This window comes from Piliocolobus tephrosceles, chromosome 15, assembly GCF_002776525.5.
Source record: "Piliocolobus tephrosceles isolate RC106 chromosome 15, ASM277652v3, whole genome shotgun sequence".
NCBI lineage: Eukaryota > Metazoa > Chordata > Mammalia > Primates > Cercopithecidae > Piliocolobus > Piliocolobus tephrosceles.
In genome coordinates, this window is record NC_045448.1 from 60,878,301 (window position 1) to 61,022,479 (window position 144,179).

Below are 144,179 nucleotides of genomic sequence, written 5' to 3' on the forward strand. Positions count from 1 at the left end.
GTGCTAACACAGGAAAAGACACTCCCTTTGATCAGTTAAACAGAGTTTGGTGAAATTAGTTCTGAACTAGAAACCAGAAAACCTGGCTTCTCTGCCTTCTCTCTTACTGATGTGGCCTCTGGCAAGCCCTTCACCTTGGCGAGCCTCGGTCTCCACCTCCAAAAAGTGGAAGTCATGAGATCTGTCCCAGAGAGCAGGTGAAATAATGCACGAGACAGCACTGTATTAAAGTATAAGGTAGTTCACTACTGTAGAGAGTCATTATTTATTATGAATAAGCAGGAAAGAATTCAGAGGCCAATTATTTAGCTATCTTTTCACTAAGCTAGGTAATCTAGCCAGAAGGTGGATGGGCAAGATTATCCCCACTTAGGTGCACGGTCTGTATGTGAATCTACAGCACACAGGTGTCTGAGCTCTATTATTGACAAACCTATTTTAATTTGCTATATTGTTTCTAATTCTCTTCCACATCTCCAAGCAGTAAAAAATACCAAACTGAGAAAAGTTCTGTGCAAATTAACTGGGCCAGAAAGAATTTTTACCACCTGTTTGTAGATGTAACTTATTTGTGGCACTAATTTCTAAGGAATGGAGCATTACTATGATTACAATGGTCTGTTCTGATGTGAACCTCTTTCCTCCTATAATTTCACCCCTCTAAAATCTGCCCCAAATTTCCTGATGTAAGTACTAAAGAAGTTTTATGTTTGTTTGTCTGCATTAAGATATATTTCCTGAAGGTTTGGGAACCTAAAATTAGAATATTTAATAAGCAACTACTGACATTCATCACCTTCTTTAGGATTTACCGCTCACCCAGTGACGTTATCTTTCCTAAGCTAAATTAAAAGACAAATTCAAATCCTGCATGGTAGCCACCAAAAGCATATATTTGAAAAACAGGATTCGGTGTGCCATTTTATGCATTATTTAATAGTATGCAAATTATAAGTCAGACAGTTAGGAAAACCACACTTCAGCATTAATAAACAGCAACACTACTACTACATTAATTATGATCTTGCTATGATTTATTCCCAAGTTTTGCATTTTGATTCTCCTTGAAAATTTATGCCATCTGATAAGTGGTAACCTAGTTCCCCTCCTACATCTCCTGCCCATTTCTCAAATCTGTTCCTCCTACCCACCCGATGGGCGTCTGTAGGAAACGGGTACAGAAATACAAAGTCATAAGCAGCCGCATTGTCTTATAAGCATTAAAAATTAAAAGAACAAGCAAACACCACCTAAAGCTCCAACATTTATTGTGTCAATGTTAAGCACACTTTTTAAAAGACAACATAGAATGTATAGAAACAAGGGGTTGGGGACTCATGCGCATTTCCACAACACGGGTAATTAGGTTGGCTGGTTTCAGAAGGGCCAGGGCATCACTCATGACAGCGATGGTCCACGGGCCCTCTCTATGGGACTGATTCACTGTTCCAATGTGGGTCTGTTTTTTTGTTTTTACTTTTTATTAAAAAATATAAATAAAATGGCACTGCAGGTCCAGGCTGGAAGGACTCTGCAGGACTCTGTCTTCGCACAACGGCTTCTTGGAGGCTACTGTCAGAAAACATCACAAACTAGCAGGATGACAGACCACGCTGACGTCGACTGGGCGGCACGCGTCCACCCCGCCCCTGGGGGCTTCAAATTTTCTCAGAACTTAAGGGCTCTCGAGCTTCCATCCGAAAACTGCCACACATCTTGAGCTCTCTGGGTACTACGCCGAATGGGGGTGTGTGAAGAACCTAGAAAGAGGTTGGAGACAGAGGAGGGGGAAAAAAAAAAGTACAGGTGTGACTTGGCCCAATGATTTTCTGTTCTCTAACTAGCTTTTAAAAATTATTAGAACTTAAACCAACCACAGGTCGAGCCACTGGCATCTTAAGCATGATTTCAAACTCAGTCTCCCCTCCCCAAGTATCTCTGACCTCTGAGTGGTCTTCCCACGCCTCCCTCCCTTCCGTCCCCCCAAGGAGGACCCAGGTCCCCCCACCCCTGCCCAATTGTATGATAGTCCTAATAAACTCGGGACACACCTGGAAGGAAACACTTGCCCTTATGACTGAGAAAACTGATTAAGAAACAGTCCTTTGGTTGAGGAGAGCGGGAGAGGGAGGAGGGAAAGGGGACACCTTCTCAAAATAATAATAAAATTATAAAGAAACAAAAAATCAAAACTGATGTAAAAGCAGCACAACGAAAACATGAAATGTCATCAAGTCCAACGTCAAAGCAGCCAATGATTTACAAGAGGCGAACAAATCTCTGAAGAGAAAACCAGAACCCAAAAGAGTTGCTCTCAAATTGCACCAAAAACTGCCTGTAGTTTCTTTCAAACATGCAGTTTTCTTTTCTTTTTTGGAAGGGGGAAGGCAATGGTGAAGGGAAGAAGGGAGTGGTTATTTTCCTCCGGGGTTCCTCCCTTGCTGTGGACATTGACTTGAAGCAGCAGAACTGGGAGTCCGGATGTGCCGAGGAAGAGGGCTACCATTGTGGCATTCCAGGCCTCGTTGCCACGGCGACCCGAAGCAGGGGCCTGGGGCCTCCTCTCCCCTGACTTGGCGCCGCAGGAGGCCCGGGGTCTGGAGCTCAGCTGCTCTCACGCATCCCACCCCTGAGCAGAGCAGCGGAGACCTGGGCTGAGGGGCATGCTGTGTCCAGGTGGGTTCTGGGGAATCCCATTCCCAGTCCAGCGCTAAGTCACTGTCGTCGAGGCCCCTTTAGCTGAAACCCCAATCAAACCCCTTCGTCCAACCTGCTACCAATATTCAAAGCCCTAATAGACAAAGTATATCATGGGCATGTTCCACGTTCACAGCTATTTTAAAAAGCACAGCCCCCTATATGGGTTTAGGGGCTCCCGCTTTAGAGGACACTTGGGGAAATGGCTTAATTTGCCTCTTCTACCATCCCTATGAAAGATCTGATACACGTGCTCCCTTGAAATAGTTTTTGCCACTTTACAGAAAGGAAAAACAGTATTTGGATCAACCATCGAGCTGTGTTCAGCCAAGTTTAGGTTCTTAAGTACAATGACCCATGTGAACTGGATTGGTCTCTTTCCCATTTGGAAGGGAGGAATTAATGGTATCCCATGACTGCAGATGACACTGGGAAATAGAGAGAGAGAGAGAAAGAGAGAGAGAGAGAGAAACAGTCCCACCCACTAAAGGCTGAGTCACTGCCCACGTGCTGTATGTAGTAAATGAAACAGCAGGCTAATGGGATAAGGAGATGCCAGCAAGCAGAAGTGCACACCCGACAACCCATGTCCACAGTTCATAGCTATAGCAGCCCTAGAGTAAATACACATCATCTCAATTCCCTCTATGTGTTCTGATGTCCATTTCTCTAACAATGGGTTGTTTATTCTCAATTGGGAAAGATGCAGGGCTTTAGGAGACACCTAGGAAAATCTGCTAGATGGTTCACGCCTTTTAAAAGTTAGCAGTCTTTTAAGAAACATTTTTCCAAGCAGGTTGAGAGAACTCTGCCAATCCCATCCTCATATCGGCAAAGTTCCCACAGTTTTTTTCACAGGAAGTTGTCTGAAGAAAAGAGAATGGGATGGGTACATTCCTGAACACACCAGGCCCAGGGACAATGGAGTAACAGAATCGTAATGAGGAACACACAGTTACAACACAGTCATAAGAAGTCATGTTCGTGTGTGTACGGAGGGGGAAAGAGACTTAAAACAAGAAAACACTGTATTTCCTCCCTCAGTCTCTGTGAGCAAAGGGCTACAAGCAGGAGAGGATGGGGCCTGAGGCTTCTCAACTCCTTTTCAGGAAGGCCCGAAATAATCCCAGTACTTTTCAGCAAACTGTGTCTTGAATAAACCACCTCATTTCCTTATTTCTCCAATTGGAATTATACCTAAGCCACCTCCCGCCACTTCCTTTCAAATTCTCACTTCTAGCATTATGAATATATACAATATGTACTTATTGCATATACAAAAACGGTATTTAAATAAACAGTTCTATATCTACAGAATGCCCTGGGAAAAACTCAACTACTTCATACTTCCTGCCACGGCCAGTGCAAATGAAGAACTGTGTTCACCTCACTTCTTAGTAACCTTTGTAACGTGTTGGTTCCAGCCCTTTTGTAGGTCCTAAACAAAGAAAGGATAGCAAATGGGTTCAGGAAGGAGGTAATATAGGCACTGGAAGAGTTTCTGGTGTAAAATCTGTGAGAAATAGAATTTGCTGTATTCCTGTTTATTAAGTTGTTCTCAAATGAAGATTTAAAAGAACATTTTAAGCATCAGGAGTTCAGGTATGTAGGAAACATTCCATCAGCACGTCAAGCCTGTTACGAAAACTTACTTGAGGATTTTAAGAGATATTAATATTCTTAGTAGTTCCTCATTAAAAAAAAAATAGATCATGAATTCATCTTACTGTTGGAAATTTGTATGTTATTTTATATTACGGTTTTAAATTTTAGAGTTCTGGATACAAAGTGTCATTTATAAATGATATTCATGTTGGCTAGGTTCTCATGCTTCTATTGTTCATCAGCTTCAGAAATAATATTTTATCAGAAGATTTCAATAAGTCAGGAGACTGAGTAACCTGAAGAACCCATCTCCCAATAAATTTATTTAACTTTGGGACCATGTAAATCAAACATAATCTGTGATTTATCACCAGATGTTTGCACTCCTCCCCATTCCCCATTTGATTTAAGAAATTTGAACAGACAAGTATACAATATCCACCATTAATTCTGTCTGTCAGGATGCAAAACCTAATTACGCTAAGAGCATCATATACTGAGAAATTAAAATGAATACTGTATATAAAACCTGCACAGTTGCACTCATAGCTCCTAATAAAAGAGTAATAGGGACACACAGAGGTTTTATGGACATTTAATATGGTGGAGTCGAAGTCACCACATCTAAAGCTGGCACGGCACTGGGGAATTATTTCTATCTGTCTTGAGCAGCATTTTGGGTTCAGTTTTGGAGAAACCTAATCCAAAACACATACAGTATATCTTTTCTAAGTTCAGTGACAAACATCAAGTTCTCAAGGTACCGCACGCCAACCCCACCCCAGCTCCTATGTAATGTTCTCCAACATCCTTTCTCAGTGGATTCCTCTAGCCCCACTCTCTCCTTCCCACCCAAACTGGCTTTTCAGAAAACATTGACTTTCTCTACACTTTAGAAAGATAAAACTATTCTTGCCTCAGATAAAAGGCATGACATGAAAAGGCCACCTCACAGGCACTAGGGCATAAGAACTGAGCGACAAAAAAAATGCTACCACAAGAAGACAACAGAACAGCTTTTGTTTTGGTTTTTTACAAAAATAAGAACAATGTCGTATTCGTTCATCTACACTGGGAACAGGGAGACGATATCACAGAGGTATGTGTTTAGTAAAGCAAATAGATGCTGCAACATGCAGTATTTGTAAAATTGACAACACAGATTTCTAAGGAAGGATTTTTAAAATAGATCTCACTGGCTGGTCAGAAGATAACTGAAGGGTATTCCCGCCCTTATTTGCTGTCATCCAGGAAGACCCTATCAAAACACCTAAAGTAATCTGTAGCATCTAGGGTTCCTGGGATCTCAGAACCACAAGGCAAACCACTATGCATCTCAGGAAATCAGTGGCTGATTCCAAAGATTTCACTATGTCTGACTAAACCCCTAGTGGCTGCTTTCTTTTCTTTTCTCTCTCTCTCTCTCTCTTTCTTTCTCCCTCTTTTAAAAGAAACAAAAAACAAAAAACAAAACCTGATGCCTTTGTTTCCAGATTTTTAGATTTGATAAGTGGGGTTATTTTGTTACAAGAAAAGACTCTTACATGGAAACCAAAGAGCTGATTTAAATATACATATATATATATATATTTTTTTTTTTTTTACATTATGTTCTAAGATAAAGCAAGGATGGGAGAATAGAAAAGAACTTTTAGACAACAAGAACAGCAAAAAATTTAAAGGAAATAAAAGTTTAAGATGCTATTACCAGCAAGTTTTTTCACTTATATTTGAATGGATTTCTGCTAAGAGATGGAGTAAGTTTTTAACATCAGACTGAAAACACCTTCCATTTCTTAAAACTATTCTAGAACTGTAAAGCCTTAAAACTATGTCCAGGGTTTGAGGTATGTCTATTTTAATATAGTAAGTACTTTATGTTCCTTTAGGGTATAATACACGCATCAGAATGCCCATAGAAATAATCCTGAAAAAGACTGACTGGCCTTCTCTTAAAACCTGTTATTTTCTTGAAAGTAATTTACAGAGTGTGTCAAATGAGGACACAAGAAGCTTACAATGTGTACTTTAATTTTTTTTATTTTTTTCAATAAAGGGACAAAATGGGTGTATGAACAGGTTAATGCAGACAACTGCCAAAAAAACACAGACAGTGGTTTTTCCAATAGAACTTAACAAAGACCAGAAACAAATACAATAAAAAGCCAGGTTGTAATGACCTTTGGTCATCTAAATAAAAAAAAAATAAAAACAAAGAAAAATAAAAGATCAAATTAAGTGCCTCTGTTTTGAACAGGGCACATAAGCAATAATAAATAGTGACTCCCATAGTAAAAGATAAAATTTCAAGTTACGACAAACAGCTTTCATTACAGGAATAGAAAAGGCCAATAACAAAATATTCTGCATTGCCATTTACAAAAAAGTATTGACTAAAGCGGGCTTTCTCTTTAATATGCTTTGCATATGAAATTCTTTCCAATCTAAATATAAAGCACCATTTAGTTTTTGGCAATGAAAAAAACTGCAAAACATTGTTTTTTTTGTTTTTTTTTTCCTTTTTTTTTCTTTCTTTCTTTTACTGCATATGAAGGTAAGATGCTGGAATGTAGGGTGATAGAAGGAAAGGGACAAAAAGCACACTACATAACAAACCAACGTTATTAGCTTGCAGTACTGCATACAGTATGGCAGCAGGAAAAAGGAACAAAAAAGGATATGTACAACCCCTATGACAGCCATCCATGTGACATTCTAGCAGGCTCCCCCAAACCGCCATTATATGGCTTCTCATCTGTAATGTCACACGTTTTTGTTTCTCTCTTTTTTTTGAAGCATACAAATAATTTGCAGTATATTATCCTGCCAAATTAAAAAAATATACTGTGGCAGCCTGTCTTTTTTTTTTTTTTTCCACTACCGAAAAAGGTACATTGATACCTTTTAAGAGAACAAGCAACAGTTAAAAATACAAGCTTCAATATAAATACTATAGTGCCTAACACTAGATGAACATTTAATTCAAATACCATTCTAGAAATACAGAAAAAAGACCATAAATGTATTTTAGCATAGGAATCAACATGAGTGTGCATTTTCCTATATTTAAGTACTATATAATCTTAAACCTTTCCCCAATGTATGTTTTTTTTTTTTTTTTTTTACAACCTGAAGAGCGGTGTGTATCCAAGGCATAGAATTTCCACTACCATTTTTAAATGGATAACAAGTCTTGTAACACCACCGAGACAATGGAACCCTAAAATGCAGTTCCCCCCTAAACATAATGAAGTGTTTTTTAAAAAAATTTTTTCTTAACATTTATATTTAAAAAAGTTTTGTACAAAAAAATCCTTGCACTGTAGAAGCGAAAGCAATCATTCATTTCTATGTTAAGTGTATTCTGTTTCCATTCACAGCGCTTGCAATGTTGCGTCCAAGTAAGTAAGCTCGATAGTCAAGTAAATGGCTGGCAAAGTTTTTTTTTTTTTTTTAGTTTTTTAAAAATGCTCCTCAATGAGATTGTGTTCAATTTTTTTTTCAGCATTCTTGCAACTTTTCCCTTAAGTATAGACCTGTAAACTGGGAAAATTGTACAGTGCACTTAATTGTCCTATCTGAGCAGGTTTATTTTATACTCAACCTCTGTATCTCTGATTAGAGAAAAGATACAGATATCACAGGCAGAGTCAAGTGCTATTTGAACACCAACTGGGGCAGATGCTAGCTTAATAAAAAAGAAAAAATTAAAAAAATAAAAACAAAAACAATGAATCCTCTTCCATGTTAACACAAATAGCACACAGTGTATGGAAAAGAAATGAAGTACAACTTTTAGGGAGCACAGACATATATACTGCTACTCTTAAAATTCTTTCTCTTCTTTTTTTAAGAATGTCACATTTAAACGCAAGTCTTAAGAATTCATAGTTAATCATCATTGTATCAATATTAGCTTATATACCTGTTCTAGTTTTAAATGGCAAATAATACCACGTTGTGCTAATAAATCATATTATTTTCTTCTGTTCCCCTCTGTCAAACCTTATTGTCAGCCTCTTCCTTTCAATATGGTATCCAAGGTCTTAAAGTTTATCATTTGATTGTCCACTTGACAACCAAGTAGATCCGGATCTATTTCTTTTGGTGCCAGAATTTTTAAACAGACATCATTAAAGCAAATATCTTCATAAAATGAACTCCTTACTAGTGTATTTAATTGCGTTCCAGGGCTTTTGCACATTACACATTCAATTTAATCACTGTTTAAAAAAAAATAAAACTTTGGGCAAAACAGCCCATTTCTTTTAAGCTCTCACCAGGAGCAAAGTAGCTTTTATACTGGTATAATCAGTTTTGTTTATAAAATTAAACTAAAGGAAAAATGATGATTAACTAGGACATAATGGGTCATATTTTTAGGTAGCCATTGTTGTGAGAAATACAATATAGAATTATATGCTAGTTCCTAAGGTTTATTACCTCACCCAATGCTGAATTAAGCTACAAGTTTATAACAAGTAGAAAGAACCATCAATGTGGTTTTAATAGATCCAAGGCACTCATATTTTAAAACCAAATGATAGAATAAACTTGTTCTGTTTTACTGTTAGTTTGTCAATTCAAGGCCTTTTCTTCTTCCTCTCCAATTGATACATTTAACCCTTTAGAGACAGACATTTAGCTCATAGAGATTTTTTTTCCGTGCTATCTATTCTGTCTATAGAGGGTTAATCCAAAGACTGTTTTTCCTCCTCACGTTATAAAATAAAACTGTACATGATATGTATTACAGAATGTATGCAGCATGGTCTTTTTCTCTCTCTCTCTTTTTCTCTCAGAACGGAACTGGAAACAGCAACATGTTTGCTCAGCAACGAATTAGGGACAATTTAAAATAGCCATAACATACCATACATGCTGTCTAAGTTTAAAAAAAAACATACACAACATGTAAATTATTGCACAAGAGAAAGGCTCAAAGTTTGCGTAAAATGCAATAGTATTGCCCCATACAGATCATGCATTCAAACGGTGAGAACATAAAGGGAAAAAAAAGGAAAAAGAAAAAAGAAAAAGAAAAAGAAAAAAAAAAAAAAACAGGTGTGCTGGTGACAAGCACTCTCATATTCTTAGCTTCATTACTTCTGTTTGTTTGTTTGTTTGTTTAAATCACATGGGACTAGAAAAAAATCCTACAGGGAGTGGGGCTGGAGGGCGATGGGGAAGGGGAGTGGTGAAAAAGGGGGTGTCAGGTGGGAGTGAGGGAGGGGTATTAATATACCTCTATTCAGTTTTTATATCATTATTCAACACTCGATCACTGTGCCATTTTTTCATGTGTTTCTCCAGGGTACTGTACACGCTAAAAGGCATCTTACAAATTTCACATTTGTAAACGTCCTTCCCCACCTGGCCATGCGTTTTCATGTGCCTGGTGAGCTTGCTACTCTGGGCACAGGCATAGTTGCACAGCTCGCATTTATAAGGCCTTTCGCCCGTGTGGCTTCTCCTGTGGACAGTGAGATTGCTACAGTTCTTGAAGACTTTCCCACAGTACTCACAAGTGTCGCTGCGTCTGCCCTCTTTTGAGCTGGGCCTGCCCGGGCCCGGACCACTAATATGGGGCGTGCTCCCTCCACTTCCCGTGCCGCTGCGCCCCGAGATCCCTCCGTCCAGCTCCCCGGGCGGTGTGGAGAAGCGCAAGCTCCCGTTCTCCGAGGAGTGCTCCGACGAGGAGGCAAAAGGCGATTGTCTGGAGTCTCCGAAGCTAAGGAAGGGATCTTTGAGCTGCCTGGAGGCCGCGTAGCCGGCGAGCCACTGCGAGTACACGTTCTCCGTGTTGGGCATTGCTGCCGGGGGCAGGTCGAACTCCTTCTCGAGCTTGATGCGCTTAGAGAAGGGGCTCAGCGAGCTGGGGCTGCCCAGCAGCAGCTTTTTGGACAGGCCCCCCGAGGCCGACTCGCCCGGGGAGCAGCCACGGCCGTTAACAGTGCCATCGTCTATGCGGTCCGACTCGCCGGCCACCGAGTCTTCGTCGCAAGTGTCCCTGTGGCCCTCGGCCTCGGCCAGGTGGCCGCGCTTATGCTTCTCGCCCAGGACCTGGTGGAAGGCCTCGCTGAAGTGCTGCATGGAGCTGAGCACCATGCCCTGCATGACGTCGGGCAGGGCGCGGCTCTCGTCGCCCACGCCCACCACCGCGCCCCGCGAGCTGTTCTCGTGGTGGCGCGCCGCCTCCAGGCTCAGCCCGAAGCCGTAGTCCACCCTCTCGCTCTCCGTCAGCTCCTCCTCCTCCTCTTCCTCCTCTTCTTCCTCTTCCTCGTCGTCCTCCTCTTCCTCCTCATCCCCGTTCTCCGGGATCAGGTTGGGGTCGTTCTCGCTCTTGAACTTGGCCACCACGGACTTGAGCGCGCTGCTGGCGCTGCCCACCAGGTCGCTGGTGCCGGGTTCCGGGGAGCTGGCGGTAGAGAGACCGTCGTCGGACTTGACCGTCATGGGGGACGATTTGTGCATGTGCGTCTTCATGTGACGCTTCAGCTTGCTGGCCTGGGTACACGCGTGGTCGCACAGGTTACACTTGTAGGGCTTCTCGCCCGTGTGGCTGCGCCGGTGCACCACCAGGTTGCTCTGAAATTTGAACGTCTTGCCGCAGAACTCGCATGACTTGGACTTGACCGGGGGCTGGGAGGGAGGAGGGGCGGATTGCAGAGGAGGGAGGGGGGGCGTCGCCAGGAAGGGCGGCTTGCTACCTGGCTGGAATGGTTGCAGTAACCTTTGCATAGGGCTGGGCCGGCCTGGGGACAGCGGTGGGCTAGACGTGTTCCCTGCCAGCTCTCTAAGTCTCCTAGAGAAATCCATGGCGGGAGGCTCCATAGCCATTGGATTCAACCGCAGCACCCTGTCAAAGGCACTCGGGTGATGGGTGGCCAGGGCCATCTCTTCCGCCCCCAGGCGCTCTATGCGGTGGGGGTCCAAGTGATGTCTCGGTGGTGGACTAAACAGGGGGGGAGTGGGTGGAAAGCGCCCTTCTGCCAGGCCGGAAGCCTCTCTCGATACTGATCCTGGTATTCTTAGCAGGTTAAAGGGGTTATTGTCTGCAATATGAATCCCATGGAGAGGTGGCTGGGAAGGACATTCTGCACCTAGTCCTGAAGGGATACCAACCCGCGGGGTCAGGGGACTTCCGTGTTCGCTTTCTAAGTAGATTCTTAATCCATGAGTGTTCTGTGCGTGTTGCAAGAGAAACCATGCACTGGTGAATGGCTGTTTGCAAGTTGTACATGTGTAGCTGCTGGGCTCATCTTTACCTGCAAAATAATACAACACCAACATCAATGTTTAATCACTGAGGCGGGCATCAGCAATTGCTTATTTATGTTCCACCTCCAGCCTTCCCTACCCCCACCCCTCAACCCCAAGGCCTAAACCCTCACTGACCTACCCCTGTGCCTGGCACGTCTGAGCATGGGTACCCAGTAAATATTGGTCCAATCAGTCTTCCTGTCATTAAACTCAGTTCTAGGAATTTGATATCCAATCCCCAAAGCAGAAAAATCCTGGCCTGTTCTGGCTTGAGGATGAAGGTCCCTACATTCTAGGCACCTCAACAAATGTCTTCTAAACTTTCCAGTCCCATCAGCTGTAGTTTGGGGCAAGCCATCTCATCTCCATGTGCCTCTGTTTCCTCTTTGTTAAGTGAGAAACTTGGACAAGGTAACCCAAGGAAACTTTTTGGCTTCCTAAATCCCAGCTTTCTATTCCCCCCTGGGTGGCAGGTGAACTTTCTAAATAGGCAAACATTTCATAGAGATTCAAAAAAGGGGGAGAAGGTCAACTGACTACAATGTTATATGGCCCTAGAGATGCTTTCAGTCTTAGTCTGAAACACACTAACTGTTGATATTGTTAAAATGAGAGGGTACTCATAAAATACTTCCATGGAAAAAAGACTAGCAACATTCTCATATCCCAGACTGTGGGAGGATCAGTGAGTCCCAATTTTGGTTCCACAACACCCCATGGGGACGCCCATTTTTATCTCAAAGAATGTTTAAAAATCTGAAAGAAAAACTTCATTCAGATTTAATGGATAGGCTGTATCCAATCTTTAGGAGTTGTCCCCCAGTCAGACAAATGCAAGTCTGGAAAAGTTAGGAGGAGTGGCTGGTGCCGACTTAAGCAGACACAGCATCCTAGTTTAAGGAACAGTTAAAGCAGCCAGCACCATGACAGGCAGCAGGCTGAGAAATGCTACACTATCCTCCTCCTCATTATTTTGAGAGGCTAACAACGTGAACCAAATTATACAACATCCTGCGCCCTCGGCTGAGACTCAGCTCCAGTTGAGAAAGAAACAGAAAGATACAGTTCAGCTAGTCAACTCTGGCCAGTAGCCAAGCCGTCTGGAGAGGGGCCCTGCTTAAGTCACATTATTTCCCTTGCTGAAAAGAACCCAAGAGTGGTAAATGCCACTTTGGCAAAGAAGGGCCAGCTTGACTTCACAAAATCTTTCATTTGGGGAGATGGCTAAATTAAATATATATGGGGAGATAGCTAAATTAAATATATATATATGGAATAACTAACCAACAGTTTACTAGTCAACTACAACATTAAAAAGGGCAGAAGTAATGGTAGCCAAAGGACAAGGATGAGAAAAACAGAAAACTTCCCAGGGATTCTGAAAAAAACCTTAAAATACAACTGAGAAATAACAAACTTTTCTCCTTTTACAAGAAAGGCTACAAGAGTTCCTTAAGGCCACAGCTAGTATTTGTCAGTCAACTTTCTAAGAAGGGAAAAAAAAATAAAAATCTACCAGGGAGGTTAATAGTGAGAATGAGGAATTAATCAATTATATGATGCCTCCATTTAGCAAGTCAGAAAGAAAAGCCGGCAGGGTCTTCTCAGGAGCCCCCAAACACTGGTATTCCAAAACAAGCCAGCCTTGCTCAAGCACTTGTCTAAATAATGGACTCCTGCCCTGACCTTGTAATTTACTTTACAATGCATTTATAATCCCACTCAATATATCCCACTCCTGGGTAAATCTCTTAAACAAGATTAGATGGTAAGATACCAAAATTAGATTTCAAACATTTGTCTAATGTGGAAGGGGGAAAAAAGGCAGAAAGATTTTGAAAGAAAACGCTGACATTAGTATCACATTATCTGCCTATTTTTGTTTGCCTCCTCTCTTCAAAGGGAAATAAAAAGCTTCATTGAGAGCATTTTCATAAATTTTTTGTTGTTGTTGAACAATGACTTGGGTCCCAAATAGGCTGGAAAAAAACTATCTGGTTCCAACTACATGATCCTCTGTGGCTTCCTCCTTGTCCTCCCTAGGTCTCTGCATGACTATCATACCCATTTAGCCTGACAATGTGAGTGGGGCAAGTAAAAAGATTTGTCTGATAATGCAAGTCCTTAACACGTTCATCACTCCAAATGCCTTAAAATTATATTTTACCTTATAAAAAAACCGATAGAAATCCAGGACTGGACTCATAATTAGTGGTGCTGGTTTCACATGTGCCATGAATGTAGTCACTGACAAATGCCAAAATCTGTGGCATACAGCACTACATCAAGGATCTCATTTGTATCCTTTCAAAGAGGCTTAAATGAGAAAAGTCCATTTTATTTTGCTGCCCTGAGCGTCCTAAACTTTTTTTCAGAGCTAGTTATGTGATCATGCTACAGTATGTTAACACTGTGATGTTATCCTCCCTCTCTCTCATACATCAGGTCAGAGAAAATGGCATTTTATCTTATAATGAGCATACAACATACAGTTTTCACTATCGCATTTTAGTATTCCCATCAACTAGATATTCTAGATCATGAGGGCAGCTAGTGTAATCATAATGTCAATGAGAAGGGCTGTTACGATTGAGACTAAAGATTACATGGAGAGAGCTGCTTTGAAACTGGTAATTATTACCAGTCCACTAATAGCAAATGATGCATTACAATTTCACCATATAATCTGTATTTCACTCAGCTTGTGCCGGTGTACCATATTATATTACAATGCTCACAGATTCTAAATTCCTAAACTGCAGTCATCAATAAATGTGTTACTTGCCATAATTTGTGAAATTACTTTGTTCATAACATCTTTGATGATTTAGAAAGACCAGAATTGATTTCCTGTGTGGCAAAATTAGGGCTACATTGATTTATTGATGTGTAAAATATAATAATATTCTTCATTTACTCTGATGAAAATCAACTTCTCAATTTGAGAGCCTCATTGGGCATTTACAGGGATTGTTTTGATTTAGAGCAATAAACTGATACCTGGCCCCTAAGCATAGGAACTTGAGGCATCAAAAGGGTTAAAATCAGCTATTAGCCCACCTACTGACTTTTATCTTATTTCATGTTACTTTATGGGAAGGAATGACCCCCATTTCTAGTATGTCACCAACGTGAAAAAGGAGGCCTGAGATGGGAGCCCTAGCTCTATTATTCACCAGCTTGTAACTCTGGGATAGTCATTTGATTTCTCTGAGTTTTAGAATTCCTATCTGTAAAATGAACATAAAAACAGTACCTGTAAAGAATTGTTGGGAGGTTCAAATAACAGAAGTATATAAAAGCCCTCTGTAAACTATCAGGTCCAACATGAATGTGAGTTTTCATTACTACCAGGGGTGATTAATTACCGAGGGTAATGACTAACCACATTACACACCCTGAACGGCTTCCAGAGAAGGTCCCAGTCCAGGCCTTACCCCAGGCCAAAAGGAGGCTGTAGTGAAAGAGCAGGGGTGACTGGCACACAGCAGGGCGGCCGAAGGGAAGTGCTATGAGCTCTAGAAGCCGGGGGCAGCAGGTTAATGCTGCCAAGTGGAATGGGCATCAGGTTTGTTCTAGAGCTTTCTGGACCCCCCCAACCCATTTCCACATACCTTGTTCTGGTCACTCCTAAACTGGTCCTGCCGGCAGAGGCACCAGTAAACTACGTACCCTCCCTTTGTGGGAAGGTGGGAGAGGACAGGGGTTCCCTATCAAGCTCAGACTTTCCTACCAGTCAAATCAAACTCCCGGCCCTCAGGAAGACCAGGCTGAAGACACAGACCTATGTTTCCCTGGCCAGCAGCCCTTGGCCTCTCAACTCCACCCTCCTCTCAACTGTTCAACTGCCTTCTCTCCCTGCCCTCCAAAAGTGGCTCCATTCCCACAGCCCCATGCAGGCCCCAGACGCCCCCAGCAACAGGAGAGCTCTCCCCACCCAGCCAGCATGCAGGGACTAGAAACCGTGTGTCCAACCCCCTAAACCCTCTGCAATCTGTGACCTAACCCAGGCTTAGGCCCAGCTTGGGGGAGGGGGGCAGATGAGGTGCTTTTAACCCCTGAACCACCCAGCCCTCAGGACCTGAGGGCTTATGAAATTCACACAATAACTCTTTGTTACCTAGGATTACCTAGGAGTTAACAAAAATAAACAACTGGCTTTGAATCTGGTCTCAGGGTGCATGCCCTGCTCTTCAGATACCATTTACAAGATGGATAAGTGTCGTTTCCCTCCCATCTAAAAACAGTCCCCCTTAGAGCCTTAACTCTGGCATCTTGCTCTTTGTTATTCTCTTTCCATGACCCTTTTCCTTTTCTTTTTCTTTTTTTTTTTTCTTTCCACAGCAGGTTATTTTTCATTTACTTTCAAATAAAAATTAGAGGTCACACTTCTTTTCTTCTTGAACCTGCTTTTCCATGTTTAGGGCGGAATCACTGCCCACCCCCCAACCTTTTAGCCATGCATGATTCATACCATGTCTTCCTACACAGAGAAGCAAATCGTATTATTTTCTAAAACAATATCTTTCAGAAAACATTTGTATAAATGGACAAATTTAAGTTTCATAAAATGGTCCCTACTCTAAAAGCTCGCTTGAACAAGTAAATGGTGGTGGTGGTGATGGTGGTGGTGGTGGTGGTGGTGGCGGTGGTGGTGATGGTGGTGGTGGTGAATATGATGGTGGTGGTGGTGGTGGTGGTGGTGGTGATGGTGGTGGTGGTGGTGGTGGTAGTGGTGGTGGTGGTGATAGTAGAACCTTCACACTTTAACTACAATGATGTGCATTTTCCTCTAAAACTAGGAGAAAAGTAAGTCAAAATTATGTGTGATCATGTATATATAAAATATACTATGTACAAATACACATGTAAATACATAAGGAATATGTATTCGAATAACTCTGGAATAACCCTAAACTGACTGCTTTTGATTCTGGCCTTGGCTAAAGATGTGTGCATTGGACTACACCCGAAGTCCTAAATGAGGCCACAGGAGTGAATGTCCAGTAATAAAATGGGCTCCAAAGGCACAGGCATATTCAATCACTAGCCATGGAGCCAGACAAGACCCTGGGGAGAAGACCCACAGGGGTGAGCTACTTTCAGCTCCCAGTCTCCAGTGAGGAAAGAAAAAGGGGAGGCAAGAAGTCCCTCTGGGGCTGAGTGGAGTGGGGAGCGTCTGCCAAGTGAGTAATGGAATAATACATATGACAATCTATTTTGGAAGTAACTCTGTTCAGTACTTAAAAAGTAAGGGCAATTTCCAGAAACTGTCATCTCTATACACATGGACATTTGTAGAAGAAATAAGGCTCAACTTACAAATACCCTGCGGGGCATATTCTGCACTCATCCCGGGCGTGGGGATTAGAGCTCCATGTGCAGAACGAGGGGAGGAGAGGCCCCTCCAGTGCAGAAGTTTATCTGTGAAAGAAACCCAAAATCAAGCACTACAGCTACAAACAACGTGCATCGTAAACCACAGGATATCACATTTCAATTCCATTAAAACAGATTAACATCATTACAACAGCCTTGCAGATAGTTAACAGGCCCAAGGCCTGAAACAAAAGAAGAGTGGAGAGTTATTTCCCACAGTTTCTGTTTTGTTTTCAATTTCGGTCTTTTTGACAAAAGGAAAAGGGTTTGTTTTAGGAATGGGGAGAGGTGGTCTTTAGTTCATTTGCTTGTTTATTTGTTGTTTGATTATTGTCTTGTGGAAAGAGATGTGTAAACAGCAAGGGGAAAACTGGTAATATTGTGGGTAGCCTGGAAACATGGCGGGGGGGGGGGGCGTTATCTGCAAGGCTGGTTTACATGCATACATTAACTTTACTTTATAGACAAACCCAGGCAAAAAACAAAATGCTGATAGGAAATGAGTAGATTTGTGAACCGTTTTTTATGGGACAGAGTCCCATTCTGCTTTCTCTGTCCCTCTGCCCCCCTCTTCCCATGCTATATTTATGATAGAGCCTTCAGTGACAGGGGAACCTTGGGCATTTCTGGACTGACCTGGGCCATACTCTAGAGTCCTGTCAATGGGAAACCCTATACAGACGTGGCTTCTCACAATACAAAGCAATGGAGGATAAAGATTAGACTTCTGGGGTCCAAATAACTTTGGCCATTACATGACAAGGAAAGAACCAGCATTCCAATAATACCAGCACCCAGAAACCCTGGCCCACCTTCACCATTTTATTGCACTTTGTTGCACTCTGGTGAAGACAAGTGACTTTTCACACTACTAAAATGAATCTGATAGTCAACGAAACATTTCTAGCACTGAGATTTTTTTGAGAAGAGGAAAATTTGGTTTGTGCAGTCTGGGGATTTTATGGTTTATGTGGTAAGTGCCTAGCTTTTCCAAGTCCTCCTCTAGCTAACTAACCATGTAGTTGTCCATCTTGAGACAGACTGGTGGATAGATGGTGCAGGAAACGCTCTGTGTGTTCTAGAGGTTTGGAGTTCGTGATGATTGGGGAGGGCAGGAGAGAAGAAAAACAGACTTTGATGGTGAATAAACAGTATGTTTTCCATTAGCTTAATATTAAGAGCACTTAGAAGTGTTGTTGTTGTACTCTAGGATAGCAGGTCTCAAGTGTAAAATACATCCTGTTCTCCTTATATAGAGCACACTGCCAAGCACAGCCAAGGCAGTTGGGACAAGATTTCCTTTCGTGAGGAGCCTGGTGGGTAACGATGGTGTGCTGCTGAGAAGGCTCTTACACAGACAGCATAGGTCTGCTGTTACCAGGCCTGCAGAGGGAGGCCCTGGTGGAAGCACCACCTAGCCTGAGACCGTCTACAGAGACATTTCATCCTCTCTGACCTAAAACAAAATAAACAACCGCAAAGTGAACCAACACAAGCAGGAAGACCGGACTTAACAAACAAGTATGTCTACATTTGACTGTTTATGTCAACTGAATTGAGAGTGTGGTGTAAAATTACTACAGATTTTGTCATGGCATTTTTCAATGAGAAATCTGAGAATCCATTTTTGCACTTGTTTTTGCCTCAGCCGTTCACTAAGTTTGCTGCCAAAACAGACATCCTTTTCTTAGGAAACACACGCAACCCGGGTATCTCTGTGATCCCAGCATAAAAGCAACAGGTACTTGGATCCTTGTATGGGGAGCATCTAATTTCAAATTCTCTGCCACTTACTCTGGGAAGAGACCCTGAAGTGCTTCAGCAGGCCTCCAGCAAGAAATGGGAGAACTGCTGACCTAATCCATGCTTAACCCCTCGCATGAATTTCTGGTTGGCAAACTCGTCTACAAACCCATTAGCCCTAAACAAGCTAACTGCAGGACCAGATCTCTATAGTGTCAGGCCATGTGGCAAAGTGAGGTCTCATCTGAGTATCTGGCAGCATCATTTATTTTTGTTTTCGTTTTCTAAGTTGTAGAAAACCTTAGCTATCATCAAGTCTGTCCCTTCATTTTACAGATGGGGAAACTGAGGCCATGAGAAATTAAGCGACTTGCCCATGGCTACACTGATGGTTAACCACAATGTGAAGATTAGAATTCATCTCCTGACTCCTGATCCAGTGATCATTCCTGGGAATCTGTCTCTTCCCCTCTGCTCTTACTACCGTGGTCTTCACTGCCCAATAAGAAGGTCCTGTTTCTGCTGATCCATTAGGCAGAACTTAGCAGTCCTGGGGAGGGTCCAGCCCAGCGGTGTTATATGGGGCTTTCAGAAGGTGCCAATGAACTGACTTGGTCTCACAGTTGGAAAACAAGGCCTGCTCTGCTGCCTGGGCCTCCTGGCCTCACCTTTGCTGTGTTCACCCTCCACCTCTGCTTCCCCTGCAGAATTAGACAGCTGAAACCATTTCTATCAGCCTAAGAAGCTATTTACTTTAGAAAAAAGCACACTGTCTTTGTGAGACTAACCCTTGCATTTATCTTCCTCCAGGAAGAGGGTCAAAGCAAAGCCAATTGAGGACCCCAGCTGATTCTGCTGCTTCTTCCACTAAACACATCCATAATATTCTCTTTGGTAAGTAGAATCGACATTCCCACATGAACTGGAAATGCTAAATTGTTAATAGCCTCCCTAGGGCTTAACTTCTTGCTATGATGCCTTCAATTATTTCATCATGGCTTAGACAAAGTAAAGTATCACAATTAATGCTTCTGAGCGTCAAACTCAAGGAGCAGCTCTGCCTTCCCAGGCCAGGGGGCGGGGTGGGGGAAGAGCTGCCCCTGGTTGAGGGCCTCTTCTTTTCCCACCTTCACTTTCATTCTCCCCAGCCAGAGATGGGCTCTGGTTGCTGGCCAGGAAGTGGGTGATCTAGTTATGTCCTCTTTATTTCTTTGTTGGTGCTCTTAGGCAAGTGATTCTCACAGTGCAGACCCAAGCCCACCCCCGATCAGCATCACTTGGGAGTTTGTTGGAAATGCAAATTCTTGGGCACCACCTCAGACTTACTGAATCAGAAACTGAGGGCAGGGAAGCAGCAGTCTATGATGAATAAATTCTCCAGGTGATTCTGATGCACACTCAAGTTGAATCAGCACTGCTGTCTTAGGGGAAGGGAAGTATGAACGCTGGAAGCTTTGAGATTCCCTGGGCAGAGACTCACGGGCCATGAGGCTGTTATCCCTCCTGTCCAGGACCCCACCCCCTTTAGGACTGGAACAGTCAAAATCAAATTAAGCTTAGGGAATCCTTAAGGGTCCCTCCATTAGGAAATTCAGGTTCCACCCTCCGTCTGTCATTGATAAAGACAGAGAACAGGTCCAGGCTCTCCATCACTTTGAGGGCCTTCTTAGCATGAGACAACACCCAAACCAGCTTGTGCCAGACAGATTGTGTCCTCACTGCTTCCATAAAAGTCGACATGTCAGAGAACGCAGCTGTAGCAACCACACGGACAGAGCAGGAACTGGACTCTTGTTTCCCTTTCTGGTCTCTCAGATGGGACACATTTCCCTTTTCTGTCTCAATGTTTTTTCAAGTGTCTTACACTTTTCTGGTGGAAGGTGTTTCAACCTGTTCTATTTCATAAAGGTCTCTCTAGACCCAGCATTTCCACTTGGGGCCTCAGAAATGCCTTACACATTATTAGGTTGCAAAGTTTCCTTATGGCTGAATTAAAAACTAATGACTCTTATTTTTCAGGTCTCATTAAAAAATATGCAACAAACTGGGAATGGCTTTGATTTAATGTTATACATTTGGTCACTTTACATTTCTACATATATTGGATACCAACTTTTGACCCAGAGCTCTAAGCCCAGTGGGATGCTCCTGGAATTTAAGGTCATTAAATCAAGTTTTTTGGTTTCCTCAAGAACATCTCAAAGATTCCTTGACTATTAACATGCTATTTGTTTCTGAAACTAATCACTGGGTGTGTAATACAGCCACATTACTGTCTACTAATCAATAGGTAATACTGCAGATTTCCAAATGTCCCAAAACAGCTAAGCAAAAAAGCATCATTCCAACACATTTAATGAGTGCTTTGGGAGCCCAACTTTAACAGGTACTAAAACCACAGGACTCTCCACAGGAGTATATAGATGTGTGCTATTCACTAAAAAGTATGTGTGTGTGTGTGTGCAAGCGTGTGTGTATATGTGTGTGAGCATGTGCATGCATAAGTCTGTATGTGTGTGTGCATGCACGTGCGAGTATGTAAGCGTATATGTGCATGTGTGAGCGTGTGCATGTGTGCGTATGTGTGTATATGAGTGCATGTGTGCATATGTGTATGAGCGTGTGCATGCGTGCTCATGTGCATGTGTGTATATACATGTGAGCGTGTGCATGCGTGTGTGTGAGCGTGTGCATGCGCGTGTGAGCGTGTGCATGTGCGTGCATGCACATGTGTGTGAGCGTGTCCATGCATGTGTGTATATGTGTGTGCCTGCGTGTCTGTGTACGTGTGTGAATGTGTATATATTTCCTAAATGTGTATATATTTCCTAAACATACGTTTTTAGATAATTTCCCTGTTTGTGTTTTTCAGTAAGACAGGCACAAAAGCAGTAGAGCTGTCCCACATGGCGTGGGCTATCTCATGACGCCGTGACCTCCCTTTCTTTCACCCTGGGTCTTCAAAAAGAGAATGGATGACATTGTGTTGAGGAGGGGTCTCTATATTGGTGACAGGCCAAAATACAGGACTCCCTACAGTCCTTTCCCGGTTCATATACCTCAAGTCCCTCAGCCCTTCCATGTAGCCACCTTCTAGACTACACTTAAAATGCATCCTGAACATTTGTAAAGTACCCTGAAGGAACCTATTCCAGTTCCGAATCCGATTACTAGGTTCAAGTCACACAAATAACAACAGTGCAGCTAGTCTAAGCTAGAGGCTTCTTTATCTAACTGCAAAGTAAATGTCCTTTCTATTCAGCCGCATCTAGCTCTTGACCCTATGTTTACCATAGATACCCGTTCTTCTTGCTTAGATTCTCTGACTTATCAGAGTATTATAGAGCAAACATTAGCTATGCCTGTGTCTTGAGTTGTGTCAATCTGTAATGAAAATGTGCCAGCTTTATCATCACTCACAGACTTCTTAATTAACCTTCTGATATTGTCAAAATTGCATTCTCTTTTGTTCTAGAAATGAGCATTTACATGAGCATTTTTTTTCCTTCATTGCTTTTTTACTGGCTAAGGTTTTACCAAATCCTGATGTTCTTTAAAAAGTGTATTCTGCAAAAACAAAAGAAAGCAATAATTATAGACACTACAATACAGAATTTCTTCTAGAAACTCGCTCATGGTCCTTAGATTCCTTGATACTTCACCAGTGACTTTAAATAATATCAATCACTCATTTTAAAACTCTTTTTTGATCAATGCTATCCTCTCAGAGCCTTGATTATTCAAACAATGGGTTACTAACTTCACCTTTTAAGAGTTCTCATCCTAGGCTTTTTCTCAATAAAGGGAAGAAGTAGAGATGACATTTTGCATGACCCTTTATCTATAAAAATGCCAGCCACCAATCTGTCAGGCCTAAGCAAAATTTTTCTGCAAGCTGTGTCTTTAACATAAACAAAGCATATAATTCCAAAAAAAAAAAAAAAAAAAAAAAAAAGTCTTGCTTTTCTGAAGAGTAACTAAGCCAAAGACATTGTGTTCCATCTTTGTGTTGAAATGCAGATTTCCCACTAAAAGGCAAATCCTTCATTTCAAAAGGTTGAATAGGATGGTACTTAAAAAAAGAATTCCAGCTGGTTAAATTTAGGGTGTTAAAAAAAAAGTTCACTCCAATAATATTCTTTGGCTCTGGGCCCAAAGTATTTTCACTTGATCGTGAATTAGATAAATTTTTATTATACTTTAAGCTTCTGCCTTAGAATGGTGGAATTTATCTAGGAGACTGAGAGGGGCAGCTGCATAAAGAAGACAAATTGTCTTAGGACAATTTGTTTTGTTTGTTTAATCACATACCTCACTATGCAAAATGTGTGTCCCCCAGGATAAATTCCGTTCATTCATTCTCTCATGCATTCATTCAACCTCTCATGCATTCATTCAACAAATATTTACTGAGTGCCTACAATGCCCAAAGCAATGGGCTAGCCACTGTGGGCAGTACAAAGAAAACACAGACACAGATTCTCCCACAGCAGGCTTCATTTAGTAGAAAAGGTAAGGCCTGCACAGAAATTGCTCTACCCCAATGCAGAAAGTGTGTCATGAGAGAGGTACAGATGAGCTGCTATGGAAATTCAAAGGAAGATAAATTACTTCCATTTGGAAGGGAGGGAGAGAGGCTTTGGGAAAGAGGAAAACTTATGAGTTAAACCCGGAGAGCCAAGAGAAAGGATTTCCTAGATAAAAAGAAAAAGCAGGTAAAGATGCTCAGAGAGAAGCAAAGCCCAAGGTGGGCACAGAGTAAATGGGGCCCAATAGGTGGTTACATTCACATCAAAATATTGCACACTGATTCATCCAGTTGACAGCAGAGGATACGACCATCTAAATAAATCCTCTGAAGATTTCTGTGACATCTTCCATTTTCACAAGTGCGTATTTTCCAATTTCACATTTTCTGAAAATAAGGGACACAGCCATGTGGACTCTTGTGAAACTCCATGAAGGTTCATCTGTTCTGTTTTTCCCCCACCTCAATTGTTTCTTCCCCCAATGAGTGTGGGTGGCCCGCTAAGGCAAAATTTACTATGTTTTATTCCTCTGAGTCAGACAAACAAGTGTTGATAGCCATGTTCTTCCTTGCAATACTGCCTCCCTGGCTTAAATAATCTATTTCAGATGTCTCATTGCCAGTTTAAGATGGGCTTGTACTTGCTGACACATTTTCAACAAATGACTGTGCAAGAAACATTGAGATTTTCCTACACTACTTTGTCTCTTCAATCATCAACTTGACCATCCCTCCAAATTTCCCCTCTTTCTTCTTTTCAAAGCCATGGTGAGGATAGGGGTACCCTTACTCCTGCTCTGAATCCTCAGTTGAGGATGTTTGTGTGTAGTGGCGGCAGGGAGAGGGGTGTAGCCTTGCCTCCGTCCGAGGTATTTATCAGGTTATTTGGGAGCTACTTTCAGAGATGCCCTTGCTCTCTGTATTCCCACTGCCACCACTCCCCAGTTTCTTTTCTTCCTTTAGGAAGCAGGGACTTGTTCCTCTGGAGAGACTGCTAGAGGGAAGTCAGGAACCTAAGTTCTGCAGCCCCAACTCTGCAACTCACCAGCTGTTTCGTGACCTTGAATAAATCCTTTCTTCTTTCTGGCCCTAAGTGTTTCCATCTTTAAAAGGAGAAGACTGGATTAGACGGGTGGCTTCTCTCTCCTGCCTCCCATGCCAGTCCAGACCTCCTTCAGACCAGCCAAGAGACCTACTATAGGCCATGCTAGAAGCTGGCCAGGATATACCTGTTCCCCTCACGACCTTGACCTGGATGAGGAGGGCCTTATGGGAGAATTCAGGGCTGGGCTCAGTCCCCAGGCTAATCCTTAGGCTTAGAGAGTGAGCCCGATGGTGGATTTCAACCTCCTGGGACACAGCCTTGCAAAGTTCACCTGTCTGAGCTTCAAGGAGGAAACCTAGGTGTGTCCTGAGCCAATGAGACTGAAGGTCAGAGAACCAGGAAGAAACTTCCCCAAACCCAGGCTAAATGTCAAGGGAAAAGGTCTCAGTGGCTCATGCCAGAAGGCCAGTAGCAAAGCTCGGCCTCATGCCAGAGCCTGGCACCCACTGCTCACGAAGGCACACACAGGACTCTAAGAAAAGGGAGTCCTCTTCCCGGCGACCACAAACCAGGACAGCAAAGCCCAGCACCCTGTGGTCCTTGCCCTCCCCCCACACCCCATCAGCACGGAGTTCTTGGAAAGCCATGTGTAAAATGAATTTCTGTAAAATAAATCACATTTGCTAACTAACGTAATTTCAGAGATGTTTCGTCACCCTTCCAGGCTCATTGAAAATTGGCAGGGCTTCTAACATTTTACCTTTTAAGTGTGTCTTCCTTCCCCCCCAACCCCCAATATCCTCTCTGTCAAGTAGTTAATGATCTGTAAACAAACACTTTAAATTCAGTGGGGGAGCTCACTATTTAAAGAAACCCTGTGGTGAAACCTTTTGAAAAGTTAACAATCTTTCTGTAATGTGAAAAATCACTCTCTAATTTATCAGTTTCCATTAATGAGATTTTTGCGTGTATTGGACCTTCTGAAAGTGGGGCTCAACTGCAATAGATGCCTTTGTAGTTAGAAGGGACGATAAAAGACGCTGCCCTGAACATAAATCTGTCACCCGAGTTGTCCAGCTTCACACAAACGTATCACCAACACCCCAATGCCTCCCTACCCCACTCGAGAAATGAAGAAAAGGATGGAAAATCATCATTCGGACACCTGGAAAGCCTTGCAAACCACACTTGCGTTTCTCCCAGATTAAGTATTAGATACCTGAGGAAGGTGAAATACGCGTTTTCAACTGAGCATTCAGGAAGAGGCATGGGGCTGTGAAGATGGATGCCATGAGAATGACCATTTGCAAACGTTTGATTCTGATAACACCTGCCAGGGCAGAGAAGGGCTTGTCTATCAAAGCCAGCAGAACACACGACTCCCAAATTACTCTGAAGAGGCCACCCCGAGCCTTTTTATCTGCGTCAACTCACAACAAATGTGCTTTATGCCTCTATATTATCATTTCACTCGGTCTTGAGAAAATACTAGAATAAGCTAAAGAAAACCAAACATGTTGGAGGGGGCGGCAAGGAAAGGGATAGCATTAGGAGAAATACCTAATGTAGATGACGGGTTGATGGGTGCAGCAAACCACCATGGCATATGTATACCTATGTAACAAACCTGCAGGTTCTGCACATGTATCCCAGAACTTAAAGTAAATAAATAATAAATAAATAAATAAATAACCAAAAATGGTGTTTCCAAGAGACTCCTGATGTTTTGTTTGTGGGCACTGTGGAAACAGGGGCAGTGGTGCTGTGAGTGACAAGGGAGTGGGGAGCCATGGTCAGCAGGTGTGGGCAGCCCCGGCGACACTGCAGCCCGGCCAGCTGGAGGGCTTTCCTGACTTATCATCCAAGACTGGTCTGTGCACAGAGAAGGGGCCAGAAGGATGGGCAGCCCCAGGAAGGCTCTGTCAGGCCTCCCTGAAGGCCAATAAGCCCAGAGGAGGGCAAGGCCTCCAAGTCCAGCCCTTCCTAAGGAAGCACATCTGTCCTAGCCTTTATGGAAAGCTTTTTTAAAAAATTGAGACTTGGTCTCACTCTGTTGCCCAGGCTGCAGTGCAGTGGCACAATCTTGGTTCACTGCAACCTCCGCCTCCCGGGTTCAAGCAATCCTCCTGCCTCAGCTCTCAAGTAGCTGGGACTACAAGCATGCGCCACCACCACACCTGGCTAATTTTTGTATTTTTTGTAGAGATGGGATCTCACCATGTTGCCCAGGCTGGGTGGAAAGCATTATATTCTTCCCAAAGTACTCTCTCTTCACATCCTGCCCCCACAGTCGTCCTGTGGAATGAGGGAAGGTATTAGCCTCACCTCCCAGTGAGGAACTCGAAGATCTCAGAAGTGTCCTGCTGTGGGCAGGGAGGACAGGGCTGGGCTTCAGAACTCTGCCCACCTTCTGATGAACCCCCTCCCACTGCCACCTCAGGGCCGTGGCAGAAAAGTGTCGTCTGGACACTGGTCTTACAGCCCCTTTCAGGCAATCTCCTCACTTGCCTTTCTGGCACTATTGAGTGAGTGGTGTGTGGACTTCAGGGGAAGTGTGGAAGGCACTTCACAGGCCTAATACTCTGTGACAGTCTTGGCTAAGAGATTCTGAGAACCAGAACTGGCCATTCTCCAGAATTAAAACCTATTATGTCCTATGGTCAACACAGAGCTGCTCGGAAATTGTGAGAACTAATTTAAGGCTTCAAAGCTCTACCAAAAAAAAAATGGTCTAGCAGGTCAGGCTCTAACATTTCTTCAGGAACAAAACTAGGCTGCCCTCTCGCCTGAGGTGAGGCTGAATGAAGGAGAGCTCTGGTGCTGCGAGGCCAGGCCTCCTCCCATGACGGCAAGTCCTTCTTTCAGAAACAGGCCTCTGCCCGGGGCACACGGCAGCTGCTTCTCTGCAGTGCCTCAGCACCTTCCCACCTCCCAGGCACACAGCAGCCCAGCTCTGGCCTCGGTCCTCATCTCTCTGGCAGAGTCCCACAGAACAAAACACAGGCCTTGGCTTTGTCGGGGTTTTTTTCCCCCTCCTCCCTGGCTTTTAACCCAATTTCCTAATCCTTCATTATACCGCTGACCAATCTGGAAAGGGCTCCCTGAGCAAATCGGAGATGCCCACAGATACAACCTGCCATCACTGGAGAAGCCTCAGTCCAGCCACGGGGTGGGGCACTGCCGTCTGTTCTTGGGACTACTAATTCTGCTGATTCCGTATGAGTAACATCCAATGTTCCCAGACACCGCCAAGCTCCTCCATCCAACAGCACAACATCCTCAACTCCTTTCTACCCACCTAGCAGGTCCACCTGGGGACTCAGCCCTATGGACACCTGGCCTCTGCAGGCACAGGGGCCCCACACCACGGTGGGACCCGGGGATCATCTTTTGTTTTGAGTCTCTCTAAGACTGCTTGGAAAATGAGGTCTCTCAGGTCTAGCATTTCCATGCGGTCCCAACCATGAGGCTGACCAGAGGCCACCAATGTCAAGATCTCTCAGGTCTACTAGGAACACGAAAGAATAACTCTTCCTTAACAAGCCCCTCAGGCTGAAATCCTTTTGTTTCCAGGGCCTCAACCTTCGACTGCTAGGTAGAAAGCCCCCTCTGTCACCAGCCCACAGATCTCAGCCGCCATCGCACTCAAACCCTGTCAGGCGGTGGAGAGTGTGGACCGCAGGCTGACACGGTTTCAAAGAGGCCGACCAGGCAAGAACCGTCCTGTACTCCTGCCCCGGCTCTAACGCAATAAAATGTCTTTTATCAATGTAATTCAAGGCAAAGAGTCAAGGGTCTGTCACCATTTTAAAGAGGCTTATTACATGGCCACAAAAATTTGCCTCAGGCTCAAACCTGGCAGGTAAGGTATCAGCGTGGGACAGGTTCTTTTGATTTGATTTTATTTTCTTACAAAATCTGAAAATGAAACGCTTCTGTCCCTCCCTTCCACCAACCGTTTTTTGATTTATGGGGAGGAGGAAAGAAATCTGAAGTTGACAGGTTGGGACAACTCCACTCAGCTTTCTCACTCAAAAGCTGCTTTTGTTAAATCATACTTTGCATTTATGGCCTGCGGCTCTTGGCTGACTCTGGCGGCTCCTCCAGTGTGGAGCAAGCCATGGACTTCCCCGAAGGAGGCCCCACTCTGCACCAAGGACAGTGGGGGGAAGGTGGGGGCGGAGGGGCTGGAGGCCAGGGGGCCGGGGACATGAAAGCACTGGCTAGATAAGACAAAGGCCTGCAAAGGCTATGTCTCTCTTCTGACCCTGGCTCTCCACTCCATTTCTCCCGGATCCAGGTCTCCCTGTAATCAGCAAGCATCTACCACTGGTTTGTCAACTAAAAGTTCAAGGCTTCTAAGAACCAAGACTCAGTGGTCTACCTCTGAGTACCATGCTGGGCAAAGAAGACCCCCTCAATAAATACGTAGGAATCAAGCACTGTGCAGCGAACTTTTCTTCCTGTGGGAGAGCCATTCTAAATGACCTGGCTGGAAGGACCAGGCCATGGAGCCAGCAGTGACCGGGGGAAACCCTCCCTAGTAAATGATTCACTAACCAAGGAGCCTCTGGGTCAGCCTTGACCCAGGAGAGGATTATAGTCCCTTGAAAGTGGCTGCTGGTCCATCGCTTCACTGTACTATTTTGGCAATCTGTAATAGTGTATTTGCTCAATGGTTGTTATGGACAATCGGGTTAATCATTCACTTTCCAAATGCTGGGTAATTACACAGTTAGAAGAGCTACAGTGGATGTCAAATTTCCTTAAGTCTTCTGATGAATTGGTCTCAATTACTAGTCTGGGTCCCTTTCTCCTTCCTCTCTCAACTTGCTGGAGCAATCGTCCACATTTTCCTCTATTCTCATCCCCTACCTGCACCCTCATCTCTGTCCCAAGAGAAAGAACAGTGTGAAGTACATCCGCTTGAATAATCCCTATTTTTGAACTCATAGTTCTAAATAGTTTTTGCTCCACTAAAAGGGCTTAAAAATAAGGCTAGGAAGCCAGCCCTGGGAGGGGCATTACAGGCTGGCTGGAAGCCCCCAGCTGCCTCCCTGCCTCAGATGCAGGGAGAACACCTGCAGCCACCCACACCTTGTCACCCAAGTTGCACTAGATCCTGGTGCAGCCCAGTGGTGGCCACAGCTCAGGGAAGAAGGCAAAGCCCTGCTGTGCTCAAGGAGATTGTGGCTTCCCAGCCCAAAAACTAGGAAGGGCCCTGGAATGGGATATCCCCTCCCCTCCCAGCACCCCATTCCCAAACCTAGCCACCCACCTCTGCTTGGGACATGCTGGAAGGCAAGAAGAGAGAAACAAGTAACACCCTGAAAACAAAAATGAAGCAGGGATCCTAGGAATAGTAAAAACATTCAGAACCCAGGGCCTTCTCTCTGTCTCCCAAGAGCTACACCAGACCCTTCACACCTCTGCTTTGCGGCTTTAACGCACTACACCCCACCCACCACAAGCACATACACATGCTCTCAAGAGTCAGAGGGTCACCCAGGGCTAGAACTGAAGCCACCCAGGCCACAAGCTGGCAGGTGAAGCAGGACAGGGGTCAAGGTGACAGTGCTGTCCACGGTTGGCCCCTGGCTAAGAAAACTGCAGCAGAAACAGTGTTTCTTCTCCATTTCCATGGCTCATGAATTTTTTTGTCTTTTTTGTTTGTTTGTTTGTTTTTGATGCTCCACCCCCTACATCCTTCTTTTTCCCACATGCCCCAGCACACACAACTCAGGGCTCCAGTGTTTTAAAGGCATATTTTTTTTTCCACAGGTAAGATTAAATTTCTAACAGAACCCCAGTACATTTGATGTGATGGTGGGAGAGCCTTTTGACTATCACAGTGTCCTGGAATGAGCTCAGCATGCTCTCTGGGAAGTGAATTGGGAAAGTGAATGGGGAAAAGCCTCAACACAGACAGCTCCATGGAAAATTCTCCAGCTCAGGAAACCCACCTAGGTATAGAGACTTTCTCTGGAACCTCTGGTTTGTTCTAGTCCTGGTGTCAAAACAAGGCGGTTGGACTGATGCTTCCCAGCGGAGGGCTTGGTTGTCACTTTCGGACCTAACATCCAGTTCATCAAGGTCACTTCTGACTCCCAAGAAGAGAGGCAGACCTGTTAAGGGGCGGGGGGTGGGGAGGGTGGTTTGATCCACTTAGGACATTTTGGATATTTTGCATCTCTCATGATTCTATCTCGAGAGTTTAGTTTTGTTGGAGTTTAGTTTTTGAGTTGTTTGTTCGGGTTGTGGTTTCTCTTCCTCCATTTAAAAAAAATTGGAGCTGTATTTCTGTTTCCTGTTCACGGAGCGGACAGAAGGAGGGTGTGCAGTGGAGGAGGTGTGTGGGGAGGAGGCTGATACATGGAGCAGAGCCGAGAATATCCGGAACTGGAGAAAAGTGAGAAATGGAGCTTTTTTCTTGGCTTCCAAACAGTTGTAATTTCCACTGCCACTGCTTAGTTCCTGGGCACCAGGCATAGAGAGTGGGAAAGGGGCATGTGACAACTTTACCACAAATCAGGATTTGGCATTTAAATCCACAGGAAGCAAGAAGAATAGAGGGACTGCTTATTTATGGACTTGCAGATGAATGAGATAACCAAAATGCACTTCTCGTGTATGTGAAGGAGCAATTCCATTTTCAGACTTGGAAAGTTCTCCATAATTAAGTATTGCCCGACCCTGAAAGCACACTGCATCCCAAGGTTAAGATCAGCTTCCTGAAAACAGGGCAGAAGACTGCTTCGGTGGTAGCTCAAGAATTCTATTTTGAAGGACAGGTTAGTACCACACTACATTTAACTGGATTCAGTTCGTGTGATTATACAGTGCCTTGCTTTCTGGAATATGTAATCATCTCTTTCTGATGACATTTTAAATATCCAACTAGACAAATAATTGCAGCAATAATTGATAGCAGAGTCGAGCTGAAAGATCATTGACTGGCAGAGTCCCCACTGAAACAAATCTTTCTTCCAAACATTACAGAAATGATGATGCTTAAGTCTAACTTCTGCTGATAAATGCTCAAAATCTGATTTACTGATAAAGGCACTGCAAGAAAACCTGTGCTTCCGCCTGTGATTACTGTGCGAGATGTTTGAGAAGAATCAGGCAGTGTGATTTATATTATTTCCCATGAATAATTGCAAGGATAGTGTGGGTAGTTGGAGGAGAATCAACACAGGCGACAGAAGTGTTGCTCCTTAATGCTACACTTCCTGAACAATGCTAGCCAACAATCAGGGTTTACGGCCCTTTTCCCCTCTAATATATATCCTACGGTAGAGAAATGGTCTTGACAAGGGGAACACCAGGAAAAGAAGACACACAAATAATCAGCTCCACTCAGGCCTTTGAAACGTGATTTAAATCAATGCCTCAAACTGGGACTCAAATTCCCCTGCCCAGTGCAAAGAGTCCTGGCCAAGGTCAGGAGACTTGAGACCAGGCAAGTCCCAAATGATCTCAAGCAAGTCCCCAGGTATAGCTGCAGTCCCTTCAGCCCCGGTCTGTTTCTCTGTCCAAGGCAGAACCCAAATCAACTGCTATGTCATGTGTTTTGATTGTAACATTTAAGTTAGGGCACTGTGTTCAACAGTTCAGACCCTGAGGAATGCTGCAATTGTCAGAAATAACTCAAGAGAGGATGCTCGTCCCCAGGAAACATCAAATGAATGAGCTGGCATATAGCAGACGTGGATTACAGTAAGAAAAATCTAAAACAGAAGATGTATCTGGATGCTGCAGCAGGCAACAAAGAAAGAATTTGGGGACTGGTCTAAGCGCTCGCCCAAAGCACTTGAAGGAGGATTTCTTTTTATTTTTCTTTCCTATTTTGTTCTTCTGGTTGTTCTTTCTTTCTTCCTTTCCTCTTTTTTCTTTCCTTCCTTTTCTTTCTTGGTTGCTTTTTTCCCCCTTTGAAACTGAACCATTATAAATATGAGTTGGTCTCATAGCTTCTGTTAAAAATCAGAAGCTTGTTAGATGTAATGATTATCTGCATTGTGACACTTACCGCGTATAAGGGGTCTTGTCGAACAGCTTTACTCTAATTTAGAGCTCCTCTGTTAATTAGAAAGCCCTCAGATTTTCTGCAAATGCAGGTCACTATCGACAGCTCATGCTTTTGATGCTTCGTCTGTGACAGTTGTCGGGTTGCCGTTCCAGGAGCTGGCAGGGTTGTCCAGACTCTGACAGTGTCAGAAAATGCAGTCACCACGGCCGCTTCACAGGAAGTTACACAGAAGGTGTGCACACATCAGTTTCCCTGCAGCCCAGAAGCCTGATGAAATCTGCACTCACATTCAGCTGAAAATAGCTCGAATTCCAACCCTCTCTCCCCCTGCCTCCTCTCTTCCCCTTTTCCTCCTTTCTACTTCCTTGCCTCTCTTTCTCCAACCTCTGTTTCCAGCATCTTCTTTCTCACCTTCCCTCTCTTTAGTCCCCAACAACTGGGGTCCTCTGCTGTCAAAAACAGCCACATTCACCAGAAAGGGAAGTAGGTTTTACAGATAAACCGGGTTGCTTTTCACTGAAACAGCAGTGATTGTGGAACAGAAACTCTGCCCTCCCTGCCTTTTAAATAATATTTCCTATTTTTTTGCACCGGTCAGCAGCCGCACCTGGTGAGGCTGAGGTCAAGGCCGTACTTCCAACATGGCTCACATGTTTTTTCTTAAGAGAAGGGGGACTTCGGAGGGGGGCGAAGAAAGAAGGAGAAAGAGAGGAAAGGTTAATCACTCAAGCAAAAATGCATATGGGCTGAGGTTTCCTGCCCTTATCACCATTCCAGTGTAAAACCTCAAATTATAGGAATTCTCACTTAGGAATACCCCATTATGGAATATATGTGCTGGGGGTCTGGGGAGACAGGAGAAGGGGTGTGTGTTCATGACTGTGTGTGTGTAAATTTGTGGGCTCCAAATTTTGTCAAGTTCAAGCCAAAAAGAAATCCTCTGTGGCACTTGCTTAGGACTTTGAAAAAAAAAAAAAAAAAGAACAGTATTTAAATCAAAATAGGAAATATAAAAATGATTTGTACACCCTCACCACCACCACCAAGGCATAGCCCTGGAAGAAAAAGGCATCCCTTTTAGCCACAATTTCCCAAGTTGACCTTCTCACCAGGCCAATGCCCAATTTCCTAAACAGGCCCCTTCTTGCTTGAGGTTCCTGCAAACAAATGCAGCCATCCAGACGGTAATGGAAGTCTGGCCTTGGAGTTACTGGCTTACGAAATGCAATGGGATGAGGTGGGGTGAGAGGCCATAGCCCAGACTGAACGGCACAGTGACCAGGCAGGGTGGAGCAAAGCCACTCCAGCAAGAATGCCAAGGACAGCAGCAGTAGCAGCAGCAGCAGCTGCCACCATAGTGGGCTACTAGCCCCAGCAGTGCCCATGCCTCTACAGCCATGCTGCTGTCATCTTGGTTCTTGGCTAGCAGACGCCAGCCCCAGGAACGTCCTCCATGCCTTTAAGCTAACTGCAAAAACAGAATGGTGTGAGCCAGGGCAGACCCCATACTCTTTTAGATTCTACCTATAAGGGAAAAATAAGCCTAGACCTGGAAAATAATGTGTAAAGTGGCAAAAGTCAATCAACTCATTTAAAAAGAAAAACCCTCCATCCAACGTCACAAAGCTGCTGAATATTAGGTTCCTGGGAAGCTGTCCCAGCAACCTAGATATGAGAAACAACGCTTGCTATTCTAGGGTGAGAAGTGAAGTTGCCTTTCACTTGGGACTGTCAAACACAGTCTATAAATATCAGCAATGCCCCTTGTGAACTACGGGCTGAGCTCAACCCAGAGAAGGCAAGTGTTTCCCAAAGGTCACACAGCAATTCCAGGTCCCCCGGAGGTAGCCCTTTACCAGATGGATCCCATCACCAGATAGCTCTTGGAAATATACATTGCTGCATCTGATTCTCATTTTCAACAAGAAGGCTGAGGAATGAGATTGCACATTTTAGTTTCCTTCCCCAACTTTCTTTCTCCAACCTTCTGCTCTGGTTCTCCTCTCCCCCACCACACATACGAAAAAAATCTTTTTAGTACGTTTAGGGATCTATTTCCATATCTACCCAAAGTCTCCAAGCCCCTTGTTCCATCAGCAGGTCAAGAGTAGAGAACTGTGACAAGCTGTTCTCCATTCTGAAATGGATTTGACTGAACAGCTGCTGAAAGGCAAGACATCCTAGGGAGACTGGTACTGGGGATTTCAGGGTCCTTGTTCTGTGGGTGGACCATGGCTCCTTTCCAGAGAATGACTTGTGATTTGTTCTCTCTCCTACACATCAAAATGAGACACCAATCACAGCTTTACTGGCCCACCTTGCCCCACCTCCAATTTGGCAACTTTGCCTCCTTCTCACACAATGAGAAAGAACGGATAGCCAAATTCTAAGAGTTCACTTTCTGCACATATGTGTAGTTAAGTACTGAAGTGAGAAATTCAAGAAAACTATACTTAGGCACACACACACACATTCTGAGAGATAATTTCTAAAGACCTACCAATCTAAGATATTGAAAGAAAATGGCTACATCAGGCCCAGAAAAGCCTTGAAATTTTCCCTGTCCACAGACCACAGTCCTATGGTGGACATGAGATCTTCTGGCTTTGAGATAAATAATGCACAGAAATGAGCAGCATGATGGATTAGCTGGCAGGTTATCATCAGACATGTGAACATGCCAACTCAACACCAGGATTGGGCCTGAAACTTCTCTCAGGAAGACCCTGATAGCATTAGATGGTTGGCAGAGGTATTACGGTGTGACAGAGTCTGAGCCCACAGTCTGAGAATGACCACGTCCCTTCTCAGGGAGACGTTCCCACTCAACACCCTGGGAAGACTACTATGAATCACTCTGTCTCTCAAACCTGGCCACGGCTCAGCCCACGCCCTTTCATGTATTCACCCTTTCCCCTGCTAACAGAAACGGAATCAGAACAAATTAATATTTAATTTTAAGATTACTATTCTATCAGAATAAAAAAGACTCAGGAGATTCAAAGCGAAGGCAAATGCCCCCCCTTTAAGTCTAACGTTGCTATTCAGGCATTTAGGAGTGCTAGGCACAGTGAGTGTCCCTGCCTCCAACCTGTGATTTGCCACAAGGTAGGAGGGAGAAGGATAGTGCGACACCCCTAAGCGTGTGAAGTTCTAACCTTTTACCCACGTAATGATCTACTTAATATAATATTTTGTCTTTAATCAATGAAAGAGTAAGATAATTTGATATCCTATAAAACTCCCTAACCTATATTTTGCAAGTCGATTAGCCAAGCTCTTCACGCTAATGTCAGCGGAGCCCATGTTACATCTCCAGTCAGGCTTTCGGGTGTCTGCACCCCACAATGCCACACACCGAGAGTGGAATAAGAAAATTCAGCAGGGGGAGCGGTGTAGTGGGCAGTTACGTTTTCGTCATCTGTATGGAAACTGGGAAATCGTCTTCTCAAATTGAGATTATCTTCCCTTGGGATCCTTCTGGAGGGCTATAAATAATAGAACATACTAATCAACATTAGATATTAAAAATGAATACAGATTCAGATTAAGGAAAAACTAAATGACGCCTTTATAAAATCCAGAACAAAACAAAACAAAAAGCATGAAAAAGAAGGCTTAGTGGATCCCCCTTAAGTTAGCCCTATTCTCTGACAACCAAACCAGCCTTTAATGAGGGTGTTCAAAGTAACCATTTCCCACTCCCTTATTTATGAGCAGCAGCATGTAAAAAGCAAGAGGCTTAATTTTAATGCAGTAATTTTCCCATCAACCATTCTATCTAAGGAAGCTGCAGAAAGGTGAAAACTGGAAATTTATGAACCTTTAATGGGAAATTTGGATAAGAATTTGGTCTAAAAATATGAAGAGGAACATGGACAGCTGGCACAAACACAAAATGCAAGTATTCCAACTCCAGCTCCCTGATAACATCTGCCACTGACGGTTTACTGACTTGGTTTTCCCAACTCTAGAATGGAGCTCGCATCCAAACCTGGGGAAGCAATATATGAACAATTAGATATTAAATGTTTATAGATCCATCTCTGTGGTATTACTTTTGACCTGGGTTAAAAAAACATAGTAACACTTATAATGTATTCTCATTATGTAGAAACATTTAAATTATCCTTGAAGAGTTTGTCTCACGAGCGATTCAAAGAGTTTCCTCCTTTCCTTCTAGGAACATGAGGAGTGAATCTGACTATTTCATCAAAGCCTGTAAAAGATACCTGAGTCATGATTTTAACTGAACAATTTCTCCAAGAATTCAAACTGTGAGAGGGAGAAGAAGACCGTCTCTTTGGTATAGTGGGAATTGCTATTGTGTCCTCCCCGGTTCCTCTCCTCTGTCCTTGGCAATCCAGTTACAATTTGACAGCATTTAAAGATGACAGTACTTGAGATAATAGGACAATGCCCTAACAGGATTACAGCAAATGTGAAAGAAAGGACACACGTAGGTACTGTCATTTAGGTAATGTCATCTATGATCAGTTTTCGTTTCATTTTTTGCTGACACAGAAGTCAGTACTATTTATACAATTCACTGGAAACCCTGTTATGGCTGTAAATAGTTTGCTTCCCCCAGTGAAAGAAAATACTTATTGTACTGCAGGGGAATTCAGTAAAACTTTCTAGTTTTGCTTAACATGAAAATAGTAACAAAAAATTTCAAATCAATATCAATACCCAAAGATCCAAAAACAGCCTAAAGCCACTGCTACCCAAAACAATTTTTTTGTTTGTTTGTTGTTTGTTTTTTGTTTTTGAGACAGAGTCTTGCTCTTGTCACTGGGCTGGAGTGCAATGGTGCAATCTCAGCTCACCGCAACCTCCCCTTCCCGGGTTCAAGTGACTCTCCTGCCTCAGCCTCCTGAGTAGCTGGGATTACAAGCATGCGCCACCACACCCAGCTAATTTTTATATTTTTGGTAGAGACAGCGTTTCTCCATGTTGGTCAGGCTGGTCTCAAACTCCAGACCTTAGGTGATCCACCCACCCTGGCCTCCCAAAATGCTGGGATTACAGGCATAAGCCACCATGCCCAGCCATACCCAAAACAAATTTATCTTCAAAGAAAAAAAAAAAAAATGCTGTATGTCCTAAATAATAGGTGGTCAAGAGGTTTCTACAGGATATCTTAGACCCCAATTAAACTGTTGCTTTAGAGTTTGGGGAAAATAAAGTGGAAACACCTAACTAAATTCACACTGTGGAGCCAGTCAACACTAGTCCGCCTGCCAATGGGGTCCTTGTCAGTCACACTATTTCTCATTCCATTTCTTTTATGTCATTTTGCCCACAACATATCCAAATTCATATAATAGAAGCATTTGGAACCCAGTGCTACTCTACTTCCTAACTAATTTCTGCCACTGGAAGTTTGTTCCTAAAGCCACCAAGTCTCCTAAAAGCCCTTATTTCTTGGCAGTGAACACACAGCTGCCCTGCCTGCCATTAAAATAGCTGCCTCATCATCCAGGACGACAAAGGGCCACACTGTGTGCCAAGTGATCAGCCACAAACAAAAGCTTGTTTGACCAGCACCTGTCTCAAAAGAAAATTCTGACTAGAAGAGGAAGCACCTGAAGGAGGCTGAAAAGAAAGTCTCATATTTGAAATTCTAACAGAGGCTCGTTCCCCTCTAGGACACTCTGGGTCACTAGTGTCTCTGCTTTCCTTGTTCCCTGGCTCATCTCCTGAGCCCCCAGGCCCTTCTCCTTTCCAACTGTCTACTTACTAACCACTTTTATCAGGCCCCTTCTCACCCCATTCAAAAATGTTTACTCAAATTCAGGCTAGCTTAATAACCCCCAAAGCAGAAGGACACTATTAAAGAGAGATCACAGGGACATGAATTTTGATGCCTGCCTTGTTTCGTCACGTACCATCTAAATGATACATGCTATTATGAAACACCATCCATGCCCTAAGCATCCCAACATAGATGGACTGGAGGAGAGGGACAAGGGACCAATACAGACCCTGATGGGCCCTTGATTCTGAACTTCATTCCTGCCCACTCCCCATCTGCAATGGGGGCAAAAGCAAAAGGAAAGTTTTCCAAGATTTAAATAGTCCTCTATATTAGTAACAGACCCATGTGCTAGGCTCCTACAATATCTGGTTCCATTCTGCTTGTGAAAGGAAACCCTACAGTCAACCACCTCCATCCTCTACAACATATAAGTCAACAGGGGAGAACAAGGCATGAAGGGTATTTCAAAGAATTTCAACAACCCATCCACCCACTTTGCAGAGTCCTCAGTTAACATCCCCTAGCATGCTGCCTTTGTCTTCTGATCAGAGTATTTCAGCAGCCCTCTCTGATCTATAGGATGTGGTCCAACTCCTTAAGCCATCATTCCAGAGCTCCACAATCCAACTCCAATTTTCTATTCCAGTCTTAGTTCCCACAGGATGTGGTCCAACTCCTTAAGCCATCATTCCAGAGCTCCACAATCGAACTCCAATTTTCTATTCCAGTCTTAGTTCCCTATACCCATCAATGAAAATATTCCGCCCAAGTAAAAATCCCTTCCGTTCTCGTTTCCTTCCTGGCTTTTCTTCTTGTTCTCTTACCTCCTGGAATCCTGCTCATACTTCAAGGCCTCACTGAAGGTCTACCTAGTCACCTTAGCAAGAAGAATCAATCTCATCCTTCTCCAACCTCATAGAGCACTCATCCCATGCACCACCCCCTGACTCATATCTAAGCCTTATGTTGCTGGTTAACCCTCTATGCCTTTAATTAATTCCATGTCTTCCCAACGAGTTTCTTAAGTACAGGGACTCTTTCTCCTACTTGCTTCTATTATATTTGAAAGTACCAGCACAGAATGTGACATGATATTCATATATCCTAGGAATTCAACAAATAGCATATAAATGACTGATCTACCTCCTAAAAGGGAAGTTATTTTTCCAAATATCATTTCTGTTCAAAATGGTAATTTTAACCTTCTTAGCACCCACAAACAGTTCCCTTCTGATATCTACTTGAACTTTCAGATAAAAAAAAAAAAAGCAAGTTGCAGTAACATGTTATGCTACACAAAGATTAGCATGAATATCCACCCTCTTTAAACAGCCACCCCATACCCTGGAGAAGAGCAAATGTGAAGTTCATGTGCCAACCAGATTGTGTGCCAGGTTGGTCAAGTCTGACAGAGTTACCAAAAAATAACAACATCTTCTATATGTGAAGCCCAACCACATGGTTGTGCAACTCTATAGCTGACTTTCAACCATGGTCATCTGCAAAGAAGTTAGTCTCAGCCACCTGCGCATCCTCAATGCAAAAAGTGAAGTTCTAAAAACATATTTTTAATGCTCTTTTAAATGCAGCACTACTAAAAAGCACCTCATTTTGATGCCAGAGGGCAGCAAACATGGACATTCTTGGCCCCCTTCAGCCATTAAGTATGGTAAAGGGAAGTTCTAACTATCATTTGAAATGCTCCCCTCAGTTCTCCAGGCTGGGCTGACTGTCCACATCAAAACACCCTGGGCATCCTCACTCTGTGTTGAGAGCCAAGACCTGGAGTGTGGCCAGGTAGGACCCAACACTACACAGGCACAGACATTTTCCATGTTAAGAACCCAAATCTACACAGTGCTTAGCACCCAAATAAGTTCAGAAAAGGTAGTCCACACAAATCTGCCAAACAAACGAATGAAGGTCAGATATTGCATTTATGCTAAATACCTTGGAAATTGAGAGGGAATCTGGATAGGAATATGGATGTAAGAAAAACAAAAACCCTCACTTTACAAGAATTCACCAGTTACACTGTTAGCATCTTCACTTAAGGAGAAGATACACTGATGAATAAGACTGAGTTGGTGGCAGGCATGGTCGCTCTTGCTTATAAACCCAGCACTTTGGGAGGTCAAAGCAGGAAGATCACTGGAGCCCCGGAGTTCAAGACCAGCCTGGGCAACATGGAGAACCTCTATCTCTACAAAATTAGCTGGGTATGGTAGCGTGCACCTGTAGTCCCAGCTACTCAGGAAGCTGAGATGAGAGGATGGCTTGAGCCTAGGAGATCAAGGCTGCAGTGAGCTATGAACATGCCATTATACTCTAGCCTAGGCGACACAGTGAGATCCTGTCTCAGAAACAAACAAACAAAAAACAACTAATTGGGGTAATGTTTAGAATAAATTTACTTCTAGGGAAGAAAAAACTTAGCTGGGCACTCCCTTCCCTTTTTACTTTTTGAAGCCTGCTGGAATTCTAAGAAAATAGATTTCCCCCCCTTACTCTCTCCTTCCTCACACACTCACCAGTGCTCATGTGCTTCTCAGACCCACATGCTGTGCTTACGGTGGATAATCCCATCTCAGTGGGCCTCTCTCTCTCTCATTACCAACTTCTATAAAATCTCAGACTCCAAAGGGCATTCTCATTTCCCTGAAATGTACTTTGGTGCTACCTTGAAAGACGGCTAGAGTCTTGAGGAGACCCAAACAGTTAAAGGTTACAGACAGACTTGGTTCCACTCCAGTGATGGGTATTTTGTTTTGTTTTGCTTTAGCTTTATTAAGGTATAATTTACATACAACAAAAGTCATTCATTTTAAGTGTACGGTTGGATTCAGTTTGCCAGTTGTATACAGCTGTGTGGCCTCCACCAAAATCAAGATACAGAACACATCCACCAGTCTAGAAAGCCCCCTCTTGCCCCTTTGCTGTCAATCCCCTCCCCTAACCCTCTGACCCCTTCCTTCTAACCACTGAATCGCCACCTACCACTACAGTGTTGAGAATTCTAGAATTTGGTATAAATGGACTCATACAGGATGTCGTCTTTTGTGTTTAATTTCTTTCACGGAGCAGCATGATTCTGGGATTCATCCATGGTATGGAGTGTGTTACTCTTTCATTCTTCTACTGTTGAGTTGTATTCCACCATAGGGCTGTTTATTCATTCACCAATTGGTTGCCATGTGGATTGTGACTACTTTTTGACCATTATGAACAGTGCTACAATGGACACTATGTAGATGTGTTTATAGGAATGTATATCTACATTTCTCTTAGGTAAATATCTAAGGCACACAGAGAACACAGAAAAGGTTTTGAGTTTGAGAGTCCAGGGAGCCCTTATTTTGTCATCCTCCAGGCTGCCCCCCCTTCCACCCCACTCCCTGGAGAGTTCAACTCCAAACCTGTATCCCAGCCATCTGTTTGGCTCAGCTACCAAATGTCATCCTATTCCAAACAGAAACCTCTCCACTACTCTAAGGAAATGATGGGAAGATACCCCAAAACATTCTTAAAATGGGCATTCAACTGAACTCAGGCCAAATGAATTGGACTCTGGGTCAGAGATAACTTAACTATGGTGTTCAGAGTCCTAAGAACCCTCACTAGCTCAGAGATGGGCTTAGTTGACCACCCCCATTAGCAGCATAGAGAGTCCAAGGGATGACTTCTACCTTGCCAAAGGCCTTGGGAAGAAAGACAGCATCAAGGTCTCACACAACACTCCCGGGAGACAGCTGCTGCCCAGTGCTGTGGACAGCAAAGCAGCCGTGCCGGAAATTAAGATTCCCCCTCCCTCTCTCTCCCCCATCCTCATCAGCTGAGCCAGGGCAGGGCTGGAGGACCAGAGGTGAAGAGGAAGCAGAAGGACCCCTGGGGGAGACAGGCCCTCCAGTGGGACCAGAGCTGAGTGGTCCCAGGCAGTGGTGGAAGCTGATTAAAGGAAGGCACGGGACGTGGAGGGGAAGTGGACAAAAGACAGGACAGCCATTTTAGACAACAATGCAAGGGGGAGAAACTGAAGAAAACAGAACAGAGACCACTACTGGCAATGAACAGAGAGAAAGTGAAGTCCCATGGGTGAGGCACACCTACATTACTTAAGACACCTGAGCACATTCTTATGCCTGGGGCAATAAATACATCCTTCTTGAGCTACACAGGCTAAGCAAGAGTAAGAAAGGATGATGCTGACAGGCCATATGGGAGAGTGGAAAGACTTGGGCTGGGAGCTGGGAGTTTGGCTTCTCAACTGTGCATGGCCTCTAAACTGGGCAGCGACCATGGCCTGGTCACCTCCTCACTCCGGACCTGGGTTGCCCCTCTGTAGGAGGTTGTAATAAATTATCTCCAATACCCTAACGTCTTATAAATCTTGTGCAATTTTTGCCGAGATGGGAGTATGGGGAAAGAAGAGTGGAAACGGCCCAGAGCTCAGTGAGGTGAGATATCAAAGGGGAGGAAAAGTACTCATTCCATCTCCCTAATCTCCAATTGGCAAAGCCAGACTTGGGGCAACACGGACTGGTTCTGTGATGACAAATAACTCCTAGTTCATTCCTAATGATTCATCACCAAATGTTCTCTCTTCAGCTGGAATTTAAAAAATGGACTCATCCGTAAAATAGGAATAATAATAGTATCTGCTTCATAGGGTTTGTATGAAAATAAAATGAGTGCGTATTTGTAAAGCTCCTAGAGCAGAGTAAGTGCTCTGAGCTTCTGAACTAAAACGCATACTTCCTGGTATTTATTATTTACACCTCAGCACAAACAAGGTTATCAGGCCCTTTCCCAAATTCCCAGTTTGGGTCAGAAGAAAAGGGAAGAGGGAGAGGAAAAAGGAAAAGAATATGATGTCGGGGGACGCAAGTCAGTTAGGAACACAGATGCTAACGCAGTAGCTGGTACTTCATAGGTGCCAATATGTGATGGATGGGTGGACAGACCGACAGATCAAAAACGGACAGTGATGAGGAGGGGAGAGTGCAGACAGGGGAACCTTCACCTCCTTTACAATTTTGAGAGTCCACACAGCATGGCACACAAATTATTTTATTCCCATTGAGAAATAAAATCCAATTCTCCATCAGCAAGAGAGCCTTCTGAAAGAGGCCCCCCTGGGCAAACGGCTACTGACGGAGAGGTCTGCCAGTCCTCTTCCACCCCACCCACGCCCCCACCCTAACCAGAGGCCAAACCCTTCCTGGCGCCTGTGATAAAAAGCAACTGTTAGCTTGCACTAGACTAGCTTCAAAGTTGTATTGACCCTGGTGTGTTATGTCTAAGAGTGGATGCCATATCTCTTTTCTGGCCAATGTTATTACCTGTATGGACTTTGCACTGGAATCAGCTATCTGCTCTTACTTATGCACACCTGGCGCATAGAACCAGCCCTGTATCTCTTTTCAGCCATCTCACTGCAGATAACTCCCAAGTCCTGTCTAGCTGCCTTCCGTACCACAGGGATAGCACCCAGGGTCCATCAGTACCTCAGAGCAGAACCCCCTATAAACTAGTCTGGTTTGCCCATGGGGGACAGTCAGGCTGTTTTCCGGGGTGTGGTGCAGACATTCTCTGTCTGTCACGATGCTTACACATAACATTATAACAAACACATGTATGTGTTGTGATCCCTGCGGTTTGAGAGTTTGGAGCCTCCTTAAAAGTCAAAATGTTCTAAATGGGCCCTCAATTGGCACATATACACAAAAGGTACCTGGCAAACCCTAATTTTTTTCCTGCTCAGAGACAGGCAATTCGATATCCCTTCCACCAACCCAAACCCTTGCCACCATGGGAGCCTGGGGCAGAGAAGGCACAGGGAAGTCAAACTGTAATTCCAGGCTCTCAATGGTGCTGTCATTTTTCTGAGAGTCTCTAAATTACAAGGGTGTTTTCATTCTTCTTAGCATATTTTTTAAAACACCTAAGAAACATACTGCAGATCTAGAAATAAGAACAAACCAAAGAGAAGTGGTCCAGAGGTCACCCTCCTATGTGAAAAGTCAACTGATGATGAAAGCTTTAGGATAACCAGAAGGGAGATGATTGAAAGCAATGCACATGTGAAGGAAATGGATTAGGGAAACGGGGACTTGTTCATGAAATCCCAGAAAACCAGAACCAGGGAAGTCCTGGAAGTCGGAAAAACAAATCATGACTTAAGCAATGGAAGTCCAATACACATTTACAGAATGCCTTGTCCCACAAGGCAACACAGACTGCCACAGGTGGGGGACAGGGTGGGAGTGGACCATCCCAGTGGTGTTACTGAGGGGCAAAGGGATAGCCCTATGAGGCAAGTGTCCAGGGCAGAACTGGAGCTTTGTGAAACCAATTCCCAGGCAGAGACAGAGCACGAGGCTGGTGCTGCCAGTCTGACAATAAGTCTGCCATTGTCCTCTAGTCAGCTCTGGACACACAGCAAAAGTGAGTTCAGAGCAGCCTGGAGCAGGAGAGAGGGAAGAGAGGAGGATAACACCCATCTTCCACTTTGCTGCAGGTTCAAGGCAAGGATTTGAGGCAGTTACCCCTTCTGGAAGAGCCTGGTAAGTACATCTCTCCTGTCTTGTACAACCCTCTCTCCTCACTGACTTTCTCTCCCAGCAGCCAGCAGGGGCCTGGGCCATTTGTGGAACGCAAGCCCTGACCACACAGACTTACAGGCCAGGATAGCCAACAGGTAGCCTTTCCCCCTCTGGGTTCCATTGTGAGCTCTCTCTCTCTCTCTCTCTCTCTCTCTCTGGGTTCCATTGTGAGTTCTCTCTCTCTCTCTCTCTCTCATTATGCTCCCAAGAGGAGTCTTACATCAACCCCTTCCTCAAATCTCCCTCACTGGATGCCACAGATACAGGCCTGAAAAGCAGCATGCAAACTGAATTTCTGTAAAGCGGGACCCATTTCCCCATGGACAGTCATAAGAGATGAGTGAACACAACTTAGCACTTAATTTCTGTCTTCACGATTACTTCACAATAAATCTGGATTCCAAAGGGACTGTAAGCTCTCACACGGAAGGAAGCAAGCTCTCTACTCCCCTCCGCAGTGCTGAGTGGACAGGGAGTACGCCGCAGACACCTGTTGGTCAACTAATTCTAATTCTCTTTAGCTAGCATCCCCTAAGCTAGAGCTAGAGCCACAGCTATTTCCTCGCAGCCTTCCTTTTCTCTAGCAAAGTCCTTCCATGCAGTAGTTAATGACCTGTAAACACTTAATGAGCTAGAGAAACATTCCATCGAAAGGAATACCACTGTGCATCCTTTTGTAAAGTGGGGGGAAAAATCTTTTGTAAAATGAAGCATCGCCTTTAACTGCTCTGTTTGATCAAGTCAGATTTTTCAGAATATGAATAACTAGTATTCAAGCATATATGAACTGTCTTCAAGTTAATCGATCCCTAGAAACTAGCCCTCAGGTTAGCAGGCCAAGGATATATGAGAGTGCTTTGAAGTCTAGACTCAAACCCCCACTCCCGAATTGAATTAGAACATTCCAGGTAGAGAGATTCATGGCCCTTAACATCAGGAATCAGCTAGAAACTCAATTGGCTCTTACCAGTCACTACCTATGTCAGTGCCATATCCAATAATGGTAATGATAATGACCATTATGATGATAATAATAATAATAGTTTTCACTGGATGGCACTTTGCATCTTCCAGAGCAATTTAACATCCTTTACTTTATTTGGGAAGCCTTCAGGACCAACCTTCTACTCTTCCTTTTCTCTGAACTATCACCTTACTATAGGCACGTATTTCCCCCAAAGGACTCAGTGGCCTCTTTTGTCTCATTTTTCCCTTTGCTGATGATCCAGTAGAGAAATGATCAAAAGGATCCTGCACATTGTCCTAAATGAAACCAAGCTTCCTCTGCAGGATGGAAGTGACCCACGTGATAGAAGGGGGAGCCTGGACCCAATGCTTCATTGGCCGAGGATGACCCCATAAAGGTCAGGGTGTTGCAGAGATTGCCCATGGAGGTGGGGAGATGAGGGACCCCCCTGGCAGTCCCTCAAGAGCAGGGGTCTTGTCTTTGGGGGAGGACATCACTCTGAGCAGGGCTGGGGTGAGTCAAAAGTCTGGGAGAAGGGAGGCATGGAGGGGAGAACTGGATCAGACTCCGAGCAGGAAGGGCCTCTATGTAGACGGGTGTGAGGCTCCTTAAGGGGACCCAGCAGCCCTGGGCACAGAGGTGGTGAGCGGAGATAATGCCAACAGTGATAACCAGCAGGGCCTGGCAGAAGAGGCCCTGGACACTGAAGGCTGGGCACAGCCTTGGGGACTGCTCACAGGACATGCAGCAGTGTGTGCTGACAACTCCTCCCCACTGCGACCCCTATCAGTGCTGACCAAGCACACAAGATGCACACCCAGGCTGGGCTGGACAGAGGGGTCCCACAAGGTCACAGGGTGTGCCCCGAGGAGGTGGGGAGCTCACAGCCTCCAAGCATTGCATCATCCTGGTACCAGGAAGGCAATGGCTGCCCCATAGCCACTTCCCTTCCTAGAATTGGCCTGGGACATTCATCATTTAGCCACCTCTGGCACCTGCATTTGTTTTTCAAATGTTAATAGCAAATAGGTTTAGTGTGCTGAGCAGAGCTGAGCAGAGGTGATCTGACCCCTCTATCTACTCACATAAGATCAGCAAAGAGAAGGAAGCAGGAAGATGAAGTGACAAGGGGAGAGCCAGTGAGGTCATCTATAGGTCCAAGTTCGTCCAAGTTCCTCCAACCCCACCCCACTGACAGTCAGACTGTCAATTCTCTGAGAAGCTAGAGATTGTGTGGCTTAAGGAAGCCTCTTTGATGAATGTACTAATATGTATGTACCTTATAATACATTTGAATCACCTGTAAATCTTCATCAAACTCAGATGACTGCCCAATTCATCCAGAAACTACGTTTGTCTGATAGAACAGGAAGCAGGTGGTGGTGGTGGGCGGTTGGGGGGCACTGATGAGAGGCAGGGCCAGTGTTTCTTCTCCATTTTCCTTTCCACTGATTCTGTCCCCACACAGGCGTCCAAAGGAAAGAATGCTACAGCCACAGTCCATTTCTCGCTGGCTCTTCTGGGAGATCACCCTACAATGTGTTCCCCAGTATTCGGGTTTCTGGGCTGCCATTATCTTCTCTGGTCTCGGGGCCCGAGCCAAAGAGCTGGAGAACAGTATCTGGCCAGGTGGAGCACGACTGCCATGTGCAAGGCGAGTGGACAGTGCCCTTTTGTCACCCCCACAGGGCCGCAGGGGTGTGACGCCCCTGCCCAGCCATACCCTTCTGGGCCACAGTGCTGGAGGCTGAAGTCAAAGCCCATTGTGCCTTATTCCTTCAGGAGCAATACTCCTGGGAAAGGTTGCACATTCTGTAACTCCTCTGATTACATTTCTTCCCAGGGGCAAAAAAGGAAATTAGCCCCATTTTACAGACAAAGAGCCTGAAGCCCGATGGGCTTGATCAACTTGTCCAGGGCCACCCAGCCAGCAGGTGAGAAGACTCACGTGTAGCTGGCTTTAGAGTCCAAGCTCCTTCAACGTCCCACATTCTCAAGACAGTGTTTGCCACAGGCCAGGGCTAACAAAGAGACCCCTCCAACCCCTCACAGCCCCCCACCAGCCCCATGCAGGTGTTAGTGAGGCCCAGGAACATGAGGCTCCCAGGACCAAAGGGGTGGACAGCACTGAAGGAAACTGCTCAACCTTGAGAGCAGAGGCTGCTGTGAAACAGCTCTGCGCAGCACCTGGGCCACAGCGTGTGGAAGGAGACATGTTCCTAAGCTGCCTGGTACTCTGCCACCTCTCTCTTCTTCTCTTCCTCCTAACTCATAAGCACCAGACCTCAAGCTCCATGTGCAGCTCCAGCAGCTGCTAGACCTCGAGCAGGACTAAGATTCGGCAAGAGCAGCCGCGGACCTAGCTCCTCCCAGGCAGGCCAGCCCAGGTGAGCCCCTCTGGCCAGGCACCCACCCCACCGCCAGGCTGTTTACTCTTAGCTGGTGTTTGTCTCCTGTCTGCTGTACTGTAGCTCCCTCCCTCCTCTCCTCCTTTCGGTCCTCTGCCCAGGCCTGCCTGAGGCTGCCTGCCAGTGAGATTGCATGTCAGGGCTATTCCCTGGGCACTGAGGGCTGGGGTGCCCAGAGGCCTGCAGCTGTGCCCTGGATGGAAAACCAGCAACCTGCAAAGGTGTGAGGGCAGCACAGGAGCTGTGTGTGAGAGGGGTGGTCTTGAGAGTGAAACTGGCCAAGTCTAGCCCAGGCGGAGAGGGGACAGGGGGCAGGTAGGGATAGGGCAGGTGAGGTTCCTGGGGCCAGTTCCCCCATTACACACTGCTTCTGCTTCCCCGCCCCATGAACCGCGCCTCTGTGGGCTGACAGATGTGCCTTCAGAGAAGGGCGGGGAGCAGCTGGGGGCCTGGCCAGAGCAATCATCCTGGTAGGAAATTACATCAGAGCAGGCAGCCTACCAGAAAGCCAGGGAAGGAAGGAAGCCCCTGAGAAAAAATGGGGGAAGAATGGAAGGGACTACGTATATTGATAGGATAAACCAGACACCCCACACTTCCCAACCCCTCAGGACAGGGTTCAGAGCCAGGCTGGTGGCTGCTACATAGAGACAGCACCCTCCAGCAGTTAAGGTACAAGACAAGGTATAAGGCTAATGGGCTGTAGGCACCAAACCTGGAACTCAGAGTCAGGGCACCTCACTTCAAGCCTTGGTAGGTCAGTAAGATGAACACTCAGGCTCCCAAGTTAGACAGATGAGCTGGGATCTTCATCTACCACCATTTCCTGGCTGTATGCCTCAGCGCAGCTCTTTAAACCTCTCCAAGCCTCAGTTTCTTCACTGGTAAAATGTGCATGATGACATTGTACGGCCAACCTGGGGTTGCTGATGGAACTGGTTAAAAGAGTGTCCGTGAAGCAAGCCTAGCTGGGTGGGTTTGCAAACATTTCCGGGTCGCTACATCCTCCTCTGTAAAATGGGAGAACCCCGAACTGCTCAGGCAACCTCCTGGTTGACTCGCTCAACAACAGAGGTCTCCACAGGAGCCCTGTCCACATGAGACATCTTTGGCACATCTTCTGAAACAAGATCTGTTTCTGGAAAGTTGTTGGTAAACATCCAATTTTGCACTTATTTATATTATTGTTTCAGAAACACTACCTTTGTTCTGCTTTGATTCAATGGCAGCCAATTTCATTAATTTGGTCCAAACCTGTAGTGCTACTTGTCAGAACAAAATGGAATGAGCCTCAATCCCTGCCCTCAAGGAGCTCACAGTCCAGCAGCTCTGTCTTTAATATCTATAAGAGCACAGGTAAGTGTCACAGGAAGCCATGGTCCTTTGGGGGAAATGAAGAACACTCTTGTAATATGATTAATCACTTCCAAATACTTTACCTGGTTCATAAGTTCTCTTTCAGGTGCTTCCCTGAGTGGCAAGAGGGAAAGGCCTTTTGCAAGTACTTACACTGCTTTATTTTATTTTATTTTTCCTTTTTTGAGACAGAGTTTCCCTCTTGTTGCCCAGGCTGGAGTGCAATGGTACGATCTCATGCTACCACAACCTCTGCCTCCTGGGTTCAAGCAATTTTCCTGCCTCAGCATCCTGAGTAGCTGGGATTACAGGCATGCGCCACCATGCCCGGCTAAGTTTGTATTTTTAGTAGAGACGAGGTTTCTCCATGTTGGTCAGGCTGGTCTCAAACTCCCGACCTCAGTGATCCACACACCTTGGCCTCCCAAAGTGCTGGAATTACAGGCGTGAGCCACTGCGCCCAGCCTTACACTGCTTTCTTAATTATAGCAATGTGCTCATCTCACATAAAAATTTAAGAGGTGAAAACAGGAAGATGCGTTCTGAAAAGTTGTATCAGCCCCTCTGCCTCTCTACATTCCAAAACTGCCTTTTATTCTAATATTTTACAAGTGAATTATGGAATAAAGTAGTATTATGTTTCTTTCTACACAACTTGTGTTGCACTAGGTGAAATCTCAGGTTAACAGAGCTTCAGGGAGGAAAGGCCAGACCAAAAATATCCCTCACTCCACAGAGAAGCTGTACCACCAGAAGTCCTGGAAAACTGACAGGTTTGCATGTGGTAACAATGCAATTCAAGACTGTCAGAATGATATCAATATTTGTATAGATACTTATCAAAGCAACAATCAGAGATCAGGTCCCTCCAAATGAGTTTACAGTTTATTATCCTGCTTTGTAAAAGTTGGTGAAACAAAACGGTGGACAGCAGATCTGCTGAGCTCCAAAGTCAGGGAGTAGGTAGACAGTGGGAACATGTCAGCTCCCTCCTGGCTCTCCTCTACAGTCTGTGAGCAAACGGAAAAATAAACCATCGGAAAAAGTCTCAGCCTAATACAACTGCACAGACAGAATGACTTCTTCATCGGATTCAGAGGAGTAGCAGGGGGTTCTTGCTAGCACAGATTTGAGCTCTGCCATCACACACTTTGTACATACAATTCCGGGACCTCAGGTATTGCTCCTCAAGGAAGAGCCAGCTTCCTTCGCTCATCTTCCTTCGACATCAAAAAGCAGTGTTCACACCCAATCCCGTGCTTTCTAATATTAAAATATGAATTTAAGAAATACCAGTGAAAAGAGGTTTTTTAAACCAGAAACTCTTTGTGTTGTAATGTTCTTGATATGTTAATAAAACTGTTTTCAATCATCATCAGAGAAAAACAAATTTACCTCTGATCATGGTAGCACAGTAGAGCAGAAAGAGCACTCAACTGGTGATCAAAAGAAATCAATTCTAGTCCTGTCACCCAGAAACTATGTGACCAGGGGAGGTACTTAATCTCTAAGAGAGTCAAGTCTCGAGTGGGCAAAATGAGCTGGGGAAGGAGTGAACCAGTGAGAAAGAACACTGGTCTGTCTAGGGCTCCCAGAAGACACAGCCAGGCTTCTTGCTTGCTCTTGTCCGAACACCTCCTTGTGTTTTAAGGCCTGGGCTGTCTAGGGGGATGGCTACTTGGCTTGGAGCAAAACCAGCGTGTCTGTCATTTTAATACACATGGAATGTGTTGAAATGAAGGTGTCTGTGTGGAAGGGACAGACCCAGATCCACTCTGCATTTGTCCTGGCAATGGGAGCAGGAGGGAGTCCACCTCCTCCAAACCTGATCACTCCTAGTCCCAAGAGGGAGAAGCCATATCACCCTTGATCATGTTAGCGCCATTCTGCAGCCTCAGCAGGCTCTGAGCAGGTGGAAAGTCAGACTGGGGTCCAACCAGGAGACCCAAGACAGAAAAGGCAGGTGGCTGCAAAGGAGCCTCACTTCTCCAGGGATTGTGACTTTTTATTAAAAACCCTTACCCATGCCACCCACCACAGCACAGACATCTCCCTGGAAGACAGCAGGCTATTGCTTCCTGTGAGCACTGCAACAATTTTCTCTGGACCCTCCGTTCTACCTATTCCCAGCATGGGGCATAACCCTCCCTCTTATCCATTAGACTGCCCAAATCTGGGAAAAGAATTTGTGGCGCTCAGGTCTGAGTACGGATTGAGCTCCCAATACCAGTGGCTATTTCAGGCTTACAAAGCCTTGGTGGTTTCCACACCCAGTAGTTCCTACCCGGATTGACAAGCCCTCAGCAAATACCCAGATGGCCCTTGTTCACCCTCCTGGAAACCTATAGCTGCCAGGGAAATGTGACATTTTGTGAGGACTAACTTAACCCACCTAGAAGATCTAGGAGCCAAGAGGCAACCCTAAAGCCCACTGCAAGGGATGATATTCTGGATCTTTTGTCAGAGCTTGATTATTTTAATAAAATTTATATATTAAACAGTAATTCACACTCATCTAAACCTCCCCAAAATTGATTATTGGCTGCTTCATTGATTCTAGAAAAAAAAAGAAAGCAAGAAAGGCAGGAGAGGAACGAGGGGGCAGAAAGGGAATGAAAGACAGTGAGTGTGAAGACCCAGCCAAAACCCCACCTGCTGGAAGCCCACATGGCTTCGAGTGGTACATTCTGAGAACTCTGAAGAGTACCATTCAGCCGACACTGCCCCCGTGCCACAGGGCCCTGGACTCCTCTTTGACTCACACTTGCCTGGCAGGACTCCCCAAACAAAACAGAGATGTTCAGTCGAGCACAAGAGAGCAGGCCCCAGGGCTCATGCTGCACTGTGTTCTCCACAGTAATTCCAGAACTGCTGCCTACCGGCACGCATGCAGGATCCGTGATGAAGATACAGTACCTTCTGGGTCTGCCTAGGTTCACCCTTCCTTTTCTTAGTCATGGCGGGGTTTCACCCAGCCCAGCCACCCACTGAAAAGGCAGAGGAGGCCACCCATCCGAATGCTAGGATATGACACACTTGAACCTTCCACCTGGCCAGCCTGCTCTCCCAAAGAAGGAATAACAACAAAAAAGTCAACCTCTGACTATACATGGTTTGTGAATTTATACCAATGTTTTTCTTGAAGTGGGAGCTCAGCATTGGGGCACCCAGGAAAAATAATGTCCAAGGCAAAAAGCAAATAGAAGAATGAGTCTGCTGAAACAGCCAACTCTGTCTCTGTCTCCCCCAAGCCCTCCTAGTCAGAACCTTCTCTCAGCATTTCAGCAGGTACTGCTCACCTGGAAATACAGCTGATGTATTTACTGAGAAGCTTCTTCAAGCTTTCTACTGGTGCTTAGGTACTATGCCAATCAAATCTTGAAATTATATAGAGAGGTGGAATATCAGGTACATTTCTGTCCCCGAAAATGCTTAAAAGATCAAATTGATTCCTATCAATTTGATGCCTCCCCTACCAGTGAGCGCCCACCACCAGCTTCCTTACTCCAAACTATTAAAACAGAGCTTCCCCCAAAAAACCAGCCTTCTGCAAGCTGTGACTTCCCTACCCTGTGTCCAGGCTGTGGAGCGTGGGGATGACCCAGAGGCACAAGGAGTTCTGGATCAGAATCCCTAGTCTACCCCTGTGGCTGCATCAGACCAGACATGCCATTTAACCTCTTTAAGCTTCAACTAGCCCTTCTCCTGCCTCTTCACAGGGTTACTCATGAGGTGAGGCTCAATTTGACAATACTCCTCAAAGGGCTTACTCAAAAAAAAAAAAAAAAAAAAAGTGATTTTTATCTCTATCCTCATTATTAACGGCACAATGGACATTCGAAAGGGATGGGCCCAGTTTTTCATAAGCCAAAAAACCTAGAGGATTGGAGAGAAGAGACAGGACAGACACTCAGAAATGGCTTCAAGGGTGTCCTTTGGCACCCCATTCTTCCAGATTGTTCCAAATGCCTGCTGCAGTAATAACAGCCCCAAAAGAACACACCACTTTGTCAGGACTTGTAGGTGAAATGTGTTGGAGCAGCTGTCAGCTTGGGGAAAATCACTCATCAGGTAGTCAGCCGAGTGGGGCTGCCTTCAGCTGGACAAACACTGCATCCACAGGGGAATGAGCGAGTGCTTTCCTGTCCTTCCCTCAGGGGCCAAACCAGCCCTCTCTTACCTTCTTGTCCAACCCAGTGGGCCTCTGTCCCTCAAATGCACACCTCCTTCTCTTTCCTCCAGCTCCCTAAGCTCTTGTTCAGGGCACAGACAGCTCTTCAGGCTACCAGAGCAGACAGTTAGGAAACAGTGACCCCTCTGCATGCATTCCCACCTCCCGGAGGCAGGGGACACAGCTGGCCACTCTGTGATGAGAGTGGGTAACCTCTCTACCTAGGTCTATCATTTTAAAATAAGCCATTCGTGGCTGACTATTAAATGGGAAGGGCCAATTACAGATATCTCTGAGAACAACTCTACCTGAGGGAGGGGGAAATACCTCCCAAAACAATGGTGGGCAGAAAAATCTGCATCCCATAAAATACCCAGAAGCAATAGCAGCCCCACCTGATTTATCTGCCAGATGCTGTGGAGGTGGCATGGTGGCATTTGGTAAATGACCCAAACAAGGCTTTGCAGGGTATAGGACACCACACTAGGCTTTGCAGCCCGGGTGAAACCAGATGGTGCAAGAAGACAGTGAATCACTCACAAGCAAGGGATGTTGTTAGCACACCTAAAAATCCCCTTTTCCCAGCCATCGTTTGACACCCACCATAGAAATCACAGAGAGGTCGGAAAGAACACCTGGGCCCAAAATAGCTTGTCCTATTAGCCAAATGCCAGCGCTCCCACCTTGTCTGAGGGCATGGAGGGGAGGCAGCTGGCCAGCGGCTAGGGCTCTGGCCTCCTCATTTAATTCTCTCTGCATCAGAGGAAGAGTCACCTTCACAGGCCAGCTGTGGTCTGACTTGCCATATCTAATGCCACGAGGCCCTGCCAGTGGCCTCCATTCTGGTCTGTCAAACCTCTGGAAACCTTGAGACAGTGTTCCTCAGATCCAGGACAGAGCTGGCTCAGGACGCCACACGGGTCAACCCAAGCGCGCCAATCCTCAGACCCTCCGAGGTGACAAAGACCTCACTAGACTGTCTCTCATTTTTCCAGCCTCAGTGAGCCGGCCCAAGCTGGCATGCTAAGTCCCAGGAAAGCCCTGGCTATACAAAACACAGCACCCAAGCACCTTTGTGCATGGCTGCTTAGAGGGCTAATGATAAAGGCAGCTCACTAAGGAAACGACTGTGCCCAGCAGTCTCCTAAATTGCGAAGGCAGCATTTACCACTGATGAGAGCCCCCCGCGTGTTTCCTTCTAAACGCCTGATATATATCCATTTTTCTGTCAGCAACCTCAAATAATGTCTATAATGCTGAGATTTATACATGGGTACTTATAAATGTGACTTCATTATAGCCTCTGCAAAACTACCTTTCCGCCTAAACATTCAATTAATGTAATTAAATTGCTACCTGATGGCATTATCTAATTTAACTTGGGATCCAAACTATTGAAAAGCATGTGCCTTTTAACACCCTGACTGCTAAGGCATGTGATGAACAGAGCTATAAACATGTTGGCGTAACTGAGCTGTTTAAAAATAAATTAGCAAACTATAAAAATAAACAGTAACATACATATGTACTCAATTATGAACTAACTCTAATTTTTGTTCTGAAATACTGTCTTTGACCTTAGTCATAAACAAGCACTATTAAAAAAACATAATATCCCAACAGACAGAGGGCCAAGGATTAAATGCTCTTCCAGTTCAGCAGAATGCAAAACAAGACAAGGAAGGAAGGGAAGAAAGAAAGGGAAGGAAGGAAGGGAAAGGAGGGAAGGGAAGGAAGGGAAGGAGGGAAGGGAAGGGGGGGGGGGAGGGAGGGAGGGAAGGAGGGAGAGGGAGGGCCCATGCCTTTCTTGAAAAGCTAGAAAACTGTGTCCAAAACCTACAAAGACTGCTGTGCTCTTGTTGACTTGAAGCTGCTTCCATTCAAGCCAGAAAAGTTAAAACCTGGTGAAGTGCTTGTACATTTCCACATGTTTTGGAGTCTCTCAAGAAATGAGGACAGGCAAGGGGAAGAACTATTTCCACATGCAGCTGTTTCAACAGATCACTGTCTGTTTAACAGAGTCTCTTACACAGGGCTGCCTCCCCACCTGAGCTGAGCTCGCCATCCTAAGTCGGCTACTGCTTCTAGGTCCCCAGCTTTTCTAAGACATATGGCAGAAATGTGGAAATTGTCTTCCAAATAGCACAAGACAGAAAGCGGGTGGGGTGGGAGGCGACGGGTGCGGGGAGAAGGGAAGAAGTAAAATCAAGCTGTTGAAACTGTATACAGGACACGTTTTTGCACTAATCCAATGCTCCTGTAACAAAGGACAGCATACTATGGGATAATTACTATGGATTATTATTACAGTTTCTAAAGCAAAAGAACAAAAAAAAATTCACAAAAGACATATTACACACGCAGATTTCTAAAGCTTTAAAATCATATGGTCTTCGGTGTTGGTTCCTATGGGGTTACGGATAATGCCCTAACTGAGCACGACAGATGCAAACACAAAAAAGAAATCACAATAGGCCGGGCGCGGTGGCTCAAGCCTGTAATCCCAGCACTTTGGGAGGCCGAGACGGGCGGATCACGAGGTCAGGAGATCGAGACCATCCTGGCTAACATGGTGAAACCCCGTCTCTACTAAAAAATACAAAAATCTAGCCAGGCGAGGTGGCGGGCGCCTGTAGTCCCAGCTACTCGGGAGGCTGAGGCAGGAGAATGGCGTAAACCCGGGAGGCGGAGCTTGCAGTGAGCTGAGATCCGGCCACTGCACTCCAGCCCGCGCGACAGAGCAAGACTCCGTCTCAAAAAAAAAAAAAAAAAAAAGAAATCACAATAAACCTGAAATTCTCTCATGTCACGGTGCTTACTGCCCTTTCTTTCACAAACAAAAGTAGTTGAGAAACAGCTAAGTAGTTATTCATCTCAAAGAACCAACCTAAAATGCTGACAGGCCCAGCCTTGTCTACACCCATCCCCCAACAACAACAACAACCAATTACACAAATAAAAACTGGGAGGAAAATCAAACTCATCCACACTTGGTTCAGAACGCAGGGAAGGCCTGATGTGAAAGAGGAGACAGAGAAGCTTCTTGGGTGTGCAGAATTACATCCCAGGCCACACTCCCTGCAGGGGCCACAGGAGAAGGCACTGCAGCCAGGTCCCCGAGTCTGACTTTTACCCAAACAGGGGGTTGCCAGTTGCTGCAAGACAAATATCCCTAGCACAGTACCTAGTTGGCAAAGGAATGCACTGGGAGGTTCTGGAATAGCACAGTGTGGAACCGCACTGGACTTTTCCTGTTCTGAAGAGGATTCTGCTTTCCTCCGGGATGTAAAGTATTTGATTGGCAGGCAAAGGACAAAACTTACCTCAGGTACTACGGCAAACTGGCCAAAGAGAAGCGTTGCTAGGAGGATGGACACGGCAGGAAACAGCCTCAGCTTGTCCCAGGAAGAAGCTGGGGCTCAGCTACAGGGACCGTGGGAATAGCTGGAGGCCTGTGCATTTCCCTGAGGGTCTCCTTGGCGACAGGGCTGGACCTTTGCACTGGCAGCCTGGGCTCTTCTCTGAGCTCCCCCTTGGGTCACCTATGATTCCAGAAGAGTTTGTTCTACATGTGGCAAAGCCAGCACCACAGAGGGGACAGAGGGAAACCTAAGGCCTACCTTGAGGGATGTTAAACTTATGTTCTGACCACTGCTATTTAAGGTGTCTTTCGAGTCCTGAGGACCAAGGAGCTCTCCTATGACAAGGAACCTGTCACTGGTTCTTCTGTGATTGCTAAAGCCTAGAAGACCTCCTCCAAAGAAAAGTGGCTCAGACGGAAACACTGACTCTTGTTTCTCATCAGACTCCGAAATCACAGGCTTCTGGTCTAAAGATTCAAGCTGAGAAACAAGAAAGCAATTTGTTTGATTCAGGCTCTTGCAAATTACCCCCCAATAATTTACTTGGTCTCAGCCTTGGCTGGCTTGGATGTTATGAGGATTCCAAGAATTTTTTTACTTTTCCATTAGAGGGCTCTGCACTCTCCTTTCAAGGAAAAAGGCTCTATCTGCCAGCCCACTTCTTTCCAGGAATGGGGAAAGGGAGGAGGAGAGGAGAACCTGTGGAAAAGAGGATAATGGATTTCCAGAAGAAATTCCAAGCCAGGGGCTAACCGTGGACCTGAGCACAGCACAGCCACACGGACGTCTCAGAAAAGCATTCTGTGGAAGCACGAGACACGTGGCAGTGAGAGTCCTGAGAAGTCCAGGAAAAGATGCAGCTTCCAACCCATTCCCAAATATCACCGATTAACAGCAGCCCGATGGTCTACCTGAGACCTGAGGAAACAAACGAAGAGAAAGAAATGCAAGAAACAAAGTGCATCTTTCTGCATCAAAAGATTAAGTTGTCTTTGGTAGCTAAAGAACAACAGAGAAGGAAAAAGATTAGGAGGAGAAGAAAAACACCTGGTCTTCCCTAAAGAACTACAGTTAGAGTTTGACTTAAATCATCTCAGCTATGGGCAATCAACTGGGGCTCTCTTAACAGCCGCAATTGGGGGGATACTCTCTTTCCCCTCATGATCTTCCTCAACAGGGCAGTAGTCCAGCATCTACCGAAGACCTGAAGTGGAGAAGGAGCCCCAGACATGCCCATCCTCTGAGCACCTCCACAGCCTTTCTGGCCCATCCCAATAAACAGCAATTCTATTCCCCTAGTCACCAAGCCACACATTTTGGGGTCCATCTTGACTCCTCTTTTCCTTTCATACCCCCCATCCCATCAGTCAGCAAATCTTGCTGCTTTTACCTTTGAAATATGTCCAGAATCCAGCCCCTTCTCACGTCCCCACCACCCCGGTCCACGCCACCATCACTTGCCTGGAATTTGCCTTCTAACTGCTTCTGCCTCACTTTCCCATGCTCAAGTCTCAAAACGCAGCCAAAGCAACTCTCTGGAAACCCAAGTCATATGACATCACTCCTCCAGTGGCTTCCATCTCCCTTGGAGTCAGAGCCAAAAATCCCTGCTCTATGTCCTTCAAGGAGCCAGCGGGTCTCCTCTCCTCCTCCTCCTGCACTCTTTCCACTCTGACCTCAGGGGCCCTCGCTCCTCCTCCAGCAGCCAGGTGTATTACACACAAGGTCTCTGCTCTCTACCACTCTTCCTGGAACCATCTTCTTGAAATTCTTATGGCCAACTTCCTCACTTCCTTGGAGCCTTTGCTTTTCAGTGGGCCTCCCCTAATCATCCTATTTAAAAGTATGGCCACCAGGCACCCCTTACCCCTATTCCCCACCTTTTTTTCATGCAGGCAGTTTGATCTTCTTTTGCCATACTATATAATTCATATATTTATTGGTGCATCTTCTTCTATCTCTCCCCAGCTAGAAAAGGGGCACCACAAGAGCAGGGAGTTTTTAAGGCTTTGACCACTGCTCTATGCCCAACACCAAGAACCATTCCCAGCCATGTGGCAGGTGTTCAAAATATTTGTTGAAAAATGAATGAGTAAACCTTCACAATTCCAAACTGCCAGGAGGCCACTCAATGCCCTATCTATAAAACTGTCAGGCAGCCCAACCTGGGGGCACACTGGCTTTGGATCTTGGGTTTGAGCCAAATTCCATTTTCCCCACAGGCCCTGAGGCCCAGAGGGAAGAGGTTTTGCATTATAATATAAATGGAGGGGTTGAGCTGGTTTGGGGGAACCCTTGACAGGAGCCAGTAAAAACCAAAAGGGAGTCATTTTCCTAAGACTTAGGTGGAGCCTCTAGAAAGAGAGGGGGCTCAGAGCCTGGGGAAGAGCCAACCACCAGCAGTTCCTCAGAGCTCTTCTCACTGGGGCTGTGCAGCCAACTGTGTTTCCAGCCACACCAAGATGCCCATACTCGTATCCACTACTGTGCAGGGGCACTGACCGGGCACAAATCCCAGCTGCCTCCACGGCATTACTCTCCCTCCATTCTTGCTTTCAGATTCTCCCTCCTCCTGGCAGGGGCATTGGGAAGGGCGGGAGAGAAGGAGGCCATGGTAAAGGGACAAATCCCTTCTACCTGAGAGCCCGGGATGCAGCCAGAAAAGCTAAAATACCCTTTCCCACCCTAGCATACATTTTGACAGGTGAATAAGTGCTCCCTAGTAGGCAATAACAAGGAGAAGTCTGAATTAAAAGAACTTGCCCATTTGGGAAGTAATGCCATTCTATGTGACTCCACTCTATTCTGTTACCAATAAAACACTTAAAGATGCTATTCATGCAGACATAAAGTGCTAATGGCCACTTGTTAACATGTTTCATAATGCTAATATTTCCCTCTGATTTCTGACAGTTCTTTTTTTTTTTCTTTCTTCTCTTTTGGGGCTATTTTAAGTTAACAGAGTGCTAATCTGATTCAAAACTGAAGACTCAGAGAGCTACACTCTACATAACTGCACTATTAATGACAACCATTGCTTTACATGTTGCACCATTTCATGAAAACAATCATCACTCAGTCAACGTATTTTCCAAGCCATAGAAAAGCTGAAATAAGTTGAAAATGCAGTAGGCAAAGAAGCAGCTAGTAATGCAAGACACTAAGGGGCAGGGGAGTCATTAATTCTTCTCCAAGCTTTCGGCACTCTGTTTCTATGAAGGCAAGGGTTGGGGGGAGCTTTTTTCTTTCAAATAAATCAGTAAAATGATGAGGTGCTTCCTCTGCTATGCCCAGTGGCCCAGGCACACTCACTAAGGTATCCTCTCAGCAACGTAGGTGTTCAAAGGCAAAAGAAAGGGAACCAGCTCATGGCATAATACTTACTTGGCCAAAGACACAGTAACGCTTCCCAGGAAATACAAGCGTCACAGTCACTCCAAAATGAGTATGTGTGCAGCCACCTGGGCTTGCAACTTAATTCAAACAACTTGGAAGGCTAAGGGGCACCAGAGCTGCGGAGCTGCAGAGGAATCCCTGTGCTCACCACCCCTGGAGAGCTGTCAGAGAGGAAGCCTGCTTTCCTCAGACGTTTTAAAGGAAGCCACCTAGAGCCCCACCTGTCACCGTGGAACTGCTCACAGTGGCTGCCTGATATGCTGATGTGGAACTCAGAATCATTCATTTGGGTTTGTGGCTGAGCTGTGCTAGGTAACTGGGTGGCCTGGGCAAGTCACTTTACCTCCCTTGGCCTGTGTCCTTGAGTTTTCCAGGCTGCACATCTTGCTCTCAAGTATAAAGGATCTGTCCCCTTCTACCTGCCCCTGTGCTGCACACACTCACCTCTCAAATGAGAAAGTCAGCTTTGAGAGAGGATGTTTGCCTTCCCGACTCCCCTCCCAACCCAGAACCTATCACAATGCTCTGCAGAGAGTACCTGCTCAACAAACCCAATGCTAAATTGTAAAAAGTGAGACTAGATGGTATCTGCCTCTCCTCTCAGCTCTAAATTATTTGGTCTAAAGAAAACCGAAGCCCCTAGAAACTTCATTTTGCGTATCTAATCGGAGATGGTTTCAATAATATAATTATCAAGGCATCCCTATGTTACTTGAAGTTGGTTTGCAATCTGGCGGCGTTCACAGCCTGATGAAGATGGTTTATTCTCTTTTAGTGTCTCAACTATGAGTCACCTCTGATGACGGGTAGGAGAACAAGCAGGTTTTACTACAATACACACCTAAAGTAAATGAATAAACCCAACCACTTTGCCCACCCACATGGCATCCATTTGGAAGAGACACAGAGAAAGGAGTTTCACCTCTTAGACGTCTCAGAGATTAATATTTTCTCAAAAATGAACACACAGAGCAACAGCTGACAAGTCACACTGGACCATACCACCACCTCTGGTTACCCCCTGAGAAAGGCAGAGAACGGACCCCCAGAACAGTCACCATTTGACGAAAGGTTCAGGGATCATGAGGACTCACCACCCCACCGAAATCCACGGATGGCTGCCTGTGAGGGGTTGGGGGTGGTAAATTACTTTCTCTTTCTCATCTTTGAACGGCTCTTCCCCAGAGTCAGGATGACTCTCACTAGGTTTCAGGGACATCCCCATCATGCCCCAGACCCCAGTCTCTGCAGCTGACACTGCTCCAAGATGCTAAATATGGGACAAGGAGGGGACAAGGAATTCAGTCCCAGGAGTGGCATTAGAAGGAGTCCCTGATCCCTCAGGAGTCATCTGCTGTGTGCTTCAGAAGATGCTGCCTCCACGCCCCACTTGAGGCTGTCCGCAGCAGAAACCAGCACCGAGATTCCCTCAAGCCAGCCACACCATGGGAGCCCCTTTGCCGGGTGTGGGTGCTGGGTCAGCCTCTAGCCAGAACTCCTGCTGCTTCTCTCTTTTTGGAGCAGCTCTTCATGTCCTGTCTGGATCTTCCCAGTCCTGCCCTCTCTCTTCTGAGTCTTCCCACCCTTCCAAGGGCCTGCTACCTAATGCATCTCCCCACTCACATCCTAAAGTAAACGAATAAACCCAACAGCACAGATTCGTCCCTGATCAGGACTGAAGAAAGAAAAAGAAATAGCCTCCCATCACACCACCCTCTGGGAAATTAGAACTGAGTCCTAGCTCTAGCACTGGGCACAGCTGGGTCGACACCTACAAAGGGTCCTATGCAGTGAACACCTTTCAGTCTGTAGGGTAGTTGCTCTCTCTTCTCAACAAGCCAGAGATTTGCTGCCTTCCAGACAGATACCTCCATGGAAGAGAAGCTGTTCCTGGCTTGTGGTGAGCAAAATTCCCTGGATTGAGTCAAGAGACCTGGATTCTAGTTCCACTACATTGAATTCTCTAGGTTCACGGTCCTACATCCTCAAAGGAGGACAGGCTTGAGGGCAGGCAGTCACAGGCGGCCTGGCATGGGCTGAGGCAGCACACAAGGACTCTGAGCCGCCACCAGCCATCTCCTCGCGGACTTTCCTGAGAGCACATGCAGCTAGCAGAGCTCCAAGGACTCTCTGAAAGGCTTCCAGGCTGGGCTACCTCCAGCTGTGTGGTGGAAACTGGTAGCAAAGGAAGCCCAGAAGGGCCACAACTGAACTAGAAGGCTAAGGCACCCCGGCCACTGGTGGGATCAAAGTGCCAAGCCACAAGGCCTACTGGGCAACCCGTTTCTGGGCAGTCCCAAGACTTGGAGAACAAGCCATCTAAAAACAGAATTAAATGGCCAGGCGCGGTGGCTCACGCCTGTAATCCCAGCATTTTGGGAGGCCGAGGCGTGTGGGTCACCTGAGGTCAGGAGTTCAAGACCAGCCTAGCCAACATGGTGAAACCCCATCCATACTTTAAAAAAAAAAAAAAATCAGCCAGGTGTGGTGGCATGCACCTGTAATCCCAGCTACTTGGAGGGCTGAGGGAGGAGACTCACTTGAACCTGGGAGGCTGAGTTGCAATGAGCTGAGATCGTGCCACCGCACTCCAGCCTGGGTGACAGAGCGAGACTCCATCTCAAAAAAAAAAAAAAAAATTCAATTGGGTGGGGGAGCTTCTTAGGAAAAAAAAAAATCAGAGTTGTGCAAATAAATCTAGTTGGTCTGACTGTCTTTACAACACACTGAAAGGGTAAGGCACCATAAGAGGCTGTGAATTCCATTGATAAGAGAGGATTTCCGTACTCAAATAGCAAAGGTCTTGAATACACATACACCAAAACAGAAAAAAAAAAAAAAAAAAAAAAGAGAGAGAGAGAAAAGAAAAGACAGATAGAAAGAGAGAAAATCACCTTTTAAACTCATCCACGAGCCAGTCAGAGCCACCCAAAGGAAAGCAGGCCCCAGTCCCTTCTGAACTCAGCCATTCTCCCTCTGGTGAGACAGGCTCTAGCTTGTTTCTGGAATGCCACTACCAGCTTCCCACACCTCCAAGGGACCCCCTAACTCCAAAGTGTTGCCCAGACCTAAGGATCCTCCCCCATGTGCTCTCCCCCAACATTGGCTTCCAGGTGAGCGAGACAGAAGCTACGAGCAGAGTTCACTGCTTAACCATGGGGTGAAGCCCACAAAGACACTACCCACTATCCCAACCCCAACCCTTTCACTTTTTCACTTTCTCCACAGGGAGAAAGGAGGAAATAAACTTGTCCAGCCTCACACCTTCCCTGGACAGGGAACTGGGGATCCATTCAAAGCCTGGTCTTTTTCTGTTGAATCAAGCAGCCTGAGCAAAGTACAGATTAAATACTACATGTGAACCAGCATTATGTGAGGCACCAAGAAAGCACAAAAAATAAAACATGACTCCCACCATCCAAAAGGTTATAATTTGAGGAGGAGAAAATACACTCACGAGCCAATGTGAATACCACTGATCCCCTTTTAACTAATCCCAGAGTGACACCTCCTCCAAAGAAAGCCAAGTTGTTGACAGAGTCAGGCCTTCCTAGTTACCTAGAAAAATGGCCCGGGGAGGTCCAGTCCACTGGAAGGAGATACAGAAACAAGCACTCCATAAATATCTGTGGTACCCAGCTACCTCTCTGAAACACAGCCCAGTGCTTTCAGGCAGGGAGAAATTGGTGGTGGGTGGCGGACAGATATGTGAGCGGACTGACACAGACACAGGGGCTTCCAAATGACTCTTGATCACCCAACTTTCCAGCTTCCCCATTTCTGCCCCTGACTTGAGTTCCCAGGCCACTCAACCCACTGTGAGGTCTTACTGTGGGGATTACCGAGTCACAACCAGGCTGGGCAGAACAGGAAGTGAACAAGTCAATTCGAGAGAGATCCAATCAGGGGATATTCTCTGGGCACCGCCTGGCCAACACCCACGGAGGGGTCCTGGAATACAAACACCCTGGAGTCTGAAGGGCGGTGGCCCCTCTTCTCACCACTTCAATTATGTCTTCATTGAACTGGGGTATGATAAAGGGAAGCAGGGATTGAAAATCTAGCCTTGTGGCCATAAGCCTGTGATGACTCATGCCACCTTTGTGTGCTCTAAGATGCTTTCCCATGTCTGTAATGCTTTTCATATCATCCTACACACTCACTGTCACCTCTTCTCACCCCAGCACACAGAAAAGATGTGCTTATTATGTGCACTTAGGTTTTGTTGTACTATTAAACACAATGACCCACTCCTATGATTATAACACAGGTTTTGCTGGAAACTCAAAAAAGACTTGGCTCTGCTGGCTCACAGTGAATCTGGGCTCTGCTCTTCCAAAACCTTTGTTCTCCAGATGTCAGCGTAAAGTTATGAACAGCTCTCCCCCTGAGCTAACTTCCCGAGCAGTAAGTGAGGCAAGAAAGGCCACTCACTATATTTCTCAGCCTCCATGAAGTTGTCACTGGGAGAGGAGCCAAGAGGGAGGGGGCACCTTCGGAGACAAGATCGTAACTCACTGTCATCCGGGGAAGTAAAGAGGAAGTCAGGGAACTTGTGTTGGGAGTGGAGAGCTAAGCTCAATATGGACAAGGACAGAGAGGGGCACCTGGGATGGGAGAAATGTGGCATCAGGACAACTGGAAGTGAAAGTTTAACTGCCCTCAAAGATGGCTGACAAAGATCTAGCATTCCTAGTGGACACCAAGCATGAGTCATCAATGAAGCACTGGATTTTTAAACAGCAAGCAGGACATAAGAGGGCAGACATAAGACTAAAGAATGTGGAAAACACTAAGGTATCTTGCCATTGGACTCTGCAGTAATCAGGCTAATGTTTGAGTAAAAGAGCTGGAAAACCAGCAGATTCTAAAGAGAGGCACAAAAACAACAAATGAGTTACAAGATAATAGATCCATGAGTTCAGGTTCAGGAAAGAGATTATTTAGGAAGAAGTAGTGTCAGAGAATGGAGTGAAGAATCTAAAATATGAAGCATTTCAGCCCAAAGCTGGTGATGAGATACTTTGTCTTCTCTGGAATGAAGAGGAAATGGGCTCAAAATGAAGCATAAGGGATCGAAGGTAGACGAAAGGAAGGATGTCCTGCGATTGAAAGGTGTCTTTAAAAATAGAACTAGGGTGGTGAGGAAGTGGTTGGGCTGGCCAATTCTGGAGGCCCATCTGCCCCTGAGAGGGTACACATTCCTTCACCACCCCAACTCCGTCTACTCCATTATCTCCAATGATCTGGATAAAAAAGCCAAGCTATTCCCTGGGCGCACCATGTAAACCTCAGAAGGGCCACACTTTGGGAGCCCTAGCAGGAAAGGTGGTAGGAAGACCAGCCCCGAAACAGGGCAGAGAAAACAGAAAGGAACAAGGCAAGATGAAAGGGCAAAGGAACATGACCATTCTCTGCAACAGCACAGGTGATTGGGTGGTGGTTTTGTTGCTTGGGTTCTATCACGGGCTCCCCAGGTTAGCACTGCCAGGCTCTTCATCAACAAAGCTTCAGTTAAGAAAATCATTCCAGCCATCACCCATAAAAGTGTGGGTGCAAGTTCCTCTGCAAAGTACATGCGGGCCACCTCTGGCTCCCGCTGGCCATGGAGAGGCCATGTGTGATTAGTACAGTCAGCCAGGAATGAAAGTGGGAAGCCCCAGGCTCTGGGCCAAGTCTACCACTGCCTAGCAAGTAGCCTCTGGCACTCACTCCCCTCTTAGCCTCAACCTTTCTCATCTGTGAAATGACACGGTTAATGATATGACTTCACAAGTCTATGTCTACATAGAAGATGCTCAATAAGTATTCACTCTGCCTTTCCACAAAGGAAACTATCTATGCTCAAAGAGTTGTACTTTCTTCTATGATTCCTCAGATACTCTTGTCGACTAGAAGAACAAGAACCTTACTCGAAAAGCCAATTTTAGGGGAGAAGAGAAAATTTTTAAAAGACTTTAATTACTGCAGGCCAGGGGCATTTGCTCATGCCTATAATCCCAGCAATTTGGAAGGCCACAGAGGGAGGACTGCTCGAAGTTAGGAGTTCAAGACCAGCCTGGGCAACATAGCAAGACTCTGTCTCTACAAAAAGCTTAATAAACAAAATAAAATAATTACTGAGATTTAGCTATCTTTTTAAAGAAAATATAATATTTGGCCCAGTTTTTTATCTATCAAACCTAGATCTAAAATCATCTTGTCTCATTCCCTCTGTCAACGTCTGCTGAGCTCCCATAATGCATAAAACATCACAGACAAAGGAGTCACAGGATTAGACCTACAGTTCCATACCAGTGTGTTACAGCCTGTCATGAAGCAGACTCAGAGAATTTGGTTACTACTTAGTGCTAACATTTAATTTGCTTTTAAAATGTCTGCGTTAGAGCAGACTCAGGATTATGCCTGTAAGATGACATTCCAACTCACCTGTATTTAAATACGAATAAAGAGTGAGCAGAAGGGCCCAGGTAAAAATGGCACATGGGAGGGCATCACACATGTGAATTTTAGCTTCCCACACGCAAAGGCATGGTGGGACAAGACAGGAAGCATTGCTCTAGATCTGAGAATCACCACACGCCAGAGAGGGCATGGGAGGTGACACACAAACCCAGCAGAGAACGTTGAGAAAGAGTTTTAAGAGCCTACTCATCATTACAGAGTTCACTTAAACGTCCATCCAGAATCAGAATGTGGGATGGGATGCCACAAGGCATTCCTGGGGGCCAGGAGTAGATTTTAAGGACTCATCATTTACTATTCAAGTTCAAGTCAAGCTGGATGGACCCCATCCACATGCTGCTGCTCGATGGGCAAAGATTAAGAGGCAGTCGTTCACCACCAGCCGTATTTCCTGGGGCTGCTTGTTACTGACGTTCTGTCATTCAAGGTGGGTCCTGAAGCCACAATAAGCACCAAATCTGCTCCCTACAATCCACAGCAAAAGGAGAGTTCCTTCTTTAAAAGAGAGATGGCACACATCTCTCAACTCTTGAGAGAAAATGAAGAGAAGTGGAATTTTTCAATCCTGATACCAGCAGGAAACAGGGAGTCTCTGGTAAGTAATACCAAACCAAGAAGCTTCTTTTCTCCCAAGTACACCAGGAACCCCTTTCAAATACAGGTGCTACAAAAAAAGAAGTAGGTGTGGAAGCGGGGCAAGAAAGGGAACCTGAGGACTATGCAAGCTCTGTCTATGGGTATCAACACCTTTAAGGCATTTTGTGGTCTTTTTGATTCTATAACCTCCATATTGAGAGACACAAAACACAGAACATTACACCTGTCAGGTGCTGGGCCCTGAACTATCTCCAGGCAGCTGAAAGTCAGTACGTCAGCCTTTTAATGACGTGAAAGTTAAAGATTAAAAACACGTTGGAACGCTTACTTTACGCAGTGCCAAAAATGTGTCTATAACCTGTAAGGAGAGATGGGTGTGGAGCATCACAGGAAAAAGGTGACTGCACTCATGCTGCAGAGAAAAAAATAAGGTCCTCGCTTGCCTGTCTGCCTGCCTGCCTTCTTTCCTTACAAGGGAAATTGCTCCTGAAATCTGACATGCTTTGCAACAGCAGTAAGTTGACCACTGGAGTGAGGCCGGAACCACTGGAATCTTGTAGATTTCTGAGGCCAATTCTGTTCTGACACACGAAGCTGGGAGCCACTGTTTTAGGAATTCACGTGGGCATGGGACTGTGCTTATTCAGAAAGGGCTCCAGGTCACATCCTGTATTCTCCTGAATTACTCCAATGACAATAAAAACTCAGTGAAGACAAAGAGATCGTTTTCATTGCCAATCCATAACTTAGGAATTCGTGGCTATGCTTGGATAATTCTCTCTAGACTTGGAGTGTTAAAAGTTTGCACCTAGTTATTCTCCTCTCTCTGGCAGGAGAATCATGTCACTGGCAAGCAATTATTGTATCCTCTTCAAATAACTCGGCCTGAATTTTCACTTATGCCTATATATTTATGCACAAATGTGTGCAGGATGTAGTACTATGGCTTCTTTTTCTGAAAATTGAAAAATTCAGATAGCCAAAGATCATAGAATATACCTTGAGTGGCACATCCTTTGGGTAGGAATCAAAAATAATTGCAAAATTATTTATGCAGGAGTATTAAAATTTTCCTCAAAAGTTCCCAGGCAAATGGGTACCTCTTTAATTTTCACCCTTACAATAAACTCTCCTGCAGGTTTTGTTTATTTTGAGGAAACATTTCACTTTTTTTTTTCAAGACATGAGGTGTGAATGATGCAAAACAGTATTTGGATATGTAAACTGAATTATTTGCATAATGCATTACTAATCAGTGAGTATAAATTCTGGAGTATGAGGACCTGAAATCAAGTGCCACCAAATTTTTAAAAATCTAGATTATAAAAGTAAAGAGCATCACCCTTCGGTGGGATAATGTACACGTCTGCATTCCGTTTATAAGAAGGAGAAATTATCCTCACAGAGTTTTCTAAGGAAAATTAAATAAGTGGCCTCTGATGTACACTGCTTTGCTCTGACTCAACATTATGAGGCATAAGGTCCTAAATTCATAGGCACAACCACAGAAGCACCAAGGAGAGTGAAGATATTTGCATCAAAAAGAGCAGACAGTCCCCGCCCCCACCCCATGTTGGTCGCCTATGGAACCTATAGGAATCCGAAGGGGCAGTCAGACATTCTGCCTATGCCACCCATCAGATCAGCCACCAACTGAACCAAAAACCACCCATACCCTTCTCCAGTGGGTTCCCACCGGTGTTTTCATGCAAGCTGAGCCCCTTCTTTGCAGAAAAAAGATACTGATGTGCCAACAGTAGACAGAAGAAAAAATTATTCCAGCTCTGTACACAACCTTTGTAAACCCAGCATGATAAAACCAAGTCTGGGAAAGTATTTGTCTAAACAAACACTTTTTGGAAATGGATGATATGAGGGGGAAAGGAAAAGGAAATGTGTAGCCTAGTGGTCAGCACACATACACACACACATCCTTGAGGGTGCCAGGTTACATTTCTACAACAGCTGCCTTCCACTGTCTACTGCCAGTGAAGCCAAACCAGCCTAAAATTTAATTTAATCTGCTGTAAACCCAAGTATCGGGCACTTAGATGCCAGCTAAAAGCGCCACTCTCAGATAACTGAGTGACACTTGCTAATAATAGCCCCGGTGTGAAGCGAGAGGGAGCGGACATTTTGTAAAACCAGAGGGACCTGGGTCTGGGCCTAGGAACAGCGTGATGTGGTTAGGCCAGTCTCAGCTTCCAGGCAGCAGATACGGCAGAGACTAGGCCCACCATGGCTCCCGTGTGATGGACTGCACCAAGCCCACCAGTGACCTAGCTTTCAAGTCATACAGCGACAGTCCTGGCTTTTGCTAACCAAAAGAACAAAACGCCCCTTTCCAGCTCTGCAACTATCACTCTGCTCCCTTTCATCTTCCATGTTGTGTCCCAGTCCTCCCTTAAAGGGAAGGCTGCTTAACCCTTGACATGTTCTTTGTCCCCTTCTTTCTGAGAGTGTGGTAAATCTCCTCTCAGGCAAACCATCTTTCTCTAACAGTCAGGGATCGAATGGCCAAAGGAAGGTCCCAGAGCCTTGTCTTCATCAACACTACCAGCCAAGTGGGCACGTCCCAGCTGCTTCTTCCTGAGCCCACCACGATGCACAGAGGCACCTGTGCTGAAACTCAAGCAAACGCCACATCTGACTCTGCCTCATGTACTGAAAAAGCCAAGGGATCTCTGTTCTTCCAGGAGAATGGGCGACACTGCACAGTATAGACCCTGAAATGACCCCTTCGCAATGAACTTACTGGAGCTCACAGGTACTTTCTTGCCCACATGACATTTGTCCCCTTGCTACCTCTGAGCCAAACCCTTGGTGAAGAAACAACACTGACTAAGCAAGGTCATATTGCTCTCTACCAGTCAGGCAATATCTTTATTTTCTGGAAAAATCTCAAATACTACAAAAGTAGAGAGAATGTTATAAATCAGTCCCCAAGTCCACATCTTCCAGCTCCAACCACCACAGCTCACAGTCGTTCTTGTCTTCTGTAACCCTATCGCCTCCCTAGCCCATTTTGTTATTTAAGTTGACCCCAGACATCATATCATTTCATCAGTAAACACCTCTGTATGTATTTTTTAAACACAAGAACTTTTTTTTTCTTTTAAATACAACCGCAAAACCATTATCACACCTAAAAATAATAAAGTGACAAATAAAGTCCTGCATTACCAAATAGGGGAGTTATTTTAAACTCAGAAATACTTCTTTCCATCTGGGTCATGTTTTGGAGGATCAGTGAGGTTCAAGACTGAAGCTGCCAAGAAAAGCTTCAGGGAATCACACTCTCTAAAAGGGCCTTGTGGAAAGCCACCTTGCATGTCCCCCCAAGCTCCTGCCCCTTGCAGTCCTTTGTCCTATTCAGGGCTGAATGCACCCTCTGAGAGTCTCTGTGACAGTCCTCCCACATCGACTGCCCCACAGGCCCTGTGTCTCCCTCATTCCCCACCACGTGGCCCATCACCACATCAGACAAGCAGGTGCACTCCCAGTGTTCAGAACTGGAATTCATTTGTCTTGAAAGAAAGTGTTCTCCTGGATGGTTCTGCACAGAATTCATTCACAGAGCATGTCTTGGATATACAGCTGACTAGATATGTCAGTTATGTTCCAAATGGGTTTTCACAGGTCAAGGTTCTGCAGGCAAGAGCAAATACTATTTTTAGACAGGATAAGGTCACAATGCTTTTAGAGACAGTGAGGTCTACAATAAAACCTATTGATCAGCCTCTGGAACTAGTGCTCCAGAGAGACACAGGGATTGAAACAAAAATTGCCTGGCCGTTTTCTCTGTAGACTCTGTGGGTAAAAGCTTGTTGGACTTAATATCTTTCAGGACATAAAATAAGTAAGAAGTAACTGTGTACAGATTACTGAAGTCCATTTAACCAGATGCAGAGGCAGGTCACAGAAAATACACTCATGGCAGAACTGTAAAGAAGGGAGATTTCAAGGCAACACGTGTTGCAACCTAGAGAAAGAATAAACACCAGTCTCCTCAACTCAGGGGAGGCACAAAGGACAGCCTGCCATCCAGGATTCCTGCTTGGGACTGTTGCTCCTAAATTAACCGCTATGATCCTCAATCCAGGGCTATGTGAACAATAGACTTTCAGATAAACAGTATGGAGATAATTTGCTTAAGTCAGATTTTGATGAAAAGTGGTTTCTACATGGACAGCTTTCAAAAACTTCTATACTGGTTTGATGGAATCATGGTAAATTCTAAAGACTTTCCTACTCTCTCTCTCCCTTTCTACACACACACACACACACACACACACACACACACACAACTAATACATATATTCATACATGCATATACGTATGTATATATGTAGTATGTACATACGTATGTGTGTATATAGATGCATATGTATATATGCTTTATCTTATGATGACAGTGTTGATATGTTTGGGGAATTTTTTTTTCAAAAAGAGATAATAAGCCTTGTATAGGTGTACCACACAAAACTCCAGTAAGCAAAAATCATTCATTGCCAGGCAAAACTTGAGAAATAAATTTAGAAATCATACGAGCACACAGGAGCTCAATCAAGTAAATGAATCACCAAGGCACAGAAAGTCACTGGAAAGTTATTTAACTAGCCCAAAGGTTCAAGAATTAACCAAGGTTTTAGCAGTAAACCCTAAATAATTTATTTAAGACAAATAGGAGCTTTAAGCACAGATATTAATGTAATGGACTATCCCATCTTAAACTTCAGCCAGAGATCTAAAACTCTGAAGTCAATTGTGTTCCCATAAATACCTCTCCATTATCAGGGGTGCTTTATTGTTTTAGAGACTTAGGACCACAGGAACTAGTGTGAAAACTGGAGGGTATCTTCAGTTATCATCCACTCCCATCTCACAACCCAGCTTGCAAACAAAATATGCTATGGTAAATATAATCCATATATCACATTGTGACACAGCTGACCCCATTAGTGAGCCAAGACTGTCCTAGCGCAGCTTCTTATCATACATTAACAATACAATGGCTGATACATTTACACAACGCAGTAAGGGGTGGGGGAGAAGAGAGAACATCGGGCTATGAAATCCTAAACTTCATATCTGAACACATAATTTTGTCACCTATCTCTGGCATGAATGTTATCATGCTTTTATTTCAGGTAATAATGGAAGGGGAAAGTAGAGCCTCCGGGGGGGGCTGCCACTCATTTGGCCTGTTACTTGCTTTTGCGTTGGGTTAGGGTTAAACTTCATGTTCCTTGTTTTTGTTCTTTTTTTTTTTTTTCTTGTTTCTTGTTTTTTAAGATTTTATTTTTTTACCAGAGATAGAAGAGCATGTGAAATCGGAAACAGCTGATTACCAGTGCCCTTATAGAGCACGCCTATTAAAAATCCCCAAAACATTATAAATTAAAGAGGCAGTAATTTAAATAAATTACTTTTTTATTGAAGCTATAGATCTCAAGAGTGCCTGTGTCCTACAAGGAACACATATTTCACAACTGATTCATTTGCCCCTTACTCTGAGCACATGGGATAATAAAAGAAAGTTTTAGATCATCATTATCCAAAGGATAACTTTGAATGCCCTTTCTCAGCATGCTTCTGAAAACATCATTTCATACCTCATTCAATGCCACATATAAATGGTATTTGCTGGACAGTGTGGAAAACAGAAACATCCGTGCTAAAAGCCAATGGTAAACACCAAGATTAGAAAATGGATTGCAAAGATCGCATGTCCCAGAACAGGCCATATGCTTTTACCTACATGATGAATAAAAAAAGGACATTTTCCCTCAATTTATGCTGTCTTCAACACTAACAGAGGGAGAATTCTTCTAAACATGTTGCATCGGATGCCTTTAACAAGCAAAAATTCCTAACTCCAGGGACTCAGCATATGTAGGCTATGTCCATACAGAGAAACCAGCTTTTGGGAGGAGGAAGGAGGAAAATATCACTGAATTAAGTCAGTTAATTGAATTTAAAATACCTGGTTGTTTGAATTCAACTATTTCTTTTTCAAAAACGTACTTCTATTTTGATGTAGTTACATTTGCCCAAAAAAGCAAACTTGGAGAAAATACACATTACATTCTTTGGAGTTTTTCAAAAAAACAGCTTGCAACAATTAAAAGATGGAGAAAGCTTGTAAGGCTGGAAACTTCTGTGAATTATCACCATTCCATTATACTGCACTTCAATTTTGCTTCCAGCAATTTGAAAGATGCCTTTAAGCTTTCTGTTGGGGAATCATGAATCCAAGCCTTAATCTCCACCATAGCTTCCATCTTTGAGGCAAATCAAGAAAATATTCTGCTGTCTTTGCAGGTGAGCCCCATTCAGCAACTAGATTCCAAAATATAGCAGGGAGGAAACTGGTCAGTGGTGTTCATACTATGCTAGAACATCATGGGGACTCAGAGGCCCACCCAGTTCAAACTATCCATTTTACCTACTTTACAACACAAGGAAACAAATGCTAACAGGTGAAGGGAGCCCCAAATCTCACAGCATGACACAATAAGGGTCAGAACTCAGGTGTCCTGGTTTTCAGATCAGTGTCTCTCTGTTAACACTAAAAGTCAAAGTTTGGTTCTAGAAAATCTGTAATGCCCAAAAGACCTTAAATGCCCTCCCTCCAAACCAGTCTTGGTAATTTCTCCATGGCTTTCACAGAAGGGTAAATGTCTAGTTGGAAGGCCTTTACTAATTTTTATGTTATCTTCTTCCTTCATTCGTGTTTGGTAATCAAAAATAGTTTATCATAATGCTCTCAGTTGGAAGGTCTTCATATTACAGGCAGATACTGTTATGTTCTGGTAGAGAATGGCAGCAGAGTTGGGAAAAAAAGAATGTGGTTTTTTTTCTAACCACAGTAGGTTTTTTCTATAACAATGATTTCACTTTCTAGATATAAAACAGGCATGGTTTCTCTCACCCTGAACTTCTGCAAAATCTAGATTTGATCAAATTCAGAAACTGGTGATTTGATCAAATTCAGAATCCCATATTTTGGGATGATGTGTTCTAGCAGAAAGCCATTGGTTGGCTATATTTTGCTCTTTCTTCCCCAAAAGATTTTTAAATAGTTTTCATTTTTAAAAGGATTTCAACTTCAGATTGTGCCCATGCCAAAGTCTCTATACATCTAATCAATAAATAAATAAGACAAACAAAGCAGCATATGTTTATCCTTTACCATTTGGGAAGTGTACATTAATTACGCAGATTGTCTCCTATGCATCTCCCCCTACCCCCTCCGCGTCGCAGACAGCAGTGCTCAAAAGGGTCCGCAAAATAAAAACGTATGGGGTAATTAAATGGATATTTATAATTAGAACTTAATAATTTGCATCAGGGACAAATGAGCTCTGATTTTAATCTGCAGCGCATTTAGATTAGCCCAAAGATAGTGTAATTTGATGGTTTATAGGCCTCCTCTCAGATTATGAAACAATACCAAGCCTTCAAGTGCAGTGTGTCTATGTCAGGAGTGTGTTAAAGAAGAAGATGCAATGAAAATGTTTGACAACGTGAAAGCAGCCATAAATTACATGACAACTGTGTAAAAGTCATGATGAAACAAATAAAGGGCTGACCTATAATGCGTCTGATTCATTGTGACACACACAACTCCCTGCACTAATCTCTGCCCAGCAAACGCGCATTCTTAAGCGGGGAACTACTTAGCACCAGGAACGTTGTAAATTATCACTAGTCAACAGCATTGATTTTTAGTCGACATTTCAATCAGGTTGAAGTAGAAATACTACCCGGCTCATCCAACAGCCTCTTAACCAGTCCACTGCCCCTCTGAGGTCTCCTTGGTTATGGCTTTGTTAAATTTCCATTGCTCTCACCATTCGATATTTATTGTAGCTTTGCCACATCCAGGCACTTGGCCTGAAGGGTCACCGGCCTGCCTCTTGGGACATTAAATTTGTGCTTACCTAACGAAGGCAGAAACAGAAAAAGAAAAAGAAACAAAAGGCCATCATCAGAGATGTGGCCTGATTTTCACTGATTTTCAAGGGAAGAGAAGGAAAACTAGGGGGTGCGAGAGAGGGAAATAAGAAGGGTTCTAAGGCCATGATACGCTTTTTATCATTTCAGCTTTATCATTTCAGTCTAGGAGACTCAGCAAATAAAACTAAGAGCTTCTCCTCCAGGGTGACAAAGGAGAACCACTACACTGTTGACCCAGGGGTATACAGAGACAACGAAGAGGGCCAAGAGAAGGGGTGAGAGGGAAGGGCTTGCATGACCTCCATTGAGGACATCCATGCCCCGGGAGAGAGTGCGAAGTGAAAGTGAAACTGTGGAGCTCTTGGCCCACATGGGTTCTCAGCAGCCACCTCCATCCTACCTCAAGCTCAGAAGACAACCTGGATGTGAGCGACAACTTCTTTGTGATGGATCTGAACAGCCTCTCTTGGTTCTAGCAGAAGGACTTACCAAGCGAGCAGAGCTCCCATCCGACACTCGTCAGTGCCGAGGCCAACTCTTCCACTCCTCTCACAGGGCCTCCACATGCAGTAGGCGCTTCTCAACTACCAAATGATTCTGAAATTCTATCAGTGGAGGTCTATGGTGGTCCGGCCAATTCGGAAGGATGGAGAGTACAGGAAAACAGTGACATTTGGTTTTGGAATACATTGTGTAATCCATCTGCAACGAACCTCAGGTCTTCCTTCAGCAAATATTAATAGTGCCAGGGCAGCCTGTGGAGTGACTGGGAGAGGCCACCATGCAGCTGAAAACTTGCCTCTGGGGAAGCCACATGCGGATCATACGGAGCTGTTGACTGCAGTTTCCATTCAAAACTTCCCTCAAGTTTCCAGCATGCCTTCCGGACTTGCCTTACCACAGCACTTGTTCAGCCAGAAATGAAAACCTCCTCGAAGCAGATTATGATCCCCCAGTACCCATCGTCCTCAGAAGCACCCCTGTCATGCACACTCACTCACACTCAGTCTCTCCCTCCCTGTATAATTCTGATTCTCCCCACCCTTTGAAGGTACAATCCGAGAAGTGAATGCCACAGAGACAACACACAGAACTGCTGCAGGCCAAGTCTCACCACTCCGTAAAAGTCCTAGCTTGGCTTCTCATTCAGCCCGCTGCAGTCTCCTAACCAAGCCACACACAAACAGTAAAACCTCCTCCCTCTGTTTTTCAGGACCCTCACTCAATTTCTGGCTCATTCTAGACAGATGGGGAAATGACTACTTGCAAAGCAGAATTCCTTACATTGCAACTTTTCCCAACAGCTCCGTGCTCCTTCAATATGCCCAGAACTGGAGGGGAACATTCTTCCCTTTCCCAGAAGATTGAAAAACTTGACCACAGAACCCATGGGAGGGACAACTGTCCAGCACCAGAGCTTCCTGCCCAGTTGTTGCCTGGCGCCGCCGAAGAAAGCTGCACACGTACTGAGGCAGTAGAAGAGGATGGTGGCCGCAGGCCAAAGGATTGAACAACTGTGGACCCTCAGTGAAGTCATTTAACCCTTGATGAACCCCAATTTCCTCCTCTACCAAATGAGGCTAATGGGAGTGTTTCCTTTCCGGGGTTGTTGTGGGATGGAATATCAATGTGTCAGACACATGGTAATGACAACAGCAATTCTGGAGGTGCAGCCCCCGGAGCAAGTAATGTCTGTGCTTTCCCTCATTTACTTCTCACATGGACTCTGTAAGGTAAGGGACCTTGAGTTGTCTCCATTTCACAGAGAGGTGAAATGATTCCCCCAGACTCTCCCAACCAGTTAGCGGTGATGTAGAAATCTGAACCCAGAGTAACTGCGTCACACACCCAGGCACAAGCCTCTCATAAGGCAGCACATGCCTATGGGGAGAGAGGATTCCCACCCACTGAGGGAACTGCCACCAGAAACATAATGAGGCCCTGAGCTCTTTAGAGCGCCACCTGCCCTGCTCTTCTCTCATCCCAACCTGCTCACCCCATAGTGGGGGAACTACATTGAGACCCCAGGAGCACACAGTTCCAAGCCATGAGTCATAACCATAATAGTAATGAGCTTTTGTGACATGTTTTACCATGTGCCCAGCACTGAGCCCAGCACCCCCACGTGCTCTCATAGGATGCTCAAAGGCCCTATGAAGCGAGCCCCGTGATTCACCCAACTTTACAGATTGAGGAAACGGCGGCTTAGGGAATGAAATCTGCCCAAGGTCACACAACTAGAAATGGTATTACTTCTTTAACCTCAGCGTAAACCATTTTATTTCGTGTAATCGAAGGGAAGAAGAAAAGAAAGGAGAGAAACCATATGTTACGGGCATATTTCCCCTCTTTCAGTCCCTCTTCCCTTTCTTACCAGCTCAGGTTACAAAGACACCTAGGTGGGAGAGAAGACTGCCTCTAAGGGCTTGGCTGAGTTGGGGGCGGTATCCATGGGATAAACCCAGAGGCCCCCAAATTTTCCCAGTTTTTATTTGCTACTAGAAAAGGAGAAGAAAATCCCGCCTCCCTTATGAGGCCTCAGCCAGGAGAAGTAAATGTGATTTTATCACATTTTATATAGATGTGCACAATGGTGATTTTCAAGTCTATGATGGGAAAAATATTTTTTATTGTGTGAATCTCATTTCAGACAGGTCCCCAAACCACTAGAACGCCCTAGTGTCCCCAAGGTGGGATTCTATGAACCCAGCTTTAGCCCCAGCAGCTCCTCTGGTGGGAACTAGAACATGCCTCCTGCCAGTTAGTAACAGGGAAATTCAATTACTTTGCCACTTGTGGCAGAAGGGCAAAGACTGCACATTAAAAGAGCTAAAAATGTCAGGAAGTTATTGGGATGATGACTCTTGCTTGCCAACATTCATATATGAATGCATAATGTCACAATAAACGAAAAAACACAGGAAGAGGCCAAGAAGATAAGAAAATCGAGAACAAAACAAGCCCAAACACATGGGTTTGCCATCGGTCCTGCCCAGGAAAGGCTGTGCCTCTAGCAAGAGCACCTTTTCCCCATCCCTGGCCTTTCCTGAGCCTTCCTTGCACATTATTCTCAGCCACCGACAGCTTAATTCACAGGCCCCTTCCAACAAGTTAAACTTCAGCCATTTAAAAAAAAAAAGAGTTTCCACTGATTTCCTACCTGCACACACAGGCACGCCGGCCACGCCCCACCCCACTGCACCACGAGCTCTCACACCTGGTCGCCTGAACACAACCAAACCCTTCCCATCTGGCCCTCGGGTTACTGGCGTTATCACAACTCTTTTTTTCCCAATGGCAAGCCAGGAAAGATGATAGAACCCGCGTGTGTAGCCAAAAGACTGGCCTCAACTGGTTCAGAGGAGGGAAAAAATTGAGCTGTGCGTCTCTTTATTTTTTTATTTTTTTTTATTTTTTATTTTTTTGCCTTTAGCCAAAAGACCAGGGAGCATTTGATGTACAGTCAGCAGGTATTTAAAAAAGAAAGAAAGAAAAAGGAAAAAAAAAAAAAAAACACTGAAAAGGCTTGGCTGCACTGGGGCCCTGACACGCTCTCATCTAAAGCCTGGCCCTCGGCCAAGTTCATCTGTTAATGGACAACCACAACCAGGGCCCGCACCTCCCCCACCTCCCACTACCCCTCCCGAGTCTTCTCTGTTCTCCTACCTCTTTCGAGCTCCTAAAAACTAGACATCGATTATGTCTGCACTTTTCCCTTTCTATTCAAGATAAACAAAGTGCTTCAAGTTCAGGGCGCACCCTGGGACCCCTGACAAAACAATCTATCATTCTGTCTGCTAAACCAGTCTGGCTACACCACGGCCAGGGAGAGTAACGCTCCCAATGTACAATTTTCCCTTTGTGCTCCTTCCCTCTTGCCACTAACCTCTTTTCTTTACCACCTTCTCCGGAGCAGATGGACTTGACCACTTTGCTTAAGCCCCTCCTGGCAACCTCAGAAATTAGAGGAAAAAAAAAAAAGAGCTCCTGGCTACCCCTCCTCCGGCCCAGGTTTTTCTCCTCCCTGTGTGTTGCCCCCACCGTCCTGCACACACAGACACAAATCCCGTTGGACCCACACAATCTTTTCGACCCTCTCACCACTGACACTAACCCAGAAAATAAATTAAATACTGGGACTGCCCCCTCCTTTGCTTTCTGCAAGAATATTTTAAGTGAGTTTTGTTTTAAATCATATCCATTAATTTACCCTGCCTTGCAATTAAATGCAAGTACACTTTTTACAACCAGTACGGAATGTATTAATTATAACTACAAATGGTCAAATGAGAGCACAGTCCCTCCTAAAAATATTAATAAAATACATAATAAATAATATTAATGAAACAGAAATAGATTCATAAGCCTTGGCCAGGTCTTTTATTATTTCACGCAAGGGGAAAGTCCAGCCAATGAAACTTGCTCCGTACACTTTGGCAGGACTCAGACCAACCACTACCATTAAACTCAAGAGTGTGTTTTGGCAGTGCCCTGGCATTGGGGGACCCTGTGCAGACACCACCAGGAGACGCTGACCCCAGTGCCCAAGGCAGGATCCATAACATCTTAGCCTTCCCATGTGATCAAGAAAAGTTACCCACAGGCTGCTTCCCTCTTCCAAGGCTCCCCAGGCAGCTGTTCTGGCAGTGTCCACCCCGCCCCTCAAAAGACAAATGAAATCCCCCAGACCCAGTGGGAAATAAGCCCACCTAAATGAAGGACTCAAGACTGGGGCACCATGAGCATCTGGGTTAAGGCACGGAATCCTGCACCAGCCTTGGAAGCTGCCTTTGTTCCTGCCACACCGCCAGGCCCCTGCTAACCTGTCTCCACAACACTCTGCCTCACGCCTCACCCCAGCACTCCCTGCCCCTGCCCCTCCCCCCAAATCCAACACACCCACCGCACAATCGAATCTAATTAAGATCAGGAAGAAATTTGCATTTTCTTTTCACTGTACCCCCAGTAATCACAGAAGTTCTTCAAATTTTGAGAATTTTGTTCCTCTGCTAATTATTTCCCTTATTTTGCATTTCAAGGCACAAAGACAGTCTATCTCACTGGTGGTCTATTAATAGTTTGAAGTTTTGAGCATCAGAAGGTGGTTTTTTTTTCTTTTAAATCGATTCTGTCATTTCCAGTTTTGTAAAAAGGTTTTGTTTTGTTTTGTTTTTTTGTTTTTCTTTTTTTGGTGGTGGTGGTGGTATTAATGTTTCTTCAGAAGGGCAGCTTCTGGGCCATTCTGGGTATTATGATTTGGTTTCCCCCTTACAATAGTTACTCTCTGCCTGGTTTACTGATTTACAGAACCTTGGTTATGTGAATGGCGAAAAAGAAAAAAAGGAAAGAAAGAAAGAAAATTCCTTGGCATAAGTATATGTTTGCTGATCAAATTTCAGATCATGTGTTGTTCATTATTATGACTTTACTTGAAAAACAGTTTGCCACAGTGGGATGGATTCACTTATATGCTTTCTACCCCTCCACTCCCTTTAAGTACTTCGAAAAACAGTACAATTTTTTTAAGGTACATTTAAAGCATGAACTGGTTTGGATTAAAACAATGTTTCACCGTCTGTAAATTCCCTGAAAATACATTTTCGAAAGCCTTATGCAAAGCCATATGATTTTGAAGCAGCTAATGAGATTGTCCCACCAACAAAATTTAATGGTGACTTAAGAAATTCTAATACTTTTCATTTACTTCCTGTAGAATTATTTGTGTACTTGACATTTATACAGTTTCTCCATTATATAACAATCTACCCTGGGTACACTAGATTATGCCAATCTATTAGAATGAAATTGGTACTCCATATAAGCAGAAGTTTCCAGTCCGCTTTTGACTTACCATTATGTTTCAATGTAAAGTGTTATTATAGCAGAGTATAAAGCACAGCTCCTCCATGCTCATGTTTTTAACTCTAATACTGTAATCTTTCTTGCTGCTTCTAGGGCTGTGTCAGTGTTTACATTCCTGGAAGTTAAATAAACCGACATGGCAAAACTCCTGGATAGACTGAATAATAAGGCTTGTGATGACTAAATTGTTTACTTTTTACCTTGTTAGGATCCCTTTCTTGTAAAGTTTGGGGGAGAGAGAGAGGAGAGAAAGAGAGAAGGAATGAAGGGAGTGATGCAAGATAGAAGGAGAGAGATTTATACACTGGCTTCCATATGTCACAAAGACCTTCCTATCCACAGCCAACGCGACTGAAGCAGCATGCATAAGTCAGTGTTGCTTGTTTTGTTTTCTTAAATACCAGGTCAGCTGAATACCCCTTTCTCCACTGCCCACTCAGTCCCACATAAAGTATGAAGATTTTTTTTTTTTTTGCCCATTTTCAAATAGCAAATTATCCATTAGATTTCATCATATCTTAGTAAAGCAATTACATCAAGAAAATGATAGTGCGTGTGGAATCAATTATGCATGCAGTTGGCCGGAGACCAAAGGCTGTGAAGTCGGAGAGGGCAGAATCGCTCGACACACACAAATAAAAAGCCCCTGGATCTCACAGATGGACCCCATCAGTTCATCTTACTGCCTAAAAAGTTCATGCACTTAATAATTTATTTGTGTTCTGGATACTGTTTCCCAGCTGAATATTAACAACTTTAAACTGAAGCATGCTTTTAGCATGGTATAGATGGAAGTCGCAGTAGGGCAGTGCTAGGTCCCTCGGAGGTTAAAATTAGAGTTATGTTTCTTACACACTGTTCATTTTCCATCACAATTTATTTTCTTTCATTAAACATTCCTTTTAATCAGAATATCAGTTTCGGTGTTCTGATTCTGCTTGTTAACCAGTGATAAACTCACAAACCCAAGATGAACATCAATAATACAGCACAGGTTATTCAACAGCAAAGGCAAACACCAAAATCACAGGCTCTCAAAAATTGGAAACCGTTAGTTAGCACCTTGTTTTCACGACCAGGACACTCGTGTACCTTGAGGGAGACACTGGGAGCCCAGGGAGCCTGGAGACCAGGATATACTTTGGTGATGAGGGGAGGACACATTGTAGCTCAGAGCAGCAGCTGAATGGGAAAACTTACTTGATCTAAAAGATAAAAGAGTCAGCCAAACCCAGGCCCAAGTTCTTTAGGTGCTAGCCATCTATCTAAAGAAGGAATCTAAAGCATTGTTAGAAAGGTTTGTAGTTCTGTAGCCTTCCCTCTTCCAAAGGAGAAACCTGATGTCTTAATACACTGGAATAGCCAAGGCTTCCTGCCATCAAACTGCTAACAATAAAACTGCCCTGCAACGTTCGTGGGGAAGAGAAACTGGCAATACATATTTCTCTATGTATCTGGAAGTGCCTCAATCATATACTTAAATTTTACAGTCTTCTCCCCAAATGAGAACAATTTCCAGCCAACACGTTCACAAACTGTACTTAACGTTAAAAGAAAACGGATAAAACATATGTAATTACTCAAGGTTAGACTTCTAATTCCTCAATTCACTAAAGGAAACTTGGCAAGAAGATGCATCATTTTGCTCCTTTCTACTGGGGCATCTGAGGAGGAGAGCCACTGAGGCAGCTAATACACAAAACATGATCAAAAGTGATTAACAACAGCTTCATATGCAAATTGCATTAATGAAGGAGTGCAAAGTCATCATGTAAATTAAATATGTCAAATCTCTTGGTGAACTTTCAATCTTGAGAAGAAAAAACACTGCTTTAATTTTTTTACATCATCAATTTTGCAAGATTGAAAATCTAAGAATCTTGGTGCTATAAACAATTTTCACCTTTTTTTTCTCCTTCAGCAGGCTGACAGGCCAGCCTGATGTGCACCGAATGTACATGTTAATAGGCCAATCAAAAATGCAAAACAATTCGCAATTACTGGAAGGACCTAATGGTCATTAGAATTTACAACTAGGTAATGAACTGAAGTCTGCCCACACCATGCATATTCATAAAGCAATTTAGCCTTTGAAGATTAAAGAAGTGCTTAAAATTCAAATGAGCTTTAGCAAATTATCAGTAAGATTCATCCAAAAAGCAAAGGGTTTTTCTTCCTATGATTTCCTCATTTTTTTAATGCAAAATTGTTATATCTTCCAGACTGAGCTTAAACTAAACATAGAGCTTCTAGTCAAGCCAAAGGGGCTAAGAGACAAACAGAGGCTGCAAACATCGTCACGGACTTTGTTCATAAAACTAAGCCCTTAAGAGCCAAACCTATCTCTAAACATGGTAATTTATCAAAAACAGCCCAGAGTCGCTCATAGGCAGTACTGCACAGTCCTCCAACAGAACAGATTAACTCGAGTCCCTCCACCCTCCCAAAAAGCCTTTTCCCCCTCAAGTTGTCTCTCCTGTGTAAACATCCACTGTGGTATAAAAACAGCTTTTTCACTGGCTTGGAGTGGCATTAATTTTAGAAGTTTCTGCTTCCAAAGGGAAACCAGCAAGAAAGGAGAGGCACAGGAGGGAGAGGAGCAAGGTCTGGTTTACTTCTGAGGAGTGCATGTCCTGTTGCTTGAGATCTGCCTTTCTGATTTCCCCCATTCAGCACTAGCCACACTGAATCCATGGTGAACGGGTCATGCAGACATCAGCTGACATTCAGAAGGCCGTGGTGTCCACCCACCACCAGCATCCCACCCCAGTTATTAGAGTATCGTGGGAACCTGGATTTTCAGGCTTTCCAATTACTAGTCTGGAAAAGAATCCTTTGCTTGAATGCTAACTCACACCTTGCTAACCTCCTGACATTTAAAAAATTCTAGTGACAGAATTCCCAATGAACTCCTCTTCCACCCAACCCGAACCTCTCCAACCCAAGTGAAAGCAAGAAAGTATATGTTAAGTCCTATCTTAGCTGGTGTGCAAGTCAGACTGAGAATAACAGCTTCGAAAGGCCACGTGTCCGAGCTTACCGCTCCACTGCTAGACCCAAAAGCTCTCTGCTGTGGGGATTTCATTTGAACTGCTATCGAAGAATATTCCAAGAACCTCTCTCCTCACCCTTCTCCCCCTCTCTCCCCCAGCCTCAGACTTTCTCCTAGAGTTGATCTTACCAGAAATGTGGATATTATCAAGGAAATGGGAAAGAGAAGGGAGAAAATCTCAGGTACTACCCCCTGATTTCTTAACTCTCTTATCCTTGGGCCCTGCTCAGAAATGTGCCACATTTTAACATTTATATTAGAAAGGATAGGATGCAGAGCTGCATGGAACCCACATCCACAACCAACTGTATGAGCCACAGGTCCACAGTCCTGACCAATTCCGTTTGACACTAATGTTACTCTACATGAGTAGAGTTCAACGAGGGTTGATATGGGATGTGACAGGGTAAATCAGAATTAGATTAAAAACAAAAGTTTAGAAACCGATGCTACACTGCAGAGCAAATGGGACTTGAAGGCCAAATTTCCCCTAACTGCCTTCAAGTGATTTTCCCTATTAGAGCGTTTGCCTGCCACCCCCCTGCTGGCAACACCACAATCACATCAGAAAGTAAAGTGGAATGCATATAGGAAGCCTTGAGATATTCCTCCTTAAATACAATACCTATATACTTAATATATAGCAATTAACTTCTGGTCAGGAGTGTGCAGGCAGCAGGCTGCCCCAAGCAGATAGGAGGGGAGGGGGGCCCAGAGCTGGGACAAGCACAAAAGACAGGTCCAACAACAATGCCTGCTGTCAGCAGCTGAATTATTTTTATACAGGAATTTTTATCTCTATTGTACAAACAAGTACGTGTCTGTGCTGACTTGTTAAGCAATCCACTTGTATGTAGAATAAGATTTTTTTTTTCTTTCTTGCTACCAGTCACACAGCTCCAAGATCAGAAGAAATACATAGTCTTTGAAGCTGCTCAAATGTTTTAGTTAAAAGGACAGCAGTTGTTTTCAAAGATCCAAGAGTATCTTTATCAGAATTAAATTTTTCCTTATTGATTTTTTCCCCTTAACATAACAAAAACATAACATGAGAAGGTTATGATTTATTATTAAATTTTTTTTCAGCCTTTAAATCATTCTTCAGTAGCCAATGTTCACTTTTAAATGTAAAGGAATAATTTTTTTTTAAATCTTAGGGTGCAATGGAGTAGGAGAGAGAAACTCACGCGATTTAAGATTGAACATTGGTTAATGCATTATTTTAACTGGGAACTGAAAAGATCTGGGGCAGGGGAGTTAAAATGGGGAGTAAATGGTTCACGGATGGGTTCCCCCCTAAAAGTAAATAAATCATAAAATCATGGTATACCCTGAGTTGGTGAAGGAGAATACTTCAGGTTTGCTTCTCTTAGATTTTTGAGGTTTGTTTTTGTTTGGGGAGAGGGGGGATTGGCCAAATATTAAAACTCTATATTTAAAACGTACAGGATCAGACTTGGCACACAGTGCTTTGTGTTTCAACATAAGAATCCAAGCTACACCTTATTTCTCTAAAAATTAACAGATGTGATTTCCTTGCAGCTTTTTTATGCATCATTACATGTTAAGAAAATGAACAACTGATGAATATAAATTTAAATGCCCTGATGCTTAGCAAAAAGCTTCCTTGTGTTTTTTAGAATGTTCAAAAAGCAAATAGAAAGGCGAGGTAGGTACACAACAACACCGGTGTTCTTTTTGAAGGCACCCTTGCAGGTTTCACAATAATTCCATTTTTTATTTTAATGGGAGTTTTTAATCAGTGGATTTGCCTCTATCTAAAACTAAAATCAAATTGTAGGTGTAATTGTTCATCGGCAATGCTAACAACAGTCAGAATACAAACAAAAACTCATTGTGAGTGACCAAAGGTCCCCAGGTATCCCCTTCATCAACATACCTGCTCCAGGTTCCCACTGGGAATTCCCTGGCAGAGACCGATTCAGTTCTGAATAACATGCTGCCAGCCCTATCTGGAAAAGAGTGTGCAAGGCACCTTCTCGCCTCTTTTACAGGAAGTTTAAACCTGATCATCTCACCTTTAGGTACATATAATTTGTTGTTTAGCACTCTGAGAACTTGGCATTTTATCTATCTAAAGAGATCAAAAAGGGAAAAAATAGGGCAGAAGATGGAGCGAGCTGAGGCCCAGCTTAGCTCTGGTGCACACGTCAATCGTGCACTGCACGTTGCCTTAGAGGACCAACCTGCGCAGGTAAATCTTCCAGCCGCATTGCATCAGATCCGCTCACATCAGTCTCCAGGGTGAACCAAGAGACGACACTTCAGTTCCCTGTCTGCAAACTTCTAATTCGCCAGTTCTTAGCAGCTTATTTTTCCAAGTGTTTTGTTTCAGGAAACATGTATTTTTCTTTATACGTTTTGTGGATCTACCACAACTGCTTCTGACAGCTGTTGATTCTGTTAAATGAACACATTATAAAAATCTTCTTTAAAACCTCAAGCAATGTGGACTCAAAAATATAATGGTGAAATATTTTAATGGAATTTCAGTTGAAAGTTTTTTTTTTTTAAAAAGTACAAATGAAGGTACAGAAGTCCTTTAGATCAGTACTAGATTTAAACTGAATGTTTCTCTCTCTCTCTCTCTCTGTGTTTGTGTGTGTGTGTGTGTGTGTGTGTGTGTGTTTAATGGGGAAAGAGGGGTGTTGCAAATCACCACAAATATTTACACTGTACTCCCTTTGTTCAAATCACATACTTTTAACAGGAAAAGCTGGAACTGTGGCTATTTAAAATTTTAAATATTCAAACGCCTGTAATTAACCATATGAAACAAATTATGTTGCATTTCTCCATACCAGCACATGCAAAAAAAATCTGGTGGTGAATTGGGAGGTGGCAGAGTTGGGGAGACAACTCCAAGAGAAGAAAAGGATGATGTTTTCATTTTGCTATAGATCAAAGGAGAACAAGAATGGAAACTGTGGCATATCGAGCATTTTTCCATTGCTGTCTTTCACACTGGGCTATCTAAGTTTATACAATTCCCCAGACTAGCTGCATATTAAGCTTGCTGTGTACAGCTTTATTATGGTGCGGTGGTGGAAGAAGCATTAATATTCCAGCTTCACATCTGACAGGGCATTTACATGCGCCCATCTGAGCGGCACCTGAGAGCTCCTCCAAGGTGCAGTAACTGTGCGCCTATTGTAAAGGCAAATGAAGCTCACCTATTCCCTGCTGGGATCAGAAGTGACCTCACCACCCCCCATGCCTCAAATCCTTCCCTTGCCAACCTAACTCAATGCCATTGCAGAATGACGAATGAGCTCAGAAATAGACCCCAAGTTACTAACCCTGCTAAGAACAGCAAAAGCCTTTGCTGAAATGTTTTAAAAATGCATAGGGAGTGCAGCTGGCCAGTAAAAAGCAAGGAGACAAATTCCAATGAATCCAATATGGAATACGTTACATTCTAAAACTGATTAGAAATACAGTCTGATGTTTACTGGCTTCAAATTGAGTTTGGCATCAAGCATACTGACTTTAATAATGCTGGCACTTTTAAAATTATTATTATTTTAAATCTGCCTTTGGTCTCTAGGAGCACATGGAGAGAGCTAAAGAATTCTTATTTGTCAGGTTACATTTCCTGGAAATTAAGTTTGTGACAGAAAATGACTCCAGTAGCAATAATATGGTTCGTGCTCAAATTAATTAGGTCATGTTGTAAAAACTACGTGGCAAATTACAAAGGTAAATTTACTGATATTGGCCAGTGCTCTGTACCCTGGTCGTAAAGGGAAGAAGCTGTTTAAGGATGCTCATTTACCTGGGTAGGAGAAAAGAACCAAGGAGGGAGGGAGACAATGGTCAATTTCCTATTTGTATTACAAATAAAAATAGTAGTCATTATCCATTAAATTATATAGTCTGAACATATTTTATGAACTTTATCAATGTCATCCAAATTGACACGTAACATACAAACCTGCTTGATTTGAAATAATGTTAAAAGTGGGCTCTAAGTTAGAATCTTTTTTTTCTTAATCCTTGAAATAACAACACTGCTGACATAGCCATGACCCAAATGAAATCTGAACAAGCAGAAAGGTACTAAAGATCCTTAGTGATTAAATCTCATGCTAAAAAAGTGGCAAGGTGCCAGGCTGGGTCCAGCTTGATGCTAAGTGCTTTTTATTGCACAAAGCTGGTACTACTGTATGTTAAAACAGACTTGGACTTGGGGTAAATTTTGTCAAATGATTTCTTTGTGCAATAAAGGGTGTGAACAGACCAACCAAAGTAGATTAAATTAACATCGAGTGACGCAATCTTGGTGCATCTCCCTCGCTGTGCTTTCTACTTCGGTTAAATTTAATATGTCCCCACAAAGGAAAGCCAAAGTTTCTTCCTTTCTTACTGACCAGCACGCAAAGCCACCATTCACCTATTCTCTGTTATTAAACACTTTCATTGAGAAATAACAAAAATCTAAAAAATGTTTCCCTAAGATTTGCATGTTTGTTATGTACCCCAATTTAGTACTCCCACATTAGCCAAACTACATGGAGGCTGCAGTGTGAAATTAATGATTTTCCAGGACTCTAAAAGGTGCCATTAATATGCATCCAACTCGCCTCCTCCCTGAGCTGAAGGTTGCCTGTCCTGACCCTGCCTGCACGTTTCTACACCCAGTTGCATTTTCCAGTCCATGTGCAGCTTCACAATTAAATGCCACATTCACTAAGAGAAAGGTGTGCAAAACATATTTCAGATCCTTTATAGTAAAGGCACAACTTGCAACACAACAAGGAATGGGGTGATCTAAGAAATTACAGCACTGGTTGTTGTTTTTTTTAAGCTTTCACAGAATAAACACAGAGAGCGGGAGGGAAACTTTGTCCCCCTCGCTCCTGTTCTTGAAGTGAATACATATTTGTGTTTCCAATAAAAGGCCATTTTTACATTAACTGTCTGTAACAGCAGGAGACAGAAAAACTAACACAATCTCCACATCACACACAGGACGATCTTCATATCACGTGGACCTATTCTCAAAACTATTATTTATAAAAGACGACTAGGAAAATGCACAATGCATCTTTTCTGTGTCACCACAAGGGTAATGTCTGAAGAAGTTTGGGATCTTTAGGATCTGCTACATTTTAGATATATATATTTTTTTTCCTTTTGGCTTTCCTTAGTAAGTTTAGCAGCCATGCGGGCCACTGTGTTTAATTAAGCTTTCAAAAGTCCTGACAATGCCAACAATTGTAGGACACTTCTGCGGCTCAATCATGCAATCACTGTGACAGTTCTATTTACAATTTGTCTTAGAAAGAGTTTCTCTGACATTGTACTTTGACAAAACATCCAAGCTGCCAGTTCACAACCTTTCTCTGTCTTATTTACAAATACAGCTTGTATATAGGACTCCCAGTTTCATGAACATGAGTCTTTGGATAGTGGCCTCGCAAACATAGGCTCCCTATGAAAATCCTAGGTATTTATTAGGAAACAATATTCTCTACTCTCTGGATTCTGAAGGTAAATAAAATGTTCACCAGTATATTGTTTTTGTGGTAGTGGTGTTTTTTTGTTTTAACTGCCATGCTGAAAATTCAGAGGTCAGTTGTTTTTATTCAGAATCACATAAATAAAGAGAAAAGAAAAATAAGTAGTCATAATAGCATACTATAATTTATAGTCTCATTTACAATTATACCACAAGTTACACAAATACATCCTCCAGTTCAGTCTGAGCTAGGAGAGAATCAGAATGGCTACAAAAAGAAAAGGTAAGTTAATTTTCTAAATTCTGAAAAGCATATTATATTTGATTTACTTTTAAGTAGCATGCTAATGTATTTCCATTTTGAATTAGTGTATCTCCCTTCTTTAGAGTATCTGTCTGATATATAATTATTTAAATACCAGCTATACTGTCTAGGCAAATAATTTTAAATACCCTGATATAAATGCCTATGTTATGATTTTAAAGAGAAAAAAATGTTATATATGAACAGGAGCAGGCTTTACTACATTTTATAGGATTTGTCATATTTTTTCTCTAGTCTCTCAAAAAGCTAACTTTATGACAGCCCAAACCTAATGTAAAGATTCCTATGTGCAATAAGCCAAAACCTCAAATCTGACATGATGGGATCATGCTTGGGTCTTTTCTATAAGGGAACAGCAGTTTCACATTCAGTCATCTTCCATGAATATTTCCCCCATCATAACATATGAGACTAAAAAAAAAAAAAGAAGAAAACAAAACAAAACCCCTATTGAAAGCTCTGACTGCAAGTCAAAGGCTGCTGATATCTGAGGGTGGATATTTGACACACACATTGATGAACTGGGCCCACACAACATAAGCTGCTAATTCCCAGCTAAATTAATACTACTTCAATTATCTCAATGGGTCACAATCACACGATATGTTGAATATTTAAATAAAATGAAAAAAGCAACCTGATTAACAACTATGTGTACAACTCATATATGTACGTGGATGAAGTGGTGGAGTACATACCCATCTACTCACCAGGTAAAAAGAATCCTCTCTAAAAAATACTCAGCTTGGGCCAGGCGCCGTGGCTCAAACCTGTAATCCCAGCACTTTGGGAGGCTGAGGCAGGTGGATCACCTGAGGTTAGGAGTTCAAGACCAGCTTGGCCAACATGGTGAAACCCCGTCTCTAGTAAAAACACAAAAATTAGCCAAGCTTGGCAGTGGGTGCCTGTAATCCCAGCTACTAGGGAGGCTGAGGCAGGAGAATCGCTTGAACCTGGGAGGCAGAGGGGCAGAGGTTGCAGTGAGTCAAGATCATGCCACCGCACTCCAGCCTGGGCAACAAGACCAAAACTCTGTCTCAAAAAAAAAAAACCTCAGCTTGGAGAGGCGTGAGTACAGTGAAAATGCATACCATTTTACTCAAGATGTAAAGAACTCTGCCTTATTCTCCTATCTGAAAGCCCCGAATTCTAAGTTTTATTTATCTTAGGGAGAATCTGTCACTGTTTTATTCTTGCTTCCTGCTTATAAAATGGTACAGGCTCACAGTGAACTCAAATCCAACTTACATCACTTTAATAAAGGCTTTCCTACCCAGCACGCTTAAATGACTATCTTTTATGTGGTTGCCAAACATATTCTTCTAGAGATTCATCAATATATCTCTTTCCTTAATACAAAAGCATTGCTTCTCTTTTCTTTTTGTGATACAATTCAAATATCTACTGAATGATTACTGTTATTGTTTCCTTCCTCATCATAAAAAGAAAAGCAGACTTGGAATTGCAGAGACGTGCTTTAGAGAAATGGGCTGGGGGTACACACATAGCCGTCTTCCAGAACTTCGCTTCAGGGGCACCTGAGGGCCAGAGCATCGGAATTTATGTGCAATGGTAGAATGTTAATTTCACCATAGGAAACTCTTAATTCATTACTGTGAATTATGAGAAGTCGTGATTCTAGTTACTGACATCTCACTTTGAGATGTGACCACACTATTTATGTTCAGCCAGTTCCAGGGTGGGAACAGGTGATTAAACACAATGAAAGAAATCAAGACTTTGTAATTATTCATGTACGAAAGGTTTACCTCACCTGGGTCGCAGCACTGGTTGTGCACCCATTGAATATCTTAGACATCTTAGAGAGCTTTTCGTCTCAGCTAAACAATTGATTATTAGCTCTATAAAATATATTTTAAATTTGCTTTTGGTTTTGGCTTCTCCAGGCTCTGCTATTGTACTTGTTCTTTAAAAAAAATAATAACAGAACCTTTAGACAACCAGGCAGTTCAAGCAAATATCTTTTATTCCCCTACATAGATTCGCAACAACAGCAGTAAAAGCCTTAACTATACGTGAGGCCTTCCCCCCAGCTTTTAGATTCCTCCTCCAAATACAGAGGCACAGAATTTTTGAGCTGGTTAATCTGAGACTGAATAACCTATTTGGGACCTCAGTAAGAAGTGTGGTTTTAATTCTTGCTTGACAGACACTGTGTTTTGTCTTTTAAACGAGCAGCTCGATATGTAAATACGATGTTACATCACGCAAGTGTTACTCCATATTTGGTGATTTAGCAAGGCTTTGGATCTCCGAAGACGACAAATCCCCTTCCGCCTGCTCTTGCTTCATTAATCATGCCTTACACTTCTGTTCATTTTCCTTCCAGTCACAAGACAACACATGGAAATGGTCATTCCCACATCCTACTGGGGGGTAGGGGAGATAAAATCTTCACCTACATGTCACATAAGGTAAATGTGGTGGATTCAAGAAATACACTGTGCAAATGCAGCTTCCCCAGTAGCAGATTTCCCATTTCACTAAAGGGAGTGTATCTGAGTGTAGCTGAGTGTTATTACAGAAAGCATTAAAAAAAGAAAGAAAATGCCACGTTTGGTTTTAATGATCAAATTCTAGAGGGGGAGAGGAGAAATAATATGACATTTAATCCCCTCTGGACCACTGACCTATTATGGTTCAACTTTGTGGTCAAACTAGGTCAGAGAGACAAGTTCCAGTGAATCAACTGATGATATGCACCACCCTTCCTAAAACTGAACAAACCTCTTGCCTTTTGGGAGCTGGGTTGGGGGCAGATGGAAGAAAGTGATCCACCAATAGGCACGGCATGTCGGTCATCACAGAATCTGTATCGACTTTGTCTAATGTGCTCAATCAAAAAATGTTTTGAGGGTCACTATATAACGTTGCTGTTTATCACTTAGAGCAGGGAATTTAAGTCCCACTGCTAGCCTTTAATTCCTTTTCCCTTGAGCTGCCGAGAAACCCACACACCTAGCTACCTCCCTGCTAAAATTAACCGAAGGAGGGAGGGCTGTTGAATATGCGTGTGGATTTTTCCGAGAAAATTTTTACATTGTGTTATAGCAGAAACAGTGGAGTCCGGACTGGACATTTGTAAGGGTGACATGAGGCTGTGTAAACCACAAACAAAATCAAGATACATCTGTCAAAACCACATCAGAGACAAGAGAGAGCACAGAGAAGCATTTATCATTTAGCTGAGGAGGCAGGCTGCAGGGAGCAGCCGTTCCTGTCAAACCAACCTTTTGAAATTTCCAACATGCCCTTAAACTTTTCGAGTAAGCATGTCTGTGCGCTTCAGCAACTGCCCTCTCTACTCTGGCCTGGCCAGTCGAAAATGGCATCTTAAAGTCAAGGTCATGGTGTCATCCCACCACGGGGCTGTGTTTAATTACAGCCCCATCCGGGCTGACAGCCAATATGGATCCAAGGCTAGCCCTGAAGCTCAGTTAACTCTTTCCACCTCCTCCAACTACCCTGCCAGCCCAGTCTACTTCAGGGAAGCCTTGAGAACGAGCTGAACCCCTAAGGAGGCCTGGCCAGATGTTCTGAGTCAAACAAGTCGTTAGCTGAACTGCAAATGTCTATATGGCCACTTTGCCTCTGACACGTCACCAAGTCTGGAAATGGACAATGGAACTGGACTAGGTGTTGTAAAGCTCAATACTTCAAAATGAGAAGGTGGGGATGGGGAAGAAAAGAAATCCAAAATCGACAGATCCAGAGAGAGGGTGTCTGGTGTGTGTACCTGTCCTGCCTACATCTGATTCAGTTAGGTGGAAAATATTTATTTTTCTGTGTTCTGGACGTAAGCAACAGAAATGATTATTTTAACATTACAGGGCTGTCATGGACAGTCACATGGAGAAATAGAGAAAGCACTTCACCACTCCTTACTGCTTGGCTACAGCACCTCTGAAAATGAAAAGAAAACATGCAAACAGCTTTTCTCCTTGCTTCTCATTTACCTGCTATGTGTTCCTGTTTGGGGCAAATTCCTCTAGATGACGTTGATAAACAATCGTCATCCTCTGGCGTGACCTGGATGCCAACCTCCACGGGATTGGATGCTTTTTTCATCTCGATTGGTGAAGGGGAAGGTGGCTTATCCACAGCTTTTTCTAAGCAGAGGCTGCCATTGCATTGTTTCCGTTTGTGCTCGATAAAAATAAGAATGTCCCCCAACGGGAAGTTCATCTGGCACTGCCCACAGGTGAGAAGGTCATGATCCCCTTCTGGAGCTCCCAACGGGCCGTGGTCTGGTTCATCATCTGTAAGAATGGCTTCAAGAGGTTCGGCTGTGGTTGGAGAAACAAAAGCACAATTATTAGAGTGCCAGAGAGGAGAGAAAGGGGGGAAAGCACATCTCAACCCCATGCTATCCTACCACATCATGTAAAGTGTTTCTAGGCTTCTCTATGTAATACCCAGAAAATGTGAGTATACAAGATGTACAAGGATGTGAAGGTTATCAACCAGAGAGCAAATTTATCAATGAGGCAAATCATCATATATGTATAGAAAACAGTCTTCCTTGCATAACTCCAGAGAACACACACACACACGCATATACACGTGCACACACACACAGCAACAAATGTGTCTGGTGTGTAAGTTTAGAAAGAATGCTACTTAAATAGTTAACACAGGGAACATAAAGGAAGCTTAAATAATAACTACAAGAAAAACTGGTTAAAAAACAAAGTGGAGAGAAACCAAATTTGTTTCTTTTTTCCTATACACTAAGTTGTCCATTGTGCCAAAGAATGAAAGGAGAGGTGAATAAACACACACACCCTTTGTGTGTGAATGTATATACTCCTAAGTAAACAGACATGGCTTCATAAATTAGAAAGCTACTATGTCATACGAAAAATGTGCCATATTTACACTGCCGTAATAAGAAAACGACTGCATGCACCTACGAAACGGATCTAAATAATAATCATGTCGCAGCATAATTCACACTGCCAAAAACCTTTCTGCTTTCACTCTCAGCAGTGCCACAAAATCAAAGAAATACCAAATTCACTGGCAATACTTCTCAGACACATTAGCTAAATGGGATACTTTTGAGTACTTAAGAAAATAAGCCAATTAGTCATTTTTTTTTTATTCTGAGAAACGGAATGCCTAAAATATTCTAAATATGTTTGCACTTGGTGTCATCCATGACATAAAAATCAGAATGGTCAAGCAAACACCACATTTCAGACCAAGGCTGAGAAGTCCTTTCTTTAGACTTGAAATACTTCACCTAATGTTGTCAAAGTTGACTAATTTTCTGAATGAGCTCCAAAATGCTTCATTATGTGACTATTTCTGCACACATAATCACCAGCGGATGGTATAACAAGGTAGCCATGTCTTTTTCCTGTTGGCTTTTTTTTTTAACTTTGTACTAAAATACTCCAGCATCTACTTTACCAGCTTCTATCATTTTTTAACCTTCCAAAGGGGAAAAGAGAGTTGGTAAGTCTCTGCTTATGAAATCTTATGCTTGCTCTATCAAAAAAAAAAAAAAAAAAAAAATACAAAATACAAAACACATCCAGGATGCTGCCAGTTAATAAAACTGAAGCAGAAAATGTACAAGTCTTAAACAGTTAATCAGTCTGACCTTCTTTAGCAAGCTGCCAATTTCACATTTAATGAACTTAAAGCCACAGAGAATCAAAAAATAGATTTTAATTTGAGTGTAGAATATTGGAACAGATTTTGATAAAGTGCAAAAATCCAGTGAACTCAGGTTAAATTTATTTCAACCCTACCCAGGCTGAATATTGAGGGGGAAGATCTGGAGTAACTCCCAGATGTGCTAGGTGAAATAATATTGAGAGAGCCCTGCCTAGCTGCACCTGTGCTCAAGTAGGACATCTCATAATTTCTAGCCTCTGGTACTCCTCCTAATTTAACATAAGGTCACCACAGGAATATGAAGGTTATATTCCTACTAATAAAGACAGTAAAGTAAGCATTTATGTTTCTTTGCCCAACATACTGGCCAAAAGATAAATACAGAATACATATGCATACTTTTCAAATAAAAGAAGACAAACGGAAGTGCTTCTGCATTGTGCCTTTATGTCATTCTTCTCTTACATTTGCTTCCATTTTGACCAAGTGAGGAATAGGGAACTCATTCTCAAAATATTCCTGTTGTCTGAATTAAGGATTTTAAGTACACATTGATAAATGTGGCTTTTTTGTTTAGCATTAGCTACAAGTTCTGAGGTTTACAGACTGAAGGAAGACTCAGAAAAATATTTTATTTTATCAAAGTTAGTAGTACACAGAACCTTTGCAAAAAAAATTTTTTTAATTCCACCGTTAAGATTCTTCCCCCCCCCCCTCCAAGGCCTGATACATTTCTAAAAGTGGGAATATTATTTAGGTGCAAAAGGAAATATTCTCCTAGGTATCAAATAGTTAAAAGTAATGTGGTTCAAAACAGACTTGGTTAAAGTCTTCTAAATGTAGTGACTGAACTGATTTACAATCAAAACCGGGAAATGAAGTGGTAATTCAGAGGTTGCTGATTACACCTCCACATTTCACCTAATTAATTTTATAGGAGGCAAAGTTCTTGAAAATAACAAGATGATCAAATGTACAGATATAAAACCTGTAACCTCAACATTTTCTATGCTCTTAACGTAAATTATTGCTAATTAACAAGAATTATATCCTGATGTATGAAATACATTTAACATCGGTCTCCTTGCAAAACATTTGGCTAGTGATGTTCAGAGAAATACCAAACCGTGTTTTAATATTGCTGCTATATTATTAAAAATCAGACAAAGTGGGACACAAAGAAAATATGAAAACACAATTCTCATAGTGTAGTCTACTGATTTGCATTGACATCTTTTCTCAGTGGCAATCAACATTTCTTTTCTGGGCATCTGATAATTTCTCTGCATTTTAATGCAAATTCCCCTTTCCCTAAAAACCTTCCTAACCTCAGCCATTTTACCCCCTCCCTCAATTCAACTCCATCCTCCTTCGCCCCAATAATACCAACGTTTCTAAGCTCCGGCCTAAACTCCGGCTACAAAGCAGGGAGTCCTCGATTGAAGTGGAAGGGAGTGAGCAAATAATCATAATAATTAGCCGCGAATTCTCTCTACGAGGGGAGGAAGAAATAGAAAATAAAATGCTTCTACGTTCAAACAGCAAGACAGCCTGGAACGTCTCAATGTCTCTCGGTGGCAGACTGAGATCTCTTTCCTCTCTGTGTAGTTGCAAAAGAATAAATATAACGAAAAAAAAATAATCCTTACAAGAAATGTTGGTAAAGAGCGAGGGAAACGAGAGCTGCCGAGGAGAGGGGGAGGGGGAAAGGGAGCTGTGTCTTCAAGTTTGCTTTCCAAGTCCTTCCCCTTGATTGTCTTAACAGGGTACAGAAGCAAACGGAGGCTGAAATTCAGAGAGGAAAAGCAAAGAAACAAAAGCAAAGCCGGGGGCTACGGGCCCGGGGCAGGGGGCCCGGCAGGGGTGGACCGTGCAGAAAGTGAAGTTGGGCGCGGGGACTCTAAGGCACAAAGCGAGCAGCGTGCTGGCTGCAGGCTCCCGCCGCGCTTGCTGCGAACACGTGCAGCAGCGACCGCGGGGTCTTGGGGCCCGGGGGCCCGGCGGCGGAGGGCAGCCAGGGACCCTGACTGCTGCCTCCATGCCCGTCCAGCTCGGCCGCGGGGTGACGGTTCGCTGGGCCCGCCAGTTGGTGAAAACGGAAGTGAGGTTTGGAAAAACCGGCTGGTTAACCTGGTGCAGTCTCAGTATCTCTGCACACACCTCAAGTGCGGGTCCTGAAATTCATTCTGTGTCCACAAGCTTACACTTTTTACTTTGGGGGATCTCTGCAAATGCGTTTCCCCCGCAATTCTGAGCACTGGGTGTGCGCGCAGAGGTGGCTGCGGTTATTCATTATTAAGGACGCTGCTTGCCCGCATCATTATGATGGTAACTACTACTATTGTGATTCCGAGCTCCGAGGCGAGAGCCACGGGAGGCGGGGAGGCGGGTGCCGGGCTGCAGAGCCGCCGAGCAAGCCAGCCGAGGCCACCGAGGTCTGTGCTTTCCATGGGGGTGAGGGGGTGGAAGAAGTGAGCCTGGAGACCAAGTGCAAACTTGCCATATCCCCCTCTTTGGCCATGCCCCGAAGCCCTAGAGCGCGCACTCCCGGTTCCTCACTACCAAAAAATGCCGGCCCGGAAAGAAAGCAAAAACTGCACCCCGCTCCGAGCCCGGCGCGCGCTGGTCTCAGCTCGCGCACGGGGGTGTCGGCCGCGCGCCCGGTCGCTTCTCCGCGGCCCCTGCCAGAAGCATTTTTAAAGTCAAAATGAAGAACAAAGACATACGAGGTGATGGGGGAGAGACAGGGAATTCTGCCTAACCGTTCTTTCCCCCCACCCCCATCCCCACCCCCACCCTCGCAAAGCTCGTTCCTCCCCGGACGAGAATCGCCGGGCAGGAGGTGGGGGAGGCTCTGGTACAGGTTCAAGTTCGCTGAGCTTTCTTGATCTTGTTCTGCCTCCTAGCGACCGAATGGCTCATTCAGCCCACATAGCAAAGGCGGGGGGTGGGGGGTGGTCCTGAGGACCGGGATAGCTCCTGCCCCCTCTGCGCACCCAGAAAAATGAGGAGAGAAAGTAGCCCCCTCATCCCCTCCCAAACTGGCCCTTTAACCCCGGGACGGGAGGAGGGGGAACTAACCCTCCCTGCCTAGAGTGTCCCAAGATGGACCCAAGAGGGAGAGGGGTACGAGGGAGCAGCCTGGACTGCACGCCCCAGTCTGTCCTTTGAGCCCCCACTGCATCCTTCCGAAGAAGGGCCTGACTTTCCCGAGTCCTGCGAACACTGCCCTTCCTTCCCGCCGGTACCTGGCCGGGCTGTAACTTCACACCGCCGCGCGCCGCGTCTGATCCGCATCCGGCGCGGCCGGGGGAGTGGGGGGCGGGGGAGAGCGGCGAGGGAGGGATGCGAGGGGGTGGGGAGAGGGAGGGCCCCGCAACGTGCCGGGGCGGGGGAGCTTCCGAAGTGTGTGACAAGATCCAGGGCCCAGTGAAAAATTCAATTCCCTGTGCGCACCCCCCACCGCCACCCCTTTTAAAAAAAAACACAGAACCAAGTATAGGTGGTCCTTTAAAACTGCATCAAAAATTTAAAGTAAGAATCATAAATTGGGTAGGGGGGGAATGTGGGCCCTCACGCTTTTCTTTCCCTTGCTGCCAAACTTTCCTAAGTGCCCACCGCCCGCCTTTCCAGGCGCAGTCAGCGGGAGACAGCCAACACCACCACCTCTTATATAGACTCACAAGAACCTCAGCCCGAGCCAGGCCTGGGGAAGAGGGCAAGCCCCAAAGGGTGAAGTACTCGGGGTCCCAAGATCCAGCACCCTCAAAATGCATACTCAAACACACTTCTGCCCTGCCCTTCCCCGGCAACCCCGCCACCTGGCCTGGCCGCGCTCTGGGAGCAGGGGGACTCGTGGCCAGACCGGGCAGGGTGGGGGGTGGGCAGGGAAAGCACGTGGTGACCTCCTCGCGGTCCCGAGCTGTGGACAAGAGACATCTGAGAGAGTACCCAGGGCAGAGGGGAGGGGAGGCGCAGAACGCGCTCTTACAGTTGCTTTGCAAAATAAAAATGCTTTGCAAAGCCGAGTTTCACCCAGCCGATTTCGCAGTCTGGGAGGTGGAGAAGAGGTCTGGGCATTGTGCTGGGGGCGGACCAGGACTGCGGGCCAGGCTAGCACGGAGTCACTGCGTGGCCTGCCGCCGTGCCTGGCGGGTAGGCGGCGGGCGCCGGGTGGGCGATCCGGGGCTGGGCTGGGGCGCGGCGAGGTGGGGCAAGGCCCGGGCGAGGCCAGGCCGCCGCCGCCGCCTGCTCCGGGGCTGCCGCGCCGCGCTCGGTCCTCTGTCTGTTTGTTGGCAGGAGGCTCCCGCACACGCGGTGCTTGTAAACATTCAGACACGAGATTTTTCCCAATCAAAATCCACTTCCACTTTTTTTGAAAATCTTCCAAAAAATAGTAAGAGGAGGGAGTTCCTCTCTCCCTCTCCGTGCCGCCGGCGCCCTAAGTTTGCAACTGAAGGGGTTTGGGGGAACAGGGTGATTGTAAATTTTTTTCTGGATTAGAGATTGTGAGATTTTTGCAGGGGGGCTGGTGGGGGAGTCAAAGAGAAGGCCGTCACAGAAAAGGGTTGGCAGAGCGTTTGGCTTCGGTTTGGGGGCAAGAAATTGTACATTCTCTTGCCTTGTTTTATTTATTTTATTTTTATGTATTTGTTTGTTTATGTGCCAGTCTTCTCCTTGCTGCCTCTGAGGTTCGGTCGGGAGGGGAGGGCAGCGGCAACCCAGGCGGCAGCAGTCCCGGCTCCCTCCCTCCCTCTCCCGCGTGCCCCCGGCCGCCTCCTCCCCCGGCCCTGGCTCCTGCCCTTCGGCGGCGGCGGCGGCGGCGGCGGCGGCGGCGCGGGAGGGCAAGCTCGAGGAGCCGGCACAAAAGGCAGCGGGACAAACACCCACCTCGGGCCGGAACAAAAGGCGGCAGTGCCGGCCGCGTCTCCTGACCTTCCCGGTCCCACTGCTCTCCCCGCCGCCGCGGCCCCTCTCCCGACTCGGCGGACTCAGGAGCGCCGGGGGCCCCTTTCCACAGTCCCACTTTCTCACTATTGTGGGGATGACTACTTTCCTCACGCTGCACACTTGACCGTGAGCGCGCTGGTGTCCAAAGGCCAGTCTCACCTCTTTTCTCCCCGGGAATCGTTTTTTAGACTTGTACTCACTTCCCCCCCCCCCTCCCCACACCAATTTCTTACGGTGAGTGGGAAGCAACCTCCCTTTCCCCACCAGCTCCCACCCCCAGGTTTGCATGTGAGTTGTTCGCATCCTTAGCATTGTTCATTATTTTGCAAAACTGGGGGGGGGGGGAGTGGAATCATTGCATTCCTTTTCGAAAAGAGAAATAAAGCAGCGGAAAGGAGGAAAGAGGAGGAGTCAAATTTTTGTAAAATTAAATAAAATTAAAAGGTGCGTACTGTCTCAAAAGTGCATACACGGCAATGGTTCGAGGTGGGATGAGGGTTTTTCCCCCTTTAATCTCTTTTACCTCGACTCTCGGAGGTTTTTCTCGTGAAAAATTTAAAAATGCATGCACACACCCCTCTCTCCCCCTCGCTTTTGCTTCTAGTCCTGCGCGCTCTCGTGATTATTAATAATTATTATTACTATTATTGGGTGACTTACGCGAGAATTCCCGTTTGCTTAAGTGCTGGGGTTTGCCTTGCTTGCGGCGAGACATGGTGGGCTGCGGGGCGGGCGGGCGGCGGCGGCGGCGGCGGCGGCGGCGGGCGGACGACGGCTCGGTTCACATCGGGAGAGCCGGGTTAGAAAGAAGGAGACTCCAGAGAAAATATCTTCATCAGTGCCTTTTGACATCCAAAATAAATTAGAAATAATACAAAGATGGCGCAGGGAAGATGAATTGTGGGAGAGCCGTCATGGCTTTTTTTTTTAAGCAAAAAAAAAAAAAAAAAAAAAAAAAGGGAGAGAGAGAGAGAGAGAAGAGAGATAGAGGAAGAGAGAGAGAGAGAGATGAAAAAAATGGCAAAAGCCCCCCTGAGCTGCAAGTTCAAGTGCGGACGTGACGTCCCTGCGAACTTGAACGTCAGGAGTCTGGATGGACAGAGACACACAAAACATGGGCAGGGCGAGCAGGAGAGAAGGGGAGGAGGGAAGGGGAAGCTCACACCAATGGACACACATCAGGGGCTGGACATGAAAAAGAGACCAGGACAAGCCAATGGCCAGTGCGGGGCGGGGGAGGTGCGGGGCGGGGGGCTCCGCGGACGCCAGACGCGGCCCCCGGGGGGGGGGCGGGCCGGGGGGAGGGGGCGCTGGGGCCGCGGGCTCACCAGTGGCCGCAGCGAGCGCCGCTGCGGTGGCGTGGCCGGGAGAGAAGAAAGGGGTGGCAGAGGTGGGAGGAAAGGGTGGGGGGGGGGAGCAAGACGTGCGCCCTGCTCCCCCCCACACACGCGGACTCTAAAATGAAAGATTATTCAAAAAAGGAAAAAATAGAGCGAGAGTGCACCGGGAGGCTGCAGCCCCGGGCTGGGGAAGCGCGGGCGGAGGGAAGCCAGGTAGAGTTGCTCCCGGACACCCTCCTCCGTACGCACACCCACTTCCCCTCCCCGCCGCCGCCGCGCTTGCTCCCCGCGTGCGGACGCCAGGGGCCGAAGTAAAAGCCCCGAGCCCGCGGCTGCGCTCGGGAAACTTTGCCCGAGGAGAGGACAGCAAAGAAAAATCACCCGAAGTTGAGAGCTGAGCCTCCAAGTTACAGCTCCGCAGCGGGCGAGGGGAGACGGGAGGGAGCGCACGGCAACGCGGAATCCAGCCCAAGTTTGGAGGGTTGCGGGTCCGGAAGGGCAGCGCCCGAGTCTCCAGGAGCCCGGGCGGCCTGGAAAGAGGGGACCAGGGAGAGGGAGGCGGCGCAGGCCAGGGCCCGAGGGCGCCCCCAAGGCCGAGCCAGGGACCTGGGATCTGAGCGCCCCGCCAAGCGACTGGGTCTGAATGCAACTGGAAGTGCCGAGTCCCCAGCTCCTAAGGGTCGCGGAAAGAGAGCCCGAGGAATAAAGAACGAGGAGCCAGAGTCTGGCCCCCGGAGGGGACCGCCGGGGGCCTGGGCGAGAGAGGCGCCGAGGCGTCCACCTCTCTGAGCGGCCGAGGACAAAGCGCGGGCAATCCCGGGAGTCCCAGTCCCTGGGAATGTGCTCCCGGCGCCGCGGGAGGTCCCCGAGCAGGGTCCCTGAGAGGGACACACCCCCTCCCACTCCAGAGCAACTGCAAAAGCACAGAGGGATGGAAAGAAAATGTTTCTTACGGGCAGAGCACAACTGTTCCTGTGCTGTTACCCAGGGAAAGAGAAAATGGGGAATGGAGAGAGAGCGACAGGCTCGCAGCAGCAGCGGGGAAGCCACGGTGGTGAGATGACCGCCCCGGGTCAGCGCCGCGCTCCCCAGGCGCCGCCCGCCGAGGCGCTCACCCGGGAGCCAGCAGCCCCCTCTCGCCTTTCTGCAGACGTTCCCTGGAAATTAGGGAAGACCTGTTGGAAATAAAACCCTGTCTCTTTAATGCACACACGCACACTCACGCGCGTGCTGCCGCTGTCAAAAAGCGGGCTTCACTCTGGCGTGGGATACTTTCAGTTTTACGTAAAATGTACAGCAACAGCACCCCCTGCGATTGGAAAGTTTATTCAGAAACGTGCCTGTAAAGTCCCCCGGCGCCTCCCGCCTCCCAGCCTCCCTGCCTGCCAGCACCACTCTGCAGCCGCCGCCGCCGCCGCCGGGGAGATCGCGGTCCGATTCCAAATCGGGAAGGGGCTGGGGGGAGAGGAGAATGAACTCAGGTCCAAGGGAGGTGCGGAGGGTGCAGGGTGGAGGCGGGTCGCCACGGCCCGCGAGACCCTGAGCTGCAGGTGGATATGTGTGAGTGTGTCTGCAGAGCGAGGAGCCCTCCTTCCCTCTCCTCGGAGCCGTTCCACAACCCCCGTCTTCTTATCCCCCTCTTCTGTCTAAGGGGTGTCGTTTCCGTAAACTCACCCACCCGGTGGGGGGCTTTATTGTTTTAAGCGAGGGTCCCGGGCTTGCACGCGCTCACCCATCCCGCAGCCCTGCCGGCAAGCGACTGTTTATTCCTGTGTCGTCTTAGTAAAGTTTCAAGTCTACTGTGTTAGAAAATGACTGGCTTGCCTAGCTCGGCGGAGCTTCGGACCCCTCTAAGGAAGAAAAGGAGGTTTTGATGCTCAACGTTGAGAGTGATGTGGGCTGGACTGGGATTGTCTCAATGTGGTTTGTTGTTTGTTGTTGTTTCCCTCCAGTTTGCGGGGGGCGGTGAGACCTCAAATTCTGTTTAAGAAGCGGGAAGATTCACTAGAACTTAAGCTCTGTAGCTTGTGTGTGACACCATTTCCCCTTTTCACTGAGTTCTTCAGAGCAGGTCAGCATCTCTATCCCACCACAGTCTGTTTTTTGTCTTGTTAAACCAGCCTTGGAGTCACCAGAAGAATGTCTTCTTGGGGGGTGGCGGGGGAGGACGAAGTGGGGGACAGTTGGAGGGAAGGTGGAGAGAGGGAAGAAGAAAGTGCAACTGGGAGGCCTTTGAAAAATAAATAAATAAAAGAAAAGCCCCTTCAGGTAACAATAGTGAGCCAGATTCTTTCAGAACCAGGCTTTTCAGATTTGAATATTGTTCCCACCCATCCATAAAAGTCTGTCTATGACGAAGATATAGAAATGAGCGAGTGAGTGTTGTGGAAATATATATATATATATATGATTTATATATAATGGTGTGTATAAAGCTTTTCGGGGTTGGCTGTAGTGTAAAAAGTAATGACTTTATTACCTCTGAAAGGTTCTGTGGTTCACATTTAACAGTCTTCTGAATTACAATTCATTACACAATTGTGTGCGCTCTAACGACGGCACCCTATCAGGGCCGCTATCTGTGGTTATTTCCAATAAATAACTGGCAACATTTTATTGATTTTCCTTTTTTATAAAAAATCATAGGAAATTAAGCACTTAGTTACAAGTAGGTCTGCTATGTTATTGCACTTGTTTCAGATTCCGGGGGTTCCTTCCGAAACCACATCTTAAAACATACATTAAAAAGCCAGTTTTGCAGCTGCTTTCCCTAGGTGCCAATGGAGAGGTAAGCAGCGACTATTCCCCGATTAACATATATTTAATTTCACCATCATAATATACCCAGGGTGAAATGGGAAGTGCCCTCCGCTTCCGCCCCTCCCCCAGCCAGATTTCACCCAGTGCAGAAAACCACGGCTGTGTGTCGGCATTTGATCCCTCCTGGTTGTCGACCCCCCTCCTCGGCCCCTGGTGCCCTCCCCTACGGCGACACCCCCTCCCTCAGCACTGCTGGATGCTCGCTAAAGCGCCCGAAAGTGGGGGAGGGGAGGGTTTGTATGTGTGTTTAAAGAAAGATGTGTCGTTTTAAGAGATTTTAAAATATTACATAAGTATTGATTAATGATGCAGGTGGTTTTGTAGAGGGGGTGAAATGTCACTTTAAATGTGCACACTTGGATACACAGTAAGTATATTTACCTTTCCAGAAGTGGCTTTTAGAAAGTCATAATTTATGACAACATTAAAATTATTTTCTGGCCGTTCAGTTAACTTCGTTTGGGGCTGTGGAGCTGTTGCTGCTCCCATTGAAAGGGTAATTACGTTCCGTGGGCTCTTTCCCAAACCTTTGGTGACGACACTGCGTGTAAACTTCAGGCCAGCAGACGACCCCTCCCCTTCCCTCCTCCTCCTTTTTATCTTGCCCGCGGAGGAGACGCCCCAGGACTTCCTGCAGTATATATTCTGCCTCTGATCTCCGTACTTAATAGCCAAGTCCTAGTTTATGCTTTATAATGTGTTGACAAGTTTTCTAACAGACTTTCTGAAATAATGTACATATATTCACGTCGGTTAGAAACCCACCGTATTTTTAGAGTTGAGTAGATCTATACCCTAATGCAGTGAGAGAGTGTAAATCATACAGGATTTCATAGTCCTTTCAGTAGTTTTCGATATGAAGTATGAGCCGCGTGGCCTCCAGACGTAACCTTTTAGAAAAAAAGACAGTGCTTTTATTTTATGGTGTAAAGTGCTTTTAGCTCCAGGGCTCTGAACGTGAATGTGGTCAACAAACAGCTCGAAGAGGGAGACTTAATACAGTCCCAGCCCTCGGACTGAGGATCGCCTGGCGCGAGGGACTCGGGCTGAGCTGGAAGATGAAGGGTTAAAAGGTCTGTCAGGATGGAAACTACAAGATTAAAATAAAATATTCACTGTCTGCCTTTAGGGGGAAACACCTTCATAGACTTAAAGATAAATAAGTGAATGACTGAATGAATGATTAAAAATACAATCATTCCCTTCTTGATTTTTACGTTAGCCTTTTTTCTTCTTTTTCTTTCTTTTCTTTTCTTTTTATTTTTTGTTTTGTTTTTCCTAATTGGCAGGTCACAAAATAGAGAACAGGCAGTCATCTTCATAAAAATAAAACTTAGGTTTGGATTCTATGCTTGGCATAGGTTTTGTATTTTGGGTTCTCAAGGATGGGAGTGCTAGGCTGCTGTTGAGACAAAGGAAAAATGAATTTTAAAATGTTAGGGATAGTTGGGTGCTGTGGCTCACACCTGTAATCCCAGCACTTTGGGAAACTGAGGCAGGAGGATCACTTGAGGTCAGGAGTTCAAGACCAGCCTGGCCAGCATTGTGAAACCCCATCTCTACTAAAAATACAAAAAATTTATGGGCATGGTGGCGCAGGCCTGTAGTCCCAGCTCCTTGGGAGGCTGAGGCACAAGAATCGCTTGAACCTGGGGAACAGAGGTTGCAGTGAGCCAAGATCATATCACTGCACTCCAGCCTGGGTTACAGAGTGAGAACCTGTCTCAAAAATAATAATAATAAAAATGTTGGGGAGCTGCTTGTGGAGGAGGGTGAGCCTCTTTTTCCTCCTCTATTCCCAGTGTGACCCAGAGGCTGGGAGGTCCCTGGAGGACAGTATTTATACCTTCTACAAAGGCACAGACATCCCCCAAGGAGGCTCCTGGGAGAACCATTAGTCTGGCATCTTTCTCTCCAGGTTTCCTAGGCCTTTAGTTATCTGGCAGTCAGCGCTTCAAATACCTGAATGAACCCATCCAAAGAAAAAGGAAAAGGAAAGAAGCAAGGAAGGGAGGGAGGGAAGGAGGGAAGGAAGGAGGGAAGGAAGGAAGGAAGGAAGGAAAGAAGGAAGGAAGGAAGGAAGGAAGGAAGGAAGGAAGGAAGGAAGGAAGGAAGGAAGGAAGGGGCTGAATCTGCTCTAAGTCTATACTTGCCTCTAGACAAGGCTGCTGTGTGCTAAGTCAACAATGTATGGGGAAGAGGGAGCAGTAGTCTTACCACATAAGTAAGGGGCTCCTTGGAAGAGATAAAGAGTTCTAGTTAGAACACTACTGAATGACAAATGCTCAGTTTAGCTTCCTAATATTGACATCAAAGACACGTAGGTGCTGGGCAATGCTGCCAGTCCAATGAATGTACTGCACTAGAGAGTTCCTAATGCAATACTCAGCACACAGTAGATGCTCAATAAATGGTCTTTGATAAATAATAAATTAATAAATTTATTTGATAAACAATAATTTGATAAATAAGAAATTAATAAATCCTATCACCACATACATGAAACCAACATAACCATCCAAATTCTATTCATTTCCCCAAAAACTAATAAGGCTTTGATCAGGCAACCCTATTCCAAGAGTGTGTTTAAACATAAAAGTGATTCCCACCAAGGATGGTGAGCTCAGAAAAGATTATCTCGAATATCAGAGCAGCTGAACAAGTAACAATACAAGATATTTCCATCGTCTCCAGTAGCATACATTATCAAATATCTTCCAAATAGCCAGTATCAATAACCTGGTATCAAATGATTTTTTTTTAACATTCCTTTTTGGATACGTACAAATCTGCTTTCTCAAATGAGACTACTTTTAAAGGAAAAAAATATATAATCAAAACAAGCAAAAATAAAAGGTATTCCAAACTTGATTCTCTATGCTTCCCTACCCCATGCATCTTTTACCTTTAGCAAGGGAATACTTTTTTAATACATGTTTTTCAAACCCAATCTTAAAAACAACCTTCACCTATATGCCTCTCTCTCTCTCCCTCTCTCTCGTAAATAAAAAGAAAAGCAATGCACATGCACACACATCTGGTCTGACATTTTGTACAGCCAGCTTCAGCCCAATGTGATTTAAAACAATGTGAGTTAAAAACCTCTTAAAATTTGGGTTTATAATGGAAACGCTGACAGACTCTTAATTATAGCAGCCCTGCCAGACACTGCTATAATGAAATAGTTGTGCTTTCATTACTATAGAGGCACTATAGTTAAGGGTCTGTCAGTGTTTCTATTATAAACCCCAAGTTTAAGAGGTTTATAACTTGGGCTATTTAAATGGCACTGGGTGGAATTCAAGTTATCAGTCCAGATGTGAAGTTGTTTTATAAAAGGCAGAATAACTCAGCTGAGGAAGCTTTTGGATTTGGATCGATCTCTCTCCCTCTCTCTCTCTCTCTGCGCCCCCTCCCCCCACATTTCTCTCTCTCTTGCTCCTGTTTCTCTCTCTCCCTCTCTCTCCTCCAGAACATTTCAGAATGTTTTTAGTAGTTTCAGATGGTCTTATTGCCAACTTCTAGCTATGACTTCACTGTCTAAAAGGAAATTTTATAGGCAGTTAGTCCTTTATTTGGACAAGTACTCTTTGCGATTTTATAAGTTTTTATTATTTTATCCTGGAGTATGTATGTGTGGGTGTGTGTGTTCCTACATATATATAGGCACACACACAGAAAGAAGCAACTTAAAAATCAAGACTATATGCCAAGGAATGTTGCGACCTCATACATATACACAGAGGTATGCATTCTGTGCTACCTTCTGATGAAAAAGTATGAACTTACCAGAAAGGAAAAATAAAGCACCTCAGATCATCTTAATCCTGTCTATCAACTGTGTGGTAAAAATAAGAGTTAGTATTCACATCTTATTTCATAAAAGGTATAGCTTTCCTGGCATCGCTTTGTTTGGAAGGCAATAGCATGGTGCAGTCATCCCTGAGCTACCCAAGGACTGTACACAAACACCATGTATTTCTCTGCTTGACTTTGATTGTTGACAGATTGATGAAGAATTTACTTTGTATTATGCGATGGACCAGAGTTTTGAAATATGTACTATTAACCTGGTGTATCACCACAATGTGAAACTAATGTTTATGGGTGATGATGTGACTGATGCTGATTACGTGCATGAGGAAAACAAGGATGGTGGTGGTAATGATGATGATGGTGGCAATAGGGGTGGCGGTGGTGGCGGTGATGATACTGGTGGTGATGGTGGTGGAGAAGGTAGTGCTGACAGGGTAGGGAGTGGCAGTTTCTCTAATTAACATGTCCACCAGAGGGCAGTAGAAATAGGATGAAAGATGGGCTAAGGTTAGAAGCTCTAACACATTGTTTCTCCAAATCTTGTTGCTTTAGAAAAGCCACTCCATAAAGATCAGGTGGCAGACAAGTTAAAGTGAAGTTTTTAAATGCATGAGCTCATGGCCCCTCCACCAAGATGTGGCCTTGGCTGGGTGTTGTTGGCAGCCCCTAAGGTCACTGACTTCACACGGAAAGGCCCACCAAGAGCTCTGCAGCAACCACATCTGCATTCAGAAATCTTTTCACTTTCAGAAGAGCAGTTCCTTTCCTCTATTCCCTCTGACTGGGATCAGACCACCAAATTAGGCCACTGAGGACCACAGGCTTTGATCATTCTCACTTCACAATAGCTTTAGTTGGTCTCCTCTGGAATTCAATGGGTGATAAAAGGGAAGCAGTCATCAAAACATGTCACCAGGCTCAAGTTCCTTCTCTACCAGTGTCTCATAAACCCCACAACTGCCTAGTCCCATAACCACTCCAGCTGCATGCCAGTCATTCCCAGGGGGCACTGCACAACCCAGACTATTCTGGTCCCTTCTCTAGAAATTAAGACTTTTTTTTTTTTTCATGATAGTCAATGGTCTTTTTTTTTTTTTCTTGTCAAATTCAGCAAAGGGAACTTTTCTGGGAGAAAATACCTATCCCTCTGTCATCTTTCTTTGGCAGCTTAGTAGAGAATAAACAAATCTCTCTATTCTCCCATTCCCAGTTGCACACAACTCGCCTGTTTTCTCTTTCTCTTAAAAAAAAAATCATTGCACAAGTTCAGTTATCTAAACCTCCAGATTCCTATAAAATGAAGAATCTGGTCCTAAGAATTGTTATTCTTTCCTTCTTTATGGAGCACTGCACTGTGCAAACATAAGATGTGGTCCCTGCTTTTGGATGATTGGTTTTGTTTTGTTTTGTTTTGTTTTTTAAGGCACTAAGACACACATACATAGGCACAAGCATTTCACATAAAGTTCACCAGTCATACATGCCAAAACCATACAAATGCACACTATTATCCTGTTTTGTATAGCCCTAGCTTCATATTACTAATTTAAGGGGTTCTAAACCTATAGCAAGGATCTATGTGAAGCAACACAGATCTGATCACTCTGACAACAGATTTGTACTTTCTGGAGAAAATACTTGATTTCCCTTAAATGAGAATGGTAAATAATGAGGTCTGGTCATAGATATCTGTGATCATCTATCACTATCACAGTTTTTATAATGTTTTCAAATGGCTTAACTAGTTACTTTTGAAAAATGAACTTTCTGTGCTACCACTTGTTTTGTAGGCAATATTATAGACTATTCCTAACATGTATTTGTGAGTGTGCCTTTTTTTTTTTTTTTTTTCTTTTTGAGGCGGAGTCTCACTCTGTTGCTGCTGGAATGCAGTGGCACAATCTTGGCTCACTGCAACCTCTGCCTCCAGGTTCAAGCAGTTCTCCCTACCTCAGCCTCCTGAGTAGCTGGGATTACAGGTGCCCACCAACATGCTGGGCTAATTTTTGTATTTTTTTTAGTAGAGACAGGGTTTCATTATGTTGACCACACTGGCCTTGAACTCCTGACCTCAGGTGATCCAACCGCCTCGGTCCCCCAAAGTGCTGGGATTATAGGCATGAGCCACTGCGCCCAGTCCATTTTTTAAGTGACATTATTTTGGTTCCCCAACACATAGTAGGCACTTAATACATTTGCTGAATCAAGGAATGAATTCCACAGATATATTTTCAGTTGCTGCTGCCAGTGAAAAAGACATGGGTATTTGCGTTTGCTCACTAATAAGTACTCAGTAATAGAAAATTATTTTATTTCATTTTTTAAATAGTTAAGAAACATGGGCCATTTGCACTGCTATTTAACCTACATATTATAAACTCCACACCCACTTCCATCAGTGGGAAACAATTACATGTCTCTCTGTGTATATTTCATATAATATCTGTGTATATATGTGTGTATAATATCTTTGTATATATGTCATAAAAGCCACCACATTACCCAAGTCCTAAGTTGTTAGGGCTTACAGGGCACAGTCTCTGTCATTTTCATCTTTCTCTCCCTCAGCACAGAGTAGAACCTTAGGAAAATGTCTGGTACATGAACAAAGACTTACAAAGTAAACCACTTAGATTCGCAGGAACTTCAAAATCCTATCTACCATAGACAAAATGTCCTTTTTATTGTTCTCAATTCTCAGATTTTGAAATGCAGCAAAATATTCAAAGAGCCAAATTTCAAGAACATCATAACAGAGTAACTCTGAGAGACTAATTCTGGAGGCTGATTCTCCAGACACTACGTTCTTTAAATATCAAGACCTGTCTAGCTGGTTTTCATTTGCAACAGGCAAAGCTCACAGAGCTTTATATGGGCAACCCCCTTCCCATACACCCCCAAGTAGTGATTTTTGTGTCCTGGCTCAGGGAGCAAGGGAAATATCACTATGTGCTCTTGACATATGATGAAGAAAGAAGTATGACCTCCTCTTCTCAAAATATTGAATCTTGAACTCAGAGCTTAATTAGTAGGAGAAAACACAAAATTAGTAGATTTTTAAACTCAGCTTCTGACTACAAATATATTAGGGGGAAGCATATACATTATTTGAATATTAAGCACATAAGGCGGTTTTGCTAAAGATTATAGATCTTCTGCTTTTATTGATTTAAACGTTCTAGAAAATTTTAAATATGCTCATTTAAAAACATGTTTTATAAGAAATCAACTCTCCTTCATAGGAACATGCAACTCTCCATTTTTCTCTTTTATTTTAGCATAAATAAACTGAGAAGCAGCCTCAAACCAAAAAGGAACTCCTTTCTTTAAAAAAAAAAAAAAGATATGGTTTTAGATTTAGTAACGTCTTCAGAATTCCAAGATGGATCGTTTCTTTCCACTGATCTTCACATTTAAGGGGTTGAATATCTTTAAGTTAATGTGACAAAGAAAGAAATTTAAATGCTGAGTCCAGACTTGTGTTTTCAGCTATTTTACCCTCAGTAAGATTGACATGATATCTGATTTGTAGTAACAACCAAAATTAATACATTTATGACAATGCTAAAAAGTAGTGCTTCAATACTTCTAATTTTTAAACATTCTAGAAGGAAGAAGATTGTCACTATGGATGCTAAAAGGGACAAAAAAGACCCTGATTTTAGTTGGTATCTTTTATTAATTTTTTAGGGATGAGAGATTAACCAGCAGCCAGGAAACAAATATTAATCCTTAGGTACATTTTTTAAAAATATAATACAAATGCCTAAACATTGTGTGTAAACTTGCACTGAAATAAGAGGATGGCAGTAATTATTTCACTGAAAATTTCCCCAGCCAGAGTAACAAGCAGAGAGATCACCTAACGTTACACTGAGAGGTAGAATATAAGAACACGTAGTGCTGTGGTGACTAATGGGTGATAAGAGAATCCTTCTGCTTGCTGTTTAGACATTTGTGTCTCCAGTATTATTGATAGCACATATTATTTTTACTACATGGTGTCTTTATTACATAAAACCTAATTGCAGGAAAAATTATTTTTATCCTCTTGATTTTGATAGGCATTTGCACAGAAAGGGTAAGATACAGAGAAGGCCATGTCTTATGGAATTCCACTATCACGAAGGATGTGCTGATGATTACTGATACCAGTTCTATTAGCACCGTGTACACTGGCCTTTTAAAAGGAAAGGAAATTAAGTACAATAGACTTGTGATAAAATAAGAAAGAGGTTCTGGTAAAGATACAGGGAGGAAGCAGGATGACTCAGAATTAAAGCTTCAGTCTCATCCTCCCTGAATGTTCCTGTGTCCAAGTATCGCCAACTAAAGAGTATATGAAATCTCTCACTGAACTGAAACCCCTGGTGAAACAGCACATTAACTGCACCTTGGTCCTGAGGTGGAGATAAGATTAGATTTTTCTGGGTATAATTTCAATTATGATGCTGACTTTTGGTGGAATGGTTTTCAAGAGAGCAAGCTGAGTAACAAAAATCCGGCATCCACAACCAAACAGGCCCGAGTGTCTGGACCATGGACAGCTTCCACAAAGAGGGTCAGTCAAGAAGGGCTGAAAGAAAAGGTATATCAAAAGTATCCTTGGAACTCAGAGCCAATAAAAATGAAACTATTCTCTTCTGAGACCTAATTAACTTTTATATCCAGAGGTACACTGCACATTTGTTCTTTGCTTATGACGAGAACAAAAAAAATGTATGTGCCATGGAACTAGGGTTTTAAATGATCTATTGCATGGCTTTTCCTTAACTGTAAGGAATTTTCTGTTCTTTAGAGGTAGTCATTCAATGAATAAGTAAGTCTATGCTGATTTTTTTCTCAAAACATTAAGTATTTTCCTATATCTATTTTCAAGGAATCAGGGACTTAGTCCTATAACTTTCAGAATATTCCTTTCAAATCCAAAAACAAAACAAAAAAATATTCAGGAAACAAATTTCATGCTACCGGCTTTGCAAGAATTAGTCTCCTATTAGAGTCACTGTTCCTATATGATCCTTTTTCATGTTTTAAAGGAGGATATATATTTTTCTGTTACCTTTCCTGACTGTAAAGCAATCACAGGAACCTGCAGGAGGCACTATAAATATGCAAATTTCTGAGAGATAACTGTTTTCAGTGGTTATGCCTCCAAGTAGTAAGGGAAACAGGAAAGCCGGAGCTTCCTACTTTCAAGTAATTCGTATGTTGGTGGTGCCCCCTGCTGCAATCATAGGTTGTCCAAGAAAGGGAGAATAAAATTCAGAAGCATTTAGATCTGGCTAATATGTGAAATAAATGCCCACTTCCCCTGCTCCAGGAACAGCCATACCTGAGTTCAGAGTTCCTCCCGTCAGCCACAACTCCACTTTAAACATTCCTCAGCCTAAAATCTGTAAGATTCGCTTTTATCTCAAACCCTTTAAAGATGCATGTTACATAGAGATAGGTTTTTAAAAAAAAAAAAAAAAATCTCACCAAGATCCCAAACAGCGTTTTCAAAGAATGAAATGTTTTAAGAATTTCCTAGAGGTTACCTAATGATAATAAATTCTGAATTAGAAGAATTTCCTGCCACTTACTAGGACATTAGAACAGAAAGGGAAAAGTTAGTGTTAACAGCATGTACAGATATTACACAGCTTTAAATGGCTTTATCTATTAAAGGAAAAATTTGTGACCCATTAGCTTATAGTGTAGACTGGACATTTTGATATTCAAAATAAAATGAAATAAAATAAATAAATGAAACAACCAAGTTAGGCACATTGAAAAAGTGATGGCCATAGTTCTATAGTCACTCTATTACAGATTTTCATATTAAGATGGGCGGGGCGGGGGGTAGCTGACAGAACAGAATAATATGATACAATTCAGACCTGTGATGGTCTATTGAATACATAATATGCATTTTTAAATTGCCTGAATATATATTCACATGACAGAATCTAATGGGTTGAGGAAGAGTCCTTGCTCTTGATCAAATCATAAAAACTGTTAAAACTTGTCTATCACATCAAATCACATACACTTCTATTGAAATTGGGTATTATTTTGTCTTATTTAAATTCTAAAGTGGAAATAGAAAAAAGGAAATTAAACCTACCAAAAGAAACTCAGGTGTACATTAAAAACTCTAGATTCCGAGCCACCAAGGCAAGCCTTGATGAAAGACACTCAAGTTTTTTTGTGAGACTCACCTCAATCTTCCCCAAGGCCCCACGCTCCCTAATTTTGCTATTTTTTAACATCAGTTTTAGGAATATAAGCTCTCTCCTAGTGTAAACATCTCACCGTGGCTACATACTGAAGTTTGGATTTCAACTTAGCTCTGTACTTCTTTTCCATCTTCAGATCTTTACAGCTACAACAAAGTAGAGGACTGAGGAAATTACCTATGTAATTTCAGCAATGAGCCTGCCTTTATCTGCACCATCCAGGAATCTTGTATCCTGTGTGTTGCGCTCTGACCTGAGAGCTCATGAGGAGAGAAAGGAAGAGAAACAGGTAGATGCTTTTACCAGGCAGAACTAATTAGAAATAGATCCTGATATTAAAGGTACCAATCCTTTCCTTACCCAAAACTTACACAAGTACCCATCACTCTATATGATGAGGAGAATTTTTAAACCCCTACTCCAGGTTTTACTGCCACAGAAGGTGAACTGTTAGAAAAAGAAAACCAGCATGCACAAAACAGCAGCTGGGAATGGAAGCTCCTCTTTCCCAGAACCCCTGCCATATATGCTCTGTCGCTCACCTTCTAGACACTCCGTACAACCATTCAATCTATTGAATCAAGAGACTGTTTGATCTTATCTGCATCTGTGAGCTGACTGTCAACCTGCTTAGGCTGCATATTAAATCATCTATAGTAGCTGTATCAAGCTGGGATGATCTGTTAATTCTAAATTTATTAACCCTTGGAGTGCAGTCATCATGTTTAATCTAGTGTAGCCCGCATTTATTTTACAAGACTAAATCCTTCTTTAAGATATGGCTGTGCTGTAGGTTAAAAACAGCTAATGTGGGTTTCATTATGATAATTGGGGGGAGAGACTGTCTGAAAACTACTAGTGTGGCTACCCTTGCAGGCTATGGATGTCTGATCCCAGGCGTTCTCCGAGGCTGAGGTTTGCCTGTAAAATGAAATTTTCTCCAGAAACAGTTCAGTCTCTGAAAACAATGCAAAAGGAAAAAGAGGAGGGGGAAGAAGAAAGGGAAGGAGTCCTCTAACTGATTTCCCGTGGTCCAAAGCCAGAAAGACTGATTTCCAGCCAGTGTCAACCCCTCATGTAATGCCTAAGGAATAAATTTCCAAAGGCCCACACCTGGAAAAAAAACCTCAACAAATTCCTCCAGTAAGTCAAACTTCTGGATCAATAAGGATCAACTATTGTTGGAATGAATGATTTTTCACCGCCCCCACCCCCCCCAAAGAAGAACTCTAAGCAATTAGAATTATAGGTAGTCCTGCTAAAGGGTGGGGGAGAATATTCGTTTAATATGTTAATCTGTCTTCAGATTTAAAAAAAAAAAAAAAGATATCCATCTCTTCTACTTGCCCATTACTGATGTTATCAACATATTCATAGCTTTTCTTTCAGACACAAACTGCTAGGCATGCTCCCTTTTTTGGTAACCACGTGCCTGATATCTCTCTAATGTAGCCTAATAACAATTTTAGCATTCAGATGAAGCGATTTCATTCTGTGACTGCCTTTTCTATTAGATTTGATTTTGAGAAGCCCCAGTGGGTGCCTTCGAGGCAGAGATCTATCTGTGAGGCTGCTACCGACTCAATAGCAGCCTGGGCTAACCTTGACCTTTTCCGAGACCCCGCTCCATCTGGTGCCAGCCTGCTTTCCCCCCCCCCCCCCCCCTCCTTTTTTGCTTCATAGTCAACATTGATCAAGGCAGAACGGAGCGCCTCGTCTCCTGGAAGGGCTGGGCAGACTCAGGAGAACAGCACATTTCAGTATATGGAAATGATCAAGCCTGTTATGCAATCATAAATCTACATAGGAGTCTTGTGATTTGATATTTCATTCACCTCCAAAGATTTTTTTTCTCCCTCCCAACAGGGATTTATAAGCTCTGTAAGAGCTCCCGGACAACGGCTTTCCCCAACACCTGGAAATTATCAAGCTTCCTGCTTGCTGAATGATGCTAACAGCTCTAATGCTGCAAATTCATTTTTAACAACTCACTGGCTTTTATCTAGGATTTGTGTATGTGTGTGTGTGTGTGTGCATGTGTGCACATGTGCCTTTCTTTAAGAAAAATCTACCAAAGAAATGGATAGTATCAAAGATACCAAAATCAAATCTGACTTGAATATCCTACATCTCCACACCCATCCTCATTATCTATTTCTAGATAGATAGGTTTCTCCATCTCTGAATTCTGACCCCTTTTTTAACCATCAAGAGGGGAGAGATAAAGAGGGAAAGAAGAGAGTCAGGGAAAAGAGACATAGAGGAGAGAGAAACAGATGGAAAGATGCCAAACAGAGAGAGGTAATGATGTAACACTTGAATGGAGCTTGAAATCCTCTTCTCCCCTCCCTAGGCCACATTCCTCCTTTCCCAAAGACCCACACGGACGTCTGCTTCTCCAGATCACCCACTAGAATATACAGATGCCTCCTCTGCCCCACACTCTCTTTCTTTCCTCCTCTTCTCTCTGTATCAGGGACTGGGTGGTAAAGAGGCTGACTGAGGGGGAGTCACGTGGGCAGCCCGTGGGCAGCGGCGGCAGCAGCTCAAAAGAAATTGACTGACTGGCCGCTTGGGCGCATTTCAATATATGGAAATGACCAGAGGCTTCTGCAATAAATCAGCACTCAACACTTTGTCATTTTTCTAGTTCTGCTTCATTTTCCTATTTTCCTCTTCTCCTCACAGAAGCCTCATTTCTTGCATTTTGCCTTGCCGCGTCTCTTCCCACTTCCAACCTACACCCTCTCCAAATCTTGCCCCATCCTTCCATCCCTCCCCATCACCGCGCGCCCCCACCCCCGACACACACACACACACACGCGCGCGCGCGCGCGCGCAGACACACACACACACACACACACACACTCTTTCTGTTCTCTGGCTCCCCTGTAATTGGAAACATCCGGTCTACGACGATTTTTTCCTTTTCTTTCCCTTTCAAAAAATTTTCCGACAAAATCAGGCAGTCTTTGCTGCCCTGCCTCGTATTATCTGCGACAAGAGGCGCCCAGGATGAGCTCACGTAATCCCCAGGATGGGAACCTCAAGCTCCTTATGATAAAGAAAAAGGAAAAAAGACCAGGATCCTCATTCCTTACCCCAGCCCCGACTCCACCCTCAAGGAGTTCCCTTAGCAAACTTAAAAGACTATCAGAAGCAACTTGTGCCATGCAATGCCATGGAGAGTGCTGGGTGGCTAGCCGGAAGAAAAGGGAAGGGTGTAGTGGAAATCTACGTGGGTTTGCAGGTTCCTGCTTTTCTTGTGCAGAGCCTCCGGTGCCCTCCACCTAACCCTGCCCCAATGCCTCGGGTCTTTTTTGAACTAACGCTGTGCGTCTCCGTCTCCGCAATCTGCAATTACTCTGGATGTTTCTCAGGAACTAAACGCAGCCTGAATTTCGTGGCGCGTGCAAAAAAAAAAAAAAAGCGAAATTAACAAAACCCCACCACCGCGCTGTTGTTTTTTCCTGGGGATTTTTTTTTCCCCAGTTCGGTTCAAAAGCAAACGCTACCTAGCTTCCTCCACTCTCTCCCAGATCTTACTTGAGATCTCTAATCTTTCAACTTGGGTCTCTCTCTTGTCTACTGGGCAGCCTCTCTTTTTTTCTTTCTCTTGAATCTAGGAACAATAGGCATGTAAAGGGTCAGTGGGCATCACCCTATAAAGCTCAGAACCTAATTAATTTTATTAAAGGAAGATCTGTTTATGCAATATGACAGCCTTGGGGAATTAACCATTTGAGGATGCGGACGCTGTTCAGTCACCAGAGATTCCATCCTCACATCGTAAGCTTATACTTCCTGCCCCATTTGATCCTGAGCGGCACCGTGATCCGGGTCTGGTTTTTGTTTGACCTTGTGAAGAGCTTGTCTGAATCCTGAGGTTCTGCACAATTGGAGGGACACCCGGAAAATCCATAGATTCCCATTGCCAGACAACAGTTGAAGTGCTCACCCATTCATAGTTTGTTGTAGTGACAGCTCAAAAGCTCTCACTATTTGGAACTGGTAGGGAGGTAGGGGGCAGCGTGAACCTCTGGTGCATCCTAGAGTGGATATTTGCTTGAAAAGACTCTACTTAGAAATCACGTTTTATGAAATCCAATATGCCTTCTCAAGAATGAAGGAAAATGTAACCGTTTTTAAGTTATTATTTTTTATTTTTTTCCTGCTACTCTGGTAATTTGAAATACATTTTTAATAACCTCCTGGAAAAAGCCAATTTAATAGTTCAGACATATTGTTCTTTGACTTAATATCCCTGTGTATTTCTTAATTGCCAAAACAAAGTTTATTTCATTTACAAGGGCTAACTTTATATCTCCTAGGAATTCTAATGTCATAGTCTCATTTTTTTTATATCATCACCTTGGATTTTGTTCAACATGGATCTAGAAACGTATAGCATATGTATAGAAATAGATATGATAAAATATTCAAGAGCTCTCTGAAGGAAAATGTGCTTGAAAATAACCCCCTCTTTTATGGAATTTGTTTTGATTTAGATCTATAGATAGTAAAAAGAATGAAAGAAACTGTGAATTACACTGAATCTAAGATGTTTATCACTTTAATATTACACTTCCTAGCTTCCATGTTACAGAGCTTTAGGAATAGTCCCCAAACTTTCAGATTGAAGCTCTGCCTTGTACGGTCTGAGGTTTGTCTGGAAAGACCTGCCAGCACATGCCAGCTAAAAATGAGTGTCAATTAATAATAATAAAAAAGCTCCCTTATTTCTACACTCATGTAATTTAACAGGTTTGGAGAGGAACATAGGACGACAACAGTTGTGAGAACATTCCAATATATGCAGTTCTAACAGCTTTCATTCTAAGACGCCAAACCTTCCGAAAATAGAATGTCTTAACATTTCTTTTTTATATTAAAAGTCCAATCTACACTTCACATAAAATGTTTTTTTATCACAAAAAATATTTGTCTCTAACAAAATGCACTTTTTGTTCTACCAAAAAAGCAAACATCTTGAAACAGATTCTCCCAGCTTTTTACAGCTCCCCATGGCAATTTTCTGTACTATTTTCAACTGCCCCTCCCCCATATAAGACACTTTGAACACTGGAATAAAAATAATTACTATTGAAACACTGAACTAGAATGCCCTGTTTCCCAGTATTGCTAACAAAATCTCTAATTCTCAAACTGCTCTCTGATGGAACTAGGAGAATTGGGGAACTTACACTGATATTTCTAAGTGCAGTTTGTTGTTTAAAAAACATATTGTACTGATTAATAAAAATGTGAAATAATTTGAGTTACAAATTTTGAACTACAAATCGCCATCTGCTCAAATGGGGGAAAACCAAAAATTGCCGAATATATTTTCTCACCTCTTTTTTTTCATGATAACATAAACAACATTCCTGAATAATTTAAAAAAGAAACTGACTATACTTAATGCATTTTTATAGTTCAACAACTGCCTGGTGAGTCCACCTTCTCAAACGTGCAATTATTTTTTTCGTAATTACTTACATATGTTCTATCAAAAGATTCAGGTTCTAGTGCTTTTCCCACATATTGTGCAAATCTGCTTAGCTTTGTTTATCAGGACTCTAAGTCCCTGGGTTGATATGATAAAGTAGACTGCATTGTGCATTAACCCCAATTTGGTCCTCGGTGTCAACTATGCCAGAGACGTGTAAGAACATTCAAAGTATCCTCTGGGAGCGGGGGGGAAAGAAAAAAAGCCTCCATGAACCCAGACTTGGAGGGAAAAGCACAACAATCAAATAGATATATAGATACAAAGAATTATGGTAAACAATTATCTTTTTGTGGGAAAGAAAGTAGGTAGGTGGATCTGCCATCCAGGGCTATTGAAAGCAGTTGCCGATGGTCTGGCATCCAGGACCCAGTGGAACTTACTATTCCCCCAGTAGAAGAAACAGCAGAATACAGATCATCTAGGATGTACCAAGTTGTAAGCATTCAAGCAATGAAGATAATGAGCCAGGAGCCATTAGTACAGGGCGTGTGATAGAAGATCTGATGGAGAGGTAAGTGTCCTGTTTTTAAAACCATATCCCAGGCTTCCACATGACAGATAATGCAAGTTGATTTTCAAGCATCCTAAAAATAAAGAAATCCAATTCTATTACTCACAGAATAATATGATGTATTTTTCTTTCGTTTTTGTTTTTGTTTTCTTCTTTAAGAGGAGAAAACTCTGACTGCCCAGGGAGGAGGGGATGCCTCATTTTTCTTATAGAGAGACATTGGCACCATGATCAAAAAGCCAGAACTTCATAAGTTGTGTCTACAATAATCACCTTTGCCAGGGGGAGGGAAGAGTGAGCCAAATGATGTCATGTTGTCATGCCTATCACCGTCACTGTTCAGTTTCAGTTCAGGTAAAAATGAGGGTATGAATTCCCAGGCCCCCGGAATGATGAGGAAGTTGCTTCATCATGTTGGAGTTGGGTCGAAGAAAATGAAGAACTAACTGGTCAAAAAATGCTTCCAGATGACCTTGAACATCAGCTGCTCTCTTTCTACTCAAAGTATATTTCCTTGAACATGGTACTGCTACTTTTGTTTTGATTTGTTTTTCATTCGTAAACAATCTCTCTAAACACATAGAATACTGAATACTGTGTATAATGTGAAATAGGCAGGTCCCTTATTTAGAGTCAGCTCAATACTAGGTGCTTCTGAGTATCAGAAGCCTGTGTCAGATGTTGAGGGAACCGAAGACAAGTTAACAACAAGAAAAGGTCCATGTTGTGGAATGGGTCAGAGTCCAGGGGAGGGACTCACATACAAGTTTGACTGGGGAACAGGCAGTAGACAAGAGGTCAGGGAGGTGTCCCAAAGCGGAAGAATTTTCAGCTGCTGGGGAGGAATGAGTAGGCCTTTGCTACATGGGAAGATGTGAGAAGAGCACTCAGAGTGGAAGTCCTGGCTGACCCGAGAGCAAGCGGCTCGGGCAGGCTTGGTGAGTTTGGGGGCTGCAAGTTGCCTGGTGTAGCTGAAGCACAGTGGCGTGACAGGACGATGTCTGCAAAGGGAGGTTGGGGCAAGTCTGGGGAGAACCTGGAATGTCGTTATTCACAGTCTTGACCTGAATCTGTAGGCAATGGAAAGTCATGAGAGGTTTTGGAGTAGGGGTGGTGGGTGACACGCTCTTTGAAAAAATTGAAAGCTGGAGGCAATTTAGAGAGTGGCTTGAAGCAAGTTGTTCTCTGCCATTCAACTTATTTTTCTATTTACCCATCTGCAGAGGAAGTGGCCCATATGCAAATGAAGTGATTTGGATCTCACCAGGAATGAAATATTCACCATCTTCTCCTCCATAATTGACGATGATGCTTCTGACAGTGATTTCTAGTTACATACACAGGATGGCTGAATCTTCTCATAGAAAGTCTACTCTTTGAATGCTTCTATATTTGGACTGTCTAAGAACCTAATTCATCCTTCCCTGTGGGGGCCCCAAAAGTTTTTGCCTCTAACCCTTACCCTTTCCTTTGACCCTTGCCAAAAGGTAGGACTCAAATTTATGAAGAAAATCCCTCTTCTCTACCTCTAGGAAGAAACATTTGAAGATATCTAAGCATTCCCACTATACAATCATATTCATTCAGCATCCACTATACACACAACCTTTTGCTGAATCTTCTTTTAAAAAATGAACCCAAATAGAGATATTGAGAAAACAAGGATGAAAAATACACGCCATTATAAATTTTTAAATGTTACCTAAAATCAAATGATTAAAGAGTAGCAATTGCTATCTGTTAACTGGTTGGATGGTGAGCTGGTTTTTGACACATCCCTGGTGCAACAAAGCTAAGTTTTGTAAATTAAAAATCCTTTAAAATTAGATTCTGTTTTTACAAGGCTGGAGAGACTAACTTACAGAACTTTAACCATGAAGTTTCATGGCTTTTGTCTTACTTTTTCTAGTTCTATCCAGTAGAAAATAACAGTATGAAAAATGGGACACCATGCTGCATTTCAAATAGCCTTCTGCTAATTAGAAAATTACCCTGTATCATCATAAGGGCTGCCAGCATTGTTTTAATATGGCTCTGCTAATATACTGAAGGCCCTAATTTAAAAATCTTGTATCTTGGCTGCTAAAATCACTGCAGGCTGAATCTTGTCATACAGGAGGAGATTTTGTTTTTCAGTCCTGGGCATGGAACGTAATTGGTGTCAGTTTTAAATGCCTGGAATGTGTATGTGTGTTTAGAGGGGTGGGAGGGTGGAGAGACAAAACAATTGTCTTTAAATGCCTTCTTCTTAGCACACCTTAACTGTGATCCCAGATCAGAACCTAGTTCTCTTCAGAATGAAGACTGCTTTCACATGTTAGTAAGGAAAATCTCAAGTAACTCAAAAATTTCTCCTACAGGATTTAGTTAAAATATATATTTATGTTAGATTTAAACAAAGGAAATTCTACTGTATGTTTACAAGTGTCTGTTAAAATTTTTTGTTGTTTAAATCTCTTAATAAGAATGAGCAAAATGTGTGGATCCAGTTATATAAACACATGTTCACATGCATATCAGCAAATTTTATGTAATACATAGAAATATACAGTACATCCACTTTGATATCAAAATTGAATACCTATGGTCTTACTTTAGAAAAATGCTAGGAATATCAGACTTAAATTCTTACTTCCAGTCTTAATTACGACTTGGTATTATTTTTATATTCTTCCCTATTTCAACTATCAAACAGTAAAAGCTTTCATTTGTCTTACATATCAGTGTCTTACACCACAGTGTCAAGGCCAAATACCAAACAGTCATGGCACGAAAAAAAATACCTTTCAGCCTGAACCTTGAAATATCAGGCTTCACTTTATCTGTTTAGGGTATTATTTTAATGTAAATTGGTACATGCATATGATATTACTCAAGGGAAGAGATATTCATAAATAGCTATTTTTCTGAGATTTAACTCAGAAAATTAGTTTTGGTCTTTTATTTTTATCTTCTTTTGCTAGCTGTACTTTCAAAAATAGTTTCTCTTTTAGGCAACTTCTAGTTCAACTAAAAAGTGATTATACCCTTGAGTTATTCTTATTTAAATTACAGGCCCATAAGCATTGCTTTTCATCCTTGGCAAAAATTAAAAAGTATCAACTTAAAATGTAAAAGCATCTCTATCTAAGAAACAAGTTTAATAGTTTACAGTATGTGGCAATTTGAGTGTGATGACTACTTCCAAGCTCTGTAAGCATTCATTAGCTTAGTTTCCTCCTGTTAGCTTGCAATAAAAATAATAATATTTGCCATTTAGTAGGGGCTTTTCACCCTCAAAGTGCTTTACAGCCATCAAGTGATTTATTTATTAATAATCTATGTTTCTGCTTAATAAACTAGGTTTCTGTTTACAATCAAAGGGAAAATGAGAAAGTGTTCTGCTTACAATAAGTAAAAGAGTTGCTAACAGACTATCAAATTATGTATTTATTTTGCCCTACCTATTATTTTTAAATAACTTTCTCTTAGCCAATTAAAAATTTCAAGGTCCTAGGCAATGAAATAAAGCAGTCTGTTTCATGTCTGTTTTTCTAATTTGAAAGGAAGTAGGTAATTTTCAAAGTTTTTACCCCCTCAATTTATTTATGCAAAAGGAAACTTGGTTTCAGATACTACAGATTAGACACCAAAGAGATTTATCTATTTTCATTTGTGTTTATAAGAACATAGCAGATCCATGCTGGAGGTAAGGAAGCCTCTGGAACCCCTAGGGTATCAGCTTAAAGGCCCTGGGTTCTATTCCCACCTGAGTGGGAACCATAAGCTAATATTTTAAAGACCTAAGGCCTCCAGGACATTTGAATTTTGCTTCTTGGGCTCTGGCTTTAGGGCAGTGGTTGGATGTGGGCAGGGGTTAGCCTGGCCCCAAGATAGGTAACCTCTACAGAAGAAATCGCATAAACTGGCATGGGGGGTGGAGCTTAGATGACACCTATAGACTCAGAAATAAGGCCACTTCCTATAAAACCCCACACTGTTTTTCAAATTGACCTTCTCTATCCATGATATTCTGTTCCCTGAAAACTAATGCTTAGTTGAAACTACTTATGATTCTATTTTGACTTTACCATCCAGAGTTCTCATGAGGAATATTTGAAATGTTGCAGGTTTTTGGAGATTTCTTTGAAGCAGCACAGAATAAAAGGAAGATAGAAACTGGTTTACACAGAAGTTTAAAATGGCTCGTTGTCCTGCAACTTAAATACATAAATATAGGAAACATCAGAAAGCTTCAACGCATTAGGAAACTGTTTCAGTCATGCCCTGTACTATCTTTTAAGGCTTATAGGTAATTATGATAATAAGAATGTTACCAGGCCAGGCTCAGTGGCTCACGCCTATAATCCCAACACTTTGGGAGGCCGAGGGAGGTGGGTCACATGAGGTCAGGAGTTCAAGACCAGCCTGGCCAATAGGGCGAAACCCTGTCTCTACTAAAAACACAAAAATTACCTGGGTATGGTGGCACACGCCTGTGGTCCCAGCTACTCAGGAGGCTGAGGCATGAGAATCACTTGAACCCAGGAGGTGGAGGCTGCAGTGAGCTGAGACTGTACCACTGCACTCCAGTCTGGGTGACAGAGTGAGACTCTGTCTCTAAAAAAAGAAAAAAAAAAAATCACCACACATATTACCTTATGTGTGGTGATACTTTATAATCTTTACATTATTTATATACATATATTTTTCCATTTAAGCATACTTTCTTTTCACATTGATTTCGGCTTGTTTGCTCTTTAATATTTTTTGTTGTTTTTCTTCTAACTGATAAGAATGGGGTAGGGTAAACATCACCCTAGCATGTTTGCACAATGCTGCCTTGTTATAATTAAGTGTATTTTTCAAAGGTCTCTAAACCAGTCGTAGAAAGTTGCTCAGAGCTAAGCTTGGAATGTTAAAGTCTGATCTTGCAAGCGAATTCTCTCAAACACCATAATAACCTGAATTTTGGGCATTTAAAAATATGCACACATGAAACATAAACTCTCCAAGAGGATTTCTGTTTTACAAAATGATTTGGTGTGCCTCCCACTCCTTATTTATGCGAAGAATAGATGTGTTCAAAGTTAATTTTGGTCTTTTTAATGGTTGAACAGAAGCCCTGGAGGCAGAAATAGGACTTGTGATTCACCTTCAGTTTAAAAGCGCTAATTTCTGCCTTCTGGGTGCCTTTATAACAACTTGTCCCCATCTTTGGCATCAAAAAGCAACTTTCGAGTGAGAGGGGAGGAAAGGATAGAGGGAGCCAGCCCCCTCTCCCAGGATACAAGCCTCCCTTCTGATGCCGTCTGCGAAGGAGGCTGAGAGAAACAATTTGCAAAATATCCACAGGCGGGACAGAGGTGGAGACGCACCAGCATTTAACAGCTCCTTCTGAGAACACCCACTGAGGTCTGTCTCCTCCCACGGAGGGCCTTAACTCACCTTTACCATCCCTGTAGAAACAGAAGACTAAGTAGGTAAGGGGACCCACCTCTCAGTCTATAAAAAGCCATTTGCTGCCTCATCCCTTCTCTCTTTCCAAAGACAGCAGTCATAAAATAGCATTGCAAAGTTGGGCAGGAATGGGAACAAAATTGCAATTCAATTGCTTGTTTTTTATGTTTTGTAAAATAATGGCAATAAATTAAATAATCAAAATATTTAGCTCTGCCAACTGGCTTCTGCCACTTGTTCAGTGACTTCTTTTCATGAGGAAGGTTGCTTTACATACCAATAGGTGTTTTAAAAATTATCTCAATGTGTATTTAAACGTGGTGCACCATGAAGGTCTTCTGGTTTTTTTCAGTTGAAATTAATATTTGCTAATAAAAGAACTGTCAGGTCTTTGAAGTAAACATTCATTGATGTACCCAAAAGAACAGAACGTTGCCAGTTTTTATTTGCTTGGTGTCCCTCTGCCAGAGTCAGTCAGTTACCCAGCAAGGCTGCAGCTCTGGCCACAGCCGGACATCAAGCTCAAGATATGATGAAGAGCCACCTCCTTGAACAAGGAACATAGAATATTGAATTAATTCATTTCACAAGCCCTGTATGCTCCTGGCAAAAACAAAGACACTGTGTGGGCTGGATTTTGCATTTACTCATAAAGTTTAAGGTGTTGGCTATAAGAATGACTGTCAAAAGGCGATTGCAGCATAACCCATGAGAATAAAGGGGGGAGACTCCGGAGGAAAAACTCAATCTCACACCTACTAAATTTTCATACCTATTTCAGGCATAAATGGATTCTAAAATTTTGTGGCTTAAAAAAAAAAAAAAGTTCTGTGAATGCAGCAGAAACTGCAACATTGAAAGATTTCAGTGTGAAGATCTGGAAGCACAGATCGGATTTTTGAGCTGACCTGGGCATGTTTATGATCACAGTCTAAATCAAACATCACAGACCGGATTATCAGCCAGGAGCAGCGCCCCTGAAGGTCCCTGTGTTCTGCCATGCGACAGCTTTGCCTGCACCTCAAGTTCTCTTCTCAGGCCTTCTCTTCTGCCTTTGCATTCCTACCTCAGGAAGACCCATACAATAATTGAAAAAACTGAGATTTTGTAATACTTTTCAAGGATTACCAAGTCAATTACTGAGAGGGAGAAAAATAAAAAGGAAACAGTTGAGCATCGCATGCTAGGGCACATTCAATTCAAACAGCTCCCAGGGAGTTAAAATTCTCTCTATATGGTGAACAGTGTGTGCTTACATGTCACTGGCAAGCCCACAGCAGTTTAAGGTAATATTTTGGTCAGCAGGTGTAGACCCCAAATGAACAGTGGTTTAAGACCTGGATTGCAAGAGGCAGGCATGTGCTGAAATTAGAAAAGCATTCTCAGGCTATTATTTAACATTCTACATATGTGAGATACAGAATCAAAGAATGAGAATTATCTTAAAATCCCTGCTAAAGCAGGGCCTGCTTTCTCAAGGCAATCTCAAGCTTTAGTAGTTCAGACAGATTCTCTAGCTGACAATTAATATTAATGGGTAGATTTCACAATGTGGCATTATCACACGGGAGATGGGTGGGCACACCATCTGGGTTTTGGCAGGTATTAGATGTAATCAAAGGGATTACTTGGCTCAGGGAGAAATAGAAAACCTTGGGTTTGTTTAGTCTCTTTCCTCTTTTGTTTGGACGTAGCTCTAGGTGTGCTTAACTATTTTCCCCCTTGTTCTTTATTTGTGATCGGGAACATCTCCAGGAGAAAACACAAAAACAAAAAGAGATGGATGGACAGCCCGCAATGATAGCTTGGATATGGAATCCTGGCCCATTTTCCCTTCTTACATAAAACTCACCAAAAATTTATTGAATGCCTACTAAGGGCAAGGAGCCTTGCCAGGACATCTCAGCTGTAGGGCAATAAGATGTCAGCACTCACAGGTCTATTTCTGGATGCTTTAGAATAGGTAAAAGGGTATACTGAATCTCCAAGGAGAATATAATATTTCTTGGTCTATCTTTGCCCCTTGCCCACCATGTACCTCTATACACACACACACACACACACACACAAATGTTACCTGCAAGATTAAAAGGTGGATGCTAAAAGGTAGCATCCACCTCAGATTTTAGAAAACAGTCACATAATTGAGTTGCTTATTGGAAAGATTCAATACACTAGACCAAGGAACCTACAAGAAGGTATACGTGCTTATTTTCAATAAAAATAAATGGAAGTCACTGATTGGTTTACATTCTTGGAGGAGATAGGTGACAAGGCATTCTTGAGGTACCGGAACCCTGATGATTGCTGCTGCAGGTAACTTGTGAATTTTATGTTCAACTTTTGCTCTGATGATGAGTGAGAAGTTGGCTTGCCACCAAGAAATTTCAACTCATGAGAAAAACACTTCTAATCCCCCAGTTTCCCTACCCAGGACTGTTTTGCATCCCACAGATAAACACCACCCTAACACACAACGATACTGCCATTGTTCCATATTTATCACATGCCCAGAGAAAACAGCAGTAACATAACCTCAGGCTGGATGGTCAAGCTTGTGCAGACACCGGCCCTCCTCCACGCCTCCTCCTGAGCACACAAGACCGCAAAAGATCCCAGGTTCCGTTAAAATTGTTTCTGGTGGAATGATCTTGTCCCAAGAACCCAAGGTGTGGGATGTATATACTTAGCCACTTAATAGATGACAGTGATTAGCCCCGAACTTTCTGTAACGATAGATCAAAGATTGAGCAGTCCCATTCGCATTGTAAGGACCTATTTCATCTTTACCTTCTTTCTCATGCTACGTTACTCCACACGCAGGGCACCCCCTAACCATCTCCCCAAACAGACAAAATAAACTCAGCTGGCACCACTTTTTCTTTCCCAGCCCACCCCCCACACCTAGTTCCAGGATCTTTTCGGGTGGAACAGGCACATGCTCCATGCCTTATGGGAATCTTTATAAAATTTTACTGTCAACAACATAACTACATATTCAAGTGCTCAGATCAACTTGAGCCCTTAAAACTGCAGGGCCCACTACAAAACCCACTAGCCACATGTGACTACCTAAATCCAAGTTTATTAAAATTAAATGCACTATAAAATTCAGTTCTTCAGCCACACATCAAGCGATCCACGGCTACGTGTGGCTAGTGGCCACCATATTGGCCAGCGGAGACAGAACATTTGCATCATCCCAGTAAACTCTACTGGACTGCGGGACTAGAGGGTGCCAGTACACTAGAGGAGAGAAGTTTTCCTGGACCCCTGCAGAGCTGCGCTTGGAACAGCCAGGCCCAAACAGCTCACGAGTTTGCAGTCAACCTAAATGGGTGTCTCCTCTGCACCCGGGACACCCAGGCCCCGTAGCCTTTCAAATAGAGAATAAGGGCAGTGCTGCAAAACCTCCACAGTGCGGAATTCCGGGCTAATTCTTTACATAGGTGTGGAAGAGGAGGAAAGCTTCCTGGGCAGGCCTTTGGGGTCGTCCCCACGCAGGCGCTTGTAGCCACCCCAGCTCGCGCCCGCCGGGCTTTGGGGTGTGAGAGCCGAGAGCGGAGTCGGGTGAAAGACTGGTCAGAGCCGCCCGCGCCCCGCGTCCTCTCTCCTTTTCCTTTAGCACAAGGGCGAGCAGCGCAGGACAAAGACTCGGGCGGCAGCTGCCCGGTTCGGTGCGCAGGGGCGGCCTCGGCCACCCGGGGCGCCGGCCGCCTCCACCGCCCCGCGGGGGAGGCCCAGCGTCCGCCTTTGTCTGTGCCGCCACTGTGGGCCGGGTCTGCAGGAAGCGGGCGCCATCGTGCGGCCTGAGCTGGACACTGCGCCCCCGGAGGCGCGGAGGCGCTAACCGCCAAGCGTGGCTCCAAGCTCCGCGGGAACGTTGGTGTCATCGTGGCCGCGACTGCTTGTACTGTTGCAGTGCGTTCTCTTTTGTATACTAAGCGCTATGTGAACACAGAACCACTTTTAATAAAGGCAACTGAGCCGGCGCCAGCAGAAAAAGTAGAAGAAGGTGGACAGACTTGTCTATGTACAATGAATAAAAATACCATGATCAAGAATATTTGGTGACGTAGTTGCGTGGAATATATCTGGAACGTCACAAAATAAAGTGGTTACCGTACCTGCCCTGGTGACCTAGGAGAATAGCTCATGACTTGCTTGACTTTTGTACCATGTACACATATTACCTACTCAAAACCAAAGCATTGAACTTAAAGATATATTTAATAAAATGTATCGGCCAGGCGTCTGGCTCAGCCTGTAATCCCACCACTTTGGGAGGCCGAGGCAGGAGGAGGAGATCAGCCTAGCCAACATGGCGAAACCCCGTCTCTACTAAAAATACAAAAATTAGCCTGGCATGGTGGCAAACGCCTTTAATCCCAGCTACTCGGGAGGCTGAGACACTAGAATCTCTTGAATCCAGGAGGTGGAGGTTGCAGTGAGCTGAGATTGCACCACTGCGTTCCAGCCTGGGCAACAGAGTGAGACTCCATTTCAAAAAAAAAACAAAAGTCTGCGGTATGTACCATATGCAAATGTTGCTGGAGCCAAAGGTAAGTAAATGCCAAGTCCCTGCCTTCTGGGGACCCTGAGTACATGAACAACCCACAAGTCACAGAAACGAAATTAAACCATGTTTCAAAGGATGCTTGGTCAGGAAGAGGGTTTTTTGTTTTGTTTTGTAATTTTGTTTTTAGCTTGAATGACCCAGTTCAGCAGGTGAGGCTTTTGCAGTCTCGGTGAGGACAGAAAATGTCTTCGTTGTCCTGACTCCGTTGGCCAAACTCTTCTTACCATAGAATAAATTCCTTTTACTATGTTTGTTTCAGAAAATGCTCACCCCAGAAAGATAGCACAAAAGTTGCATTTACCCTCTGGCTTATTTTAGAAGCCATGGGTAGAGTTGAAGCTCTGAGAAATGATGCTCTGTCTCCTTCCAACCCAATCTTCTCTCCTAAACACTCCACCCCATCCTCTAGCCTAAGTCCAAAGTATTCCAACAAATTTAACCTAGAGCCATGTACTAAGTTAGAATTGATTACATTTAAGCTACTTCCAATCACCAGAGCCTTGATTCTGTGGCGTATCTGCAGAGTTGGGCCTTGTTGTGGATGGCCCCCCAGAGCATTTAAATCTGGCCAAGGAGCCAAGGTAAATGCACCGAACCAGTGGAGCTCTTCCAGGCAGGGACAGCACTATCATCCTTTTTGTGATCTCCTCCCAACGCCTCCATCAGAGCCTGGTAGAGTACCTGGCACTGTATTAAACTGAACCCTAAACTTGTTATTTATTTACCCTGGAAGTTCTCTGCAGGGTCACAGAAAATGTTGAGGCAGAAAGCTCAGCACTCCTGAGGTTGAGCTGGAAGGAGTATAGGCAGCAGGGCTGCCTTAGGTGCTTAGAGAGTCTCTCCTGATGATAAAGTAGATGTAATCTGCGTGCCAAATGGAAAAAGCTAGAGTCCTAACAGCAGGGAGAGCAAAGGGCTGGAAAGCCTCCCCCAGGAGGAGAAAATTTAACTCGGCTGGGAAAACATGGCTTTGGCCTAAGAAGGGAATGTGTGTATTCATATGTGTGTGTGAACATGCACACGTGTATGTGTCTGGGTCTGTGCAGTGAGCATTCGAGAACCCTGTTTCACCTGCCTGCTTGGAGCAGAGCATCTGATTTAGGGATCACGAGAGCAGAGGAGAGAGAGCTTATTGAGTCACAACCTTTTTTTTTTTTTAGCCATTTCCCAGACACAAAACTGGACCCTTGAGGACTAATTTATAAACAATAACTTTCAAAAATGCAAGACCTAACCCCAGTCCCTATCCTAGATCTCTGATGAACCTCTGAGGCATGAACAGGAGGGGCCTGGCCGGGCAGCAAGCACATTAGCAGCACTTCCCTAGCAGTGGGGAAGGCAGTAGAGATGTATCTCAGGCTTGCACAAGGCATGAGGTGGGTTAGCCGGTTTTCCTATTTTCTGTAGAATCAGGGCAGATGCATCCTTCCATGTCCTCTGCTCCTGCCATGAGTTCTGTCTTGGACCTGCCTTGATTGTCCAGGGTCCTGCTTCTGATGGGGTAGACAAAAGAAATCAGGAACAGTAAGGAGCCTACTTCTTGGGAAAATCTGCTCAGCCAACTGGAATGTACTTAGAATCTAAACTGTCCACTTGGGAAGGGGGACTAAGTCAACTTGTAGTGTCCATTTATTGAGTACCCATCGGCGTCCTGCACCATGCTGGGCACTTTCAGGCAGGGTAGCATCTTCCATTTTATCTTATTGGAATTTCTGGGACCCAGTGAGGGCGGCCATGAACCCAACTCCCTCTGTAACTCCAGAGAAGACAGGATGTCCACAGTACAATCCATGTTTGGATGGACAGTGTCCTTGCCAGCTGCTTGCCAGTCAGGCCTTAGGCCTTGGTAAGCAAGGAGATGCCTCTTGCCTCAGCTGAGGCTTATTGGCCATGTCAGGAGCCAGAGACATCCTCTAGTTCCTTAACCACCCCCTATACCACCTTCCCTTCTCTCCCCTCAAAAGAGAAGATTGGCGCCATTGGCTCCTTGAGGAAGACTTTGGCCTCCATGTGCGTGTGTGCTGTGTGTGTGTATTTGTGTGTGTGTGCATGTGTGTCTTCCCAGTGGAGAAGCCCTTTGCACTCTCGATGGGGATCCACGAAGCTTCTCAGCCTTGCCTTGGGCTCCCCCTGGGCTCCTGGCTCGCGGGAGACAGAGGTTGGTGAGAATTAATTGTGAAGTGCATTGAGAGGCACAAATGAAAACCAGTCCCGCGGCGGAGAGATTATTACTGTTGGCAATTTGGGTTTTCTAAAATAGCTCTTAGGATATGACTGTGGCAGCCCAAACCCCAGAGGTGAGCTCAAGGCTGATAGATTTTCAGAGCAGCCCCATTTTGCTCCAGTCTCCGGCTTCCCTTCCCTCCAGGGCGGGGGTGAGCAAGGCAGAGTGGGTCGTGGGCTGGGGAGCACTGTCCCCTCCAAAGGCTGCTGATGGGAGGGCAGCTGAAGGCTGACCCCACGTTCTTGAAAGAAGGTCCCCAGACTTCCCGGCATAATTTCCTTCTCACTTCACTGTTCTCTTCCCTGTCTGAAATGGCAGGTGACCTACGAGGGAGCGGTGTGCAAATTGATTTGGAGGCGATCAATGGCTCGGGGCGCGGCCCCGGCTCGCTGCCGTGTCACTGATCCTCTCCAAATCGATTCACACACCATTCCTCCTCAGCACACCTGCCATGTCAGATGGAGAGGGACGCATGAAGTGAGAAGAAAATTACGTGTTCGTTAGGCCGCCGCCACCTCCGCCGCTGCCGCCTCTCCTGTCCCGGCTCCCCACCACGTTCCAGTCCACCACCGCTTGCCTCGCGAGACTGGGGAGCCCTTTTCCATGCACGTGGAGAAAGAACCCAGAGGGTGATGGAGCTGCAAATACTCTTGCACCGACACCACCACACTGACAGCCTCTAACTCAGGCAACTAAAAGTTGGCCCTCTCCATAACACATGGCTCCCAGAGCTTCTTACTCATTTACTCTCTTCAAATTCCATTGGGGACCAGCTTATAAACAGTCAACTTCCTTGATGGGCCCAGGGTCACTTGATATTTGAATTTCATTAATTTGAATTAATCCACCCATCCATCCCTCCACCCACCCTGTCATTCAACAAGAAGTCAACTCTGTGGGATCCCCACTGGGTGTCCAGCAGTGACCACAGCTCAGTCCTGACCCTCAACATCATGAGTCATGACCAGGACAATCTACTTTGGAGAAGACAAAGTATGCTCACAGGAAAGGAAGCAAGGAATTAAATTCACAGAAAGAGTTCTTTAGCTATTTAAGACAGAACTTATTACAGTGGTCAGTCCACTAATCACTCATTACTAGTCGGCTAGGGGCTGAGAGGGTGGCACCAGAAGGTGAATACACTGAGACGCTAAGTTTTTTCACAGTAAGACTTTCTCAATGAAGGAAGCAGTGCATTTTACGTTCTGGTGCAAGCACCTCCTGGACTGGCATGTTGAGGCAGGCACGGCTTATCTATTAGTCACAGTGGGCACAGTGCCCAAGCCCCAGGATACACTTAGGGGTTGTGGTAACGGAATAATGCCCCAACTCCCACCAAAGATATCTACATTCCATTCCCAGAAACCATGGACATTACATGGCAAAAGAGATTTTGCAGATGTGATTAAATTAGGGATCTTGAGATTGGGGAGGTTATCCTAGATTATCTGGATGGGCCTAAAATAAACACAAAGGTCCTTTTAAGAGAGAGGCAAGGAGTCAGAGAAACAAATGTGATGACAGAAGCAGAATTCAGAGAATCAGAGAGAGATTTGAAGATGTGAATCTGCTGGCTCTGAAGAGTCCACCAACAAAGCAATATGAGCATCTTCTAGAAGCTCAGAAAGGCAGAAGCATTCCCACTTTGTGCCTCCAGACAGAACCAGACCTGCCAAAACGTTGATTTCATTCCAGTGAGACTTCCAATCTCCAGAACTATAGGATCATGAATTTGTATTGTTTGAAGCTGCTAAATTTGTGGTAATTTGGTACAGCAGCAATAGGAAACTAACACAGGGGTCAACAAAAACATGTTTTATTTTCTTTTCAGGAGAAAAATAAATACACTTTTAGGTCAAAGAAAATGTTCTACCATAAAATCCTAATATATTTCTCTTTATACCAATGCAGTTGTAAAATAGAATTTTTGATTTTTTTATGCTGAGTGGGGCCCACAGAGACAAGGTGCCAAGGGTCCGTGGAAGTCCCCATGTAACCGTGCTTTGAGGAGCAGTGATCACAAGGAACCCTCTCCCCACCAAATTCTAGAAGGATAAAAAAGTACACATCTGATGTATAATGGAACAACCCATTTGACCCCCAGTCGTAACGCAGCCATTCTGTAAATCCTTCAAAAACCAGCATTTTCAAACAGAAGTTAAGTGTGCTAAATTCATTTGCCAAAGTACATCCAAGTGACTTATTTAGAGTAAGGGAGGGTGGGTCTGCTTCCTTCTGTCTCATACAGTCTTCAGTTACACAGAAATGGTTTCCCTCAAGATTAGAGGTGTTTCCTATTTATAACTAAGGATTCCTTTTCTCTGAAAAGCTCCCTGGAAGATTTCTGGACGACTTGGAAACCAAATAAACTAAAAGTTTTTAACAATCTTTTAATCCTGCTTTTGTCTCTCTTGAGCCACTGAAATCAAGATTCTTCCACAGGCAGAGAACCAAAGTGATTCCTCTCAGCAAACTCTTTGACTTACTGTCCAGGTTCTGACACATTCCTCTGCCAACAGCAAATAAGTGAGAATGCTTCCAATGAGCAGTGGCATCTCTTCTCATTTGTAAAAGGGAGTGTCAGACTGAAAATAGTGGCCAACTGTTTTAACCCAAAAAGCAAGAATTTCGGGCCAACTGCAGCCAAGTGGGCTATTCTTAGCTATGCATAGGAGACTGGGAGGTCTCTCTGTGGGTTGTGGGTAGATGGTTCAGGGTTTGTGACTTTTAAATTGCTCTTGAAAATGTTTAAAGATGAACAAGCCCCTGCAGATCACATTCATCATGGACACTTCAATTCTATCAGACCTTCACGGCCCTTCTCAAACATCAACTGGTTTTTGAGGTTTCCCACCAATAACTCAGGAATCAATTCGGAATGATTCTTTCCACTCGTGGTCACCCATGACCCTTTTGATCAGTACTGTATTTATACTTGGATGACATCCTAAGTGGCACTTGGATATTACTTTTGCAGAGTCCTGACACGGTCTTCATCCACCTTGAGTTTTCAGAAGTATTTGAGGTGACCGCTTCTTCCTCCTTTTGTTTCTAGACCTCTGTAACACATACTTGCCTAGTTTTTCTCTCACGTCACTGGACTTTTTAAATTCTTTACTGATTTCTTGTTCTCTAACAAATCTCTAAATGTTGAAGTACTCCAGGGTGCTGTCTTTTGTTCTTTTCATTCTCTGTCCACCTCTCTCCCTAGGTGATCTTACATGGTTCCACGATTTTATGAACCATGGCTTTATCGTAACTGCCAAATGCTACCCACAGCCTGAACCTCTTCTCTGAATTCTGAACTCCTATTTCCAACCATTCACTCAACAGCTCCACGTGGATGCTGTGGCGGATTTGTAATGTGTCAGCTTGGCTAGACTAAACTACATTTTTCAGCACTCCCTTTCTTATATGCATGCTTCTTGGCTTAAAATGGGGTTATATCCTGATAAAACCATTGCAAGTATCATAAATCAAAAATGCGTCTAATATACCTAACATATAGCTACATATACCTACATCATAGCTTAGCCTAGCCTAACTTACATGTGCTCAGAACACTTGCGTTAGCCTACTTACTTATTTATATATTTGTTAAAGACAAGGTCTTGCTCTTTTGCCCTTGCTGGAATGCAGTGGCATGATCAAAGCTCACTGCAGCCTTGAACTCCTGGGCTCAAGCAATCCTCTTATCCTAGCCTCCTGAATATCTAGAACTACAGGCACCAGCTACCACACCTGGCTTATTTGTTTCTTTCTTTCTTTCTTTGTTATAGAAACGAGGTGTGACTTTTTTGCTCAGGCTGGTCTCAAACTTCTGGCTTCAAGCAATCCTGCAGCCTTAGACTCCCAAAGTGCTGGAATTATAGACATGAGCCATCGTGCCCAACCTACGTTAGCTTATAGCTGGCAAAATCATCTAACACAAAGCCTCTTTTATAATAATGTGTTGAATTTCTCATGTAATTTATTGAATACCATACTGAAAGTGAAAAACAGAATGGTTATATGGGTACCCTAAGTATTTTCTACTCAATATGTATTGCTTTCACACCATCATAAAGTCAAAAATCATAAGGAATTCTGTGTTCTGAATGGGCTGGCAACTTTTTTTAATAGAGTAAAATAAAACTAGTAAGTCAAACCATCAGACATCAGGGACCATCTGTGTATTTTTAGTTAGGATGGGCTACAAAGGTGATTCCTGGGAGATTTTGGAAGGTGGAACAAAAGCAGCATCCACTTTATAGCTCACAGATATTATGGCTGATCTGCTGACTCAATTCATTGGTGTGAAGCAGCAGTTGGGCCTGCAACTGCACTATCTTCCCTGGGATCTTTCTTCAGCTTTTCTGAGTCTTGAATCTGGTGTGTGTGTTTAGATCCAGGACAAAGGGCCCCAGCTTCTGCAGGATATATCTATCTAAGGGTTTTATAAACATATATATATATACGCACATACTATATATATATGCACATACATATATATACACACATACATATATATATGTTCTAGTGGTTCAACTTCTCTGGTTGAATTCTTGAACTCTGAGAGATATTGATTTCTAAAAGGCATATTAAGCTGGGTGTGTGGCTCACACCTATAATCCCAGCACTTTGGGAGGCCGAAGTGGGCAGATCATCTGAGGTCAGGAGTTTAAGACCAACCTGGCCAACGTGGTGAAACCCCTTCTCTACTAAAAATATAAAAATTAGCCAGGCACAGTGGCTTATGTCTGTAATCCCAGCTAGTCGGGAGGCTGAGGCACAAGAATCACTTAAACCCGGGAGGCAGAGGTTGCGGTGAGCCGAGATCCCACCACTGCACTCCAGCCTCGGCAATAGAGCGAGACTCTATCTCAAAAAATAAATAAATAGATAATAATAATAATAAAAGGCATCTCAAACATCAAGTGGCCCAAACAGAATTGTTCCATGACTGCTCCCTAATCTGCTCCCCAAATTTCTCCCCATGTCTGTAAATGACAGAAGGGAAACTGCAAGTTAATTCACCAATTGGTCCTGTTAGCTCTATCTCCAAACTACATTACCAGGGTAACTGCCTCTTGCCACCTCTACTGCTAAAATTTTTATTCCAGCCACCACCATCTCTTACCCGGGTGACTGCAACAGTCTGTCAGCTACACTCACAGTTTCCCCTCTTGCCCTATTTACAGCAGCCCATCCTTCACACAGTAACCAGAAAATCTTTCTGGATCTTAAATCCGAACCCTTCCTTTCCCCTCCTTAAAACCTTCAATACCAGGCCACGCGTGGTGGCTCATACCTGTAATCTCAACACTTTGGGAGACCAAGGCAGGCAGACCACTTGAAACCAGGAGTTTGAGACCAGCCTGGACGACATTGTGTTGCCCAGCTCTACAAAAAATACAAAAATTATCCAAGATTGGTGGTGCACACCTGCAGTTCTAGCTACTTGGGAGGCTGAAGTGAGAGGATCCCTTGAGCCCTAGAGGCTCAAGTCCAGCCTGGGCAATGGGGTGAGATTCTGTCTCAAAAAAAAAAAAAAAAAAAAAAAAAACCTTCAATATCTTCCCACTGCAATCAAAATATAAATCCAGAGTCCTCTAAGGTCCTATATATTTTGACCCCTCATGCTCCTTGGGCCTCATTTCCCTGCACTGTCCCATTTATTCTCTATCTTTAGGCACACGCACTCTCAGACATGCCTGTTCACACCTTGGAGCCTTGGCAGCAGCTGTTCCTCCTGCTTGGAATGCCCTTTCCTCAGGACCTCACGTGGCTCCCTCCTCACTGTTTAGACCTCAACTTAAATGTCACCTCCACAGAGTTCCTCTCCACTGTCACTTTCTCAGTTATCTGAGTAAGGTTTCTACCACATTACTGTAATTTGTCTTTTTCATAGGACCTCATTGTACATGAAATTATCTTATTGATGTATTACCATTTTGTGTTTCTGGAGTGTCACCTCTGTGGAATGTAAGATCTTTGAAGGCTGGCAATCTGTCTGGTTCACTGCTATTCTCCAGGAGCAAGAAAGTGTTCTTGCAGGGATTAGAAGCATAATAGGTACCTTTGACTATTTCTTATGTTGTTCCCTAACTAACTGGTTCAATCTTTTAACCTTTCCAGTGATAGTTTACACACCTTGGAAATAAAAACCATCTTCAGGAAAGGGAGACCTTACAACTGACACCACAGAAAGACAAAGAATCATTAGAGACTATTCCAAATAACTACACACCAACAAATTTGAGAATCTAGAATGAACTGATACATTCCTGGATACATACAACTGACCAAGATTGAACCATGAAGAAATGGAAAACCTCAACACGCCAATAATAAGTAACCAGATTGAAGCTTCCCATCAAAAAAAAAAAAAATAACCCAGGACCTGATGACTTCACTGCTGAATTCTACCAAACATTTAAAGAACTAACACCAATTTTACTCAAACTCTTCAGAAAAATTGAAGAGAAGGGAATACTTCCAAACTCATCCTACAAGGCCAGCATTTCCCTCCTACCAAAGCCAGGCAAGGACATGATGGATAAAGAAAACTACAGGCCAATATTACCAACGAACAAAGGTGTAAAAACCCTCAACAAAATAGTAGCAAACCAAATTCAACAACACATTAAAAAGATTATTCACCATGATCAGGTGGTATTCATCTCAGGGATGCAAAGATGATTCAACATATACAAATTAATACATGATACATCACATTAACAGAACCAAAAACAAAATTCATATGATCAATTCAATAGACGCTGAAAAAGCATTCCATAAAATTAAATTGTTAAAACCCTCAAAAAACTGGATAGAAGAGGAACATATCTCAAAATAATAAAGGCCATATATGACAAACCCACAGTTAACATCATACCGAATGGGGAAAAATTGGAAGCCTTTCCTTCAAGATCTGGAAAAAGACAAGGATGCCCACTTTCGCCACTTTTATTCAACATAATACTGGAAGTCTTGGTCAGAGCAATTAGGCAAGAGAAAAAAAGAAAGGGCATCCAAATTAGAAAGAAAGAAGTCAAATTAGCCTTTTTCACAGACAACATGATCTTATACTTAGAAATGCCTAAAGGGTCCACCAAAAAATTGTTAGAACTGATAAATGGATTCAATAAAGTTGCAGGATATAAAATAAACATACAAAAGTCAGCAGTATTTATATGTACCAACAGCAAACAATTTGAAAAAGAAATCAAGAAAGCAATTTCGTCTGCAATAGCTACAAAAAATATTTACGAATCAATTTGACCAAAGAAGAGAAAGCTCTGTACAAGCAAAATTATAAAACACAGTTGAAAGAAATTGAAGAGGACACACACAAAAAAGAAAGATATATTCCATGCTCATGGATTAGAATTAATGCCATTAAAATGACATTACTACCTAAAACAGTTTACAGGTTCAATGTAATCCCTATCAAAATACAAATATATTCTTCACAGAAATAGAAAAAAAATCCTAAAATGTACATGGAACCATAAAAGACCACAAATAGCCAAAAAAAAAAAAAATCCTGAACAAAAAGAACAAAGCTGGAGACATCAAATTATCTGACTTTAAAATATATTACAAAGCTATATTAACCAAATCAGTATGGTACTGTTGGAAAAAAAAAGCCAAAAACAAAAAAAGAAAAACAGACACATAGACCAATGAAACAGAATAGGGAAGCAGATAAAAATTCATTCATTTAGCCAACCAATTTTCAATAAAGGCACTGAGAACATACAACAGGGAAATGACTCCCTCTTCAATAAATGGTGCTGGGAAAACTCTATAACTATATGCAGAAGAACAAAACTAGACCCCTACCTCTCACCACAAGCAAAAATAAAATCAAATAGATTAAAGACTTAAATGTAAGACCTGAAACTATAAAACTACTAGAAGGGAACACTGAGGAAAAATTCTAGGACATCATTCTAGGCAAAGAGTTTTTGTATAAGACCTCAAAAGCATAGGTAACCAAAGCAAAAACAGACAAGTGTGATTACATCCAGCTAAAAAACTTCTGCACAACAAAGGAAATGATCAACAAAGAGACAACCAACAGAATGAGAGAAAATATTTACAAATTATCCATCTGACAAGGAATTAGTAACTAGAACATATAAAGAACTCAAATGTCTCAATAGCAAAATAAAACCTGAAACAATCCAATTAAAAAATGAGAAAAAGAACTGAGTAGATATTTCTCAAAATAATATATACAAATGGCCAACAGATATATGAAAAAATGCTTAGTATCACATTATCAGAGAAATGCAAATCAAAACCATAATGAGATATCATCCATCTCACCCCAGTTAAAATGGCTTTTATCAAAAAGACAGGGAATAATGGATGTTGGCTAGGATATGGAGGAAGTGGAACCCTCATACACTGTTGGTGGAAATGCAAATTAGAGCAGCCACAAAGGAAAACTGTATGGAGGTTCCTCAAAAAACTAAAAATAGAACTACCATATGATTTAGCAATTTCACTACTGGGTATATACCCAAGAGAAAGAAAATCAATATATCAAACAGATATCCGCACTTCCATGTTTATTGCAACGTTATTTACAATAGCCAAAATATGGAATCAACCTAAGTGTTCATCAGTGGATGAATAGATAAAGAAAATGTGATACATATGCACAACAGAATATTATTTAGTCATCAAAAAGAATGAAATCCTATCATTTATGGAAACATGGATGGAACTGGAGGTGATTATGTTAAGTAAAACAAGTCAAGCACACAAAAACAAATATCTCATATTCTCACTCATATGTGGGAGCTGAAGCCCGACAGTAGATTGGTGGTTACCAGAGGCCAGAAATGGTCAGAGGGGTGAGGGGCAGATGCAAAGAGGTTGATTAATGGGTCCAAATAAACATAGAAAAAACAAATTAAAAGTCTGATAAAAGAAATAAGACCTCATGCTTGATAGATTAGTAGAGTGACTATAGTTTGCAATAATCTATTATATATCTCAAAATAGATGGAAGAGAATAACTCAAATGGCTCTAGCATAAAGAAAAGACAAATATTTAAGGTGCTAAATACCCCAATTACACTGATTTGATCTTTACAAATCATACGAATGTATTAAATTATCACATGTGCCCTGAAAATATATACATCTATTATTTATCAATTGTAAAAAATATGGAAAGTGCTGCATGGTGCCTAGCAAAAGGCTAGGAATATGGGTGGCAGGTTCTCAATAAAATTCATCTCAGACAAGAGTGGTGGTTGCAACATAAATCACTGTTTAGAGCCCTCTGTACCCCAAGCCTCCATGTAGTTCCTTCTTTTCTCTTGGCTTTTCTCTCTTTGCTTCTTAAAGAATGATTAAGAACACTGGGCCAGAGAGACAGGGCTCTGGGCTGAGATGTGTTGCTAACTAGCTATAGAACTCTGGGCCAGTAGCCTTTTGTGGAACTCAGTTTCTGGAACTCTAAAATGGACAGGTGCCATTCAGGTCACGGAAGTGTAGGAAGAGGCCTGGTTTTAGTCATCAAGGAGTGGAGAAGACCAAAGGACCCCAGAGACTGTCAATGTGCCCATCTTCCCTTATATGACCTCTTACATACATTCAGCTTTCCTCCTCTCTTTCTACCTTAGATTGAACAGAGCCCTTTTGCCATTTCTTAGTTTAGTTATCTCCTCCAGCAAAATTCTACAAGCACTGCTTCCTCCCTGATGCTCTATGTAAGTGCTGGAAAATTCAGTGAATGCCTTCTCTTCTGAATGGTGCCTGCACCTGATGGCTAGGCCATCCTTTGGAGAACGTGTTCGTCTACTCCCCTGTAATACCACTAGTGTTTAGGTTTATGAAAAGGCAACAGAGGGTGGAGAGTGAGCACTTGGGTGCTTTCCAAACAACTCAAGGCAAAAACACCAATTTGGAGAGGGAAGATTTCTGACTTAAACTGCTCAACTAATTGCTCAACTGCAAACTTCAGAATGTCACAGCAGAAATATTTTTTGTCTTCCAACATTTCAGACAAGGCTATGAGATCATCATGGCTCAAAGCTCTTCAAAATGCTATTTGCAAATAAAGGCAGCAAACTGGGCAGATGGTTGGGGCGGGGGTGAAGGGTGAGCTGCTGCTCTATTTTGGGAACCCTGTGTTCATAAAGAACCAGGTCTCTGAGACACAGCTGTGGATCTGATATCCCCCTCATGCCTTTGACATCTGAGCAAGAGCTATTGGAGCTCAACCACACTGAAGACCCACTTCAAAAAGGCTTCGTGGTTCAGGAATGCTGTGCTTCCTTCCACAACAACCACCTTCTGACTGGCTGAGACCATGGTGGCTTAAGGGATATCAGGACTTCCAAAGGTGTTTTGTCAGCACCTCCTAGGATCTATCCCTAGCAAACTAAGTAGAGATTTTTCTTAAAAGATAAGTAAATAAGCATTAAGAGCAGCCAAATGATGATGCCTCAACCAAGTGGCTCATGATTTCTATTCTGAAAACTGTCTCTTTGGACAGGTGGGCAGAGCTATGGTCATATCTTTTTGTGACAGGGGAGTCATTGAGTAATTCCAAACTAACACAATTTCCTTAACTATGCAAATGAATTCATATTAATAATTCCGTGAAGTGTGTCTATAGTAACACAAGGACAGGAGATGGGCCTTGTAAGAGTGGCCCACTACGTTCTTTGAGGTCTTTGTCAGTTTTACCTGCCACAGACTGTGTAGACTAGCTGCAGTCAAAATTCCCACTCCCTCATCACTTGCTATGAAATTTATCTGAAGTCAAAAGGAATAGGTCGCCAAAATAGAAGCATCCAGAGATGTGGATGGTGCAAGAAGAAATGTTGTAGAACCTCAAAAGCTAGGTTCTAGTACCTGATGCTCAGTAAGCCAAACACTAACATGTCAGCACTTAGGAGCAGAGAAAGATTTATTTGGTGTGCCTATAGTGTGAGGATGGGAGTGGCAAACCTTAAATCCGACTTGCCTTTGAGCATCACTGGGGGATTTAGGAGTAAGGTAGGTATGCAGGAGGTGAGATTTCTGATGATCAAAGCTATTTGCATCTCTCAGCCA

General features: G+C 43.9%; 1 protein-coding gene across 9 annotated transcripts; it reads right to left on the bottom strand.

The window, feature by feature from the left end:
* Positions 1-1,251: 1,251 nt before the first annotated feature.
* BCL11A (BAF chromatin remodeling complex subunit BCL11A) lies at positions 1,252-102,247 on the bottom strand. 9 transcript variants are annotated; one of them, XM_023228287.2, is made up of 6 exons: positions 101,982-102,247; positions 101,314-101,495; positions 94,035-94,364; positions 16,888-16,989; positions 9,548-11,570; positions 1,252-1,760 (listed from the first exon to the last, which is right to left on the bottom strand). In XM_023228287.2, exons 2-5 carry the CDS (start codon positions 101,366-101,368, stop codon positions 9,550-9,552), a joined length of 2,508 nt encoding a protein of 835 aa, XP_023084055.1. In that variant the 5' UTR covers positions 101,369-101,495; positions 101,982-102,247; the 3' UTR covers positions 1,252-1,760; positions 9,548-9,549. The 9 variants fall into 9 exon arrangements, with proteins under 9 accessions (XP_023084055.1, XP_023084054.1, XP_023084061.1 ...); XM_023228286.2 differs by lacking the exon at positions 101,982-102,247 and having other exon boundaries at positions 101,314-101,968; XM_023228293.3 differs by lacking the exon at positions 101,982-102,247 and having other exon boundaries at positions 9,828-11,570; positions 101,314-101,967.
* Between the last annotated feature and the right edge of the window lie 41,932 nt (positions 102,248-144,179).

Excerpts from the sequence above, each read along its gene's own strand:
- BCL11A (XM_023228287.2), bottom strand. The coding sequence starts at position 101,368 with ATGTCTCGCCGCAAGCAAGGCAAACCCCAGCACTTAAGCAAACGGGAA. Across the intron at positions 94,365-101,313 it reads AAGCAAACGGGAATTCTCGC|CCGAACCTCTTGAAGCCATT; the intron begins GTAAGTCACCCA and ends CTCCAACCACAG. Across the intron at positions 11,571-16,887 it reads ATATGCCCCGCAGGGTATTT|GTAAAGATGAGCCCAGCAGC; the intron begins GTAAGTTGAGCC and ends ATTATTTTGCAG.